Raw genomic sequence first — 144,179 nt, 5'->3', positions numbered from 1 at the left:
GCATCATTAAGGGATGTAGTTGTTATTAAAAACATTGGCTGTCTTCCATTGATCTATGATTGGCTTCAGATAATAGCATCACGAAAGTTCGTCTTTCAAGGGATGGCATGTATTATTCTATGAGAGAAAAGGGAAATCTAGTCTCGCAAAGAAATTGATATTTCTTTAAATCGGCAACACGGACAAAATGAGCCACCTGTGAATGGCCTCTCACTGGATACCTGTGCACGAGAAGATGCTTCTCCAAATGAAAAAGCCGTCCGTATCCAACAAGAGGTGGGTTCAAAGAAATGTTTTAAGTCGTTCTATACAGAGTGACAGGTAAAACACCAAGTGTGACATGTGGTGCATTTCTGCATAATTTAAGAAAAGAATAATAATATCGCGTGATATTGTAGTTAACTGGTTTCATCCAAGTTAACCATAGTCATCGAATCCATTGATGCTATTAACCCTTTCCACAATGGTGCATACAATTTCGACTCCTGAGCAGTGTCTGGCTGGCTCCATCAGTAGATCGTGTGCCTCTTCATCTGGGGGTCGTGCGTTCGAGCCCCATGCTGAGCACAGAGATTACTTTAAAAAATAATTCAAAAAATAAATCAATAATTGTTTTGACTTCTGAGCACTCGCTCAACGATGAGATTGCTCTGACACACACAAGTGAAAACGAGTGAAGGCACAGACAAATGAAAATCAAACATCTATGTGAAAGAAAAGGTCTAACCATCTTTGCTGGGTGTCTCCTGCATGCCCTCATCATCCATGGGGACTCAGTTCATCTGTCTCCACTCTGCTCCAAGCTCCCGGACAGTTCCTTGGATCAAAGTGTTCCCTTAGCTCTTGTTTCCAGTCGGTCAGAAGGCTGGGAGACACCAGCAGAAGGCAGGAGCGAGAAAGAAGGGGGAAATTAGTCCCATCCCTCCCGGTCGAGTGTCCTTTCCCACGCACCCCACCCAAGCCTCAAGATTGTGGTCGGTCTTCTTCCCCCCTGCTCCTTTGTGACTCACTTTCCTGCACTCTTGCCTCGGGGTTCCCTACATCCTTCCCACACCCTTGCAACCAGTTCCTTTCATTTATTTTTATTTTTTATTTTTTAACGTTTATTTATTTTTGAGACAGAGAGACACAGAGCATGAACGGGGGAGGGGCAGAGAGAGAGGGAGACACAGAATCGGAAGCAGGCTCCAGGCTCTGAGCCATCAGTCCAGAGCCCGATGCGGGGCTCGAACTCACGGACCGCGAGATGGTGACCTGAGCTGAAGTCGGACGCTTAACCGACTGAGCCACCCAGGTGCCCCGCAACCGGCTCCTTTTAAACCCCATCCTCAAATCACAAAACTGGAGCATGTCATGTGTTCCTGACCAGGACCCAGTCTGAAGTCTACAGCTCTTTTGGAAGGAAATGTGGAAGTCGATTCAACTTTGCAGACCCAGGCTCCTACTGTTACTTTCTTTGGTTCTTAAGACCAACAGGTCAAAGGTAGGAATGTGAAACTTTTGACCAGGTGCAAGAACACTTAGGAAGACCATCGCTGTGAGTAGGAGGAAACATAGAGCACTGGACAAATTTGAACAAAGTTAAGGAACACAAGTATTTTCATGCTCTATTGTCAGAGAAGGAGAGCTCCTACTTAAAGAAGCTTATTTAAGAAAATAAGCTTACGCGATGATGAAATAAATAGTTTCTCATTCCCTCATGCAATGAACACTAGCAGGACCCAGCCTTTAGTTGATGTCACAGCCGCCATCACTCCTCACGTTGGCCCATGGCATTATGAAGGCATCTCATTGCAGGTGTAAAGACATGGGTGGAAGGTATTGGGGAACAAAAGGTGCATTTGAGGAAAAAATTCCTCCTACAATATGAATGTAGCATAAGCAAAGTGTGACGTGTTGGTGTGATACGACCAATTTCATGTTATATAGAAAATGTATCGTTGAGTATTGTCAACATGGCTTGGGAATTTCCCAAATGGCCCAGATGTCGACTTAAAATACACATGAAATAATTGCCCTTCGGGTCCAGGATCACAATTTGAATTGAGGTAGGAAAAAAGAAATGAAAAAGCCTGCTCTACGACATGTTTCTGAAAAACCTTACGTTTTTCCTGACAAGCAACCGAACATTCTTATCTGAGGTCCTCACTTCTCTTCCAACATCCCAACATCAGCTGATTCAGGGCTGCTAACCTAAAGTCACCGACGGGAAAGGGAGACATAGCGGGGTTCGGGGACAACATTCTTCTGATTCTAGATGAAGTTAAAACTTACAGAAACCATCATGTTATTGGTTATTTTCAGACTCAGATTCGTTGCCTAACCAGGTTACTCAATCACTTCATGAACCATCGGGATGTAATAAATCCCAAAAAGAATTAGTGAGGGACTTTATTACAGTGGATGGACACATACGATCTTCTCCCTCCAGGTCCTCAGCTCTTGGCTTTCAAATTTCTCTTCCACCCCTTGGCGACTAAACCAGAGGGAATGTGGATGACTTGGCACCTGCTGGTGTGGGAGTTCAGGAGTCTCGGGGCATCTCCGCTGCCCACTGAGCTCTGGGAAACCAAGAGTGGGCAAGAGGGTACTAGAAATAAGGTGAGTACAACAACGCCAGGCAAGGGACGCGAAACACAGTGGGATGTACGTGAATGCCAAATTTCATATAGACGGTGGTAGGAATCCCAGGTCAAAATGCAAACAGCAGAAGGAGCAAAGTGAACGTGGAAATGGGCAGATGGTAGAGAAAAACAGTAGGCAAGGGTCAGCATCGGAAGCCAGGCACCTGCTGGCAAGGAGGTGAGGAGGCCAGAAGTGTAGGACACACAGACAGACCATGGCCAGGGATCTTCCCAGAAAAATGGGCTCTACTGGCTAATCAAAAATGAATTCTTATTTTCAAAATATGTGAAGAGGACACATAAAATTCTAGGCGAAGTGTTCAGCCAGGCTTTCTTAGAAAAAACACCAATTTAGATGGAGTAAACCTGAAATCAGCCAGAGAAAACAAAACACGTGGGCTCCCCAACATTTAAGTGACCTCTTGTTTTGTCTGTCTTTGTCACTTCAAAAACAATAATGATATATTCCAAGGAAAAATGAACAGTAGGAAGAAAACAAGTTTCAAGCTTTCCACATGAAAAGTGAAATTTTCCCAAGTGATGATTTTAAAGCTCTGAAGCCACGGGCACATGAAGAGTCTGTCGAAAAGGCCGCCAAATTCACCAGATAGAGACAGTTTTGGCAAATGTCTTTTGAAAGGTCCAAAGAGTTCAATGCTTTGGACTCCATGAGCCACAGGATCTCGTTTGAAAATACTGAACTCTAGAAAAGAACAGGAAAGACTGAATTCTGTCATTGTAGCAGGAAAACACCATGGACAGTACCAACATGCAAATGAATGCATACGGCTCTGTACCAATAAAAGTTTATTTATAAAAGCAGACCGTGGGCGAGATGTAGCCCTCGGTCTGTGAATGACTAACACCCGAAACAGAGCGATGCAGCCATTTCTAGAGTCTATGTGGCAGTGCAATCTCACTTGAATCATCCCTTCCCCAAATTCTCGAAGCAGGTGTCTCTGCGTGCATGCCACACCTTCACCATAAATCTACTTAAATTTTTAATGAGGAAGGTTCTGGAGACCCTCCCAGATGAGCTTTGGTGGCCTCCTTTGTTTCTGCATTAGTGACCACAGTTTTTCCAATAGTCTTCTGGGACAACGCCCTGCTCATTACCAGAGATTGAAATGTCAGCTCTAAGTGTTACGAATTGAGCAATTAAAGTAAGCCCCATCAAGGAAAATGCAGGCCTCTGCTTGTGCCCTGCTCATTCTCTGTCTCTGTCTCTCTCAAGTAAATAAATAAATAAACATTGGGACACCTGGGTGGCTCAGTCAGTTGAGCGTCTGACTTCGGCTCAGGTCATGATCTCACAGTCCGTGAGTTCGAGCCCCGCGTTGGGCTCTGTGCTGACAGCTCGGAGCCTGGAGCCCGCTTCGGATTCTGTGTCTCCCTCTCTCTCTGCCCCGCCCCTGCTCGCATTCTCTCTCTCTCTCTCTAAAAAAATAAATATACATTAAAAAAATTAAGAAAAAAAATTTTTGGATTCCCGACAAGACTTCAATGTCGCCAGAGGACAACCTGTTTTAACCCTGTTAAAGGGACCATCCATGACAGAAGTCTCCCCGGCTTGTGCTGAAGCCAAGTCTGCCAGGCCAGCCCCCGTTTCCAGCCCTGGCAGCTGGTCCCCACCCTCGGGATGGAAGGACAACACCACGGACGGATGCGTGCTCCTCTCTGAGCCTCACCCATCAGCGAATGGATGGCTCCCATCAGCATGGGTCTCGGGCTCTCGTTACATTTCCTCCTTTCTAGAACCTTGGATCTTAAGCACCCAGGTTATCGGTGCCAAAGACACCACTTGACTGGTCCCCTTTGTATGACTATCGCCCCACATCGATGATCTTCCTCAAAGACTGTGTGGCATCCCACAACCACACCACATTCACAGCAACGACAGGGCAGACCAGAGTCGGCAGAAAACCGTCCATAGCAGGACCCATGGATAGTAGTCTACACCACCCCCCACTGCCAAATCACCTTTAGAGAAATAGTAGACCCCCTGCATTTGTTAATTTTCTCATGCCAACAGCAATTATTGGAGTTGGGGCTGAGTGTCTAGGACTGCACCTGATGCGAGGAAATATAACAGAAACAGCTCAGTACTCCAGGAACAAAGTTCAGATAAAGAACCGACTTTTGTCCACTGCTTTTGTCTCTATCTGTGGTGTTTATCATCTTCTTCATAAACAAGAAACTGGACACTATTTTCATATGAACTCGAAGGACCAGCTATGCACAAACACATACAAGCACACACACATTGAGATATACATGAGATGTGTGTATATGTAACTTTTATTCTTTTTTTTTTTTAAGGCTTTGCGGACCATTCTTTTTTTTTAATGTTTATTTATTTTTTCAGAGACACAGAGCCTGAGTGGAGGAGGGGCAGAAAGAGAAGCAGACACAGAAGCCAAAAACAGGCTTCAGGCTCTGAGCTGTCAGCACAGAGCCTGACGTGGGGCTGGAACCCACGAACCGCGAGATCATGACCTGAGCTGAAGTTGGATGCTTAACCGACTGAGCCACCCAAGCACAGCAATAGGTTCTTGTGCACACATTCTTTTATCTGTATATGTGTGTGATATATATGTGTAACTTGCATCCATGTGAAATACATATATATGGACAAAAGAGCGAGGGTTTGGGGACACCTGTCTGGCTAAGTCACTAGGGCATGTGGCTCTTGATCTCATGGTTGTGAGTTCAAGTTGAGTGTAGAGCTTATGAAAAAAAACATTGATTCAGATATAGATATAGATATATAGATATGTAGATATATATACACATTCATAATATATATATGTAGTACATATAAACATATAAAAGAATAGGTTTATATACATGTACATATGCACACATTCTTTTATATATTTATGAATATTATACATACACATAAAGTATTTATAAATGAATATATTAAATAAAAATCACATACATAAAAAGAAAGATGGTAGATAGATAGATAGATAGATAGGTATGATGGATGGATCGATGGATGGATAGACAGACATGATGTATGGGTAGATGGATGGATGGAAGGATGGATGGAAGGATGGATGGATGGATGGAAAGATGATAGATAGATGATAGATAGATAGATAGATAGATAGATAGACAGATAGACATGACATATGGGTGGATGGATGGATGGATGAATGGATGGATGAATGGATGGATGGAGAGATAGATAGATAGATAGATAGATAGATAGATAGATAGATAGACATGATATATGGATAGATGGATGGATGGATGGATGGAAAGATAGATAACTAGATAACTAGATAGATAGATAGATAGATAGATAGATAGATAGATAGATAGACATGACATATGGGTGGATGGATGGATGGATGAATGGATGGATGAATGGATGGTTGGAGAGATAGATAGATAAATAGATAAATAGATAGATAGATAGACAGATAGACATGACATATGGGTGGATGGATGGATGGATGGATGGATGGATGGATGGAAAGATAGATAGATAGATAGATAGATAGATAGATAGATAGATAGATAGACAGATAGACAGACATGACATATGGGTGGATGGATGGATGGATAGACAGACATAACGTATGGGTAGATGGATGGAAGGATGATAGATAGATATATAGATAGATGGATATGATAGATGGATAGACAGATATGGATGGATGGACAGATAGATAGATAGATAGATAGATAGATAGACAGACAGACATATGGGTGGATGGATGGATGGATGGATGGAAAGATAGATAGATAGATAGATAGATAGATAGATAGATAGATATGATGGATGGATGGATAGACAGACATGACATATGGGTAGATGGATGGATGGAAGGATGATAGATAGATAGATAGATAGATAGATAGATAGATAGACAGATAGACAGATAGACAGATAGACATGACATATGGGTGGATGGATGGATGGATGGATGGATGGATGGATGGATGGAAAGATAGATAGATAGATAGATAGATAGATAGATAGATAGACAGACATGACATATGGGTGGATGGATGGATGGATAGACAGACATAACGTATGGGTAGATGGATGGAAGGATGATAGACAGATATATAGATAGATGGATATGATAGATGGATAGACAGATATGGATGGATGGATGGATGGAGAGATAGATAGATAGATAGATAGATAGACAGACATATGGGTGGATGGATGGATGGATGGAAAGATAGATAGATAGATAGATAGATAGATAGATAGATAGATAGACAGATAGACAGATAGACATGACATATGGGTGGATGGATGGATGGATGGATGGATGGATGGATGGATGGAAAGATAGATAGATAGATAGATAGATAGATAGATAGTCAGCTAGATAGAACCCCTCGTTCTAGGTGAGGCATTCTCAGCCTGAGCTGGGAGCTGGACGACAATGCCATGTGGGGCCTGCTGACCACTGTGGCATGTTTTGCAGCATCCCATGGTATCTCCCCACCCCATGCTGGGAACACACATCCAGATTTTGCTCTCAAACCAAGGAGTCTCTGGAACCCGCCCTGGTGTGTTCATGTTCTTCAGTGCCCAGCGTCCACCCTGCCATCAGCCATCAGTGCGTTAACAACCACTGTCATCTCTGTGACAGTGACACCAGCACCCCACTTTGCAGAGACAAGGAGACCGCGGCAGAAGGGGGCTAGGGTGCCCTCCAGGGGAACCTAAACTAGCCAGGATTGCTGTACGGATTCATTTGGTCTCTCTGCTTTGCTATTTTTTTTCCTCCAGGGTGCGATGTCATTTGCTCAGAGCTGCTCAGGCTCCTGTAGAGGCTGGCTCTGCAAAAGGGGAACAAGTGTCCAAGTGGTGAGCACCCTTGAAAGTGGCCATCGTTCCTCGGCTCCTGAGCAGAAACGCTGATCTCTGAGCTCACTCCCAGCTCCCATCTGCCCTTGAACCACCAGGCTTCCTCGGCAGACAGGACACAGCTGTCCTGCCCCCGTCCCAGCCTCACTTTGGTCCTTCATGGTGCAGGGGGACGGGGGAGGGGGCAAACTGAAGGAAGAAGGTCGGGCCGCATGAGCCCAGAGCCAGCTCACGGGAGTGGACAGACCGCGCCAGGGCAGGGGACAAGATACCACAGCGACTCACCAGCAGGGCCATCTGCCCTCGGCCAGACCAGATCGCTCGCCAGCCGCTGACATCAGCCACGAGAGCCAGCGGCTGCCTGCAAGTCCTGGAACACCGACAGGCAGAGCTGAGGTGGCCGCAGACAGCACCCGGCAAGCTGCCCTCCTTGCCCCATTCTAGAAGCCAACGAAGTCCCCTAGCAGAGCCCAGATGTCACTCGGGGACAGCAGGTTCCCTGACGGGATTGTGTCAACGCATAGACTGGACTAAAGTAACCTCATTAGTGAAATTCTAATTCCCTTGTGCATCTAGGATGGGTCACCCAGAGACACACATGTGTGCATGCATATACATGCACACCACACACTGCACACATGTGCGTGCACACACATGCACACCATACAATGTGTGATGATGTGTGGATAAACAGGTACACATATAGATGATAGATAGTAGAGAGAGAGAGAGATGGTAGATAGATACGATGGATAGATGGGTAGATGGATAGATAGAGGTAGATAGAGACAGAGACAGAGACAGAGACAGAGATAGAAATAGATGGATGCATGGATGGATAGATAGATAGATAATAGATGGATAGATAGATAGATACATACATACATACATAGATACGTAAGATAGACATGATGGATGGATGGGTAGATAGATATGATGGATGGGTGGATGGATGGATGGATGGATGGATGGATGGATGCGGGGATGGAAAGATGGATGGATGCATGGATGGATGGATGGATGGATAGATGATAGATACATACATACATACATACATAGACACAATGCGTGGATGGATAGATATGATGGATGGATGGATGGATGGATGGATGGATGGATGGATGCAGGGATGGAAAGATGGATGGATGCATGGACGGATGGATAGATGATAGATAGATAGATACATACATACATACATAGATACATAGATAGACTTGATGGATGGGTAGATAGATATGATGGATGGATGGATGGATGGATGGATGCAGGGATGGAAAGATGGATGGATGCATGGATGGATGGATGGATGGATAGATGATAGATAGATAGATACATACATACATACATAGACATGATGCGTGGATGGGTAGATATGATGGATGGATGGACAGATTGCATCCACACACTACACGTGTGTGTACATGAACACGCATGCAGGCACACATACATACCACATACTGTACACACATACGTGCACACATGCACACCACAATGCATCCAGACATCACATGTGCATGCACACGTACACGGTAATCCACGCTGCCCATGTATGCACAAGCACGGCACACATGTTTGCACACCACACATGTGAGCTGTGCGTGTACCACATGTGTGCATACCAATGCACACACCACAAATGCAGGCAGACGCCACAACACGCACGTGCCCACCACAGATGCATGCACGCACACACGATCAGGACACACCACTTGCACACACACCCCACACAGGCACATGAGCGCATGAAAACACATGTGCCACGCACACGTACAGAAATGCACACACATACACTGGCTCACCGCTCGTCCCTGGGAGGATCACATGATCTCATCTTGCCTACACATCTGAACACTCCTGGGCAAACACAATGACAGGGGATCTGTGAGTAATGCAGCCTGAGTCTTCCTTCCTCGCGACACAGAAGGACACTCTTCTGAGACACTTCCCTCCTTGTGAAAATCAATAACCACGCTGCTGTGCCTGCAGTTGTGAAGACATGACTATACCAACTAATGTCAAGCAGTCCTGAGTCTCATGTTAACTTTTCTTTCTTCTATGTAATCCAAACAGAAGATTTCACAGAACGATCCACATTACCCATCAAAAATCATCTTTGTGACTATGCTCAATCCTAGAACCCTCAAAAGCACATCCTAGAACCTCGAAAGCACATCCAAGAACCTCGAAAGCACATCCTAGAACCCTTGAAAGCATAGCCTAAAACCTTGAAAGCACATCTTAGAACCCTTGAAAGCACATCCTAGAACCTAGAACCTCGAAACCTCATCCTAGAACCTTGAAAGCACAGCCTAGAACCTCGAAAGCACATCCAAGAACCTCTAAAGCACATCCTAGAACCCTTGAAAGCACATCCTAGAACCTAGAACCTCGAAAGCACATCCCAGAACCTCAAAAGCACATCCTAGAACCCTTGAAAGCACATCCTAGAACCCTTGAAAACACATCCTAGAACCTAGACCCTCTAAAGAACATCCTAGAACCCTCGAAAGCACATCCTAGAACCTCAAAATCACATCCTAGAACCCTCGAAATCACATCCTAGAACCCTCGAAAGCACATGCTAGAACCTCAAAGGCACAGCCTAGAACCCTCAAAAGCACGCATTCAATACACACACAAGAACCGTCATCCTAGAACCCTCAAAAGCACGCATTCAATACACACACAAGAACCATCGTTCACTAATACGTTACCTGTCCTCAAGGCTGTTTCTCCTGCTTGGCAAATAAAACACCTCTAAATGCAAGGTCTATATTTTTCCATACCCACATAACTCATCTTGTGTTGCGGGTGCAACATACAAATACATACAAAACCGTGAGTTACTTATTGTAAGGACGTCACCTGAATTAAAGCACACACACACGCACACACACACACACACACACACACAGCATTTGAAAGCGCTGTCTCGTCCGGAGCTACAATGACAGCAAGCAGCCAGACACACAAAGCCACGCACGTTTCGCTTGGGCATATTTATCCTGCCCGCGTTGGGGACTCAGGCCTGATCTCCATCTGCCACGAGCACCCGGCAGACCCAACAACAGACCCCCGCCCAGCAGGGCTGGTGCAAAGGCTCGCATTTCCATCTGCCGCGTGGGCACCAGTGTCAACAATGGGCAGAGAGCCCAAGGCCCGCCTCAGTGACAAGGCAGCGTCCCATCCCAACCAAGGCAGCGAAAGGCAGGGACACTGGCTGCGGCAGAATGTGTGTTTTGTGTTCTCCCTCATTGGGCGTTGGGACGACACCCATTTACCGTGTTGGATCCAGATCACTCCATTCAACATCCCGATAACACACTTCAACCTCATGGGCAATTTTGTATAGATTTAATTTGTTTAAAACCAAAGACAGTAAAAGATCTGTGCTTGCCAGGGATCCTGGGGACCGAAGGATGAATTAAAAAAAAATACAGAGCAGGTGTTACCTGGTTGGCTCAGTCCGCGAAGCATCTGACTCCTGCTTTCCGCTCAGGTCATGATCTCACGGTTCATGAGTTTGAGCCCCACATCAGGCTCTGCACTAAAGAGCCTGCATGGGGTTCTCTCTCGGTGTCACTTTCCCCCATCGTGTGCTCTCTCTCTGTCAAAAATAAATATTAAAAAATAATTTTAATAAATGGAGCACAGGAGAATTTTAGCACATTGGAACTATTCTGTACATACAATCATGGCGGACAGATATCAGCATCCATTGTTTGGAGCCCATAGGGTATAGAAGACACAAGCGAGGGACCCTAGTTAATAATAGTGTAGCAATTGTAACACATGCACCACACCGATGCAGATGTTAGAAACAGATAAAATTGGGCGTCTTTAGGAAGCAGGGCATATGTAAACTGTCCATACTTTCTGCTCAGTGTTTGTATAAATCCGAGCTCTGTCAATAAATAATACCTATTATTTTAAAAGTCGAATAAAGCTTTAAAGTAAAAATAAGTAAGTCATCCTCTCAATCTCTTTATTTGCCCTCACAAAGCTTTGATGTTGAAAGGAACATATTGGATCAACACAGAAGAGAAGAAATTGGAACTCTGGGTGATGATGGACGTTCTCCACATTAACCGTGGTGATCCTTTCTCAAAATACACAAATATTGAGGAGCGCCTGGGTGGCTCAGTCGGTTGAGCATCCGACTTCAGCTCAGGTCCTGATCTCACAGTTCGCGGGTTCAAGCCCCGCGTCGGGCTCTGTGCTGACAGCTCGGAGCCTGGAGCCTGCTTCGGATTCTGTGTCTCCCTCTGTCTCTGCCCCTCCCCTGCTCACACTCTGTCTCGCTCTGTCTCTCAAAATTGAAAAAACGTTAGCAAAGATAAATAAACATTAAAAAAAAATTCTTTCTACGCCTTGCCTTGCTATCTTTGAGAGAGGCATAGAAAGAGAGACAGAGTCATGCCTGCAGTAAATGACTGGCCCCAGGGAACTCAGGGTCAGGGTTGCACAGGCTTGTTCCAAAGTTGCTATCGGACGCGGATCTGTCTCCTAGGGCCACACGCCCCACACAGGCTCAGCTACAACCTTCATTGCATTGAAGAAAGCAATGTTTGTGTCCAACAGTGGCACAGGTCACGTCTTCAGGAGAAAGAACCCAGAGGAAACACTGCGGGGGGTCCCCGTGGGCTGGACTCCTATGTTACACGTGACTTATTATCATGCCGCAAATCCCTTCTGAGCTCACAGGTACATCAGGACTCATCCACCCCAACTCACAAGTACATGAGGTTTTTTAAACACAGCCTCCCGGGACCCTCCACCCTCCTGCTTTATCTGGCTTTGTGCTTTTTAAGATGCCCCACAGCTGTCTTCTTGGAACTTGCAACTTCTAAGTGCCTGGGTCTGGGTCCCGGATGCCCCTTGGAAGACCTTGAACACACGACAGTCTCTCCATGACTCGTTTCCTCTGGCTGGAAAATGGGCATCTACTAATACGTTATGGAACGACATTATTTGGCATTGTGTTGTGTGATCTATTATATTCCACGGGTCCGTGCCTTGCATGTGATCCCTACTTTCCGAGCACCGGGACTCAGTTTTGCCGTCCCGAGAACCCCTCCCCCCCCCAACCGAGAAGCTTCTCACTGCTCTCGCCGGGCGGCCATCCTGCTCCCTGCATCCCTTGTCTCCCTCATGCTCCCTCTCTCTGTCTTCTCAGACTGCATCTTCCAGTATATTCCAAGCAATGGCGCAGGTGCAGGGGAGGTTCCACCCTGAGGCAGGCATCCTGCACCCGAGAGACCAGCCGCCTCTGTCTCCTGCGGAGCCCCTCCCGTGGCATCACCGGGCTGAGTGTGCCGTCCCGGTGTTTGCCCTGCAAAACGGTGACAGCGTTGACTGTGGACTTCGGGTTTCCAGCGCCTCTGTCCCACAGTGCAATCCCCTGTTTCTTTCTGGACTCTTTGCACGAGTCTTTGTCTCTCACTGCCTATCATTGCAGGTTTCCTTCGGGCTCTGAAATGCCCTTCGCGCCTCCTGGCGAGGCAGACCCCCGGGGCGTTCTCCTCCATTGCAAGACTTTCCAGACATTCTCCTGGGAATCATCTGCTTCCACTTCCATCACAGGTACAGGCAACCTCGTTGTACTTTGTCTAATCTTCTGGGCAGCAGGGCCAAGGGTAGGAGCCACAGTTGGACCTCTGCATGCTAATTAGGTCTGACGTTGACGGATGGCGCCCATCCATCTAGGGAACACGTTCTGATGGCAGAGGTTGTGAGGCTCTGGGGGGACAGGGCGCGTGGAACCTTGCAGGTGCCCTTGTCCCCCTCTTCGTCTGTGAGAAATTATGGGAAACACAGGTTTATAACCAGAAAAATGGGGAGCTGCTGTATTAAATGCGGCTGCTTAATATTTATTCCCTCTCTCTCCGTCTTGCAAAACGTACATACGTTGGCATTAAAGAGGAAACTGAGGACAGACAGAAAGAATGTGTGAGGAGGTAGCAGATAATAGATGATCCCGGGAAAGCTATGGCACGAATTGGACCCAGGGCGGTTGTCAAGGTGCCGACCGAGGCTGGGCTGAGAACAAGGGAACTTGCTTGAACCTCCCCCACCCACACTCCTTGCAGCCAGGCGAACACGTCTTTCCAACTTTGGCAAACTACATACAACGTGTTCTTTGGAATCGAGGACAAATAGGCAAGGATATGGACAAGGAAAGAAAGCCCGCCCCTCCTAGGCAGATGCGTCCACAGCACTGAAAACAGGGTCTCTAGCAAGCACGCACATACACGCATATTCGGAGCAGTGGTACTTGCGAGACGCACAAGGTTGAACCAAGCCAAGTGTCCATCCGTGGATGAATGGAAAAACTCAGTGTGGTCCATCGGGGCTGTGGAATATGACTCAGCCATGAAAAAAGGAGAAAAGCCCTCTCACACCTGCTACCACACGCACAGACGGACCTTGTGGGCATGGTGCTCCGTGAGAGACACGGGACACACAAGACAGCACGGTGCGTGACTCCATTTATATGAAACATCCAGAAAATTCCTACAGTGAGAAAGATCAATGGGTGGGCAGTGTCTGGGAAACAGGGCACAATTACCTAACAGATTCCTGGTTTGGGGTAGCGATACGCATTTTCTGGAACTAGTCACGACGGTAGGTGCCCAACACTGTGATTGTACCAAATTCCACACAATTGCTCACTTTGTAATGCTTACTTGTACGTCCTGAAGTTCACCTAATGAAAGGAAGACAGAAAGGCTGCAGATTGCACGTTGAAATACCCTGTCTCCTCGTCCTCCTGGGCATTGAGAAAGCATTTCTGCTATGAGTTCCTGCTCGAGGAAGTGACTGACCCGTAGTGTTCACTACGAATTGGACAGCAGTAAAAGAAAAAAAAATGGAGTATGAGAAAGAGCTCTTGGAATTTATAATGCATGAGAAAAACAAGTATTCATAACATGTCTGCATGATAACAAATAAGCAAATCATCTAGAATAAAAGGAAAGAAATAACACACGGAGACACAGAAAGTCGGAAAGAAGAGAAATCGAGTTGGCCTCACCTCTGAAAAACGGGAGTTTCAGGGGAAAAAAATAACAAAAAGAAAGAGGCAACAGAGGATTGGAATGATGAATTCGACAGTCCAATAAAATATTCCAGAATGGAAGGATCACCTGCTCCACTGGGACAGAATCCCATTCGAATGCTTAGAAATTTGGTGCAGAAACAGCGTTCACTCTTTTCTGCCTCAAACGAAGGCAATTCAAGGTGGAAGACAGACAGTGAATATATCCCCTTTGGTGAGATCTTTGTTTTACCCAATTCAAGATATTTCAAATAAAAACAAGCAAAAAAAAAAAAAAAGGATGACTTACTTGGTTGCATAGGCGTCTCCATATTTTCAAAGATTAATGCGAATAGAGTCTATCCGTGCAGCGTGTGAAGAAGGTTGCTTACATACAGGCCTCCGTTCCCAACAACCTGGAGGCACCAACGTGTCTGTCATCGTTCTCAGAAACGTCACAGAATCCCTTGGAGAAAAGTCTCTGCTGAAAGTTGCTTTGGTGTCTCTCGTTCGTCAGTAAGGTGTTTGTGTGATTTCATCAGTAATAATAATTGTGTTATCATCCAGCCATTGCACGGGCAGCGGCCTTTGTAAATGAAATGAGGGGACAGCTGCTCTATAGAACCTGGATCCCAACACGGATGCAACCCTCCAAAATACAAGTCCCTGCCCACACGTCAAGGTCTGCATGGGTTTCAGACCCGAAGACTCCATGGGGTTCCCAATCTGCCACGGGTGACTCAGCACCACCCACCCAGTGTGACCCAGCAGCGTTTGGGTCTTTGGAAAAGTACCAACCAGCCAACCAACCAACAGACCAAGTCTGTAACGACCGCCATGTCATTTTCCAGCGTGTGACTCACAGGTCTGATTGAAATGCAGACGTGTCTCCAGCTGAGGACAGAGCCTGTGACCAGGGCCTGCCTGTCCTCACGGAACCAGATGCTTTTGTGGGTTGTCACATGACCATATCCCCAAGATCTAAGAACAATAATGGTGTGAGCTATGGTCAGGGCGTGTTCCATCCCAAGGAAAACACCAGGGGATGGTTGTGGTGAGCACAGGGGCATAAGCCCAATGTCGTCCTGCCCGGAAGATTGAGGGCAGAGATAAGGAAAGAAAGGTTCAAATTTGAAAGATCTGATAAACACAAAGTCAACAGGATGTGGTAGTAACTGTGTTCTGAAAACTAGAAGACAGAGATCATTTCTGAGTTAGGACCCGAGAGGTTTAAACAGAAATGTGTGTTTTTTATTTGTTGTTCTGCTTTTTAGCAACTGAGAAAGGGAACCAGATTGGTCAGGGGAAGATGGAAAGAAATGAATTCACTTTTTATTATTTTCTTACTCTATAAAATCAATTTTAGACCCTGAGCACGTGGAAAGAAATAATAAGAAGAAACAAAATCTTGGAAGCACATTCTTCTTGCTGTAATGTTCAAGAGTCAGGTTCCACCACGACCACATAATATGCTCCGTTTTGGGTATTCGCTGAATTTTAGGTTATCTTATTAACAGGTGGAAATAATGCAAACGTGCACTTATCAAATGAACAGTGAATTGTTTTCACTTTGACAAAGCCAAAATACTTCTAGAAGAGCTCATGACATGAGGTCGGCTTGACTTCTTGCCTAGAGAAAGATCAAAGTCAACACACTTGACAGATGTCCAGTCGCATGTGGGATATGTTGAAAGATTTAGTCAGATTCCATTAATTTCATTTTTTTAATTTGTTAAGTTTCTTTCTCTCTCTCTCTCTCTCTTTTTTTTTTTTTTTTTTTTTTTTTTGAGAGAGAGAGAAAGAGAGAGAGAGGGACAGTGCCAGGAAGGGGCAGAGAGAGAGACAAAAAGAGATAATCCCAAGCAGGCTCCACATTCTCAGCATAGAACCCAATGTGGGACTTGATCTCATGAACAATGAGATCATAACCTGAGCCTAAATCAGACCCTTAACTGACTTTGCCAGCCAGGCGCCTCTTAATTTGTTCTTAATTTCACGAATTGTCTTTACTATCTATTACTCCCTTGTGTGGGTATTACTCAATGACCATTTGGATGGCCTTTGATCTTTTGCTACTACGAACGTCGAGGCCATGAGTGTATTCGTATATGCTTCTTGGCACACCTTTTAAAAGTTGTTAGGGATAAGTCATCAGCAGAATGGCTCGTCCTCACTAACGAATGCCACATGGTTTCCCCAAAGCGCCGTACCAACTGGCCCATCTATAGGCAGATTCTGTGAGTTCCCTGCCTCCACGTGTGTGCCCTGCTTTGCTCCTCTCCAAATTGGCACTTGGGGTTTCACTTTTGTATCCCCTGCCTACCACCACTCAGTGAGGCACGTCCATCTACTGGTGATTCCGACTTGCTCTTCTTTGAAATGCCAATTGGAGGCTCTCATCTTTCTGCAACTAGGCGGTCTTTTCACATCGACCTGGAGGAGTTCTTTATGTACGAGGAATACTAGCCTTCTACTAATTCTTTACAGCAAATATGTGCTCGCAGTCCATGCCGTGGTTTCACACTTTTACTGGAGTCTTGAGGCCAACAAATTCTTAACTGTCACGTGGTCAACCATATCACTCTTTCCAGTGGCTTCTCCTTGTTGGCCCTTGGTTGAAGAAAGCCTGCCTTAACGCAAAGTCAGAAATGTATTTGCCTGTCTTCTCCTCTACAAGGGTTTGACTTGAGCCTCTCCTACCTAACAGCTCAACCTGGATAGCTGAGAACTTTAAAGCTTGGTCCTGGTCCCTCTGGATAACCCATTGTCCAAACGCCATGCTGAACAGCCCATTGTCTTCCCACCAAAACACCAAAATGCCTTCCAGTAATGGTCTTTAATCCCAGCCACCCATGCTACATCGCAGTCAAACGATGGCTTCTTGAATGGAAACGATACTGGCCGTGATAGTCTCCACCTGATTTTTTACGTATTTTAGCAGTGTTGGCTATTTTATTTATTTTATTTTATTTATTTTATTTTATTTATTTTATTTTATTTTATTTTATTTTATTTTATTTTATTTGCTAAGAACTTTAAGTACTCTCTACACTCAACATAGGGCTCGTAGTCACTACCCAGAGACCAACAGTCGCACCCTCCACCCACGGAGCCAGCCAGGCTCCCCTGCATATAAATTTCAAGGTCAGAGTCTCAACGTTTGCAACTAGGATTAAAGTGACAGAAAGCGAGAGAGAGAGGGTGTCCCCATCTTTATGTGTCTTCATGCTACTCAATTTGTCAAACTTTGAATATGATATGTTTCAGCACATTAAGTAAAGAGGTTTGTAGTTTTCTTCATTTGTTTTTACATTTCTTTAGGTAGAATAATCCCATTATAGTTATTATACATTGCTTATTTTCTATTATAAGATAGAATAATTATTATCATTTATGTTATGTACTATAATATATCGTATATAAAATAACATAATTATATGTATTATATAGTAACATAATTATGTTATATGTTATATATTATGTTATATGTCATAATATGTAATATTATGTTATATGTTATATATTATGTTATAATTATGTATAGTATATATCATATATTGTATATAATTCTAATTGTTATATATTATTGTATATTATATATTGCAATATATAATATAATATAGCATGTATTATATAATATTATTACACTACGTATTGTAGTATACGATTACATATTATATAATATATGTAGTATAGTATATGATGTATTTTAATTATATTGTATAATATATTATATATTATAGTATAATTATAGATAATCTAATATTATATTATGCTAAGTATTCTTGTGTGGCTCTATTAAACGGAAATTCACTTTATTTAATGATTTTATAAATGACAGTTTGCTAAACTGTGATTAATTCTATGTTTTATCTAGAAGTTGATTTGGGGGGGGTAATGGTTTCTACACATATAGAAAATACCTTGTGTAAACAGTGTCACCCTTCTTTCCAACGCTTGTATTTATTGTTTCTTGTTCGGTCTGACTGTACCGTCTACAGCCCCCAGGACAGCGTCAGGTTGATATGATGATAAGAGCTATCCTTGAACTGTTCCTTTCTTTTAAGGAGATCACTTCCAAAATTTCACTATTTAGTATATGTTGCACAATAAGTTCACTGGTAGAAAGCGTTTCCCAAGTTTTTTGGGTTTTTGTGCGTGTGTGTGTGTGTGTGTGTGTGTTTACTGGGCTTTGGTGTAAAAGTATTTCCAGCCTCATAAAATACCGTGGAGATGTTATTTCTTTTTCTCTCGCCTGGAGGGGTTCCGATAATACTGGAGTTTTCAGCAACCTGATGAAATCACCCAGGGCTAGCATTTTCTTGATGGGCAGCCTTTTACCCACTGATTCAATTTATGAAAATGCCATGATACTATTCTGGTCTTATATATCTCCTTGAGTCAGTTTTGGTTGGGTCAAGTTTTTAAACGTACCGGGACACTTACCTGTAACATTATCTCATTTTCCTTGTAAACACGGCTTTCTCTCAAGTTATGTCTCCTTTTTATTCCAGGTATTATTCATCGGCACATTCGGTTTTCTTTTTATTTTCAATATTGCCAGAATGTTGTTGATTCCACTATTTCTAATTTATTTACTATATTTTAATTTTTATGACAAATTAAAATTTCATGTGAAAATAAAACCAATCTGTTAAAAGTAAAATGTAAAAAAAAAAGAAATTTAAAAAAACTTTTAAAAATGTTTTTATTATTTATGTTTGAGAGAGAGAGGGAGAGAGGGAGAGAGAGCATGTGAGCAGGGGAGGGTCAGAGAGAGAGGGAGACACAGAATCGGAAGCAGGCTCCAGGCTCTGAGCTGTCAGCACAGAGCCCCACGCGGCCTCGAACCCACGAACTGTGAGGTCATGACCTGAGCCAAAGTCAGATGCTTCACCGACTGAGCCCCCCAGGCGCCCCCATGTTATTAAAATTTTGTTTAATTATTTTAAGTATCTTCTTGGGAAACCAAGCTTGTGTGCGTAAATATGGGGTCTAAATGGTAAACATTCGCCGGGTGCCACGGCCACTCCGTTCCACCTTCTCCGTGGTCCCTTTGGAAAGAAGGCACGCTTTCTCAGGCTTTCAGGAAAACATGCGGGCACGGCGGCTGGAGGCAGGGACAGGATGCCCTGAGTCCCTTAACTCACGGGCACTCCTGTCACTCAGCGAGAAACCAGCAGACAGATGGATCTCGGCGCCTTTGGCTTTGTGCTAAAAGTATCTGTCACCGTGTGGCTGAGGGACCCAAAATAGCACCAGCAAGACCCAAGTGGGAGAACGCTCCAGAAGAGAATTAGCCTTCGTTCCTGTGGGTTCCGGCGCTCGGGGGAGATGCTCCGTGCCCCCAGCTTCCTCCGGGTGGAGGCCAGGGGTCCCTGCTGGCTTCCAAGGGGGACCGTGGGGGCAGAGGGCTGCAGGAAGGGGCCTGGGCACAGACCACTGCAGGGAAGCTGGGCTCAGTGTCCCCGGGAAGGTCCTGTCCATCTTCGGACTGCTGCAGCACCCCCCACCTGTGCTTCCCCAGCAGCACGAAGGCACAGAAGGAACCAGCCTGGCTCAGCATCCCGTGTGGGTACCGATCCTGACTTTGGATCCCCACGCTGGCTGGGGGCTCCTTCTGCATGGATTCATTGCTTTGCTGGCATCCATTCTGATTCTTTGTAAAAAACATCGCATTAAATACAACCTGCAGGGGGGCGCAAATCCTGGGGGGACGGGCAGGTGCACCTTCGGTGGGGAAAGACATCGCACCCGCTTTGTGACGACACTCGGCACGCGGTCCAAAGAGCGGAATAAAGGACACCGAAACCAACCAATAAAACGAAAACCAAACAGGCAAAGAAAAACAAAAACACACAAAAGCAAACCCCTCCCTTCCCCCTCGCCCCCCACCCCAGAAACCATTCTCACAACACGGTGATTGCTTTGTGAATGCCGGGGACACAGCTCGACTTCCTTTCCTCGCAGAGAACGTGCTCCCTTTATCTGGAAAACTTCTGATTATATACTCATTAGATTCGTAATGGCACTTGCATTATGCGCTAGATTAGATGGTTCGCGTAATTATAGCAACCGTTGAAATCTGTATTAAAACCATGTAATTGCTTGGGAAGGGCCACGCGGAACCACAGCCGATTGTCTGGAAAACGTAGATACTGAAGGAAACCCTCCCCCACCCTCCAGGACGCCCGTCCCTGACACGATCCTTTCGACAACAGAGGAGGGGTCTCAGCAGTGGCACGGTGCCCAGAGGAGCCTTTCCCAGTAAAACATGAAGCAGGAAGAAAAAAAAATTGGCGGACGGCAGAGTTCTGTGTGAGCGTTTCGAGTGTTTGGGTGGTCGCAGAGAGTCAAGCAGGAGGCTGGGCTCTGAGTCTGTTTGAAGAAAGCATCCGTGTATTTTAGGCGTTAGTGGAAATGCACGCTGCAGAAACACGTCTCTGCTTCCTTGTTAGCAGCCACACCGAAGGCAGAGGGTGCGGCCAGTGGAACCGTCAGAGGGCCCCATGTGGAGGGTTGAATGCGTGGCCCCCCAAATGTATGTCCACTCGGAACCTGGGAACGGAACCTTATTTGGAAACAGGGTCTTTGCAGATGTAAGTGAAGGATATGGGATGAGCCCATCCTGGATCAGGGGGGCCCTAAATCCAATAGCAGGTGTCGTTAGAGACAGAAGGGGAGAGACAGAGACAAAGAAGCCACGTGAAGAGGGAGGCAGAGACGGGAGGGAGGCGGCCACAAGCCCAGGGACGCCTGGAGCCCCAGAAGAGGGAGAGGCAGGAAGGACCCTCCCCTGGAGCCTCAGCAGGGAGCACAGCCCTGACTGGACCTCAGGGGTCCTGCCCCTCCTAGGTCTCAGTGGTCCTGTCCCTCCTGGATCTCAGTGGTCCTGCCCCTCCTGGATCTCAGTGGCCCTGTCCTGCCTGGATCTCAGTGGCCTGCCTGGATCTCAGGAGCCCTGCCTTGCCTGGATCTCTGCGGCCCTGTCTGGACCTCAGGGGCCCTGCCCTGCCTGGATCTCAGCGGCCCTGCCCTGCCTGGATCTCAGCGGCCCTGCTCTGCCTGGATCTCAGGGGCCCTGCCTGGATCTCTGCGGCCCTGTACCTCCTGGATCTCAAGGGTCTTGCCCTGCCTGGGTTTCAGTGGTCCTGCCCTGCCTGGATCTCAGTGGCCCTGCCCCTCCTGGATCTCAGCAGCCCTGCCCTGCATGGTTCTCAGTGGTCCTGGCCTGCCTGGATCTCAGCAGCCTGTCCCCCTGGATCTAAGACGTCTGGTCTCCAGAGCTGGGAGACGACCCATATGTGACTTAACCTCTTCCTTCTTTTCTCCTTCCCGTGTACTTGTGTCTGCCTCCCAACAACGTTGCGCCCGTAGCATCACACGCCAGCTGCCCTCTGTATCTTCCGCACCTTGGAGTCTCCCAAGTGGCCTTGTGTGGAGAATGCTGTTCCCCCAGTTCGAAACCCCAACCGAAACACAAATAATCTCTTTTTCTCTGTTGGGGATAAAACCCGCACAGACTGGGTGGTTTCAACACAGAAATTGACCGCCTCCGGGTAGAAATCCCAAATCAAGATGTAGCTTGCACGGCTCGTTCCTTCTGGAGGTTTTAGGACACACTCTTTCCCAAGCCTGTCCCCAGCTTCTGCTGGTTTGCAGACAACGCCTGGCGATTTTCAGCTTGGACGTGCCTCCCCCCACAGACCACCCCCCATCTCCTCCTGTGTCGTCACACGGGCCTCGCCCTGTGTGTGTGCGCGTCCCTGTATCCAGGGCCCCCTGTTTATAAGGACACCAGTCCCGTTGCATTAGGGGGGTGCCCTGATGAACTCACTTGAACTTATTACACCTGCAACAGCCCTATTTCCAAATCACGTCACCATCTCAATAACTACAGGTAGGGGCTTCAACATACAAACATGTGGGGAAGCTGGGGGGCAGGGGGGGAGACGCAATTGAGCTTATAACATACCCTTTGATAAAGAAACCCCTGACGTTGACATAAGCAGGCTGTCAGCGACCCAGGAGCGAACCCTCTTCCGGAAGCTCCTGCCACAGGGAAATATCCCCAAACCGAAACCCAGAGCAAGGCAGCCGATGGCCTCCTTCGGCCCTTTCTTCCAGCTTGTACATTCCAATCGCCCCGGGGAGCTTGTTAAACACAGCAGCCTGGGCCTCACCCCTACTTCTATGGAATTGGAAGGCCCTGGGGTGTGGCTATTTTAAACAAGCCCCCGGTGTTTGCCTGTGGCAGGGACTTTGGAAGGCCTGAGCCACCCCAGCCCTGTGCTGTGAGCTCCCAGGTCTGAGCAGCAGCCCCCTCTCCCACCCCCGGGTGGAGCGCCATTAGGTTGGGTGAATGATCCAGGCCTGGAGACACCCGCGTCATTGCAGGAGGTGGGACATATAACGAGACGTACAGACCAGACGTGCCTCTTACCTGGGGCCTCCGGGTTGAATTAGCGGCTGCTTGATAGACAAGAAACAAACACCGTTGCCACAGAAATCCAAATTTTCAATCGGCGAGGATTAAAAAGGCCTCATTTGCAGGATGCGGTGTTAGAAGCTGTTTCTGTTCATTTACTATCGCTTGGAAGTCGGAAAGAGGTGACCCAGGCCGTCCACTGGGTCTGAGGTGGACAGGTGCTCTCGACGTCCGATTCCCTGCTCGTCGATCACGTGAGAACCACAGTCCCTGGTTCAAGGGCTGGTGAGCCCACGGAAGAACAAAATGCCTGTAATGTGCTCCGGGCCGAGTCAACAGGGGTTTCCTCCTCAATCGTCGGCTTTTTCCTCAGTGGACCCTGCATCCCTTCTCCGTCTAAGAGAATCCCAGACAGAAAGAAGCCCACATCCGTTCCAACGGCAGCCTTTTTTGTCCAGACAATCTGTTCTAGGCCATAATCACAAGGAAACGCAGAGTTGCCCGATGATGGACACCCACGTGCAGAAATGGAAACTCAGGGATATTGAAAGTTTGCCCAAATGGACAGTTTGTTGATTGCTCAGCAAAAGCGTTGGCAAATGCCTTTGCCCGATGTCACTGCACCCACCCCTAGAAACCACACCTGGACCCACGCCTAGAACCACATCTAGAACCCCCACCTAGAACTCACACTTGGACCCACGCCTGGAACCACATCTAGAACCCACCCCTAGAAACCACACCTGGACCCGCGCCTAGAACCACATCTAGAACCCACCCCTAGAACTCACACTTGGACCCACACCTGGAACCACATCTAGAACCCACCCCTAGAACTCACACCTGGACCCGCGCCTAGAACCACATCTAGAACCCACCCCTAGAACTCACACTGGGACCCACGCCTGGAACCACATCTAGAACCCACCCCTAGAAACCACACCTGGACCCACGCCTAGAACCACATCTAGAACCCACCCCTAGAACTCACACTTGGACCCGCGCCTGGAACCACATCTAGAACCCACCCCTAGAACTCACACCTGGACCCACCCCTAGAAACCACACCTGGACCCATGCCTAGAACCACATCTAGAACCCACCCCTAGAACTCACACCTGGACCCACACCTGGAACCACATCTAGAACCCACCCCTAGAAACCACACCTGGACCCACGCCTAGAACCACACCTAGAACCCACCCCTAGAACTCACACTTGGACCCACACCTGGAACCACATCTAGAACCCACCCCTAGAAACCACACCTGGACCCACGCCTAGAACCACACCTAGAACCCACCCCTAGAACTCACACTTGGACCCACACCTGGAACCACATCTAGAACCCACCCCTAGAAACCACACCTGGACCCACGCCTGGAACCACATCTAGAACCCACCCCTAGAACTCACACTTGGACCCACACCTGGAACCACATCTAGAACCCACCCCTAGAACTCACACTGGGACCCACGCCTGGAACCACATCTAGAACCCACCCCTAGAAACCACACCTGGACCCGCGCCTAGAACCACACCTAGAACCCACACCTAGAACTCACACTTGGACCCGCGCCTGGAACCACATCTAGAACCCACCCCTAGAACTCACACCTGGACCCACGCCTAGAACCACACCTAGAACCCACCCCTAGAAACCACACCTGGACCCGCGCCTGGAACCACATCTAGAACCCACCCCTAGAACTCACACCTGGACCCGCGCCTAGAACCACACCTAGAACCCACACCTAGAACTCACACTTGGACCCACACCTGGAACCACATCTAGAACCCACCCCTAGAAACCACACCTGGACCCGCGCCTGGAACCACATCTAGAACCCACCCCTAGAACTCACACTTGGACCCGCGCCTGGAACCACATCTAGAACCCACCCCTAGAACTCACACCTGGACCCACGCCTGGAACCACACCTAGAACCCACCCCTAGAAACCACACCTGGACCCACACCTGGAACCACATCTAGAACCCACCCCTAGAAACCACACCTGGACCCGTGCCTAGAACCACACCTAGAACCCACCCCTAGAACTCACACTTGGACCCACACCTGGAACCACATCTAGAACCCACCCCTAGAAACCACACCTGGACCCACGCCTAGAACCACACCTAGAACCCACCCCTAGAACTCACACTTGGACCCACACCTGGAACCACATCTAGAACCCACCCCTAGAAACCACACCTGGACCCACGCCTAGAACCACACCTAGAACCCACACCTAGAACTCACACTTGGACCCACACCTGGAACCACATCTAGAACCCACCCCTAGAAACCACACCTGGACCCACGCCTGGAACCACATCTAGAACCCACACCTAGAACTCACACTTGGACCCACACCTGGAACCACATCTAGAACCCACCCCTAGAACTCACACCTGGACCCGCGCCTGGAACCACATCTAGAACCCACCCCTAGAACTCACACTGGGACCCACGCCTGGAACCACATCTAGAACCCACCCCTAGAAACCACACCTGGACCCACGCCTAGAACCACACCTAGAACCCACCCCTAGAACTCACACTTGGACCCACACCTGGAACCACATCTAGAACCCACCCCTAGAAACCACACCTGGACCCACGCCTAGAACCACACCTAGAACCCACACCTAGAACTCACACTTGGACCCACACCTGGAACCACATCTAGAACCCACCCCTAGAAACCACACCTGGACCCACGCCTGGAACCACATCTAGAACCCACACCTAGAACTCACACTTGGACCCACACCTGGAACCACATCTAGAACCCACCCCTAGAACTCACACCTGGACCCGCGCCTGGAACCACATCTAGAACCCACCCCTAGAACTCACACTGGGACCCACGCCTGGAACCACATCTAGAACCCACCCCTAGAAACCACACCTGGACCCACGCCTAGAACCACATCTAGAACCCACCCCTAGAACTCACACCTGGACCCACGCCTAGAACCACACCTAGAACCCACCCCTAGAAACCACACCTGGACCCACGCCTAGAACCACACCTAGAACCCACACCTAGAACTCACACTTGGACCCACACCTGGAACCACATCTAGAACCCACTCCTAGAAACCACACCTGGACCCGCGCCTGGAACCACATCTAGAACCCACCCCTAGAACTCACACTTGGACCCGCGCCTGGAACCACATCTAGAACCCACCCCTAGAACTCACACCTGGACCCACGCCTGGAACCACACCTAGAACCCACCCCTAGAAACCACACCTGGACCCACACCTGGAACCACATCTAGAACCCACCCCTAGAAACCACACCTGGACCCGTGCCTAGAACCACACCTAGAACCCACCCCTAGAACTCACACTTGGACCCACACCTGGAACCACATCTAGAACCCACCCCTAGAAACCACACCTGGACCCACGCCTAGAACCACACCTAGAACCCACCCCTAGAACTCACACTTGGACCCACACCTGGAACCACATCTAGAACCCACCCCTAGAAACCACACCTGGACCCACGCCTAGAACCACACCTAGAACCCACACCTAGAACTCACACTTGGACCCACACCTGGAACCACATCTAGAACCCACCCCTAGAAACCACACCTGGACCCACGCCTGGAACCACATCTAGAACCCACACCTAGAACTCACACTTGGACCCACACCTGGAACCACATCTAGAACCCACCCCTAGAACTCACACCTGGACCCGCGCCTAGAACCACATCTAGAACCCACCCCTAGAACTCACACTGGGACCCACGCCTGGAACCACATCTAGAACCCACCCCTAGAAACCACACCTGGACCCACGCCTAGAATCACATCTAGAACCCACCCCTAGAACTCACACTTGGACCCGCGCCTGGAACCACATCTAGAACCCACCCCTAGAACTCACACCTGGACCCACGCCTAGAACCACACCTAGAACCCACCCCTAGAAACCACACCTGGACCCACGCCTAGAACCACACCTAGAACCCACACCTAGAACTCACACTTGGACCCACACCTGGAACCACATCTAGAACCCACCCCTAGAAACCACACCTGGACCCGTGCCTAGAACCACACCTAGAACCCACACCTAGAACTCACACTGGGACCCACGCCTGGAACCACATCTAGAACCCACCCCTAGAAACCACACCTGGACCCACGCCTAGAACCACATCTAGAACCCACCCCTAGAACTCACACCTGGACCCACACCTGGAACCACATCTAGAACCCACCCCCAGAACTCACACCTGGACCCACGCCTAGAACCACATCTGGAACCAGGTTCTCCAGCACATCTCCCTCAGAAAGTGTCATGCCCAACCCCCCACCTTAGGCCTAAGAGCAGGTAAGAACACACTCCTTCCTGACTTAGAGTCAAGCTCTGTTGAGGGGCTGGTGCCCCGACCTATTTCCTTTCACGCGGTTCTCTGTACTGTGTCCTCATAGATGGCGCAGGTTCGCCCATGGCGCTGGTCCAGCTCTGCGTGCCTAATCTTCTAGACCCCGAGTGCCCTTCCTGCACGGCCTGTCTTATACCTTCTTTCCAGATCTCAGTGTCCACAAACTCAACACCTGCTTTTTTGTTCGTCCTCCCCCGATACACTGCCCGACACAAAAATGAAAGGAACCAGACATTTGATTAAAATGCCCCCAAGAACACCACCTCTCCCAGACGGGCGGCATTGGTTCCCTCCCTACAAAAGCTGTGGCTCAAAGCTGACAATCCCCAGTTGCCACGGAGATATATTTTACCCACATCACTTCTTGACATATACCTCTTCCAATTCTGCAAGCAACAAAGGGTCATAGAAACCCTCTGAGAACATTGTAGACAAGATTCCCAATCTACCAAAACCCGTGTGTTCTAGCAATTCTATGCAACAGAAATGGAAATACAGGTTCATGCACAAATTCATCCACGCATGTCCATAGCAGTACAATGCCTAATAGCCAAAGTGTGGATATCACCCTAGGGTCCATCAACGGACGCATGGATAAGCAACACGTGCCCCATCCGCACCCCGGAATATCATTCAGCCATAAGAAGGAATACAGTTCTGTCACCTGCTACAATACGGATGAACCTGGAAACCACAATGGTTGGCGAAAAAAAAGCAAGTTCCAAAAATACCCCGTGATAGGTGTCTACTGATACGAAAGCCTGGAATAGAAGAATGTGGAAAAGCAGAACACAGAGTGACGGTGGCTTTGGGCTCGTGGGGATGGGAAGGTGGTAGCGGAAGTGCAGCCTCGGTTCCGCGCAATAAAAATGTCCCATGTTGACGTTTATTTATTTTTGAGACAGAGAGAGACAGAGCATGAACGGGGGAGGGTCAGAGAGAGAGGGAGACACAGAATCAGAAACAGGTTCCAGGCTCTGAGCTGTCAGCACAGAGCCCGACGCGGGGCTCGAACTCACGGACCGCGAGATCATGATCCGAGCCGAAGTCGGCCGCCCAAACGACTGAGCCACCCAGGTGCCCCCAAAATGTCCCATTTTGGACTGTAGTGATGATTGCTCATATCTGTGAAAGTCCTAAACACTAACCAGTTGTGCACTCTGAACAGGTGCATTGTACAGAATGTGAAATATAGCTCCTTAAAGCTGTGTTTTAAAGAAAGCTTTAGTGGCGCCTAAAGTTGGCTCAGTCAGTTGAGCCTCCGACTTCGGCTCAGGTCACGATCTCATGGTTCGTGGGTTCGAGGCCCTCGTCGGGCTCTGTGCTGACGGCTCGGAGCCTGGAGCCTGTTTCAGATTCTGTGTCTCCCTCTCTCTCTCTGCCCCTCCCCCACTCACACTCTGTTTCTGTCTCTCTCTCTCTCTCTCAAAAAGTGAATAAACACTGAAGAAAAAAAGAAAGAAAGAAAGAAAGAAAAGAAAGAAAGAAAGAAAGCAAGCTTTAAAAAAAGCTTAAAAGAAATATATACATTTTGGTCTTCATTTCTCCCCCCACCCTCCTCTGGCACTGAGCTCCTAAAACGCTTGGAATTTCTAAGTGATAAGATCGGAAGGTGTCTTTTGTTATGTGAATAAGGTGACTTTTGGAAAGGCCCCAGGGTGGGGGCTGGTTGCCAGGGGAACCAATTCTGGGATTAAAGGGATAGAACTTTCTGTCCCGCCTGGTGGGAGGGAGGGGCTGGAGGTTGAATCAATTACCTGAGGCCCATGATTTAATCAATTCTACCTACACTGGATGAAGCCTCCAGAAAAATCCCAGAAGGACGGGGTTCGGAATCCTTCAGGCTGGGGAGCCAGAATGCTTCCACTCGTCTCTGTGACCGACCCCAAGCTCCATGAAGACAGAAGCTGCTTTGTTCTGGACCTCAGCCTGCGGGTCTCTGCATGGGGCAGCTGACTGTTACCCTAATAGCCTCTGTCCCTTTGTATTAAACCAGTAGATGACCTACTGGGTAAATGAGCTTCCCTGAGTCACTACAGAATTAATGCAACCCACAGAGGGGGTCTTGGGAAAGTCCCGTCTAGAGCTCCAGGTAGACTGGGTCAGATCTGAGGTGCATTGAAGATCCCCAGCTGGTGTCTAAGAGCCGGTCATCTGGGGAAGCCGTCACCCCACACGTAGGAAACGACAAGGATTCTTGTGACAGGTGTAGTTGATGATGGGGTTTTGGGGTGATGGTTGGGGGGTTCAGAGCCAAAGGCCAAGAAAGAATTCTTGAAGATGTCTTTGGTGCAAAATGTGATTTGATTAAAGCACGGGGACAGGACCTTGGTGCAAAATGTGATTTTATTGAAGCACAGGGACAGGACCTTGGTGCAAAATGTGATTTTATTGAAGCACGGGGACAGGACCTTGGTGCAAAATGTGATTTGATTAAAGCACAGGGACAGGACCTTGGTGCAAAATGTGATTGTATTAAAGCACGGGGACAGGACCTTGGTGCACAATGTGATTTTATTGAAACACGGGGACAGGACCTCGGTGCAAAATAATGATTTTATTAAAGTGCGGGGACAGGACCTCGGTGCAAATTGTGATTGTATTAAAGCACGGGGACAGGACCTTGGTGCACAATGTGATTTTATTGAAACACGGGGACAGGACCTCGGTGCAAAATAATGATTTTATTAAAGTGCGGGGACAGGACCTCGGTGCAAATTGTGATTTTATTAAAGCACGGGGACAGGACCTTGGTGCACAATGTGATTTTATTGAAACACGGGGACAGGACCTCGGTGCAAAATAATGATTTTATTAAAGTGCGGGGACAGGACCTCGGTGCAAATTGTGATTTTATTAAAGCACGGGGACAGGACCTTGGTGCAAAATGTGATTGTATTAAAGCGCGGGGACAGGACCTCGGTGCAAAATGTGATTGTATTAAAGCGCAGGGACAGGACCTCGGTGCAAAATGTGATTGTATTAAAGCACTGGGACAGGACCTCGGTGCACAATGTGATTTTATTGAGGTTCTTGTAGGAACGAGGGTGGGGCGAGGGCGTCATTAGCAAAAGGAAAGAAAGGCTTGTTCCGGACAAGGTCAACTTCTCCCAGGGGACGGGCAGGGGTTTTATTACCTGGATCACCTCACCTCTCTTTGGAGGGGAGCAGGACGGAGAGGGCCCAGGGGACAGATGCCCCCTTTGCTGTTTGATCAGAGAACGCATTCCCAACGGACCAGTTAAGACTTCATTTCCAAGGGAGGTTGGAACTGGCATCCGGACAGGTATTGAGCCCCAGTTTGGTGACTTGGATGAAATGGCTCCATGTGGGGCTTTAACAGAAGCGTGCCCCACAAAGCAGAAGCGTGCCCCGTGGCCACGGCCCCAGCAAGAAGACACAGGCGAGAGACAGGAACCCAACCAGAGAACCGGAAACCCGCCCCCCACAACCCAGGTAGCTCAGCTAGGATCAGAGGCGATGATTTTCAGACACTCTGAACATAGTGCTCACCTCTCCAGAGCAGTTATTCACAACCGAGGCTCATTTTGCTCCCAGGGACACTGGCAAGGTCTGCAGGTATTTTCGTTGTCACAACTATGGGGGAAGGGCGTGTTCCTGGCTTACGGTGGGTGGAGACCAGAGACGCTGCTCAGCACCCTGGGATACACAGGATGTCCTACAGCAGAGATCACCCCCCCCCCCCCAATCTTCACAGTGCTGAGGTTAGCACTGACACACGCTGTGCTCACCTCCTTCTGCCAAGTGCAGTGTTTTAGACCTTCCTGTCCAGAGATAAAATGTCTGTGCAACTTTCTCCACCGCTTGCTACAGAACAAAGACAACACTGGGGTCATAAGGCGCCTTCCACAAGGACCGTACAAAAATACTTGAAATGTGTGACGCTTAAGCATGCACAATTTAGACTTTTTTTTTTTTTTTTTTTTTTTTTTTTTTGTCCGTTGCTTGATTTGTGGGAAACATTTGATTCCACTCGAACATCCAAACTGTGTTTTCGGAAATGCATTTGGGTTTGCAAATGAATTTTCGTAATAAGGAGAAGCGTGTCTGAGTAGAGCTCACGAATGTATTTCTCTATGCAAAAATAGACAGTTCAAGCCACTTGGTGAGATCACACAATTTTTCCCTCACTAGTCTGGTGGCTATTAAATAATTTGGATGAGCTTTTGAAATTCCCAGAAATAAAACATTAGCTCCAGACAGTTTTGTAAACAACACCAAACACACTCTCGAGAAAAACAGACCGTTTCAATAGGTGCAGAATATTTTCACAAAAGCCAAAATTATTTTATGAATATCATTCTTAGCAACCTCAGAGTGGGAAGGACCCTCTTCATCCAGTAATCTAGTTTTCTTTTTTCTTTTTATTTATTTTTTTTTAAATTTTTTTAACGTTTATTTATTTTTGAGACAGAGAGAGAGCATGAATGGGGGAGGGGCAGAGAGAGAGAGGGAGACACAGAATCCGAAACAGGCTCCAGGCTCTGAGCTGTCAGCACAGAGCCCGACACGGGGCTTGAACTCACGGACCGTGAAATCATGACCTGAGCCCAAGTCGGCCGCTCTACCGACTGAGCCACCCAGGCGCCCCTAGTTTTCTTTTTTTTAAAGCAATCATTTTCCTTAATGGGAGGGCCATTATTCAAATCGCTTCTAGGTAATGAATACCTAACTGGGGGGCTTGGCCGGAAGCCCATCCCTGTGCTAGCTGGTGGTGTCCACGTTACTTCAAGTACAGTCTCCACAGCGCAGTTGAGATTTCTTCAAGTTAACGAAAAAAGAGAGAGTGTTTTAAGAACATTTGAATGAATACTGGAGTCCCAACAATCTCAGACCATTTGAGAGGATAAAGCCTCAAATCCGGGTTACAATCCCAGTATGCCTCAATTCTACCTTCTTTACTCAAGGAACGAGTATCAATTGTAGCAGCGAATTCCATACTTACCACACCATGTGCCTCCGTTACCCCCATCGTAACTAAAGTCCACTTAAATAGCAGAGTCCAATCACACATTGTTCTATGAGTAGAAGTGCTTTATTGCAACCATCGGCATAATAACCACTATTGAACACAGAACTACTAAGCCTTGTGTTTCTTCCTCTAAAAAAAGCACATTTCAACAAAATATTAAATGAATGTAGGCAGCAATGTCGCTTTGCGCATAGAATTTGGGACTGCTTTTTCAATTTGTGGCATGTGCACATGTGGCAAGGATTTCTAGGTCAATAAAAGGCAGATGAATGAGAATGAATACGTATTTCCACCTGCATCATGTTGGGACAAGCAATCCTGTTAGTAACTGTCAAGGCTGTGCACAAAACCATCATGATGCCCAGGATGTGGCCACTGGACACACGATCCCACTGGAATCTCATTCTACAGACAAGATCAGAATTCCATGGGATGAACTTGACTTTGCCTTTCAGTGAAGTCACTCTATCCATCCACCCATCTGTGCATCCATCCATCTGTGCATCCATCCATCCATCCATCCATCCATCAACCCATCCATCCATCCATCCATCCATCCATCATATCTATCATCTCTCATCTCCATTCATCCACCCATCCACCCATCCACCCATCCATCCATCCACCCATCCATCCATCCATCCATCCATCCATCCCCACCCATCCATCCATCATACCTATCACCTCTTGTCTCCATCCATCCATCCATCCATCCACCCATCCACCCATCCACCCATCCACCCATCCATCCACCCATCCATCCACCCATCCACCCATCCATCCATCCATCCATCCATCCATCCATCATATCTATCACCTCTCGTCTCCATTCATCCATCCATCCATCCCCACCCATCCATCCATCATACCTATCACCTCTTGTCTCCATCCATCCATCCACCCACCCATCCATCCATCCATCCATCCATCCATCATATCTATCACCTCTCGTCTCCATTCATCCATCCATCCACCCATCCACCCATCCACCCACCCATCCATCCATCCATCCACCCATCCACCCATCCATCCATCCATCCATCCATCCATCCATCCATCCATCCATCATATCTATCACCTCTCGTCTCTATTCATCCATCCATCCATCCCCACCCATCCATCCATCATACCTATCACCTCTTGTCTCCATCCATCCATCCATCCATCCACCCATCCACCCATCCACCCATCCATCCATCCATCCATCCATCCATCCATCATATCTATCACCTCTCGTCTGTATTCATCCATCCATCCATCCCCACCCATCCATCCATCATACCTATCACCTCGTCTCCATCCATCCACCCACCCATCCATCCATCCACCCATCCACCCATCCATCCATCCATCCATCCATCCATCCATCCATCCATCATATCTATCACCTCTCGTCTCCATTCATCCATCCATCCATCCCCACCCATCCATCCATCATACCTATCACCTCTTGTCTCCATCCATCCATCCATCCATCCATCCATCCATCCATCCATGATATCTCTCTAACCATCATCTATCTATCTATCTATCTATCTATCTATCTATCTCTATCATCTATCTCAGCCTCAAAGTCTAAACACCTAAAGTGTATTCATTATCTTGCTTCCACTTCATGTTAAGGTGTTCATTCATACAAAGGCAGCATAGATTTGCAGCAAATTGTTACTTTGGAAAGAGCACTTTCAAGGTTTTCCACCTGCTGTTCCTGGAGAAAAGCTGCATTTGGGGATTCCTTTCCGAGACATGTTCTTAGTTTCCACATTAGTCTGCTGATGTTTTAAGAAACTGTTGCTATGAGCTTGAGAAAGCTGTCAAGGAACAAACCCCATAAGTTTCTCCAGCTTCTCTAAGAAACCAGACCAAGGCAAGGCATTCCCATATATGCAACGCTGTAATCATGCTACTCACATGGTTACAAATGAAAATAAGTTAAAATCAGAACAACTCCTCATGCCTACAGAGCTTTTACGACTTAATACAAATGTGCCACAGTTTTTAATTTTTGTGTTTTTTTTTTTTTGCCACTGTGATTTCTGTATTGGATTTCTCACTATCCTATTTTCTGTACAAAAATAACCTCATCTTCCTGGAATGGAGTTTCTTTCATGGATTCACAAGGCAAAGTAGAGTTTCACAACTCATGGCCGGTCTGCATTGTCAATGATAGACTGGAAAAATTGCTTCATTGGGTTTTTTTTTTTTTTTTTTTTTTTTTGTCACAGGACACATATGTGGCTACTTGCTCATTTTGTAAGATTATTATTTAAGATTAAATGGAAACCAACCCACATTAGGATGTGTTTTCTTCAAATGGAAATTGTAGCCAGATTCAAAAAGGTAAATTTGACCCTATCTAAGAAAATATGTCTAATATATAATCGGATTAGAATTTTCTATCTATCCATATCTATCTATCTATCTATCTATCTATCTATCTATCTATCTATGATATTTATGTATCCATCTATCCTTTCATCCATCTATCTATCCATCATCTATCACTTATCTATGTGCGTATGTATGTATGTATCTATCTATCCATCCATCATCTATCCAAACACTTATATATACACACCCACACATATAAATTAGGTCTATGATGGGTGTTGGATGTAAATTATACATTGTGCTAAGACAGTAGTTCTCCACCAGGGACGACATCCTTTCCCTCCAGGGGCCATTTGGAAATGTTGGGAGGCATTTGCTTGTCACAACTGGGGGTGGGAAGATGCTACCAGCATCTACTGAGTGGACACCAGGCATTCTGCTCGACACCCCACAATGCGCCGAACAGCCCCCTGCAGCCAATATTTATCTGTTCCCAAATGTCAATAGGGTCAAGGTTCAGGGACCCTGGGCTAAAGAGTAGGGAGGAAGCATTCAGCATGATGCATTAAACACACATGGAAACATAACCCCATTTACTCCCTATCCTACACGAGAAATAACAGACCGTCCCTAAACAATTTTTAATGAATTTCTAAATAAACGAATGTTTTCTTTAAAACCGTTTTTTAATGCCTAAAAACAATGAAACCCATCCCAAACCCCCAAAACCTCAAACCACACCTTGTTTGCACATCAAGAGATGGGTTTGTCTGCACACAGCAACAGGAAGTGCTTGGGGTGGGGTTGGCTGTAGGTGGCAAAAGTCCTGGTGTGCGTGGCTTTGACAAGTCTAGGAGGTGACGTTCTGGAAGGTGGATGAGGTGAAGATTCTTCTGGCTTCACTCTTGCAGACTTCACTCATCTTCACTGATCGAATGCATTTTGAGGTAGTCTGAGTACTTCATGCAAACTATGACTTGCCACTGTCCCCTGGAAAAGAGGCATGTGGAAGACAGCATCCCTGACTGTCTTTCCCAGAGAGGACCTGACATGTCCCATGACACACGTTCTTCTCCTGCCCTCCCCAGTTAAGAAGTGGGGTCAATGTCCTTCCCCCCACGTTGAGACAGCCTCACCCTGGCCCCCATGGATGATCTCATTCAAGATCCCTATTGACATCTACAAAGACCCGTTTTCCAACTAAGGTCCTATTACCAGGTTCCAGGTAGGCACATCTTTTTTTGCGGGGGGTTGGTGCGGGGTGGGCTAGGGAGGTATCCACGTTCAGCCCAGAACATGGTCTATTAAACACAAGATTCAGAGCCCATGTCCATTGACCTTGCAACAACATGGCAGAAGGCCTACGTTTTGGCGAAGGATTGGTGAATCCCGTACTGGGGATTCACATTTATGCAGAAGCCTTTGGATTCCTTAATGACGACACCGTAGGCATTGTAGACCGCTCAGAAGCACTTTCAAATCCGATCTATACCCACCCCGCAGTCGAGATGGCTTCCTGGTCTGCAATAAAATGCTCCCTGTCCTCTCATAGAAGGCTGGGTCCATTGACAGACCAGTTTCCCCCAAAGTGTGCGGCTCAGTGCACTGAACGTTGTTTTCAGTCTTGAGGAAATGAGTCTCTTTTCACTGTCTCTGGACAAACCCACAGATACCCTTCCCGTTTCATAGCTAAAGCCCTGCAGTACAGAGTTTTGTGAACTCCGGCGTACACAGCAGATAAATCCATTCCTAAACCTGTGTTTATGTCCGTATTCCTCAGGGATGTGACAGCACAGAAATTCCTTATCCCATGAAGGTCTGTTCTCTTCATATTTACCCAAGCTTCTCTGCAAAGCTTGCATCATCTTTCTTCCAACGCCTTTGGCAAAATCCCAAACAAGATACACAGCACGCCCCAGCACTCCTTTGTACAATGACCTGTTGTTTGTTATGTAAATGCATCCTGCCCTTGGTGGTGCTGATGGCCCCGATATATACACATGAGGCACAAACTTTGTTGTCCCATATCTGGGTTTGATTCCAGCCGTGAGCTATGGGCTGATGCGGGATCTCTCTCTCTCTGTTCTTGCGAACAATGGGGTGGGATGTTTTCAGGGCACCTGTTGGAAAGTTCCAGTATTATCTGCATTTATTGAGGACTATACCCCTGTTGCCTAAGGCTGTCCTGAACTGGACTTCTCGGGGGTCATACCGACTGCCTAACTGCGGTGCACAGGGACACCTCAAAAGGAAAGAAAGCAAATCCCTTCTGTATCTTCCTCCCGAGGACATTCTGCCCCCTTCTGCAGAGAACACTATTTCAGACACAGGGACGTCTTCCAAGATGCAGTCAGGGTCTCAGCCTCCCATGGGGGTGCGGGGTGGGGGGCTGAGTCTGGACCCTTGTGGTAACAGTGACCCCCAGAAGCGACCTCATCCCAAACAGGCTGTGTGCCGTAGACAGGGTCTGTGTGCTGAGAATGCAGATGTCCACAGTCTCGCGGTCCTCGGCTGCTGGACCGCGTCCTTCATCTTGGACACTGGGACTCTCCCCACGGTGCTGTTGACTCAGGAATATGTTCAAGGCGCTTGTTCCCTTCCCTCTTCCCAGACCCGTTTCTTGTGGGAACTTGACCCTGGACGGGGAGGGCTCCAGAGTTTCATTTCTGCAGTCCTGAGGAAGCTTGACGTTTCCGTAGCTCTATCATATACCAACAAACCCTCCCTGAATCCCAACACGCGGCTGAGCTCCGTGGGTCCCTGGCCTCGGCCCCCAGGTCCCACCTGGACACACAGAGGTGATGTCTTTCGCTCTCTTGCCCAAGAGCACCCTTGGGCATCATCTCTGACCCCAGCCTGGTGCGTTCCTGAGGAATACGTTACCTGCAACGTCGTTTCGTCTAGTCCTTACGAATATCAAGGCATCTTACAGTGACAACTGTCGTTATAAATGCAAAAACAAAGCAACAGTAATTAGTGGCATCAGATATTCCCAGCCCATCATCTGGAGTCCCACGTGGGTTGCTCTAATTACACCCAAGAAGCCACAAAACATCGGAGGGGGCGGATGTTTCTCTCCGTCGAATGTGGGACCTACCGCGTTTGCTACAGGGGCCTTATTTTTTGTTTTATTATTTTATTTTATTTTATTTTATTTTATCATTTTATTTTATTTTATTATTTTATGTTACTTTATATTATTATTTTAGTTTATTTATTGTTTTATTTTATTATTTTATGTTGTACTATTATTTTGTTTTATTTTATCACTTTATTTTATTTTATTGTATATATTTATCATTTTATTTTATTATTATTTTATTTTATATATTTTATCATTTTATTTTATTTTCTATACTTTATCGTTTTATTTTGTTATTTTATTTTATATATTTTATCATTTTATTTTATTTATCATTTTATTTTATATTATTATTTTATTTATTATTTTCTTATTTTAGTTTATTTATCGTTTGATTTTATTATTTTATGTTATACTATTATTTTGTTTTATTTTATTATTTTATTTTATTATTTTATATTAATATTTTTTATTATTTTATTTTAGTTTATATATTATCATTTTATTTTATTTTATTTTATATATTTTATCATCTTATTATTTTATTTTATATATTTTATCATTTTATTTTATTATTTTATTTTATATTATTATTTTATTTATTATTTTCTTATTTTAGTTTATCGTTTTATTTTATTATTTTATGTTATACTATTCTTTTGTTTTATTTTATTGTTTTATTTTATTATTTTATATTAATATTTTGTTTTATTATTTTATTTTATTTTATTTTATTTTATTTTATTTTATTTTATTTACTTTGAAAGAGAGAGACAGCAGGGGAGAGGCAGACAGAGCTCGAGAGAGAGAATCCCAAGCTGGTTCCGAGCTCAGTGTAGACCCCCTGAGATCGTGACCTGAGCCAAAATTAAGAGTCGGATGCTCAACCGACTCAGCCGGCCAGTCTCCCCTCAATTACTATATTTAAAAAACTATTACACAAGAACATCTTCTGTTCAGAAACTCAAACTGAACAGAAGTGGTTGAGTGTAATCCCTCCCACCACCCTGAACTGATTTACCCTCCTCAGAGCAAAGCCCTGTTTTTCAGGATCCATTCAGCACTGTCTGCAAAAATCATGTACGAACCCCAAAAACGCATATGCTTTTACACCCTTATAATGAAAGAATTCTTCATTGTTCATTTGCAATTCACACTCAAGTGGTTATGTAGTAAGTACCTCCCTAATGCAGTATTCTGCATTATACGGAAACAATTATTAACCGTTTACCTGAAATGCAAATTAGTCTTGGCGTTTAGCAGGAGTATGTCCCAAATATCGCATGGGCACATATTTCATACATATATTATCTGACATTCAGATTTAAGTGGACATTCTGCATTTTTTAAAGATTTTATGTTCTTTATTTTTTTAAGATTTTTATTTTTTTTTGAGTAATGTCTACAGCGAAAGTGGGGCTCGAACCCACAACCCCGAGGTCCAGAGTCACACGCTCCACCAACCGAGCCGGCCGGGTGCTTCTCATGTTGTACTTTTGTTTGCTTCTAGGGACACACCTTTTGTGTGTCCCTGCTACCCTCCAAGGTCAGGCCACACTGTCCCTGTCTCTCCCCAGACAGGTGCTCACGGACTCACTCCCTCCTTCAGGTCCTTGTTCAAATCCCAGCATCTGGGATAGATACACACGTATGTCCCCCTCTCTATGTGGACATATTCCCGTGTCTCTGCACACACAGAAAACCGTGTGATACATACGATTACCATACACTTATATCCATGTAATTATATGTATCCAGGGCATCCAGGCAATTACTGACTTGGAAACCCTCCCCTCCCCCTGGCTCTCCACCTTGCTATTTCTGGCTTTCCAGCCTCCATGTCACATCCTCTAACCATCCATGGCTGGCCAGTGGAATCTGACCCCATGAGACGGGGATCTTGGCCGGCTCACCTCGGCTTCATCCAAGTGCCCACATCAGCAGTGCAATCTTTTTTTTTTTTTTTAAATTTATTTTATTTATGTCGAGAGAGCGCAGAGAGCGAGGGAGAGAGAGAGAATTCCAAACGAGCTCTGTGCTGTCAGTACAGAGCCCAACGCGGGGCTCGAACTCAGGAACCATGAGATCTCCACCTGAGCCGAGATCAAGAGTCAGATGCTCAACTGACTGAGGCCCCCAGGCACCCCCAGCCTTTGGAACTGGAAACTCTGTTGCGGTGGCCCGTCTCCCCCAGACACCTTCACGCACCTGGGCGCATATCCCCACACGCAGTCGGACAGAGCAGCATCTTACAGTCCTACACAGCGCCCTGTGTAGGTTGCGTCTCTGGGGACCACCATACCTTCCAAGTCACAGTATGGGATTGAGGGCAGAAAGGGCAGAAAGGTACCTTTCACGTTAACATTTGCCTTCAAAATTGGCTTCTGTACTTTTAGGGGCACCTGGGTGACTCAGTCGGTCAAGCCTCCGCCTCTTGGTTTCGGCTCAGATGCTCTTATGATGTGTGGGTTCGAGTCCCACATCGGGCTCTGCACTGACAGCGGGGAGCCTGCTTGGGATTCTCTCTCTCTCTACTCCTCCACACCTCAAAACAGGCAAAGGAACTTAAAAAAATAAGTAAAAGTAGCTTATATACTTTTAAATTATGTATACTTCAAATGATTATAAATATAGGTGTAAATACATACATACCAACCTAAATATGTACAAAGATGTGTACTTGTGGCTTTATACATATTTAGGTTGTTATAGATTTATGTATGTATACATATTTGTCTACTGTGCATACATATATGTATATAATATACATATAATATATAACTATGTATAAACTATATATGTATATACTATGTATAAACTATACATATAAATTATATATAAAGTATATATATATACTATATACATATAAAATATAACTATGTATAAACTATATATGTATATACTATGCATAAACTATACATATAAGTTATATATAAAGTATATATATATATACTATATACATATAATATAAAACTGTATAAACTATATATGTATATACTATGTATAAACTATACATACAAATTATATATAAAGCATATATATTCTATATACATATAATATATAACTATGTATAAACTATATATGTATATACGATGCATAAACTATACATATACATACAAAGTCTAATTCCAGGCTGGTGCGGCCCAGACAGCGTTACCCCTCTCTGTGCTTCCTCTACGGATTCCTTTGCAATCACTTTCTAGAAGCCTCGGACTAAATAGGCACGTTCAGAAGCGTTATTTTTAGACGTGTGCGCTCCATGCACGAATAAGCCTGTCCGCTCAGATTTTTAAGGTTCACTTTGGAGAGACGATGCCTTAGGGTTTGGCTTGACTTTAGTGATTGATGATTCATTGATATTACTTAAATGCCCAATTATCGGATTGCTCCTGTTTCTACCCAGTGAGTTAATTGCTGTGAGCCCATTTGGAATTCGCGACCTTCCTGCCCAGGGAAGGGTTTGTGAGGTTTCCAGGGTGAAAGCTTCATTTCCATCACCAGCCTGGGTATTTATTTCTTTTTTCTTGTTTTTGTTGTTCATTTATCTTTAAAAAAAAATTTTTTTTTAAATTTATTTTTTTTTCAACGTTTTTTTTATTTATTTTTGGGACAGAGAGACACAGAGCACGGACGGGGGAGGGGCAGAGAGAGAGGGAGACACAGAATCGGAAACAGGCTCCAGGCTCCGAGCCATCAGCCCAGAGCCTGACGCGGGGCTCGAACTCCCGGACCGCGAGATCGTGACCTGGCTGAAGTCGGACGCTTAACCGACTGCACCACCCAGGCGCCCCCCAATTTTTTGTTTTAAATGTTTATTCACTTTTGAGAGAGAGAGGGCAGGGGCACAGAGAGGGAGACACAGAATCCGAAGCAGGCTCCAGGCTCCAAGCGGTCGGCACAGAGCCCGACATGGGGCTCGAACCCACGAACCGTGAGATCGTGACCTGAGCCGAAGCTGAACGCTTAAGTCACTGAGCCACCCAGGTGCCCCGGGAGTGGGCACTTCCAGATCATTTGGTTTCAAGACATATGTTGGGCCAGGGCGGCATTGCTGATACAAGTGAGGGTGTAGCATGGGGTCCCCCGACCCCCCGAGAGCCAGCTACCGAAATACAGCCCTGGGGTGTCGTCTGTGCAGCCTGCTTGCGGAAGACGGTGACTCAGCGGGGCTCACACTGGAGCAAGCCTCCATGACTGTGGCCACACATACAATCATAAAGCAAGTGACATCATCTCTGATTAGTCACCAAGGGTCTGCCTCCATGCACACAGGCCCAAGTCCCCGGGATGGTAAGAGAACATGGCCCACGAACTATGAATTCCCACGAATTCCCAACGCATTAAACCAACACAGACCCACCAGGGGCCGTCCAGTGACCGGGAAGAAACCAAAAGCAGAAGATTGCAAAGCTAAGAGCAGTAAATGCTGGCCAGTCCTGGAGACCCTCCTTGCTGGCCAAAGGGTCATCGGTGATCAGAGAAAACTCGCAAACCCCGATACATGGCTTTGCCACAGCTCATCTGAGAAAGTGGGGAGCAATGTACTGACGATGGAAAATGACCCTGTTATATTCTTAGTAAACACAGGACACCTGGTACAGGGCTTCGCCTGAATTACAGGAAAATCTAGCTGCAGAAATCTGAAACCCTAATCCCGTAGCTAAACATCCATCAGAATTTTCTGCCTGCCCGCAAAGAGCAAACCTAAGTGGGCATATTTCCAGGCATCCAACGATAGAAATATTTTCATCCCTGGCTGCGTCCACATTCAAAGCATCCCTACGTTGTTGAAAGGATTGCATGTATTGAAACCCAACTGTATACTTCCAAAATATGAGTTTACCTGAGTGAGAGACGCTATACAGACACGTATTTAACTCAGAACTATATATATGTATTTTTTGCATATATAAATATGCTTATGAATATAGACTGCCATTTCTGTAAAGGCAGCTGAATGCTTGTTGTTTAGAATATATGGATTAGAATTTATATTGGGGTGCCTGGGTGGCGCAGTCGGTTAAGCGTCCGACTTCAGCCAGGTCACGATCTCGCAGTCCGTGAGTTCGAGCCCCGCGTCAGGCTCTGGGCTGATGGCTCGGAGCCTGGAGCCTGTTTCTGATTCTGTGTCTCACTCTCTCTCTGCCCCTCCCCCGTTCATGCTCTGTCTCTCTGTCCCAAAAATAAATAAACGTTGGAAAAAAAAAAAGAATTTATAGTAAAATACATTAGAATATATATTATACAATATTAGAATACAATGTATAATGCATATCTAACATTATATATAACTTGTGATGTCTGAAGGCAGCTGAACATGTTTTTTTATTTGTTTAACTATCAATTTATTTTTTATTTTATTTTATTAAAAAAATTTTTTTTAACGTTTTTATTTATTTTTGAGACAGGGAGAGACAGAGCATGAACACGGGAGGGTCAGAGAGAGAGGGAGACACAGAATCGAAAGCAGGCTCCAGGCTCTGAGCTGTCAGCACAGAGCCCGACGTGGGGCTCGAACTCACAGACCGCAAGATCATGACCTGAGCCAAAGTCAGATGCTTAACCGACTGAGCCACCCAGGCGCCCCTCAATTTATTTTTTAAAGTTTATTTATTTTCGAGAGAGACAGAGCGAGTGGGAGAGGGACACAGAGAGAGAGAGAGAGAGAGACAGAATCTCAAGCCGGTTCCAAGATGTCAGCACAGATCCCAATGCAGGGCTTGGACTCACGAACCATGAGATTATGACCTGAGTGGAAATCAAGAGTCAGATGGTTAATTGACTGAGGCACCCCAATGCCCCAGAATATGTTTCTTAGAATAGAAATGTTAGAATGTATAATAAAATATATTAAAATATAAATAATAAAATAAATACATTAGAATATATTACAGAATGTTAGAATACATATAATACCCAATATTATATAAATCTATATATATAATGTATATGTATGTACATACAAGTTGTAAAGTCTTTGAAGGGCCATAAGCATGTCTTTTAGGATATACATAGTAGATGGGGCTCCTGGGTGGCTCAGTCGGTTGAGCATCTGAGTTCGGCTCAGGTCATGTTCTTATGGTTCATGAGTTCGAGCCCCGTGTCGGGCTCTGTGCTGACAGCTCAGGGCCTGGAGCCTGCGTTGGATTGTGTGTCTCCTTCTCTCTCTGCCCCTTCCCCGTTCATGTTCTGTCTCCCTCTCTCTCAAATATAAAATAAAGCACAAAAACATTTAGAATATATATAGAATACATGTCATAAAACACATTAGAATACATATTATAGAATATATCAGAATATAATATACACAGTATGTAATATAAGTATAAAGCCTATAAAGGTAACAATATACTTTTTAATTAAAATTTTTTTTAAAGTTTGTGTATTATCTTTTGAGAGAGAAAGACAGTGAGAGCAGGGGAGGCACAGAGAGAGAGGGGGAGAGAGAATCCCAAGCAGGTTCTGTGCTGTCAGTGCAGAGCCTGATGCAGGGATCAAACCCACAAACTGTGAGATCACGACCTGAGCTGAAACCAAGAGTCGGACGCTTAACCGACTGAGCCACCCAGGCGCCCCTGTACTTTTTAATTTTAACTATCTCTACACTCATACACACACACATCACACATATGTATACACACACATATGTACAAGTATATACCTAACTCTTCCAAAAGAACGACACGTATCTATACTCCTGCTGGCTTAGAAAACTACACATTTATTCCTCTTATATTGAACACCTGGACGGGTTGTTGCGTTAACCTCACGGTTCAGGGGACTAGAGACAGGACCTCCTTGTTTGCACATGACAGAGTTCAGTGTGCCCTCCCCGCACCCAAATGTCATGTCGCAGCCCAGAGGCTGTACTGACTCCTTAATGCCTAGCTTACAGGGTTTTGTTTTTTTTTTTTTCTTTTGTCTTTCCGAGTCATATGCTGTGGTTTCTGAAGAACTTTTATGATCGTCCCGGATGAAAGCTGCTTTTGTACAGCAAGGTGTTGCCGAAGCTGGCCAGGATATTTATAGGAAGACGTAGGTATGTGGTCAGGCTCAGGGGTGGGAGAGGACCGAATCACGTCAGCTGGGCCACCTGGCCTTATAATGATCCTGAAAGTTTTTCTGGAACCCTTGCTGCCTGGGTGCAATCGGAAAGGAAAAAAAGCATGTCCCTGATTGACCCAGACTTGACCACCAAGTTTAGTCCCCTAGCACCATCGCAGGGGCAAGTCCCCTGGGGACCATCCTGAACCCCCCAGCCCCTCCGCAGGGCGGGGCCAGGCAGGACCTGGTGCCCAGAGCCCCTCCTAGTTCCAGCCCGGTGCCCTCGGCCTGCTCAGGGCGCACATTTTTTTTTTTTTTCCACCTCTCTGGCAATAAGCGACCAGACCAAGCGCTCTGCCTAATGCCCTGGGGAAAATGCCACCCACAAAGTGTAGACGAAGGGTGGGGCGAAGCTGGCAGCCCGGGGCCAGAACACCACACCCAGAGCCGGGTTCTGGTTTCCTGTCGCCCCTCCCACTTGGCCAAGCCCGGCAGGCATGGCCTAGTCTCGGTGAAACGCTTCGCTTCTGACTTAGACGTGGCCTTGCCTTCTGGACCGGCCGCCCCTGCCCGCCCTGAGCGGACAGGGTGGCCAGACACAAAACAGGACGCGCCGTGACATTCCAAGTTCACATACACACTAGTCGTTTCCTCTGGAAGTGTGCCCACATGGGATCTCGGACACGCTTAAACGGGGGCGGGTGGGTGGGAGACGGAGCTGTAAATGCAAATGGCCTGGGGCGCCCTGCCTTCCTTCCCCACAAAGTGCCTGGCGTCCTGAACGCAGGGAGCCATCAGAGTTGGGGGCACTGCCTTCGGGCGTCCTAGCTCTTAAGTCTGCCTCTGGTTGCTTTGTTTGGGAAATAATCATGGATTGTTAGCAAAGCTTGCGGGAAACTCACGGGGCGGGGGGGGGGGGGGTCCTGCGCGCTCGCCCCCACCCCTGCCCACCCCTTCCCCTCCACTCCCGCCAGCATGTTATACCAGTTTGGCTCCCCCCGCCCAGGAACCAGGAAGCCGACCTGGGCGGGGTCTTAGGATTCGCCAGACCCGGCGAGCGCCCCAGGGGCTGCGCGGGCCGCGCGCCCTGGGCGCACTCAGCTCCGGCTCCAGTTGGATCTTTTAAGTTTACTTCGTGCCAGCCACGCCCTCCCGGTGCCCAGCCCGCCCCGCCTGCCAGCCTTCCGGGCGAGCTCGGCGGGGACCCCAGCCCCCGGGGGCGCGCGAGGGGGCGCGGCCGCCACCCCAGCGCCGCCCGCCCGCGCGCCCCGGCCTGGCGGGGGCGGCTCCGGGGCGCGGCGGGGGCGGGGCGTGGCGGCGGCGGCGGCGGCGGCGGCGGGGACGCCCCGGTCCCCGGGCCGGGCGCGGGCGGGCGGGAGAGCGCGCGGCCCCGCCCAGGCCGCTTCCGCCCGGCCCCCCCTCCCTCGGCGCGCACGCTGCGCCCGCGCGGGTGGCCGCGGACTCGGGCGGCGAGGGATGAACCGGGACCCCGCGTCGCCCCCGCCGGCCCGGGCCGCGCCCCCCGCCTCGGCCGCGCCGCCCCCGCCCCCGCCCCCGCCGCCGCCCGGGCCCCCGGGCCCGCCCTCCGAGGCCGCCGGCTACTCCCACCAGCTGCTGCTGCTGCTGCTGCTTCAGTGAGCGCCGCCCCGCGCCCCGCCATTGTCCCCGCCGCTCCGCCGGGCCGCGGGGGACGCGCATGGGTGGACGCCGCTGATGCCGCCGCCGCCGCCGCGCCGCCCTCCGAGGCTGCGTCCCGCCGAGCCCGGCCCCGCGCGCTCCCCGGACTGGAGCGCGCCCCCATGGAGGCGCCCGGGCTGGCCAAGGCGGCCAAGGCGGCCAAGGCGGCCAAGGCGACCGAGCCCGAGGCCCCGGGAGGCCGTGCCGACGCCCCCGACGGCGCGCCCGCGCTCTGCCCCAGCCCCGAGGCGCCCTCGCCGGAGCCCCCCGCCTACCGCCTGCAGGACTTCGACACGCTGGCCACCGTGGGTGAGTAGGGCGCGCGGGGCACCCGGCCCGGGGGGACGCTGGCGTCAGACAAAGGGCGCGCGTGTGCCGTCGCCTGGCCGCCCCCCTGACCGGCCCTGGCCGCTCGCGTCTGCGCGGGGAGTCCCGGCCGTGCGCCCCTGGCCCCTGTGGGCGCCCCGAGACCCGGAGCCAGTCCCCTTCCAGCCCCCCGCGAGCCTCCCCGCCTGCGGGCCGCCCGGGCCCCGCGCCCCAGAAGCCCCTTTAGGTAGGACTCCCGTCCTCCCCGGCCGCCCCAGGTGTCCGTGGCACCCGACGTCACGAAAGTTCCTGGGGGGGGGGTCACCTCACGTTGGGGTCGTCGCCCGCCCTCCCAGCCAAGGGGCCCCGAGCGACCGAGGCGGCGGCCACACGCACCTGCACAACTCTTTCTGGGCAGCGTCCCTGTGCCCAGCGTCAGGATGCTTCCGCGTAGACCTCACCGGCGGCTTGGCGGGGACAGGTGTCCCGGGGCGCCCGTCACGGGGCGGGCGGGGGGCGGCAAGGGACACGGACGCCTTGAGCGCCTGAAAGTTGGGGCTCCTTCCCGGACACTGATTTCCCTTTGTCCCGTCCCTTTGACTTGCATGGAATTTCTAGCGAGTTCCCTGGGCGCGCGGATCCCCAGACGCGCTGGCTTATGGGGCCGCCCCGAGTGGGGTCAGAAAACCCCGACCGCACGGCGGTGCCGGGTTCAGGTTGTGGACACCCACCACCTGCCTGTGGCTACTTAGCACGTCTTTGCTGCCCACAGGGTTCGGGGGACGTGCGCTTTGTCAGAAAGCGCGTGGGGAAGGGGCCGTGTCACCCTGGGACAGGGGTGTTCGGGGACTTTCCTGGGTCCCCTAAGCCTATTTTGGAAAGGAGGAAGCTGGGCGGGGAATCAGGAAGCCGTGAACTCGAGGTCGTGGCCTAGGGTCAGTCACGCCGGCAGACCTTCTCTTTTCCCTCCGGGGTCTCCCCCTGCCCTGTGCACTCGGCTGTGAGGAAGGGTCTCCAGGAAACCCGATTTCGGGAGGACGGCCCGGGTCGCACGTCCTCTACCTCTCCTTGCTTGCCTGTCGCTGTTTCCCTCATCCTTCTGTCTGTCTCTCTGTGCCCGTCTCCTTCCCTCCCTCCCGGAAGCCGGCTGGTGGATAAGCGGGCTGTGTTTTGCAGGGGGCAGCAGGGGGGGCCGGGAACGCGGGCCAGTGCGGTGACCCCGGGGGTATGTGGAAATCCGAGTGAACAATGGAAAGTTGCTGGGGGACCCGCGGAGCCTTGGCACGCAGAACCACCCATTGTATTGCTTCTGGGCACAGGCATGGCTCTATTGTCAGACGGGCCCGGGCCACGGGCCAGGACCGTGGCAGGGTGTGGGCGGGCTGTGGACCTGACCTCTCCTGCCGCCTGCAGTCACGCGGGGCCCCGTGGGCATAGGTGCCCAGCCGGTCGTCTTGTCCTTAAAAATAGAAGGTCGCCGCCTTTGGGGATGGAGAGGGCCGGCTGTGGGAGGGTGACCGCTTCTGTCCAGCTGCCTCTTGTCCTCTCCTACTGGGGACGAGGCTCCTTCCTCAAGGATAACTTCCTGCGGGCTCCAGGGGTGTGGACGGAGAGCTGGGGGCGCGTGTTCAGCTGTCAGGTTACAGAGCGTGGTCAGGGGCCCAGGGGTGTGTGTGTGAGAGAGAGAGACAGACAGACAGACCCAAGTATGTGTATGTGAGAGACCCAGGGGTGTGAGTGACCGAGGTGTGTGTGCAGTTTCTGTGGTGGTGTATCTAACCTTGTGCTTCAGTACTGAGGAACGTGAACCTGAGCCCTCTCGGCCCCGGAGACTAAGTCTGGAGGGACCCCCGGCCGTCCCGCCCCGGCCGTCCCGTCCCGCAGCCCGTGCGTGTCCCTTCCAGCTCCCGACATAAGGTGCAGTGGGTCCCAGGGGGACGAGCAGCCGGGCGACCTCACGGGGCCCCAGGCCACACGGGCGCCCATAGACCATCTCTATGTGCTTTTCCTCGTGAGAGTGCAGTCCTCCGTGACAGGGACCCACCCTACACCCTACACGCGGAGGGAGCGCTCCCCAGACGCCCCCAAGCCCTCCGCACCTCTGTTTTCCACCACCGTGCCCACGCCCCAGGACCTTCTGTGCAGGATAATTCGGGACGGGAGGGCACAGCCCGGCTCCGCCCCGGAGGAGGTTTCCCTTCGTGGTCACGGCACACAGTGTGGGTTCCCGTTGCCCGTCTCCCCTTGGGTGTGTGACTCACTCTTGTCCTCCCCCCGACCCTGCCGTGTTTTCACCCGTCACTTGTGCCTGTCAGCTGGGTGCTCCGGGGGGGTGGGGGCGCCCACGGGACAGGACTGCCGAGTCCCCGTCGCAGGTCTGACTTCGGCTCAGGTCATGATCTCGCGGTTCATGAGTTTGAGCATCGGGGCTCCGTGGTGACAGCTCGGAGCCTGGAGCCTGATTTGGATTCTGGGTCTCCCTCCTTCTCTGCCTGTGTCCCGCTTGCCCTCTGCCTCTCTCGCTTTCTCAAAAATAAATAAAACAATAAAAAAGTAAAAAATATACATACATGTTTTGAAATAATTATACACTCGCAGGGAATCCCCACATCCGTCCCGTGCACCCTTGGCAAAGCTTCCGTGCGTCCTGATTCCTTCTTGGCCCAAGATCCCAACCAGGATGTTGCCTTTGGTTCAGTCGGAGAGACCGTGGACCCTGTGCAAGGCGTCCCAGTTTCTGCAGGCACGGCTTTCAGATTCTGCGGTGGATGCATTTCTCTCCAGTTTTACCCTGTGCGTTTATTCCCCTATTTATTTATTCATTAAAAAAATTTTAGTGCTATTTTTGAGAGAGAGCGAGAGCAGAGGAGGGGCAGAGAGAGGAGGAGACACAGAATCCGAGGCAGCTCCAGGCTCTGAGCCGTCAGCACAGAGCCCGACGTGGGGCTCGAACCCACGAACTGTGAGATCGTGACCTGAGCAGAAGTCAGGAGCTTAACCGACGGAGCTCCCCAGGCGCCCCCATCCTGTACATTTCTATGGCGGCCGACACCCCCAAGTCGAGGCCAGAGCGAATTCCCTTCACACAGCCTGGGGGCTCATGGTCACCACCTGCTATTTGCTTAGTTCACACGTGGCACAATCACAAAGTTGTATTTCCTTAAGATCGAGGAGACCTTTGTCCGTGAATCACTGACTGTAGGTGGATCTGCCTAAAGTCCTGGCAATCGCTTTGCTTCCCCACCGATAGGACTTTCTCGCGCCCTCTCGCTTCCCCCAACTTGGCCCTAATCCCGCTCCCGCTGCCCTGGGCTGTGTGTCTCCTATAAGGGAGCTCATCGCAGCCCCGGGCGGACCCCAGCGTCACAACCTCGCCTAATCCTAAACACGTCCCGAAGGCCCAACAGCAAATGTGAATGCCATGACGCTGGGGGGCACGGCAGGGACACAAACATTCATCTGCGTCAGTGCGTAACTCCCTCCATCCCCCTCCCCCAGCCCCTGCCTCCGGATGTGGGAGGTCATAGACGACTCAGCTCGGAGTTTACCCTGCGCTGAGACGGGTGCACGGTGGGTACCATTGGCGGGAGGAGAGAGCTGCGTCCTGGGATCGGGGCCACGGCACGCAGAGGCGGGGGCGGGCCGTGCTGGCACGTGGAGGGCACTGTGGGGTCCGCCGTTCCCAGGAGGAGGTGTTTGATCAAATCCTGGAAGGTGAGGCAGGGGCTCCCTTGCGGACAAGACCGTGGGCACCGTGGCTGGTCCTCAGGTTTGGGCCGCGTCACGATCCCCTGCAGGGCCGAGGCCGGCCCCGCCCTGGAGATTTTTCCTGGGTCCCCTCCCTTGAGCTGGAGCCTGTGACTCTGCATTCCTCACAAGTCCCCAGCAATGCTGCCGGTCCAGAATGTGCTCTGGAACCCCAGGGCCACCTCGGGGCCCCGTGCACGTGTTCCAGAAGCTCTCAGGAGGTCACTGTGGCTGGTGTGGGGCCGGGCAAGCTGGGACCAGAAGGCACAGAGCAGGGCTGGCCGGGTGTGAGCACTGGGGGAGGGGCTGCAGGATCTTGAGCCGTGACCGCATCTCCCGTGGGTTCAGAGGTTTTTGTTGGGGCTTGTTGGGGGCAGAGGCTTGGGAGCATGCACCCTTGAGGATGTGGTGTTTAGAATCGGGGACATCTTACCGGGTGCTCAACTTCTGGGACCATTTGGAGGTTGAACCCAGACAATTTGCTGTGTGAAAGTGACCGTATTAGCCCAGTAGAGCCGCTGGGAGACATTGCCACAGAGTGGGCAGCTTAAACCACAGACCTTGGTCTCTGGCAATTCTGGAGGCTGAAGGTCTGAGGTCAGGATGTGGGCTGATTGGGTTTCTGGTGAGACTTTGCTTCCTGTTTCGCAGATGGCCATTTTCTCATCGTGTCCTCACATGGGCTTCACGTGCAAGCTGAACGTGTAGGGGTGGGGACAGGGTGCATCCTCCCATGTCTCTTCCTACAGGGACACTTAGAAGGGGTTCTGTTGGATGAGGACCTCACCGTTAGGACCTCATTTCACGTTTGTTTCTTCCTTAGAAACTTCGTCTCCAAATACAGTCACACTGGGATTTAGGTCTCAAAGACGTGAATTTTGCAGGGGGGGAGGGGACGCAGACATTCCGTCTGCAACAGTGACTTAGAGAACTAAGTCATGAGTAACTTCAACTCCAAGGTTTTTGGGTTAAATAACGGGAAAGCTGGTGCTGCATCAGGCAACGCAAGGTGGGCTGTGGATACATCTGTGTTTGAGAGAGAAGATCACCACGTCGTCACCATCACCTCTGTCTATGCTTGTCCCTGACACCTGCCCACGTCCTACCTCCTCCATCATGGTTATCATCTTAACCACCACCATCGTCACCAACACCATCATCATCATGGCCATGGTGACCACCACCGCCAACCCTATCGTCATCATGACCATCATCATCCCCACCATCATCACCAACACCGTCATCCCCACCTTCCCTTCAACACCTGCCTGCATCCTCCCTCTTTGTACCCTCTTTGTCATGATCACCGTGGTCCTCGTCACTTCCGACACTCATGAAACTCTTTTAAATTGAAATTCACGTGACATAAGATAATTTGGCAGTGAACAAACCCGAGAGCATTCGGCACATTCCCAATATGCAACCCTCCCTTCTGTCTTGTTCTTAAACAGTTCCGTCGCCCCAGAAGGACACCTTCTATGCATTCAGCAATCACTCTTTGTTTCCCTTCCCCCTGCCCTTGGCAACCACCCGTCTACTTTCTGTCTTGATGGGTTTGTCTATTCTGGACATTTCATGTAAACGGAATCATACAGGATGGGGCCTTTCTTAATTTGTTTCTTTCACTTGCATGATGTTTTTGAGTTTCGTATGTATAGGTAGTATACGTCAGTATTTCATTCTTGTTTATGATCAAGTAATATTTGATGGAATGGGTAGACTACATTTTTTTTTTTTTTTTTTTTTTACCCTGTCGTTTGAGTTTGCCTAGAGAAACAGCACTGCAGACGGGCGGCTTCAGCAACAGACATTTATTGCTTCACAGTCCCGGAGGTCCCGGAAGTCCAAGATCCAGGTGTGGGCGGGACCGGTTTGTTTTGAGGCCTCTCTCTTGGGCGTGTAGACACCATCTTCTCTCTGTGTCCTTACATGGCCTTCCCTCTGTGTGTGTCCACGTCCTAATCTTCTCTTCTGAGGACACCTGTCCTATGAGGTCAGGGCCTGCGATACTGACCCCCTTTTACCTGAATCCCCTGTTTTAAGACCCCATCTCCAAATACAGCCACCACAACCCATCAACCCTCAAGGTGCCTTGTGCATTCAGGTAGCACCTCTAGCAAAACTCTGCGTGGGGTGTGGGCGTTCTTTCGTCCTTGGGAAGGAATGGCTGGTGGGAGGTGTTACTGGTTCCCGGGGACCCTGCGTGCCGCTCGTGGATCTGGGATGCTGCGCGTTCCAGGGGCTTTCCTGGGGCGCTCTGTGGGTCTCCTTCACGCTCCACCAAGAAGGGCGAACGTCCGCCCCATCTGGTGGGATGTCTGTGGGACCTGGTGTATAAATCTGGGTCCCTCCACGTCTCGGGAAGTCACCTTCCGTGACTTCCACGCCATGTGGTCGGGCAGCCCAACTTTCTCATTCTTTTTTTTTTTTGTTTTGGAAAACGTTAAATTTTTTTTTTTATTTTTGAGAGAGAGACACACAGAGAGAGGGAGACACAGAATTGGAAGCAGGCTCCTGGCTCCCAGCCATCAGCGCAGAGCCCGACGCGGGGCTCGAACTCACAAACCGTGAGATCATGACCTGAGGCCAAGTTGGACGCTCAACTGACTGAGCCACCCAGGCGCCCCTCTAATTCTTTTTTCTTGAAACAATTTTTTTTTTTAATTTTTTTTTTCAACGTTTATTTATTTTTGGGACAGAGAGAGACAGAGCATGAACGGGGGAGGGGCAGAGAGAGAGGGAGACACAGAATCAGAAACAGGCTCCAGGCTCTGAGCCATCAGCCCAGAGCCTGACGCGGGGCTCGAACTCATGGACTGCGAGATCATGACCTGGCTGAAGTCGGACGCTTAACCGACCGCGCCACCCAGGCGCCCCTGAAACAATTTTTTTATTATAGTGATATAACATAAAATTCACCATTTTAACCAATTTTAAGCGTACAACTCAGTGGCATTAAATTATTCACAGTAGTATGCAACCATCACCACCCCCTACTTCCAACACTCCTGTCGCCCCCAAGCGAAACCCCACACCCATTAAGAAGTCACGCCCTCGTGTCTCCCTTCTTGAGACCCTGCTAACCTCTTCATCGTTTTCTGTCCCTATGAAACCCCTGTTCCAGGAACTTCCTATCAGTGGATCCTACGGGGTTAATCCTCCCGTGGCTGGCTTCTTTCTCTCAGTGTAACGCCTTCAGGGGTCATCCACGTTGTAGCCTGTGGTAGTGCCTCATCCATGCTTTCGCCCTGCCTTTCTTCTTTCACTACTGGAGAGTGGTCAGTGCACTTACGAACCAACAGTGTGTTAGGGTTGGCGCTCAGGGTCCTGGGCTGAGTGACCGGGACAGAAACCATGCCTCCCCAGCACCGTATTCCCAGCTCCGTATTCACTAAATGGGGTATAGTTTCCGGATGCCTGTGGACCTGGCTCTTCATCCCCACGTTTTGCCCACATGGTCCTCGAGCAGGGGTCAGTGAAGGGCTGGGACGCTCCGTGGTCGAGGCGGTCACTCGCCAGATTCACTTTTTCACGTAGTGCGGTGGGTGTGTGTTGTGTTTTATTGTGTCCTCTGAGGAGGGCTGCGGAGCTTCAGCCATGAGCACGAGTGTCTGCTGTCCTTTGGCATCAACTAGGAAGTAGGCACGCCTCACCAAGGCGAGCATCGCCATCATCATCGTGGCCATCATCATCCTCATCATCGCTTCCCAAGCGTGGTGCAGGCTTGTCATTTCAGGGACGGATGGTGGTGGTGTTTGTCTGGATTTGGAGCTTGTGCCATTCAGTAGATCTTGAATCTTCCGCATATGCTTGTCTTGAGGCCGCTGAAGAGTCTTCACCCCCCCCCCCCCCCGCCTTGCCTCTTTGTTCCATCTCCTGGTTTGGCAGTTGGGGTGCGGGGAGGGGTCCCAGAAAGCCCACCGCAAGGTCATCTCTGCTTACTCTCCCATTGTGATCACTCTCGGGGGCCTTGTCTCCACATGAGTCTTCCATGACTGCTCAACAACTTACTCCACACTTAGTGGCTTAAAATAACACGCATATTTTAAATCCCACAGCTGTGCAGGTTAGGAGTCTGAAGGCGGGTGCCCCTGGGTTCAGTTCACATCAAGGGTGAGCGGGGCTGCGTTCCCTTCCAGAGGCTCCAGGAGAGAGTCCGGTTCCTTGCTTTCTGCAGCTTCTAGATGCTGCCTGCCTTCTTTGGCTCATGACGCCTTGTCATCTTGTAGCGCGGCATAGTTGGGTCAGGTCTCATGGTTCCGTGTCTCCAGTGTTGCTTCCCTGCCTCCCTCCCACTTGTAAGGACTCACCCATCGCACCGAGGATCGTCTCCCTATTTCGACTCAACGACTTAGCGTGTGTAATTAGCACCGGGAAACTCAGTTTATCCTCTGCCATGTAAACTAACATTCACACGTTCTGGGGATTTGGGTGACAGGTAGCACGTTGGTGGTGAAGGCATTACTCTGTCTCCAGCTCCCGCTTAAGTCGCACCGCTTAGAGAGTGGAGTGGGGTGGGGCGGCTGTGCTCCTGCCTGGCCTACCCCTTCTCCAGCCGCACCGACTTCCCTAAATGGACAAACCGCATTAACAATGAAAACTCTTCCATTAGGAGGAGAAATGCTAGGTCTGATTAGCTATGCATGAAGTTCTAAGTGGGGTGTGTGTGAGTGAGAGACGGGGGCGGGGGGAGGGTGGAGAGACAAGGGATTCATTGAGTTAATTGACCATCTTACCTCTGTGCCCTCCTCTGCCTCGACTAATTGCCACCTCTGTGGGACCCGTCCCCTGCGCTGGGCAAGCAAAACCAGTTCTCCTGTTACAAGGGAGCCTTGGTGGTGGCGTTGCTCAAAGCGGAGGTGACACCACCTTCCCTTCTAGAAGCTTCAGTCCGGTCCCGGATGCACAGTCAGACACGCAGCTCTGAACCGGACGGAAGGCTCGCCACGTGGCATCCCGGAAGCAGAGCTGGTGTCCGCCTGGAGGAGTGAGATCAGGAGGACAGATGCGATTGTTGGCGAGGAGTCTAGAGCTGCTTGACTGATTTGATAACACGGACACTTCTTTTGGTCTAACTTGCCAGGCTCTGTTGTCCGAGTTAGCTCGTGAGACAGTAACACCACCAACACGAGGAAAGCGTGTAAAGAGCTAATTCCGGGAGCCTTTTCCCCTGCTTCCTGTGGGTAGGGGTCTCCGCGTCTATGCCGGGTGGGATGGACCCCATGGGCCATTTCTGCCTCAGCGTTAGGGCACTTACATGGGAGTCCGGTTGGCATCCGGATTCCATTTGAAGAGGAGACAACGCGGTCCTTAGCCGCCCGGTGCATTCGAAGTTGGCCAGCGATTTGTCCTTTCAAGCCTCCCGAGCTCCGAGACGCGCCCCAGCAGGGCACCTGTATCAGGGATGTAAGTGGTGCACATTCCGGGGTGCAGATGCCTCCCTGCTCCTCCTGCCCGGACGAGGCCAAGCAGAGACGTTCTTCAGGGTGGGGGGCTGCCTCCAGCCCCGCGGGTCAACCCTGTCCGGGTGTAGGAGTTTCCTGTAGGACCCCTCTGGGCGATCCTTCCAGCTCAGGTGTCCCGTGGGCTCCCCAAGACCTGCTTGGAGCTTCCCATGCCGCTCAGGGCGGGAAGCCTGCCGAGGCTGGACCTGGCGCGTCCCAGGATGCCTCCCACCTGGGTGGTTCCATGCTTGAGACAGACATCCACCTTGGGTACAGCGTGTTCTGTGCCACAGTGCGTGGAACTTCAGGGACATATTGAAATTCATACTGCCAGTAGCCGAGGAAGGGCACCGTCCCCCAAGATCCCTGCCGAAATGGACGAGTTGCTGCCCACCCGTCGCACCCGCTGCCCCATTGTCTTGCGCGGCTCTCGTGTGCGGAAATCACAGTCCTTGTCTTGAGGTGGTTCGTTTGGACATATTCTTGACGAGGCAGCTCATCAAAGAGGTTCGGAGGGCAACCCCCAGAGAGTTCTTTTAAAGTGGTTGGCGATTAATTTGGCGGATGATTTCATCCCGCTGCATCATTATCTCGGGAGCCACTCCACGGAACAAAGGGCCGCGCACATGTGAGGCCGGGTGTGGCCGGCAAGAGCTGGGCCTCCGAGAAAGAGGGCCTTTGTCATGCTCGGGGCCCCCGGGATGGGACTGCGGAGGGCGGACAGAGGCAGGACTGTGTGTGTGCCCGGGCGTGCCTGCTGGGGGGCGTGTAGCTGGGCCGTCGGCCGGAGGATTCTGGGCCAGCTTATGTTTGGGGACAACCTCAAAGGAAATCATTCTGCAGAGTCGGAAAATCCAGCTGGGAGTGATTACTCCCAACCGAAAGGGCGTTAAAATGGTAACGTGTCCAGAATTTCCCCTTCCCGGGCCCCGGATCCCGTTATCCTTACACTTTCAAGAAAAAGCAAGTGTATGTACAAAAATAAAATCGGTAATGAATGGGGTGCCCGGGTGGAGGCGTTGGATAAGCATCTGACACTTGATTTCGGCTCAGGTTGTGCTCCCGCGGTTCATGGGTTCGAGCCCCCCTGCGTCGGGCTCTGCTCTGACAGCTCAGAGCCTGGAGCCTGCTTCGGATTCTGTGTCTCCTCTCTCTGCACCTCCCATGCTCATGCTGTGTCTCTCTCTGTCTCTCAATAATAAATAAACTTAAAAAAAAACCCTAAAATCAGTAATGACTCCCCAGTCCCCGAATAGTTGAGTTATATTGTCAGGTGATTTTACTTATGAAGGCTTTTCTGTGTTTGGTCGGTATCTTTTTTTTTTTAATTTATGATTCTACTTATTTATTTATTATTTATTTTATTTTATTTTTTTGGTTTACATCCAAGTTAGTTAGCATGTAGTGCAACACTGATTTCAGGAGTAGATTCCTTAATGCCCCTTCCCCGTTTAGCCCATCCCCCTTCCCACAACCCCTCCGGCAGCCCTCTGTTCTCTATATTTAAGAGTTTCTTATGTTTGCTCCCCCTCCCTGTTTTTATATGATTTTGGCTTTCCTTCCCTTGTGTTCATCTGTTCTGTGTCTTAAAGTCTTCCTATCGTGAAGTCATATGACGTTTGTCTTTCTCTGACTAATTTCACGTCGCATAATACCCTCCAGTTCTGTCCACACGGTTGCCAACGGCCTTGGTCGATATCCTTAAACCGTTCAGTCTTTTATTTTGGGAACAGAGCCCAATGTGTCCATTGTATCGATCTTTTCCAAGAACCGGCTTGTTTTTTCTTCGATTCCCCGCCCCCCCGCAGTCGACTTCCTGTTTTTAATTGCATGGATTTCTACTTGCTTCTTGTTACTTGTTTTGTCTGCTTGTCTTGTCTTTCCTTTTCTATCTGTTGTTTTCTTTCTTCCTTCCCGCTTCCTTGATGGCTCTCATTTTTCTGTGTTCTCTCTGCTCACCCCAAGTGTCTTCTTTTGATCAAGATTCTGGGCTGCAAGAAGATTGCTGGCAACATTGCTCAGAAATGCCCAGCCCTTCCTGGATTCACTCCGCCTTCCGGGCAGCCCCTTGGTGCCCCGCCTCCTGTGGGGGGCTCAGAGTCTGCTCCTTGGGAGCTCGTGGCCCGTGGGTTCTTTGAACGGGGCCGTGCGTTCTCGTGGGGCTCGGGGTGTCCCTCCCAGCTGGGGCTGGCGTCGGCCTGGCTTCCTGCCACCACACAATCAACCACCCTCTGCTGCTTCCCCGTCACACAAGCCGCGAAAGGGAGTGTGAGGAAAACAAGTCAGCGGCCACCTGCTCCAGAAATGTGTCCCCAAATGCGCCGCATCTCAGGACAGCTGCTCTGAGTCCCGGGGGGCTTATCTTCCTTCACAAGGAAAAGTAGAGGGGCGCCTGGGGGGGCTCACAGTCAGTTAAGCGTCTGATTTTGGCTCAGGTCAGGATCTCACGGTTCGTGGGTTCGAGTCCTGCGTCGGGCTCTGGGCTGATGGCTCAGAGCCTGGAGCCTGCTTCGGATTCTGTGTCTCCCTCTCTCTCTGCCCCTCCTGTACTCTCTCTCTCTCTCTCTCAAAAATACATAAACATTAAAAAATTAAAATAAAAAAACAAAAGAGGAAACAGTTGAGTAACACTGCCATCCGGCTGGAGTGAGTCTAGGCGTGAACTTGAGAACACTGTTCAGAGCTTGCGATGTTCGCGGCAAAGCCGTCAATGGGAAGCTTTGACAGGTGGCTCTGTGGTCTGGATTCTTTACCTCTTGTATCAGCAGGTGGGGGTTCCCTACCTTTAAAGGTGAAAACCTACCGTTTTTTGTTAAGTTGGGTTAGGTATTTTGTGGCGTGTTTTTCTTCTCACGTTCGTTAGCGCACGGGACGTGTGCTCACGGTCTTGAGTGGAGGATACGCAGCTGAAAGGGGTTTGGCTGATTGGGTGACATCCCTTCGGGCACTCGGACATACTGTCCTTCTTTGGATTTTGGCGAACAGGGCGGCTCCACCGAGACCGGCTGCCACATTATATGGGGAAGCAGCGTCCGGCTCCAAAGCTGGGTGCCGGGGGTTCTTCCTCAGCAGAACAGGTGGTCCCCTGCTCCACCCCAAAAGGTGGCTTGGAAATTGTGCCTTTGGACGGTCCTTGTTCCCGAAGCGGTGTCCCATACCACGGCTGGGCATCCGGGCTTCTTCACTGAACGTCACACGCTGGTAGGAAAACATACAGCAGGCGTTTGATAAAATTCACTATTCGGCGAAGGAATGAATAACTCCGTAGTGCAGAGAGCAGTCCTGTTCGATGCATTTGCTTGACAGATGGCGCATGTCAGGGGATGGGGGGAGGCGATAAGACAAGGTGAGTGGGCATATCAAAACTCTTGAGGGAATTGGGATATTGTCTCTGAGAGACGGTTGTGAGGGGGACGTATTTGCATCACGTTCTCCAGGGGCACCTTTGGGCCCGGAGGAAAGGTTGTGCTTTGACGCGGGAAGCCTTGGGAGCACTCTCCATGGAAGGCATCCTGCATCCGGCTGTGATACGTCAGGGTGCGTGCTGTTTGCTCGAGACTTTCTGAATGCCCGGATTTCGTGCGTGGGGCCCTTTAACGATCGCCACGGACGTGTTACCGCAGGGTGACAAGGGCGCATCATAAAACCTTACAAACGAAACGTTTGTGTCCTTTGCAGAGCAGAAACTAACCGATATCGAACATATGCCTTTGTCGTGTTCGCAGAATTGTGCCGGGTGCAGAATACTCCCATTTAACGCCCCTTGGAGGACCTTGGCGGTTGCATGATGGGTCGCCATGGGGAGCCCAAGATAGTTTTCCAAGTGGGGCCCGGGGACCCGCGGGGCTCCCCTGAGAATGTCTCAGGGAAGTGCATGGGGTCACGCCTCCGTTCATCATAGCACGAAAATATCCTTTGACCTTTTCTCTCTCCCTCTTGCCGGGGAGTGTCTGGTGGTTTCCGGAGGCTTCCTGAAGGGTGCTGATGTCATCTCTGGCCACCAGTGGGGTGCACTAGCTCGCTCTTGTGTTTTCTATATTTGTTTTCCTCGCTGATATGGTTACGCTCTCCAGATAGTGACACCCACAGGCCAACAACGCAAGCATCGTTTAGAGTCCTTGATCTGTTGCCAGGGTGCCGAAGAATCCCGAGATCAGGGCGTTTGACGACTGCCGTTCCAAGCCAACGACCCGGTCTCAGAGGATCTTGAGTGGGCACCGGATGCAATGACCGATTCATGGCGATTTGCGTATCTGGTGACTCTTCAGAACATGAAACGCCTCCTTGTGTCCAAAGAACGTGCGTTGAATTTGCGGGTTACATCTTCCGCCAACCAGCCGACGCGGTCACTGGTGCTCACAATTGGATCCTACCCGATTGCGTTGCTTCCTTCCAGCTCTGGATGTCCCCAGCGCATCGTAGGTTTGGAGTTCGCTTCACAGAGGCGTTACTTACAGAAGGCGGTTGTTAGCACGTCCTGCGTGCAAGGAACCATAACGCTTCATTGGGGGACGCGAAAACACAGGATTTCAAGAATTGCACGAACACAAATAGCTCTAAGAAAAGGTCAGTGTTGGAAGGATTATAATCAAGGTGCCAAGAAGGAGCTAGCGATGTGATAACACATGTTCAGTGCCGAGTAGGATCTGGGTAAACACGACCGCAGGGGGGGACGCAGGGCTTCTGGGCGCTCCAAGATGATGCTTTCGCTCTGAGAGCCACCCCCGCTCCCCACGCGCACTCCCTTGCGGAAACTTTGAGAGTCACTCTCTCTGGTATCGTCTCATTCTTAAACGGGGGGTGGGGGGGAGACCGCAGACCTGATGTTTATCAGCAGGTTGCCCTGTGCGAGGCATTAAGATAAGAAAAGACATATGATCCCAGCAGAAGCCGATCATTCAGGGAACCCAGGAGAAGCTTGATTAAAACAAAAAGAGGAACCCGGGAGACGTTTGACACATGAGACTTACGTGGAGTCCCCCTTTTAGAGAAGTTGAAGATACTGTTCCCGTCAGCTGAAAATTTAAATGATTAAACAAGAAAAGTCTCAAAGATCGAAGGGTGATCTTGGCCATACTTGTGACTTCGGTCGGTGGGAGCCATGGGCTCCCAGGTGCACACCTGTAACCTACATCTTTCTCTTGAGTGAGCACTGGACTGGAGAGCGTGTGTCCAAAGCAACACCCATTGAGGGGTCCTTGTCTCCCCGACATCCAGGAGTGTCTTCCTGTGGCTCTCCTAGCAAAGCACTGCGAACACACAGATTTCTGTTCCCACGGTTGTGGAGACCAGAAGCCTGAGATCCAGGCGGAATAGGGTTGCGGTGATCCAGGCAGGGGGGCGGGGGTGGGGGGCAGAGCTGCTGAGGTCCAGGTGGGACAGGGCTGTGCTCCCTCCAGAGGCTCCAGGGGAGGGTCCTCCCTGCCTCTTCCAGCTTCTGGGGCTCCAGGCGTCCCTGAGCTTGTGGCCGCGTCCTTCCCGTCTCTGCCTCCCTCTTCACGTGGCTTCTCCTCTGTGTCTGTGTCTCTCCTCTTCTATCTTTTATAAGGACACAAATATTGGATAAGTGCCCACCCTACGGGCTTCCTTTGATTCCATCTGCTCCTTCCTTTCCTCCCCTGCCTCCTTCACTGCCTCCCTCACCTCCTTCCCTTCCTCCCTCACCTCCTTCCCTTCCTCACCCCTTTCCCTTTCTCCGTCACTTCCTTCACTTTCTCCCTCACCCCCTGCCCTTCCTCCCTCACCCCCTTCACTTCCTCCCTCACCTCTTTCCCTTCCTCCTCCACCTCCTTCACTGCCTTCCCTCACCTCCTTCACTTCCTCCCTCACCTCCTTCCCTTCCTCCCTCATGTCTTTCCCTTCCTCCCCCACCTCCTTCACTACCTTCCCTCACTTCCTCCCTCACCTCCTTCCCTTCCTCCCTCACCCCCTTCCCTTCCTCCCTCACCTCTTTCCCTTCCTCCCCCACCTCCTTCACTCCCTTCCCTCACTTCCTCCCTCACCCCCTTCCCTTCCTCCCTCACGTCTTTCCCTTCCTCCCCCACCTCCTTCACTGCCTTCCCTCACTTCCTCCCTCACCTCCTTCCCTTCCTCCCTCACCCCCTTCCCTTCCTCCCTCACCTCTTTCCCTTCCTCCCCCACCTCCTTCACTCCCTTCCCTCACTTCCTCCCTCACCCCCTTCCCTTCCTCCCTCACCCCCTTCCCTTCCTCCCTCACCTCTTTCCCTTCCTCCCCCACCTCCTTCACTCCCTTCCCTCACTTCCTCCCTCACCCCCTTCCCTTCCTCCCTCACGTCTTTCCCTTCCTCCCCCACCTCCTTCACTGCCTTCCCTCACCTCCTTCACTTCCTCCCTCACCTCCTTCACTTCCTCCCTCACCTCCTTCCCTTCCTCCCTCACGTCTTTCCCTTCCTCCCCCACCTCCTTCACTACCTTCCCTCACTTCCTCCCTCACCCCCTTCCCTTCCTCCATCACGTCTTTCCCTTCCTCCGCCACCTCCTTCACTGCCTTCCCTCACTTCCTCCCTCACCCCCTTCCCTTCCTCCCTCACCCCCTTCCCTTCCTCCCTCACCCCCTTCCCTTCCTCCCTCACGTCTTTCCCTTCCTCCCCCACCTCCTTCACTGCCTTCCCTCACTTCCTCCCTCACCCCCTTCCCTTCCTCCCTCACCCCCTTCCCTTCCTCCCTCACCCCCTTCCCTTCCTCCCTCACGTCTTTCCCTTCCTCCCCCACCTCCTTCACTGCCTTCCCTCACTTCCTCCCTCACCCCCTTCCCTTCCTCCCTCACGTCTTTCCCTTCCTCCCCCACCTCCTTCACTCCCTTCCCTCACTTCCTCCCTCACCCCCTTCCCTTCCTCCATCACGTCTTTCCCTTCCTCCGCCACCTCCTTCACTGCCTTCCCTCACTTCCTCCCTCACCCCCTTCCCTTCCTCCCTCACGTCTTTCCCTTCCTCCCCCACCTCCTTCACTGCCTTCCCTCACTTCCTCCCTCACCCCCTTCCCTTCCTCCCTCACGTCTTTCCCTTCCTCCCCCACCTCCTTCACTGCCTTCCCTCACCTCCTTCACTGCCTCCCTCACCTCCTTCCCTTCCTCCCTCACGTCTTTCCCTTCCTCCCCCACCTCCTTCACTACCTTCCCTCACTTCCTCCCTCACCTCCTTCCCTTCCTCCCTCACCCCCTTCCCTTCCTCCCTCACCTCTTTCCCTTCCTCCCCCACCTCCTTCACTCCCTTCCCTCACTTCCTCCCTCACCCCCTTCCCTTCCTCCCTCACCCCCTTCCCTTCCTCCCTCACCTCTTTCCCTTCCTCCCCCACCTCCTTCACTCCCTTCCCTCACTTCCTCCCTCACCCCCTTCCCTTCCTCCCTCACGTCTTTCCCTTCCTCCCCCACCTCCTTCACTGCCTTCCCTCACTTCCTCCCTCACCCCCTTCCCTTCCTCCCTCACCCCCTTCCCTTCCTCCCTCACCCCCTTCCCTTCCTCCCTCACGTCTTTCCCTTCCTCCCCCACCTCCTTCACTGCCTTCCCTCACTTCCTCCCTCACCCCCTTCCCTTCCTCCCTCACCCCCTTCCCTTCCTCCCTCACCCCCTTCCCTTCCTCCCTCACCTCTTTCCCTTCCTCCCCCACCTCTTTCCCTTCCTCCCCCACCTCCTTCACTCCCTTCCCTCACTTCCTCCCTCACCCCCTTCCCTTCCTCCATCACGTCTTTCCCTTCCTCCGCCACCTCCTTCACTGCCTTCCCTCACTTCCTCCCTCACCCCCTTCCCTTCCTCCCTCACCCCCTTCCCTTCCTCACGTCTTTCCCTTCCTCCCCCACCTCCTTCACTGCCTTCCCTCACTTCCTCCCTCACCCCCTTCCCTTCCTCCCTCACGTCTTTCCCTTCCTCCCCCACCTCCTTCACTGCCTTCCCTCACTTCCTCCCTCACCCCCTTCCCTTCCTCCATCACGTCTTTCCCTTCCTCCCCCACCTCCTTCACTGCCTTCCCTCACTTCCTCCCTCACCCCCTTCCCTTCCTCCCTCACGTCTTTCCCTTCCTCCCCCACCTCCTTCACTGCCTTCCCTCACTTCCTCCCTCACCTCCTTCCCTTCCTCCCTCACGTCTTTCCCTTCCTCCCCCACCTCCTTCACTGCCTTCCCTCACCTCCTTCACTTCCTCCCTCACCTCCTTCCCTTCCTCCCTCACGTCTTTCCCTTCCTCCCCCACCTCCTTCACTGCCTTCCCTCACTTCCTCCCTCACCCCCTTCCCTTCCTCCATCACGTCTTTCCCTTCCTCCCCCACCTCCTTCACTGCCTTCCCTCACTTCCTCCCTCACCCCCTTCCCTTCCTCCCTCACGTCTTTCCCTTCCTCCCCCACCTCCTTCACTGCCTTCCCTCACCTCCTTCACTTCCTCCCTCACCCCCTTCCCTTCCTCCCTCACCTCCTTCCCTTCCTCCCTCACCCCCTTCCCTTCCTCCCTCACCCCCTTCCCTTCCTCCCTCACCTCTTTACCTTCCTCCCCCACCTCCTTCACTGCCTTCCCTCACTTCCTCCCTCACCCCTTCCCTTCCTCCCTCACCCCCTTCCCTTCCTCCCTCACCCCCTTCCCTTCCTCCCTCACGTCTTTCCCTTCCTCCCCCACCTCCTTCACTACCTTCCCTCACTTCCTCCCTCACCTCCTTCCCTTCCTCCCTCACCCCCTTCCCTTCCTCCCTCACCCCCTTCCCTTCCTCCCTCACGTCTTTCCCTTCCTCCCCCACCTCCTTCACTGCCTTCCCTCACCTCCTTCACTTCCTCCCTCACCCCCTTCCCTTCCTCCCTCACCTCCTTCCCTTCCTCCCTCACCCCCTTCCCTTCCTCCCTCACCCCCTTCCCTTCCTCCCTCACCTCTTTACCTTCCTCCCCCACCTCCTTCACTGCCTTCCCTCACTTCCTCCCTCACCCCTTCCCTTCCTCCCTCACCCCCTTCCCTTCCTCCCTCACCCCCTTCCCTTCCTCCCTCACGTCTTTCCCTTCCTCCCCCACCTCCTTCACTACCTTCCCTCACTTCCTCCCTCACCTCCTTCCCTTCCTCCCTCACCCCCTTCCCTTCCTCCCTCACCCCCTTCCCTTCCTCCCTCACGTCTTTCCCTTCCTCCCCCACCTCCTTCACTGCCTTCCCTCACTTCCTCCCTCACCCCCTTCCCTTCCTCCATCACGTCTTTCCCTTCCTCCCCCACCTCCTTCACTCCCTTCCCTCACTTCCTCCCTCACCCCCTTCCCTTCCTCCCTCACCCCCTTCCCTTCCTCCCTCACCTCTTTCCCTTCCTCCCCCACCTCCTTCACTCCCTTCCCTCACTTCCTCCCTCACCCCCTTCCCTTCCTCCCTCACGTCTTTCCCTTCCTCCCCCACCTCCTTCACTGCCTTCCCTCACTTCCTCCCTCACCTCCTTCCCTTCCTCCCTCACGTCTTTCCCTTCCTCCCCCACCTCCTTCACTGCCTTCCCTCACCTCCTTCACTTCCTCCCTCACCTCCTTCCCTTCCTCCCTCACGTCTTTCCCTTCCTCCCCCACCTCCTTCACTACCTTCCCTCACTTCCTCCCTCACCTCCTTCCCTTCCTCCCTCACCCCCTTCCCTTCCTCCCTCACCCCCTTCCCTTCCTCCCTCACGTCTTTCCCTTCCTCCCCCACCTCCTTCACTGCCTTCCCTCACTTCCTCCCTCACCCCCTTCCCTTCCTCCCTCACGTCTTTCCCTTCCTCCCCCACCTCCTTCACTCCCTTCCCTCACTTCCTCCCTCACCCCCTTCCCTTCCTCCCTCACGTCTTTCCCTTCCTCCCCCACCTCCTTCACTCCCTTCCCTCACTTCCTCCCTCACCCCCTTCCCTTCCTCCCTCGCCTGCTTCACTTCTTCCGTGTCCCCCTGCGAAGCAGCCTCCAGCCTGAGCCACCCTCCTCTTTCCATTTTGAAACTTGACTTCCTCGAAAGGGAATGTCTTTTCTGACCCCTGACCCCAAGGTAAGTTCCATCCCTTTCTTCCTCCCACACCTGTCTGACAAAGTCACAGAACCTCCACAAGCTCAGGAAACCCCAGTAAGCTCATCAAGGTTCTTACTGCTATTATAACGAATGTTTGCTGCCTGCCCGCCCGGCCTGGTTGTAACTAAACTGAGTGAACGCAGGAACCGCCTTTATATTGTGCCTTCCTGCATCAGGGGCTTGTGAGCGTCTGACACACAGTGAAATACGAACCGCGGTGGAAACAACAGCTGGCCTCCTTGTATTGACTCTGTCTTTGTTCAGAGACCTAGGTTGTATTCATAACACAGGCATAAATCATAAATCATTGGTGGTATAAATCATTGGTGGTCAAAGATAGAGGTTTCCAAATAATTCTTTTTTTTTTTAATATTTTTTTAGTTTCTTTAGTTTTTTTTTTTTTTAATTTTTTTTTCAACGTTTATTTATTTTTGGGACAGAGAGAGACAGAGCATGAACGGGGGAGGGGCAGAGAGAGAGGGAGACACAGAATCGGAAACAGGCTCCAGGCTCTGAGCCATCAGCCCAGAGCCTGACGCGGGGCTCGAACTCACGGACCGCGAGATCGTGACCTGGCTGAAGTTGGACGCTTAACCGACTGCGCCACCCAGGCGCCCCAGTTTATTTAGTTTTTGAGAGAGAGAAGGAAGGAGAGAGCAGGAGAGCAAGAATCCCAAGCACGTTCCACACGGTCAGTACAGGCCCTGATGTGGGGCTCGAATCTACGAACCATGAGATCGTGACCTGAGCTGAGATCACGACTCAGATGCTAACCAACAGAACCACCCAGGTGCTCCCCTCCCCCCCCCAAGTATTTCTAACGTGAGAGCTGACACTTGCTACAAGAATTGAGTGTGAGCTGAATGGTAGAACTTTATTATTCTTAAATAGTTATTTATTTTTGATACAGAAAGAGTGTGAGCAGCGGAGGGGCAGAGAGGGAGGGAGACACGGAATCTGTGCTGATAGCTCAGAGCCTGATGTGGGGCTTGATCTCATGAACCACGACATCATGACCTGAGCTGAAGTCAGATGCTTAACCCACTGAGCCACCCAGGTGCCCATGAACGGTGGAACTTTTTAAGGCAGTCCAATATGGTAGCCATGAGCCACATGCAATACAATACTAGCATGGTCTCATTCAGCTAGTCTCAATAGCCACATTTCAGATCCCCAGTAGCCCCTGTGAGCTTGTGCCTTCTGTGGTGGACGGCAGGTTGTGGAAGGTTCCTGCCCCACAGAAAGTCCTACCTGCCAGTGCTTGCTCCATGGCAAGGGTTCGTAACTAGGGGCACTTCCGTTCCCAGTGGACACTTGGCAATGTCTGACCACTATTGGTTGTTACGACTGGAGTTTGGGGGGGGGGGTGGCACAAGCATCTGGTGGGTGCAAAAAAAGGGATGCTTTTCAACATTCTACAGTACTCAGGACTCCCCAGATGTCAGTTACGCCAAAGTGGAGGAAACTGTGGCTTAGCGTGAGAGATTCTCTCTCTCATTTGTCTGCCTATGTATGTATGTATGTATCTATCTATCCATCCATCCTATCTATCCGTCCTATCTCTATCTATCTATCTATCTATCTATCCATCCATCCATCCATTCACCCATCCATTATATCTATGTATGTATGTATGTATGTATGTATGTATGTATCTATCTATCTATCTATCTATCCATCCATCCATTCACCCATCCATTATATCTATCTATGTATCTATGTATCTATGTATCTATCTATCTGTCTATCTATCTATCTATCTATCATCTATCTATCTATCCATCCATTCACCCATCCATTATATCTATCTATCTATCTATCTATCTATCTATCTATCTATCTATCTATCCATCTATCCATCCATTCACCCAACCATTATATCTATCTATCTATCTATCTATCTATCTATCTATCTATCTATCTATCTATTTATCTATCTATCTATCCATCTATCCATCCATCCTATCTATCTGTCCTATCTATATCTATCTATCTATCTATCTATCTATCTATCTATCTATCCATCCATCCATCCATCCCTATATCTATCTACCTATTTATCTATCCATCCTATCCATCATCCCTCCATCCTGTCTATCTATCTACCTATCTATCCTATCTATCCATTTTATCTATCTATCCATCCATCCCTATTTTGATCTATCATCTATCTATCCATCATATCTATCTATCTACCTACCTACCTATCATCTATCCATCCATCCATGTATCTATCCTCTATCATTGTAATCATGTATCACGTGTCTGTCTATCATCTATCCATCAGTGGTGGTTGTTTTCAACCATTGGTGCTTTCTGTTTCTCCACACACACTTGACAATGTCTGGGGACATTTCTGGTTGTCACACCTGGGTATAAGGGTTGCTCCTGGCATCTGGTGGGTGGAGACCAGAGACGCTGGTCAGCACCAAATGGAGCACAGGACGCCCCGCCCCAGAGAGTTGCCCAGCCTCAAATGCCAAGATAGTCCTGAGGCTGAGGAACCATGATCTATAGGGCTGTACATTTGGGGGCATTTGAGGGGTTTCTCTGACACACGCCCATCCCGTCCTGGATACAAGTTAGGGCTGCGCCTTTAACCTGGCCAGCTTGTATTGTGAACGTGTGAAGACCGAGCTTTGTTCATCTTGGTACAGACTCAGCCCAGTGACATTAAAAGCTGCAGATCTCCTGCTTATAGGAGCACTGAAGCCGAGCCAGGAATTCAAAGCATTTCCCTTGTGGGACATTTGCTCCAGCTGGGGGCGCGCAGGAACTTCCTGTGTTTCTGTTTTCATTCGTGATTACCTATTTTGTGTCTTTGATGGGGGAGAGGATAATTTAGTAAACAATTTGTAAATAGGAGAATTGTGGTTCTAAAATGTCTGTTCTATTTTTATCTTTTAAAATAGAACAATGTGAAATTGAACGTGGCTTGACTCAGCAAAGTTTTGAGGGAGTTACTTGTTTAAAAACACAAAAAGCTGTCTAGACAAGCGATCTCTCAAAACAACCTCCTCCCGCTCAGTGCTGAGCTGAATTGGTCCAGTTTTTTTTTTTTTTTTCAGCTGATCTTTGAAGTAAATATTCCAAGTTAGAACAAAGAACCTTCATGAGATTGTCCAAAGTACACCTTTTCTGTAAGTTTTGCATACTGAGAGATAGATAATTCACAGACCATAAGAGTCACCCTTTCAGAGTGTCCAGTTCTGTGTTTTTATTTTTTTTATTTTTTTTTTTTTAAATTTTTTTTTTTTTTTCCAACGTTTATTTATTTTTGGGACAGAGAGAGACAGAGCATGAACAGGGGAGGGGCAGAGAGAGAGGGAGATACAGAATCAGAAACAGGATCCAGGCTCTGAACCATCAGCCCAGAGCCTGATGCGGGGCTCGAACTCACGGACCGCGAGATCGTGACCTGGCTGAAGTCGGACGCTTAACCGACTGCGCCACCCAGGCGCCCCTCCAGTTCTGTGTTTTTAAGTTAAATCTCAGAATTAGCAGACATTTTTTAAAGGGCTTTTTCCCCCCATAGAACAAAAGTCTGGCTGTACTTGTCTGCAGCAGTAATTTTCAGGATTGCCTTTTGAAAGGAGAATTGCATGCATTAGACATTTATTATTTCATACATTGTAGCTTATCTTTTCTGATATTACCAAGAGGGGGAAAATGCGAAAAGGAAAGGAAATGGGTTTTGTGATGATAAGTTCATATATTATGATGTAGTAATTATAGTTGACTCTCGAATAACATGGGTTTGAACTGCATGGGGCGTCTTATATGTGATATATATATACATATATATGTATATATATATTTACAATAAATTGAGTACAGTACCGTAAGTATATTTTTCTTAGGATTTTCTTTTTAAAAATTAAAAAAAAATATTTATATATTTCTGAGAGAGAGAGAGAGAAAGAAAGAGAGAGACAGAGTGTGAGCAGGGGAGGGGCAGAGAGAGAGGGAGACACAGTATCCAAAGCAGGCTCCAGGCTCCGAGCTGTCAGCACAGAGCCCGACGTGGGGCTTGAACCCACAAACCATGAGATTATGACATGAGCCAAGTTGGATGCTTAACCGACTGAGCCACCCAGGCACCCCTTCCTTAGAATTTTCTTAATCACGGTTTCTTTTCTCTAGCTTACTTTATTGTAACAATATAGTATGTCATACCTGGAACATACAAACCGTGTGTGAATCAACTGTATACGTTATTGGGAAGGCTTCCAGTCAGTGCTAGGCTATTAGTAGTTAACGTTTTGGGGGAGTCAAAAGTTGCACGTGGATTTTCAACGGCATGGGGGGCGGTCCAGTACCCCTAGCCCCCGGGGTTATTCAAGGGTCAGCTGTATTTTGCAATAATTACTTAATGCATCAATTTCATGTAATTGATCCGCTTCAGGCAAATGTTGCTATTATGTAGATAAGACGTTTCTATACTTTGAGAATAAAAAAATAAACTAAGACAATTAAACTGTGAAATGCATCTCTGTTTTTGTCCCCGGTCTGTCCTCTCCCGTGACCCCCTGGTCCCCATCTTAGCGTCCTGTATCTTTTCACAGACATCCTTTCAACACATAGAAGCCACCAACACTATAGAGCGGGGACAGATATTTTAATGACCAACAGGCTGAATGCTTGTGGCCTCCTTAGCAGTTGTATGCTTTTCAGTTGCTTTACACATTCCCAAGCTGATTTCACGAGGTCCAAATAGAGTTCAGCACTTCCCGGTACAGGAGGACGCTGCTAACTGGCTCGCGTGGTGTCCCCTGGTGGGAAGGGACCCTCCCCAGATTTCTCAGGATGTCCAGTGACTCAGCTGAGTCCGAGATCCTTCCCGCTGTGTACCAGCCTCACGTTAGGAGTCTGCTGAATTCCTTCAGGCCACGTGGCATGCCGGGTGAATTAAGGGAGCATCATGTTCTGCCACGTCCCCGTCATGCACACTGGCTGCATCTGGGGGACACAGGGCCTTGAGGACAGGGGTGTCCGATCCTCAGGCAGTCTTGGGTGTGAAGTATAGTTCAGACCCTCCTGTAGCTGCTTATGGTGGGGTGGGGGTCACCCAAGGAGGTTTCTGGTTGCTACTCCTCAGTACATACCCCCCTGTATCATCCCATGTACCTTAATGTGCCGCATGGACGGATGAGGAAGGAACGTGTTCCCTCCCAACCCAGTGTGTGCCATAACTGTCTGGAGTAGTTTGGACTGTCCCAGCGTTGTGTGGGCTGTTAGGAAATCAAGTTGGACGTTATGGGTTATTGCCAGGTGGGTTTTGACAAAGTTTTATTTTCTATTTGGGAAATAAGCTTACAAAGTAAATAAATGTCTAAAGTTAATTAGTGTCTATCTGTCCATCTTTCTATCTATTTATCTACAAAGCTAGTGTCTTTCTGCCCATCCATCTGTCTTATCTATCTCGTTTATCTTCTCTATTCTCTATCAATGTATGTATCAGTAATCTATTATTGGTCTATGTCTGTGTCTATTTATTTATGTGCTAGCTCTCATCTATCTCATCTGTCTTATTAGATCACTCATGTGTCTACCTATCAGTCGTCTGTGTATCATCTTTGTGTCTGTTTATATCTATCTGTCCATCCATCCATCCACCCATCCATCCATCCAACATCCATCCATCCATCCATCATACCTATGTATCCATCCATCCATCCATCCATCCATCCATCCATCCATTGATGTATGAATCCTGTCTGTCTGTCAATCTATCCATCCAGTTGTCTGTCTGTCTGTCCATCCATCCATCCATCCATCCATCCATCCATCCATCAATCCATCATACCTATCTATCCATCCATCCATTGATCTATGAATCCTGTCTGTCTGTCAATCTGTCCATCCATTTGTCTGTCCGTCTGTCCATCCATCCATCCATCCATCCATCCATCCATCCATCCATCCTGTCTATCTATCTATCTATCTATCTATCTATCTATCTATCTATCTATCATCCATCAATACATCTATGCATTCTATCTATCTATCTATCTATCTATCTATCTACCTACGTATCATCCTACCCACCTATCCATTCATCTATGCATCTATCTATCATCTACCCATGGATCTGTCTACCTATCATTTACTGTGCATCTATCCATCTTTAACTCCTTTTGTGACTCTTCCTGCCTTGGGATCAGGGAACACATATCCCTGTTACCCAGTCAGAGTCTATTTCATGGCACAGAATAAAACCGTATTGTCATATCCAAAGTAAATAAATGAATGAAGTGGGATTTTATATTTTTGGTGTGCCTTTGGGGAGGAGGCGGGAGGCCCAAATACAGACACATTCACATCAAACCCAATGTCCATGTCTGTCTTTGTCTTTGTTTCAAAGGAAACGCCTTCCTGCAATTATTTGTTTGAGTGTGAATACTTTTATACAATTGCAAGTGGTACTGTTTCACTCTTACCTGTGTGGGCTGGCTTGTGGGTTTGTTAGTTCCTCTTGGGACCTATTATTACCTTCTCCTTGTTCTTTTCCACAACGTTTAAACGGTGACGTCGTGGCTTAGGTATTTGACATTCTGTGCCAGGTCTGAATGTGCTTACGAACCTGTAGCGTTTTGTGGTTCTTGTGTGTCTGTTTGATTATGAACTCCTTAAGAACTGAGAAAACCTCCTGTTTGTAGTTAGTTGTATGTTTGTAGCAGAAAACACCATGGGGTGCCCATTAGTGAGGAAACTTTGTGTAAAGGGAGGCTGGAGAGAACACGGTTCTGTCTCCAGGAGCGTGTGTTGCGGTTGGGAACGGAATTCCATTTCCCTCTGTTTTCTTCATTTTTACAATCACCAGCAGTCAGTCAAATTTAGTGGCACCAGGTACGATGGACCCGTCAGTGGCATTGGCTTAAAAACTTACAGGGTCTAGGCTCTGGGCTGATGGCTCAGAGCCTGGAGCCTGTTTCCGATTCTGTGTCTCCCTCTCTCTCTGCCCCTCCCCCGTTCATGTTCTGTCTCTCTCTGTCCCAAAAATAAATAAACGTTGAAAAAAAAATAAAAAAAAACTTACAGGGTCTGTATCAAGGACCTCGTTAAGAGTCTTTTAGAGGAAACTACAAGAAATGCCTCCTTTCAGTGCTGTCAAACAACAGTCAAAAACCAAAGCAGAACAAAACAAAAAACAAGTAAAGCTAAAGTTAGAAGAAATAAAGTAACTGAAAGAAAACTATCCAGGAAGGAAAGAGTCACAGCTGGCCCAGTCACCTCTTGACAATCACTGGACTTCTAAGGAAGCAGACTGAACAGATGACTTTGGAGGAAGAGACCTTCTCACAGACGCTTTTACCAAAATATCTGCGGGCGAATCCTGAACCTGTGCATTTAGGGTATAGGCCTTCTTGAAGATGGTCACACAGGATACTCAACTTGGGTTTAAGGTAGAGATGATTTTTCCTAAAATTTCTTACAGGAAATAGTTTGACTCTCCATAACGTAAGACTCTTCAGAATTTGTGAAATAGTGGACAGGAGACTCCCCATGTGCCCTCACCCCCAGGGATAATATCTTCCATAATCAAAGGACATCCATAAAACCAGGAACTGGCTTCTCTGTGATCCCATTAACAACTGTGTGGACCTTCTTTGTGTTATTGTGGATGGACTTCCTCAATTTTTTTTTTTTTTTTTTTTTTGGCAAATATATGGAGGTACTTTAAATATTCCTTGTTGCATTCCCTGTGGAATCGGAGCTATTTAGGGCCAAAGGTGTTAGTACCATACACAGGCCTGAGATGCCACCCTGGGTTGTCACCTTCTCCTCATTCCTGCTTCTCAGTCTGGGCAGGCTTCTCTCACTTTGTCCACATTTATCAAAGGACCTTCTAGTCTTCTGTCTTCCTGTAGCAATAGATTTGTTCCCAGTTCCCATGCCCTGTGTGGGATCCTTTCCCCACGAGATATATTCTACCCTTCAACTGAGGGTTGACGTATGTCTGTATCCAGGGCCCCAAAGAATAATGGGTGGAAACAAATTCCATCTCTGTTTCATGGAGCTTACTTAAAAAAAAAATCTGTCTCAGCCCAAATTTTTTGGTGTGGGGGTCAGTGTTTTTGAGGTATAATTTACAACACAATTCACCCATTTTAAGTGTTTGCATTGATGAAGTGCTCTCTCTGTCTCTCTCTTTTTTTACACAGATGGAAAATTCATTTATTACATTGGTTGAGATGCTGTGTCGTGTGCCCTGTGTGTGTTATTTTATTTAAATCCTCGTGGGGTAGAGTTTTGTTTTTGTTCTTTTCAGTTTTATTGAGGTGTTATTAACAAGACTGTATTAGTTTAAGGTGTATAGCATTAGGACTTGAGAAATGCGTATATGTCGAAATAATTACCACTAACTAGTTAACGTGCGTCTTCTCATACAGTTAACCAAAATTCTTTTTCTTGTTACAAGAGCTTTTGGGATTTACTGTCTTAGCAACTAGTACCCTGCAATTGTTACGTTGACCGCCTTCAATGCACAGAGCACAACCACAACGTGAGTGGTGTTGGCTATAACTCATAAGGCCGTCCTTACGCACAACAAAGCTAAAAACTGGAAGTTTTACTTTCTTCTTTAAAAATTTTGTTCTTGTTTAACATTTATTTATTTATTTTTGAGAGAGAGAGAGGGAGACAGAGCAGGAGTGGGGGCAGGGGCGGGGAGAGAGGGAGAGAATCTGAAGCAGGCTCCAGGCTCTGAGCTGTCAGCACAGAGCCCCACGCGGGGCTCGAACTCACAGCCTGTGAGATCATGCATGACCTGAGCTGAAGTCGGACGCTCCAGGGACTGAGCCAGCCAGGTGCCCCTGGACTTTCGTGTTTCCTACAGGCAGACACTGAGAGCTGGCGGTGTATGTTGGTGAGCTTCCCAGCACCAGGTGGGAAAAGCCCTGTTTGCCCGTTTCTTCCCACCACCTTGATGAGTGACAGCCAACACCACTCACGTGGTCGTGTGCTCTGTGCATTGAAGCCGGTCAAGGAAACAATTGCACTCTACTGGTCTCGTCCCCCTCGACCAAGACTGTTTACTTGGTCCTGGAATCCGATGGCATCCGGGGACTGCCCACGTCCAACAGGGTGGCACGGGCTTTGGCTGTCACGCAGAAGTCCTCCGTTTTGAGTTCTGTGTGTTTATGGCTGATACCGCTCAGAGGGAGCTTAACGCAAGTGGCCGGGAGAGACACAGAAAAATCTGGGTCATAGCTGGTGTGTTTCACAGACGTGCATAGGCACAGACAATGTCCAGGTGCAGATCCGACTACTCAGGTGCTGAGAAGCCAAAGTATCATCTAGTAAATGCAGTCCAGGGACGAGTAGGGTTCTTCTCGGGGGCAGTGGAGAGGCATGGGCAGAAAGCACGGTAGCAGAGTGTAAGATCTAGGCACGCAGCCTTCTTTCCATCACGGGCATCTACCCAGTGGTGTGGCTGTCCTTTTATGTTCCCCTGAGGGCTACCTGTCCTGTTGGGGAGGTGAACAACAGAGGCCAAAAAGGATTAAATGTGTTTGTGCGAGTTCACGGATCACATAAACGGCGAACCTTGCATCTGACCCAGTGGAAACATCAGCGTCGTCCTAAAAACGAGTCAACATTGCCAGTTCACTCTCTGTACAGCCTTCCTCCCCACACGCTTCGTGCTTTTGTCTTGATGGTGCAGAATTTCAGCAACACGCTCCTGCCTTAGCCTCTTTACAGTTCTGTTTGCTTCCAAATTCTTCTGATGAGCAAATCTACTTTGAAAGTGGATCAGCCCCTCATCATTTCCTTCTTCTTACACAGCACTTTCTTTTCTTGGCTTTTGTTGATCACTTTCTGTTTCTCCCGTGGTCAAATATTCATGATCGGAAACTGCACCTAAAAGCCAAGGTTACTACTCCCTGTGCCTTCTCCGACCCCCACGAACCCCCGCCCGGGGAGGCGAGGAGATTTATTTCACAGCTCGGCAATTCTAATGTGTAGAAAATGCTAAAACCAAATGTCTTGCCTGACTGGGACTTTGCTCTCTTTCTCACGTCACCGTGTGCGATTCCAAACTCTGTAGGACAAAAAAGGAAATCTGTGGCTGTGTGGTTATGTTGGCGGAGGGGGTCCCTTTTCTTCTCAGCTTGCCTTGAATTTCTTTCTCCCTCTTACCACATTAATTGGCATTATTCCAACCAGAGAGCCCCAACTGTTGACCTTCTTCCCCGGGAAGACCCCTTCCTCCTCATTATTGCCTAGACAGACATTGATGGAAAACACAGCCGCCATTGATAAGCTCCGTGGGTGCCAGGTACCTGGAGGCTCACAGGTACAGATATCCATTTTTCTCTCCCACCTTTACATCTTTTCTGGCTGTCGATAAAATTCCCTTGGATCTTTGATCTCATATTTGCATTAAGTGGTTGCCAGCCTGGGTGAGGGCTCCAAGGTGGCCACCATGCCCCCCTAGGAATAGAAGGGTCTGGAAGGGCCGGTGGAGGTTGCATTTGGGTTGGGAAGGTCCTGCCAGGGTATAAAAGGTTTGATTTCCTTGCATATTAGTAGGGATTGCAATTTTTTTTATTTTTTTATTTTTTATTTTTTTTAAATTTTTTTTTCAACGTTTTTTATTTATTTTTGGGACAGAGAGAGACAGAGCATGAACGGGGGAGGGGCAGAGAGAGAGGGAGACACAGAATCGGAAACAGGCTCCAGGCTCCGAGCCATCAGCTCAGAGCCCGACGCGGGGCCCGAACTCACGGACCGCGAGATCGTGACCTGGCTGAAGTCGGACGCTTAACCGACTGTGCCACCCAGGCGCCCCGGGATTGCAATTTTTAAATTTCAACCCGCTCTCAGACTCTATTCCTTTATATCCTACCTGAATACGTATATATTCCCATATCCTATTGCTATCTGTCCCATATTCCAATCTTCTGCATATTTTAACATAAAGACCCAGCTGATGAGTGTCGCGTGCCCGATCCTTTGTCTTTATTCAGAAAGTCTTGAAGAGGAAAAAACACGTTGAAGAAATGCCTTTACTGAAACTTTCCTTTCTTTTTTTCTCTATTTCATTTTATTTTATTATTTTTTTTAACTTTGTAATTTAACTTTATTTTTTTATTTTTTAAAATTTACATCCAAAGTAGTTAGTATATTGAAACTTTCCTTTCTGTCTGTCCCCGTCCGTGTGCGTGCGTGTGCGTGCGGTCTGTGGGATGACTCATCTACAGAAACGATGGCCGGCTTCCCCACTCCCCCTCCCCACCCCACACTGTCCCCCCGAATTACAGAACATTTCAGAGGCAGGTGACTGACTGTATGCACATCACATGTGCCCTCCCTTGAAGCTCCCAGAAGGCAGCTTGTCCTAGATTCTCAGCCCTCCCGCTGTATCCTCGGGTCGTGAGCTTTGAAGCTGCTGAAATTTCCTCAAGGTGCTGATGCAGCCTTGTGCGCTGTCCCCCCTCCTCCAGGCACAGGGACGTTCGGGCGGGTACAGCTGGTCAAGGAGAAGACGGCCAAGCACTTCTTCGCCCTGAAGGTCATGAGCATCCCCGACGTCATCCGGCTGAAGCAGGAACAGCACGTGCACAACGAGAAGTCGGTGCTGAAGGAAGTCAGCCACCCGTTCCTGGTCAAGCTGTGAGTCCCTCCCCACCGCCCCCTGCCGGTCCCCACCCTGTCTCAGATCCCAGGTGCTGGGCGGTGAGGTCACAGCTGGCCCTCAGTCACCTGCTCAGCCTCATTCGTGCAGGCCACTCGTTGGGTTTCTAGTGGACGATTCTGTATCTCCATTTAGATGCACCACAGACCCGTCCAGTTGAGCATGCCCAGCACTGAACAAATACATCTCTCTCCTCTCATGCTCTTTGCTAGCAGAGGGTAAGACCATTCTGCACCCAGGTGTCAGAGGTGGGATGCCCAGACGTGGCTGTCTTTCCATGCGGCACCCGTGGGTGTGGGTACCTTCCAACCAGCCTCCGTGTCTTCCTTTCTGTTGTCTTCCTCTTGCCTCTTCTTATTCCCACCCCCCGCCCCTGCCTGATCCAGGCCCCCTGTCTCTTCGCTGAGTTTTGACACGGACCTCGCAGCAGGTTTTGCCCTGCAAGGCCTCCTTCCCGCCAAGGCGGTCTCCATCTCACAGTTGCGGAGGTCGTCCCGAGAGAGCTCTCTGGTGACCTTCGTTGGCACCTGCAGATCCTCAGGGAATCCTGAGGTCCCCAGAATATGGCCCCGGTGGCTTAGTGTCCCTAAAAGGCTCCTTGTGGATGCACCTCTGGCATTCCCTTCTGCTTGTTGTCTCTTTCCTACACCCTGTCGTCCCCTGACCGATCGCAGAGCGCCGCCTGCAGGAGAAGGGGTCCACGCCGTCGCTCCCCCGCGTCCCTCGGGCCACCCCTCCCCTGCAGCGCCTCCTTCCAGTGCATCTCCCCTCTGGACACCCCTGCACCTGACCAACTCCTGCCCTTCTCTGATACACCTGTCTGCACACAGACACAGGAGCCGTTCGCCACGGCTCCGAAGCATCTCGCGTGCATCCCGACTTAGGGACGGACGCCTCCAAGCACAAGGCCGCCAGGGCCCCATCCTCCAAGCCCAAAGTGGCACCTTACCCAGAACAGGGCCATGTTGCGTGTTTAACGAGGAGGCGAATGGAACCGGTTGATTTTTTTTTTTTTTTTTTTTTGGTTTTACTTTCCTTTTCTGGAGGTGCAGGTGATTCTGTGCCGATGCGGAGGGCTCAGTACCATCGCGTGGTTTCAAGTCACAAAAGTCACCAGTGATTCAGGGCTGCCTATTCAGTCAGTGGTGAGCCTCCCGTTTGGTCCTCGGGGCCAGAGCGGTTAGAAACACGAACGCACGTCGATCTTCCTCTGGGATTAAGGGAAGCTTCCAGTTCTGTCCCTTGCATAAACGAAAATAGCGATTCCCGGGAAGAAAGTTTATTTATTTTTGAGAGAGAGAGAGAGAGAGAGAGAGAGAGAGAGAACACAAGCAAGGGAGGGGCAGAGAGCGAGAAAGGTAGAGAGAGAAAGAGAGAGCATCCCAAACAGGCTCTGCGCTGACAGTCCAGAGCCTGATGCAGGGCTGGATCTCAGGAACCACGAGATCACGACCTGAGCCGAAATCAAGAGCCCGATGCTTCACCGACCGAGCCACCCAGACACCCCTAAACAAATATTAGGGAGACCTGCACTCCTTTATCTTATTCCCGGACTGTTCTCCCATGTCTTGGGCTTCCTTCCAAAGGTAGGGAGTTTCCAACCAATCTTGCGGTTCACGGGATGCAGGGACCATGTGGGGACGCGGGGAGCAGCAGGGAGCAGCCTAGATACTCTGGGGTCTGGACTGGCTTTGCGATTCGAGAATCTAGGTCAGGGGACTTCCCAAGATGGAATCCTCGAACTTGCGGAAATTGAACACGCACGCGGAAAGACGGGAGCTCGCACGACATAGCTGCCTTGAGTTCTTTCTGCCTCCTTTCACCCCTGACTTGTTTCCATCACACATTCTAGAAGCCTAGATTTCGGCGCAATACAGGCTGATCCTGGGTTATCCAAATAGGCTTCTTTTGCTTTTCATGGAGTGTGATTTCTCAACAGCCCAGGAACAGGTCACACAGGCCAATGTCGTCTTTTTATTTTTATTTATTTATCTTTAAACATTTTACTTTTTAAGTAATTTCTACACCCATTATGGGGCTTGAACTCACGACCCCGAGATCAAGAGTCGAATGCTCTATGCACTGAGCCAGCCGGGCGCCCCCAAGTGTAGTCTTTATATGTCAAGTTCAGTGTCGGGTGTGGCTGAGAAGAAGGGAGTTTTTCCTCATGTTTAAATTTTTTTTTTTTCAACGTTTATTTATTTTTGGGACAGAGAGAGACAGAGCATGAACGGGGGAGGGGTAGAGAGAGAGGGAGACACAGAATCGGAAACAGGCTCCAGGCTCTGAGCCATCAGCACAGAGCCTGACGCGGGGCTCGAACTCACGCGAGATCACGCGAGATCTCGCGAGATCATGACCTGAGCCGAAGTTGGAGGCTCAACTGACTGAGCCACCCAGGCACCCCTAAGATTTTGTTTTAATGTGTATTTGTTTTTGAGGGAAACAGAGACCAAGCACGAGCAGGGGAGGGGCAGAGAGAGAGGGAGAGGGAGAGGGAGACACAGAATCGGAAACAGGCTCCAGGCTCCGAGCCATCAGCCTAGAGCCCGACGCGGGGCTCGAACTCCCGGACCGCGAGATCGTGACCTGGCTGAAGTCGGACGCTTAACCGACTGCGCCACCCAGGCGCCCCTCCTCATGTTTAAATCTACGTGGAATTTAAGGAACATTTAGATACTCGTCTCGGAGGGCTTAAACTCACAGGTTTGGGGAAAAGGTGGCAGGGCCTCATTTAAAAATCTCTCTACTGGTTTCAGTCAGTTTTGGGGTTTTCCCCACAGTCCTGAGATGCACAAGACGACGCCCGTTGTCATGTGGGCTCTCCTGGAATGCTCAGGATCTAGAGAAACGATCATTAGCAGTGGATCCCCTCGACACGTAATAGCGATCCAGATTTGCAGGTGACCCTTATCAAGAATTCTAGAGAATAAGTGTGTGCATTTCGGCTGCCATGACGTTATCACAGATGGGGTGGCTTCATCAAGGGACGTTTATTCCCTCCCGGACCTGGAGGCTGGGAGTCTGACGTCCAGGTAGGGTTGAGGCTGGGAGACCGAGATCTGGGTTGGGCTTAGGCTGGTTCCTCCCGAGTCCTCTCTCCTTGGTGTGTAGATGCCATGTTATCCCTGTGTCCTCACGTGGCCGTCCCTCTGTGCGTGTCTGTGTCGTCATGTTCTAAGGACCCTAGTCCTGTGGGATCAGGACCCATCCTTCTGACCTCTTTTTACCTTAATCCCCTCTTTAAATACCCATCTCCAAATACAGTCCCATTCTGAAGTCCTGGGGTGAAGGCTTCAACGTGTGAATTTTATGGGGACATCATTCAGCTGTAACACCTACTTAGTGAGTTGCTAAGAGCAGGTCTTTAAGAGCATAGCACAGAGGGCACGCTGTGCCTGGATGGGAGCCACAGGGTGTCCGAGGGCCACGTGATGAAGGACGTATCTTCCTGGGACAGACCATTAGTGAAGAACGCATTGAAGCCCTCCGGCTGGGCACTTTCTCTTGTGAATGAGTGTCGCGTCACCCAACATCTGCTTCCCATACTGTCCGGAAACACGGAGGGGGTTTTGCTTGCTTGTCTGGAGGCCGCGTGGAACACTGCTGGCTCCAGATATCAGGCTGCACAGCGACTGTTTGGAGTCTGACGTCCCAGCTGAGTGGTTTGGCAGCTTTGCCCGTGGCACTGTCCAAGTTCAGTATGTGAACTGCTCCTTCGGTATGTTTGAGAAGAGGCCAGGGCGTTCATTTAATGCACATTAGAGAACACGTTCTATTTGGGGGTAAAGCCCTTCCGAAGGCGAGCTCAGCCCGTGGAGATAATTCTACAAGAGCTGAGTAGCTCACTGTCCGGGGTGCAAAGTCAAGATTTCCCTGAGACCAAGGCTGGGGGTGTGCCCAAACACCAGCGTCCCGTGTCTCCTTCTCATCCTTTTGGGCATATAGAAGTCGCTGGTGTCCTAGAGTTGTTTGACCCCAGAACAGGGGTCCTCCGTCTCGGCACTGTTGACATTGGGGAACCAGATCATGCTGTGTGGTGGGGCTGCTGGTGTGTGTGGTGTCGCATCCCTGTCATCCTTCCTCTCACTGCCCCTGTAGTACCCTGTCCCCAGTGGTGACAACCAAAAATGTCCCGAGACATCGACAGAAAACCTCCTATGGGGTGAAATAGTCCTCCATTGCAGACCACCGCCATAGAGCTATAGACCGATACTAGATAGCGATACATAGATTTGATGGATGGATGGATGGATGGGGGAAGGAAGGAAGGAACGGAGGAAGGAAGGCAGACAGGATGGATATATAGGATAAATGATAGATAAATGATGTGTACGTAGATAGGTATTTGATGTAGAAAGATTGATGATATAGATAAATATATGGACAGATAAAGAGATGATAGGTGATAGATACATAGGTGTGTAGGTAGGTAGATGATAGATGGGAATTTGATAGGGGATTGATAGGTAGATCAGTCGATAGAATGATAGATAGATTACACAGAGATACATCATAGGGACATAGGTGGGGAGGGAGGGAGGTAGATAGAGAGAGAATGTCCCATGCTAAGGAAGACTTCTCAGCTTCCGCACTGCTGACATTTGGGGCCGGTTGACTCTCTCATGTGGAGTGTCCTGCATGCTCTAGGGTCACGAGCGGCGTCCCTGCTCTCTCCACCCTCCACATGCCAGTAGAACTCATTGTGACACCCAAAAACGTCTCCACGTTGCTGAGCGTCCCCTGTGGAGAACCTCTGCCCTTGGGAGATTGACTGCTATGAACCCGGTCACCGCAAGTCGATGGGTTAACCGGAAGGCCACTTGGTCAGGGTCCAGGAAGACAGAAATCTGGGGAGGGTTGACTTCCCTGCACAAAGAGCGGGTGCCAGCAGATTAAGGAGGGCTCTCCTTGCCTGTGGTGACCGGCTTGGTGAGACAGGACTCGGGGACATCGTCGTGACACCAACCGGCTGAAGCTGCCATGTCTGCTCTGGGAGACACCTCGTGAGGGGCGCCCAGTGAGGCCAAGCTGGCCTGAGGCTGCCCCCCGGTCATGCACCTGCAGGGGACGTGAGTTGTCCACTCCTGCACTGAATCCCCGAGGCCCTCTGCGTGTCCCTCCTCCCCCCTGGTTCAGGATGTACCTCATCCTGCGGTTGAAGTCGATCAGCTTGAGGTTGGTCAACTCGCTTCCCCTATGGAGTCTCTAAGTTCTCTTTCGGAAGGTGCTGTGCAACGGATCCAAAATTAAGACATGGTGGCATGTCGTAGCCAGAAGCTCTTCCCTGACACCTGTTGACCGGCTGAAGCAGGTCGGGGACCACAGGACACTTGTCTCCTGCCAGCTGCCTGCCCCTTTCTCTGGCCGATGCTGGTGCTTGCTTCTAGGTTCTCAAGTCTACTGCGTCCCAGGACGGGGTCCTCCCTTCCTTCTGGCTCAGATGCTTGCTCTGCAAAGAAGCTTCCAGCCAGACCGGGCCTGGGATGACCCCACTGGATGCCTCCCATGTCCCTGTTGTGTGCCACCTCCAGTGATCTCCACAATCTGCTTAAGTACTTGTATGTCAGATACAATTCCAGTGACGGCATTAATTCCGAGAAATCAAGTCAAACCAAGGAGTAGCTGGCTTTTTAAGAACATTGACTTGATGGAAGTCAGTGAACATATAAGAAATTCAGGACAGGGGTACCTGTGGGCTCAGTCAGTTGACCGTCTGGCTCCTGCTTTCGGCTCAGGTCATGAACTCACAGCTTCGTGAGTTGGAGTCCCACATCAGGGTCTGTATTGGCAGCATGGACATTGGGATTCTTTCTCTCTCTCTCTCTCTCTCTGTGTCTCCCCCCCTCCCCCACTTGTACTGCCTCTGTTTCTCTCAAAATAAATAAATTAAAAAAAAAGGGAGGCCCCTGGATGGCTCAGTTGGTTAAGCATCCAACTTTGGGTCAGGTCATCATCTCCTGGTTCGTGGGTTCCGAGCCCCACGTCAGGCTCTGTGCTGACAGCTCGGAGCCTGGAGCCCGCTTGGGATCCTGTGTCTCCCTCCCTCTCTGTCCCTACCCCACTCATGCTCTGTCTCTCTCAAAAATGCATAAACATTTAAAAAAGTTTTTTTTAAAAATTCAGGGGGAAATCGCATGTTACCTGTGGGTGCCGAGCAGTCTCTATACACGTGTGATCGCGCAGAGAATTCAGCATTAAGTAGTTGGCGGAAAGGTACCTACCTCCCGCCAGCCTGCATCTTGCTGGGATGTGATGCTGCTAAGGTCTGGCCCTCCTATAAAGCTAGGTAGGGAGCAGATGTCCATGCCAACTGAATGAAGTAAGTAATGTAGCTCCCATAGGGGGCAGCGTGTAGGGGCTCTGGAGGGAGACTTGGTCACGCTCCTCCCAAGGAACCCCGAGAGACACCGCAGGCAGACGCGGGGAAGGGAGCCTTCCCTGGACCCTCACTGTCCATCTCTCCTGCCCGCCTGTCTCCTGCTAGCTCACCAACCCTCAGACGTAGGAGCTCACTCTCTTTGTGCCTGGAAAGGTTTATGGTCCATGGCAGGTGTTCAGACTCAGGGATGTTGAGTACGAGGACGGAGTTGGTGGTGGGGGTGGCATCCTGGGTACGTGAGACATCACGATCCCGACGATCAGAACAGAGAGGCAGATTTGAAGGGATCGACTGTCTCAACTGTCCGACTGCAAGCCGGCGACTCAGGCGGGGTTTTTGTATGGTAGACAAGTCCACAGGCAAAAATTCCTTCTTCCTTGGAAACCTCATGTTTTTTTTGGGGGGGGTGGGTGGTGGCTCCTAAGGCCATCGACTGATTAGACGAGGCCCACCCATATAAGAGAGAGTCATGTGCTTCTTCTAAAGTCAATTGACACTAGATGTTAATCACGTCAAAAAAAAAAAAAAAAAAAAGAATCTTCATAGCAATATCGAGGCTCGTGCTTGATCAAATGTCAGTTTTGTCCTGGTCCGTTCCGCCCCTCGGCTGGTCCTCCCGTGTTCCCTCCCCGGCCAGCGTCTTTCAGGCTGCGTTCTATCCACGCCCGAGCCACAAGGGCTCATTCTCTCGCCGCCTTCTCTCGGACGCCTCGTGCTCACGAACGTGGTTCGGATCTGGTTACGCCTCCTCGTGGGGCAACGTGGGGAACCGTGGGACAACGGTGAGCGGTCAGCGAGCAGGGATATTTGGGACGGTCACGGGGGGCTGATTCCGCCCATTAGGGGCATTATTCCGGAAGCCTCCTTCTGATGCTTGCGTCCTGTCTGCCGGAATGGGAAAGAGTGCATGGCACGGCTCGAGGGCTCCGTCCGTCTTTACCTCTTCTTTTTAAATGTTCACTTATTTTAGAGAGAGAGCGAGAGAGAGAGAGAGAGAGAGAGAGAGAGAGAGAGTGGAGTAGGGGCTGAGCAAAAGGGACAGAGAGAATCCCAAGCAGGCTTCGTGCTGTAGAGCACAGAGCCCGACGTGGGACTCGAACTCATGAAATGTGAGATCACGACCTGCCCCGAAATCAACAATGGATGCTTCACCGACTGAGCCCCCAGGCACCCTGTCTCTACCTCTTCTTCCTAGTGGTCCCGGGGCTCGGGCTTTGTCCCCATGACGTTGCTGCTTCTGGATTGCTCCGCCTGGGCACTGCTCACATCCGGGGGCGGATGGCCATCTGACCTGGGGCTTCCTGTGCCCTGTGGGTGCTGACCGACATCCCCGGTCTGCACCCACTGATGGCAGTGTCCCCTCCTTTCCCAGTCGTGAGCATCACAGTAGCCCTGGGCGTTTGCAGGGGGTGCTGTGGGCCCCCTGTGCACTTGCCGGGGACTGGCTTCCAGGCAGCCCCAGGAGGCGGTCACCCCGTCTCCGGCTGGCAGAGTGGTGTATTTGGGGTGGGCACACGCCGAGCAGGGTGGGCGGGTGATGCTGTAGATGCCACTTTGCCGACGAACAGGACGCAGCTGTCTCCGCACGGAGGAGGCGCTCAGCCCCCTTCAAGGTGCCGTCAGACCGAGCCACCGAGGGCGGGTAGGGGACCCTTGGGGAACAGAGCTGGAGGACACCCTAGGCTGGGGGATGAGGCAAGGTAAGGGTGCCTCGGGGCAGGGCTGGTTGCCATGGAGCCTGGGTGGAAAGTGGAAGGAACTTTCCAGAGCCTCAGGTTGCACAGAGACAGGAGTCCAAAGGGCTAGGGTGACGCCCAGGGATGGTGCCTGCTTTTCCCGTTTTCATGGCCGAAGCCCAGCTTTAAACCTCGGCGTCGGGAGACGGGACGACAGCCGTTGTTAAATGAAGGAGGCTGACTTTCGACTCGGCTACGACGGCCACACGCTTTGCAAGGGAAAGACGGCGGGGTGGTCGGTGTCAGAGGTCGAAGGTGTTGCTGGGGGTCGTGGTCAGGGTCAAGCTGCGTTTGCTTTTCGTAGATTCCCACGTTCTCTGGAATGCATTTCAAAACGATCATTTCTTCATTGTGCTACAATGCACCTGAACCGAAAATTGGCCATTTTACCTATTTTTCAGTGCACAGCTCAGTGGCATCGAGCACATTCACGCTGTTGTGCAAGCATCCCCACCAGCATCTCCAGAACCTTCCATCTCCCCAAACTGAGACTCTGCCCTCTTAAACACTGGCTCCCTTCCTTACCCCCAGCCCCCGGTCCTACCATCTACTCCCATCTCTATGGATGTGAAGCCTTCAGGGACCCCGTATACGTGGAATCAGGCAGAATTTGTCCTTCTGTGTCTGGCTTATGTCACTGAGCATCAATTCCTCAATGTCCATCCTTGTGGCAGATGCAGAACATCCTTTTTCAAGACCAAGTCATGTTCTACTGTGTGCATGAACCACATGCTGTTTATGCATCTGTCCACCCATCCATCCATCCACCCATTTTCTATCCATCCATCTATCCATGCATTCATCCATCCATCCATCCATCTATCTGCCAACCCAACCACCTATCCTTCTATCCATCCATTTACCAACTCACCCATCCATCAACCCACTCATCATCCATCCATCCATCCATCCATCCATCCGTCCGTCTCTCCATCCATCCATCCATCCATCCGTCCATCCATCTGCCAACCCAACCACCTATCCTATCCATCCACTTACCAACTCACCCATCCATCAACCCCCTCATCATCCATCCATCCATCCACCCATCCATCCATCCATCTGTCCGTCTCTCCATCCATCCATCCATCCATCTGCCAATCCAACCACCTATCCTTCTATCCATCCACTTACCAACTCACCCATCCATTAACCCACTCATCATCCATCCATCCATCCATCCATCTGTCCGTCTCTCCATCCATCTATCCATCCATCCATCCATCCATCCATCCATCCATCCATCCATCATCCATCCGTTCATCATCCATCCATCCATCCATCCATCATCCATCCGTTCATCATCCATCCATCCATCCATCCATCCATCCATCCATCCATCATCCATCCGTTCATCATCCATCCATCCATCCATCCATCCATCATCCATCCATTCATCATCCATCCATCCATCCATCCATCCATCCATCATCCATCCGTTCATCATCCATCCATCCATCCATCCATCATCCATCCGTTCATCATCCATCCATCCATCCATCCATCCATCCATCCATCCATTGATACTTGTGTTGTTTCCACGTTCTGGCTCTCGTACTTCGTGTTAATGCCAAGTATCTGTTCGTGTACCTGCTTTAACTGCTTGGCTGCATTTTCCGTGTCGAGTTATATCTCCTTCCTGTTTGTGGAGGAGCTGAAGCATTTTCTCTTGTTGGTTTTCTTTTCTTTTTCTGCTCCCCTTGTGTAGGGCTTTCCTTTGTCTCTTCTTCCCACCCTCCTTCAGTGCCAGGTAATCACATGGACAGTCTGATACAGATCTTTGTGTCCTTAAAGCGCGCGCGCGCACACACACACACACACACACACACACACACACACACACAGACTCAGGCTCTGTGCTGTCAGGGCAGAGCCCCACACAGGGCTTGAATTCAGGAGCCATGAGATCATGACCTGAGCCAAGGTCAAGAATTGGACCCTCAACCGACTGAGCCACGCAGATGCCCCTACATACTGAATTTTCGACCCAGGAATGCCTCCTTTTCTCATCCCACTCGTGATAAACCCACTTACTTCTTTTTGCCCTTTCATTTTCATTGTTTTTTAGCCTCTACGCGAGGGGCGGAGCCCCGCAATGAACCGGTATTAATTAACAAGCGGATTGGCTGACATGATTCATCCTGTTTCTCCTTCTCTAGGCTCAGATTTTAAGTTGTTTGTGGCCACCTGGACCCCTCGTCTCTGCCCCCAAGCCCCAAGGGATGACTAAATGCTTGTACATTGTTTTGGAATAGCTAGTGTCAGTGTGTCTTTGAATATTGTGGCTCTTATTAGTAACCCCCACGCGTTGCACCTTCTCTCCATACGAGAAAAGCCTTAGTAATGGAGATCTGAAGGAAAGATGAGCCAGGGGCACCAGGGCCCTCAGGAATTTTTTTTTTTTTTCTGTAGCCTTGTTTTTCGACTCCTTGGGGAGTACTCCACAGCACACTTGATATATAGTGACTTTCGTAGGATTGTTATTGATGCTTTGTTGGATCTTATTGAGAGATTTGTGGGACAGATGTGTCTCCATATATCCATACACACCACTGTCTTGCGCCCCACTCAGTCGTTAGTGTGTGACATTTGTCACTGTGATGTTGGGATTTTTAGCAAGAAATAGATGTTTGCTCTTTGTCCCTTGCACTGAGGCCCTAAAACCCTTGGAATTTCCTAAGGGAGCAGAGTGACAAAGGTGGCTTTTGTTATGTGAATGAGGTGACTTTTGGAGAACCTCCCCGCCCCCCCCCCCCCCAGGGCAGAGGGCTGGTTGCCAGGGAAACTAATCCTGTAATTGGAGGCTTGGGCTGCTCAGACCCACCCCACATCTCCAGGGAGGGGAGAGGGGCTGGAGCTTGAGTTAATCCCCAAAGGCCAATGATTTCATCAACCTTGCCTACTTGATGAAGCCTCTATGAAATCCCAGAAAGACGGGGTTTGGGAGTTTCCGAGTTGGTTGGTGAACTTGGGGAGATTTGGAGGAGACTGCTCACCTGGAGAGAGTACGGACGGTTCCCCACACCTGACCCCCCCCCCCCCCCCCACTTCTCTTCCATCTCGGCCATTCCTGGCTTCTATCTTTTTATCTTAAACCGGTGATTTACCTAGTTACGTGTTTCCCCTGAGCTCTGTGAACCGCTCTAGCAGATTAATGGAACCCAAGGAGGGGTCTTGGGAACCTCTCGTCTCTAGTGGATCAGTCCCAAGCAAGCCGGACTTGGAATTGGCGTCTGAAGTGTGTGTGCTGGGCCATTGTTTTAGGATTGCGCCCTTCTCCTGTGGGATCTCTGTGGTCTCCAGGTCGACCGTGTCAGGATTGAGTTGAATTGTAGGATGCCGGGTTGGTGTCCCAGAATCGCTTCATGGTGTGGGGGAAAGAACAGCGATGCGTGTTGAAATTGGGAGCAGAAGGGTAGACACTAAGTCCTGTCTTTGCCCAGATATGTCTATATGTCAACCTGCTCGTGCCCCAAATTGCAGTTCAGCTGGAACGCAGGTGACAGACTCCTATTGTTGACCCACTCCCGCCTGGATCTCCTGGTCTCCACCCATGCAGTCCTTGGGTCTATGCACCTGCCACTTGGCTGATTAATCCCAAAAGCTCCCTTTCATTCCTTACCACTGGTTGTCTCTTGGCCCTGTTCTAATCTCCCCCATTGTGAATTCTCTCCTGTGCCTTTGAAGGGTGAAATCAGGTTGCATGAAAACATGGCGATGCATTGTTCTCTAGAGCAGAGAAAGGATCTGCGTGGATTTTGATCCTGGCTGTGAATCAGTAGGAGCGACAATAGGATATATCCACAGAATGGGTGCATCCTAATTGATGAAGAGACTGTGTGCGCGTGTGCCTGCACATGCATGCACGTACTTACGCATTTGAGAGGTGGGAAGGTAGGGTTCTGCGTATTTTTTCAGCTTTTCAACCAAATTCACAGCTGTAGAACACGGTAGTGCCGTGACCTGTGTAGTTTTGGCCACCTGGGGTCTTTTCAAGGGCTGAGCGCCATGCCGAAACTCCGGAACACCATGCTTTTTCCGATGGGTTCTAGCCAAATTTACCACCCGTCCTGTTCCAGAAAATTCCAGAACGTCTCCGGCTTACATACAGGTTTCATTCTACACGTGTACCACCCAGGTGCTATCTGGAGCCCAGACCATATTTGCCCACCAGAACGGTGGATTCATTGTTGGATCCCCACAACAGCAGAGTGTGCCTGCCATATGCATTTGTGACACCGAGCCTTGCTAGTGAAGCCTCCCCAGAAGGAATGTTCTTGCTGTACGAATCAAGAAGTCAGTCGGTGGCCCAGTCGGTTAAGGGTCCGATGTCGGCTGGGGTCACGGTCTTGAGCCCCACGTCGTGCTCTGTGCTGACAGCTCGGAGCCTGGATCCTGTTTCAGATTCTGGTTCTCTCCATCTCTCTGCCCCTCCCCTGCTCATGCTCTGTGTCTCTCTGTCTCTCAATAATAAATAAACCTTAAAAAAAAAATGAAAAAAAAGAAGTCAAGGGCGTGTGGCCGCAAGGAAATACTCCTCTGGACTTTCAATGCTAGGAAGAACGTGGCCGTCTGGTCAATCTGTGTCACTGCAAAAAGATTTCTCCAGAAAGTCTGGACCCCCTGCCCCTGCCAATACCGTTCGCGCTCCCCGTATGCCTTCACGCCTCAATCCCGCACATCATGGGCCCTCCCAGCGGCAGGAAGCGAGAAGGGGAAGCAGGAGACCCGGGCTTGGAGAGAACACGGCATCCGTGCAGAGGCCGCGAGCGAACAGGTGCCGTCCCGAAAGGCATCCTCACCCCGAAGGCGCTCTGCATTTGCACGCGCATTTCACGGACGCCTTTTGTGTATACGACCGTGGCTTGGTAACACATGTACCCGTCAATGGTCGGCAAAACGAACATGCGTTTTAATTTTGATTTCATTTCTTATTTTTCTAACGTTCGTTTATTGTTGAGAGAGACAGACAATGAGCAGGGGAGGGGCAGAGAGAGGGGGAGACACAATCCGAAGCAGGCTCCAGGCTCCGAGCTGTCAGCACAGAGCCCGACGCGGGGCTCGAACTCACGAGCCGTGAGATCGTGACCTGAGCTGAAATCGGACGCTTAAACGACTGAGCCCCCCGGGCACCCTGGTGACCTCATTGTACCTTAACCCCCTCTTTAAGGACCTTATCCCCTAGTGCGATCACATTTTGAGGTCCTGGGCATAGGGCTTCTGCATATATTTTTGGGTGACAGAATTCATCCTGTGGGACACTTTGTTATCACAACATGCTCTTGGGGCTCAGTTGGTGACGTGGCTGACTTCAGCTCAGGTCATGATCTCACAGTTTGTGAGTCCGAGCCCCTTATTGGACTCTCCGCTTAGCACAGAACCCGCTTGGGATTCTGTGTATCCCTCTGCCTCTGTCCCTCCCCCGTGCACGCGCTCTCTGTCTCAAAAGTAAAATAAACCGCAAAAAACAAACAAAAAACATGGTAACAGATTACATCTACATACACATATTCAAGCATCCGTTCCCCTATATGAATATCTCAATATCTAAGTATATGGCACCTTTCTTTTTTTTAAGTTTATTTATTTATTTACAGAGAGAGAGTGGGGAAGGGGCAGAGAGCAAGAGAGAGAGAGAAAGAATCTGAAACAGGCTGTTTACTGCCAGTGCAGAGCCTGATGCAGGGATCAAACCCATGAACCACGAGATTGTGAGTTGAGCCGAAATCAAGAGCTAGATCCTTAACCGACCGAGCCCGCCCCGCGCTCCTGTCCATATGGCGTCTTACTGTCCGTTCACGCCCGCGCCCTGACGTCTGTGTGTCCCTGGCGCAGCTCTGACTCCCATGTGCCGTCCCACAGGTTCTGGACGTGCCACGATGAGCGCTTCCTGTACATGCTCATGGAGTTCGTGCCCGGCGGCGAGCTTTTCAGCTACCTGCGGAAGCGAGGCCGCTTCTCCAGCAGCACCGGGCTGTTCTACTCCGCGGAGATCGTCTGCGCCATTGAGTACCTGCACTCAAAGGAGATCGTCTACAGGGACTTGAAGCCGGAGAACATACTGCTGGACAGGGATGGCCACATCAAGCTCACCGACTTTGGGTTCGCCAAGAAGCTGGTAGACAAGTAAGTGACCGTTTTCACCCGTTTCAGCCCGCGCGCCCGGTGCCGCGTCCGGAGGCCAGCGTTGTGTGCTCCGTGGCCGCGAGTGTGTACGTGACGTCCTGCTCTCTTTGTCTTCTGTGCCGGACTTCCTTGCATAGCGGCCTCAAGTCCATCCGTGGGGTTGCAAATGGCGGGACCTGCTTTTTCGGGGCCGAATAATACTCCCCCGTGCACCAGGGTTCCCCTTTCTCCGCATCCTCGACAACACCTGTCCTGTCTTGCCTTTTTGATTCCAGCCCTTGACAGGTGTGCGGGGGTGTATGTCGAATTAGTGATGTTTTTTATCACAGTCATACAGGTGCGTGTGTACTGTGCACGGAGCTCTCTCCCCTCCCCCCGACCCCGGCCATTTCTTTTTTTTTTTTTAAATTTTCTTGAATGCTTATGATTTTTGAGCGACCGTGAGAGTAAGAGCACAGATGCTGGATCGGGGATGAGTTGACTTCCAGGAGCAAACAATAATTCTATAAGGTGAAATCTTACGCAGTTGGGCATACGATGCCTTTTTTTGTGTGCGCTTCGCCCCATGATCCGCAGTGCTCCATTTAGCTGAGGACATGTTCGGACCTAGTGTGTACGATTATAGAATATACAACGTATAAACGTCCAGCCTTTAGCGTAAGTGAGGCTAATGCACTTGTAACGCCCGTGTGTGTTGATTTCCACGGGTCTTTAAGTGCCGCCAATCACAGAGACCATATTCTCTCTCCGTGAGGAGTAATTCAGCCTTTATAGATACAATTCAGGGCAGACAGTACCGTAAATCCCATGCATTTAAGCACGGCGCATTCGTGGCATATTTCATGAAAAATATCTCATCAGATATTTCATCAAAAATATTTCATCCAAATAACCTGAAAACAAAAGAAACAAAAAAACCTACAAAACTGATGTGCGATGTGATGGGAGTGTCTACACAGCGTGAAAGAAAATTTTCCACACCCGTCTCTATATCCTTCCGCCTTACTTGCCTCTTTGGACTCAGAATCTAAAATTCTATCCAAAACCAAACCTTTAGACCCCGACAAGCCCCACATACTGAGTCACCCAGGTGCCCCAAGAAGCCTTGTTTTAAAAAGTAAAATTTTAATAAGATAGCATACTTAACACACTGCATCTCAAATATGATTATTCCAACACATAACCCGTGCAAACAGTTGGGCGCGTTTACGTGAATTTTTGGTGCATCTCAGGGTACTACGTTTTCATCAGAAACACTTGCTCTGTGCTTTCACCCATAAAATTTACAGTTGGGAAGATAGACGCACATGGCCAGGCTTTCCAAAAATACTGGAAACTTTCTCAGCAACTGTAGTGAGTATTGGGTTTTAAATTTAAGTGTAGGGGCACCTGGGTGGCTCAGTCGGTTGGGCGTCTGACTTCGGCTCAGGTCATGATCTCGCAGTTCGTGAGTTCGAGCCCCGCGTCCAGCTCTGTGCTGACAGCTCAGAGCCTGGAGCCTGCTTTGGGTTCTGCCTCCCTCTCTGTCTATTCCTTCCCCCGCTCGCACTCTGTCTCTCTCAAAAATGAATAAACATTAAACAAGTTTTAAGTTTAAATTCATTAAAAGTGGATTAAAATTTCAATTCCATAGTCATTCCAGGTCATGATCTCAGGGTTGTGAGTTTGAGCCCCATGTTGGGTGTAGAGATTACTTACAAATAAAATCTTAAAAAAAAAAAAAAAAGAAAAGAAAGAAAGAAAAGAAAAATCTCCCCATATTTTTCCATTTCTTGATGACGTGGGGATGGCTAAGGTGATAATTCTATTCCTCATGTTATGGAAACGTCTGCATTTATGAGAACGTTGATTTTGGTTGGGAGCAGTTTTGCACGTTGTGATGCGGTAAACTTCCATCTGATTATCCCCTGTGGAATTTCCTGTATTCCCTTTGTAAGAATAAGGCCCATGAAAGCAAACTGGTCTTCCATACCCCTGTGAACGGAGACCCTATTAACACATCGTAGCTGGTTTAGAATATTGGGGCCGTCCCCCGTTGGCATCACGTCGTCGAAAGTCCTTACACCCCCTTCTCCCCTTTTCGTTTTCTTTAAGTCCTTTTATTTGGAAGTCTGGTTCCAACCATCCCGCCTTAAAATGTTTCACGCATTCGCTTGCTTCTAAGTTTGGCGAGCGGTGTTCCTCTGCAGTTAACCCATCGTGTCCATTTAAGACTAAATGGATGACGGATCACACAGTTAATTTACTTAAGACGTTGAGTTCGGGGAAAGAAGGCCTCATTACCATCTCGATCTATTGCTTTGACAAACAACTTCATTTTTTTTTTTATTTTAATTTTTTTTTAATGTTTATTTATTTTTGAGACAGAGAGACACAGAACATGAACGGGAGAGGGTCAGAGAGAGAGGGAGAGACAGAATCGGAAACAGGCTCCAGGCTCTGAGCTGTCAGCACAGAGCCCGACGCGGGGCGCGAACTCAGGAGCTGTGAGATCATGACCTGAGCCGAATTTGGACGCTCAACTGACTGAGCCACCCAGGCGCCCCAAAACAACTTCATTTTTCAGGCATGGGCCGTGTAGACCGCAAAAACACTCCCCCCCACCCCCCCTTCTTCCTAATTGTTCTTCTTGATTTGCTTGGTGAAGTCTCTCCCTTCTGGGCCAGCTCTGGACCCGTGGTGCCCGTGGGCACATAGTCACGTCCTCTCTTCTGGTTCAGGATTCGACAGCAGACCTGATTTTTGCATAAAGGGGGAAGGAAACGTCCACAGGGATCAGCCCAGAAGACGTGGAACCAACCACAGACTCCTCTGCAGTAATGTTTTTTGTTTTTTATTAAAAATTTTTTAATGTTCTTATTTATTTTTGAGAGAGAGAGAGACAGTGTGAGTATAAAAGGGACGGAGAGAGAGGGAGACATAGAATCCGAAGCAGGCTCCAGGCTCCGAGCTGTCAGCACAGAGCCCGATGCGGGGCTAGAACCCACGAGCCGCGAGATCACGGCCTGAGCCGAAGTCGGACGCCCAACCGACTGAGCCACCCAGGCGCTCCTGCAAGAATGGTTTTGAACACATAATGTGGAAAAGTGTGTTTCTCTTGTCTTTTTAATAACATCGCGTGCAGTGTGGTTGAGCACGTAATTCGGTAGTCCGTCTGTTTCTTCTTTCATAGTGACTTAATGTTTTAAGCTTTCCCTCGGTTCTCAATAGCAGGTGTATTTTTTCCCTCCTGTGTCTGAATTTTACAGAACTCTTATTTTCTTAGGGTGAGTTCTTTTTACACTGGTGTTTCTTATTGTTGCCTGAAACTATCACACTTTCTATTCTGCACGTAGCCTTCCTAGCAGATGAAGGGGCACGCTAGAATTATTTTCCAGTTTCTGAAGTGATCAAAAGAAAATACTGACACATTTACTTCAGTTATTCTGTTGTAGTTTAAAAAAAATTTTTTTTATGTTTATTTTTGAGAGACATTGAGAGAGAGAGTGAGTGAGGGAGGGGCAGAGAGAGGGGGACACTGAGCCTGAAGCAGGCTCCAGGCTCTGAGGTGTCAGCACAGAGCCTGATGCGGGGCTCGAACTCATGAACTGCGAGATCACGACCTGAGCTGAAGTCGGACGCCTAACTGACTGAGCTACCCAGGCGCCTCTGTAGTTTTTAAAATTCACATGTTTCATTGAGTGCCGTCCTTTGGATTTTCGTGCCTGACATCTTGCTAGTAATAAGTAACATTGTTCCCAGTCTTTTACAATAGTTCCTTAGTTCTCGAACACCCACCAGAGGGAGAGAATTGTTGACCTTGAATCCTGTATGCCTCTTACCCAGATTCAGTGGGCATCAAACCTTTGCCACTTGATTTGAGGTTTTTTTGGGGGGGGGGGGCTTTATTTATTTTTTTTATTATGAAATTTATTGTCAAATTGGTTTCCATACAGCACCCAGTGCTCAACCTGATTTGAGTTTTTACCTCTCCCACATTTTTGTTTCTTACATTATTTACTTTTTATTTTTTCAAACTTTTTTTTTAACTTTATTTATTTTGAGACAGACAGAGCAAGTGGGGGAGGAGTAGAGAGAAGGAGAGAGAGAATCCCAAGCAGACTCTGCTCTGTCAGCACAGAGCTTGACTTGGGGCTTGATCTCATGAACTGTGAGATCCTGATCTGAGCCAAAACCAAGAGTCAGACGCTCAACTGACTGAGCCACCCAGGCGGCACTGTTTGTTGCATTATTTTAAAGTAATTACTCACCATGCTATCTCTAATGGAGAGTGGTTTAAAAAAATAACATCAATACTTTATCATATTTTTTTTGATGTTTATTTTTGAGAGAGAGAGATAGAGAGAGAGCAGGTGAGGGGCAGAGGGAGAGGGAGACACAGAATCTGAAGCAGGCTTCAGGCTCCGAGCTGTCAGCACAGAGCCCGATGCAGGGCTTGAACCCATGAGCTATGAGATCGTGACCTGAGCCGAAGTCCCACGCTCAACCGACTGAACCTCCCAGGCACCCCAATGCCCTGAGGATATTTGCCATCCATTGCTTTGCTCATCAGTGAAGCGAAAATTATTCCTGTTCCTTAGGATTGTTGGTAAGAATGGATGGATCTGCTAATTGGAAAGTACATACTTAGGACAGTTCCAGACACATAATAAGCACTGAGCATACATATGTTGCTTCTGACTTTATCATCACTGCCATCAGTATCACCATCATTATCACTATGACCATCCGTTGTCATCACCATCACCACCATTATCATCATTACCTTGACCATCATGACCACCATGATCACCAAGATCACCACCATCACCATCACCACCATGACCACCATCATCATCACCTTGACCATCATGATTACCAAGATCACCGTTGTCCCCATCACCACCCTGACCATCATCACTATGACTGTCATCATCACCTTGACCACCATGACCACCATGATCGCCGAGATCACCACCATCACCATCACCATCCTGACCATCACCACCATGATCGTCATCACCTTGACCATCATCATCACCATGACCATCATGACTGTGACCGTCATCATCACTGTGACCGTCATCACCACCTTGACCATCATGACTGTGACCATCATCATCACCTTGACCATCATCACCGTGACCGTCATCATCACCTTGACCATCATCACCGTGACCGTCATCATCACCTTGACCATCATCACCGTGACCGTCATCATCACCTTGACCATCATCACCATGACTGTCATCACCTTGACCATCATCACCATGACCGTCATCATCACCTTGACCATCATCATCACCATGACCGTCATCATCACCTTGACCATCACAATATGACCACCATGATCGCCGAGATCACCACCATGACCATCATCACTATGACCGTCATCATCACCTTGACCATCATCATCACCATGACCATCATCATCACCTTGACCATCACTATGACCACCATGATCGCCGAGATCACCACCACGACCATCACTGCCATGACCATCACCACCATGACCATCTCACTGTGACCATCATCATCACTATGACCGTCATCATCACCTTGACCATCATCATCACCATGACCATCATCACTATGACTGTCATCATCACCTTGACCATCATGACCACCATGATCGCCGAGATCACCACCACGACCATCACTGCCATGACCATCACCACCATGACCATCATCACTATGACAGTCATCATCACCATCACCATCATCATCAATATCATCACCATCATCATCACTGTCCTCACCATCACAACCATCTCCATCACCACCATTACTGTGGACTCAATTATGTCCCTCCAAAATTCATATATCGAAACTTTAACCCCCCGAAGTGACTGCATTTGGATACACTGCTTTTAGGAGGTACTTGAGGTTAAACGAGGAGAGTGAGGTTAAACGAGTCAGGAGAGTGAGATCCTAGTATGATAGGATTGATGGCTGCCTCCTCACCGTGTCCTCACATGGTAGAAAGAGATGTCTCTGTCTGTCCCCCTCCTTATAAGGACACCGGTTACCGAGTTAGTCTATCTTCATCCAATATGACCTCGTCTTAACTTGATTCCATCAGCAAGATCCTATTTCCAAATAAGATCACATCCACGGGCTCTGGGGTTTAGGACTTTTGGGGGAAGACCGTTCACCTCTGTACAGGTGCCATGACGAGCGATTCGAGGTGCGCTTTGCAGAGTCGCGTTTTTCTTCCGTTAACGCGCCCACGGCAGTGGAAGTGATAGCCGTGCGCAAACTGAGAACCTCGGGTGTCCCCTTGCCTTCTCTCCGAGAGCCGAGTGAGCTGAGAGACATGAGACCAGGTGCATAGACAATTCACAGCCTGCGCTGGCGGTCTCTGCATAACATCCAGGGCTGTCTGTCTGTCTTTACCTACTTACTGAGGTCCGAAGCTCTCTGTTGCAATTTATGCCTCTCTGTGCAGCCAAGAAGCACTAGACGCTTTAGCCGGAGGCTCTTCCTCTAGAGAGGTGTCCGCCTACCCCAGGCCACTTAGAAATTCCCTCTGTGCCCCTTACGCTAGGACAGAGCCTTTCCAAATGGAAGTGGAGACGCTGTACCTAATGTATATATAATGCGGCCACCTGTGCATTTAGGAGCTCAGAGCCCGATTGCCAGCTGGCTTCAGACAGCCTTGGGAGCCCATAAGTTGGCAAGGTGGGCAGAGGTGTTCTGGAGATGGGCTCAGGGTGTCACGTATCAGAGTCTTAGTGGGCGAGGGGTCGTCAGCCATCCAGCGAGACCACGTGGGAGTCAGTATGACCGTCTTCTGGACCTCCAAACTTGGGTTTTCAGAGGTTTTCTGTTCCCTGCCATCAGTTGACTTATGTTCCCTTAGACGACACACCGTGTCCCGTAGAACGTGCGGGTCCAGCCCGCAGGTGCTTCAGAAGGAAGGTTCTGTGTGTGAGTGGCCGGCGTGGGGAGTGCGTGCCTTTCCCACGGCTGCCGTAACAAAGCACCGCGACCGGGGGGCCTCGGATGACTACATTCTGCGGTTCCCTCACTTCCAGCCCACGGTCCTCTGCGCGGGGCTGGAAGCTAAATTTTTGGCAAGTCTCACCTCCTCTGTGGAGAAAATCCTTCCCAAAGCCCCCCCTTGCTCCATTTCAACCCCAAATATCCCAGGGTCCCTTAACCTCAGGATTTCTAGAAGCCACTGGGGAGAGTAAAATGACCTTGAACCCACAGACGCCTTGAAAACACGTCAGATCTTTTCGGGAGCAGGTGGAAAGTTCACAGCATTTCCTCCCTGAGGACAGAAGTACTTTGTTGCTGGGGGCTCTTGATGGGACCCCCAAGACAGGAGGTTATGAACGAATTCTTGCATTTGTTTTCTGTATCATTGCCTAGGAAAACCGGTACTGTGGCTTTTTTGCGTTTCGAGTAATAATGGTGAAGCGACAGCCAACGGCGGGTGGTGGTCATACCGAGCGTGTATTTTTGCTTGTATCGGGATAGATGAGTGTTGGTAAGGGAACGAATCCTGGTCCGCAATGCCAGTATCTCTGTCCAGCGTGGTGTGTCTGCGGGATGGGGAGGGACATGGCTGTAATGGCCGAAGCCATTGTCACGCGCGGTCCTCCTGAGATGCACGCATTCGCCGAGCCCAGCTAACTCTTCTGTGTGTGCTGTTCTCTGTCCCCAGGACGTGGACGCTTTGTGGCACGCCCGAGTACCTGGCCCCCGAAGTCATCCAGAGCAAAGGCCACGGGAGAGCTGTGGACTGGTGGGCGCTTGGCATCCTGATATTTGAGATGCACTCGGGGTGAGTAGGGCTCCCGTGGAGAAAAAGGAAGTCCACTTGCTGACGGGGTACCTCCCTTTCCTGCTTCTAGAACCGTGCTTTCCACTGGCAAATACCTGTGCCAGGTTCCCAGTCGGTGCCATCATGACCACGGGGACCCACAGGTAAGTGCGCTTTCGTAAAAGCAAAAGCGCCCACCACAAGCACCGGCCGTTGGGACCTCTACCCTGTGTCTAAGTGTTCCTGTCTCCCGTGAATACAATATTAAATCTTCCGCTTGGACCCTTTTGGAGCAGTGGACAGAGCAAGCAATTAGAGCACGTTTCGGATGAAAGTAAATAAATCCGCATGGAGTTTAGGACCTTATGAAGGAGCAGCGAGCCAGTAAGCAGAGAGCGTGCCCACGGTCGCTTTGCGTGAGGTTTGCAAAGTCACCCTGTCCCGTCGTCCGGATGCCAGAGGTGTTTCCCATGTTATCAAGGCATCGTCATGGTGAAAAACTCCAGTCTGGCTTAGGCGTGATGCGGGTGTGATGCTCTTTTACCAGAAGCATGAAGCAAGCATCCCACGCTTAGCAAGTGTGGACGTGGGGATTCCTTCTGGTCCCATGGAGGGAAGCTCTTCTCTGATGGTGCGGACGACACGCATCCGGTGTGTCAGGTGCCAGGAGACTGGCCGGGGGCTCCTGGATGTGCGGGCCTCGCTCCCTGTCCTTTGTCCTCTGTCTTTAACTTGCTTGTTTCCTGCTGGGGAGGTCAGCAGACGCTCGGCCAAACCTGGACCCCATTCCACACCTGATATCCCTGTAGGGCAAGACCAGAGAGTTTTGCCTGGAAACCTTCCCCTTCGGCTTGAAAAAAAATGATGGAAACTGGTGTATTTCTGTACGGAGGGTGTGGCCAGCGTGGAATCTGTGAAAGCCTGAATTTCTTTGTGTGTCTATTGATTATCTCAGTATTTATCAACTGTTTACCCATATATTTATCATGTTTTAGCTATCATGTGTCTGTCGTCTATGATCACCTCTCTACCAGTCTGTCTACGCATTCTGTGTATCTATCCTATCTGTTTGTGTATCTAATCCTCTTGTCTCTATATACCTACCTGTCTGTCTGTCTATCCATCCATCAATCTATCCAGCTCTCCATCTATATTTATCTATCTCTGTATCTATCTATCATCTATCAACGTGTCTATCTGCCTACCCGTCTTTCTATCTATCTATCTATCTATCTATCTATCTATCTATCTATCTATCTATCTATCTTCCTACCTGTCTGTGTATCTATGGGATCTTTCTGTCCATCTGTCTGTTTACCTATCATCTGTGTATGTATCTATCTATCCATCTATCTCTCCCACCTCTCCATCCATCCATCCACCCATCCATCCATCCATTACCCATCACCTGTCTGTCATTTATCTGGTCTTCTGTATTTTCCATTAACTCTTCGCTCAGATGTCTCTAGCAAATCACACAGAAACAAATTTCTTAATAGACACCCAGACCGTGAAGTGCCAGGCAGACCAGAAGGTTAATATGAATCACACACAGGGTTCATCCCTCAAGAAGAAAAAACGGTTGTGAATATTTATACGTCCAAATTCATCAGATTCCCCTCAGATGGCCTGCAGCATATATCCCTTCCTTCATATTATTGACCGCTAGAGGTCACCATTGCTTAACAATAAATGAACCTTGGCGTCCAGGGCTTTGATAGATGAGGTTACGAGCAAGGTTTTCTTTGTATTACTAGGTACGTTCTATTAGGATACATTCTACTTACAGAATATAATAATGGGAAATATTGTTAGTAAGTACAGTTTTGGAACATATTGTTAGACTATAAGGAAATTACTGGAATTAAATAGAATAAAATAAAATTAGATTGTAATAGGACATATTCAAATGAATATATTAGGATAATTATGTAAATAATTATTGGGATGATTAAAATACTATTAGGATATATATAATCCATTCAAATATTAGAAAACACTGTATTAGAATACTAGAAAATAGAACGTTTCTCTTTTTAATGGAATATCATTGATTTCTAATATATTTCTAATATAATATTAGGAGTAGAATAGAAAATAGTGCAGGTACCTATGCGTTTACATTAACATATTTCTATTTTACACATCTCCAGTTGGAGTGAGTCTGGGTTTTCTGGAGGGATTTCTTTTACTTTTCTTTTTTTTTTTTTTTTTTTAATATTTATTTATTTATTTATTTATTTTGCTTATTTAGTTTTGAGAGACAGAGAGAGACAGAGCATGAGCAGGGGAGGGGCAGAGAGAGAGGGGAGACATAGAATCTGAAGCAGGCTCCAGGCTCTGAGCTGTCAGCACAGAGCCCCACGCGGGGCTCGAACTCACGGTCCGCGAGATCATGACCTGAGCCGAAGTGGGACGCTGAACCCACTGAGCCCCCCAGGCGCCCCTGGAGGGATTTCTTGACAGTGATGACTGTCTATGCCACAAGCCTGGCTGATCCCTCCTGGGCATTCCTTGGTCCCTGCAGTTGTACGAGACTCCGCCCTCACCTGGACCCATTCTGAATTTCCTCCTTGCCCCCTGCAGCTGCCCCCCTGTGTTGGCCAGGGGACATTTCCCTGGCAGGAGCTGGAGTTGTCCCCCACACACACCAACCAGGGCAGCACTGCTGGAGTTGTATGGGGAAAACAAAAACAAAAACGTATGCGCATTCAGCTCTGCCGTCAGAAAAAAAAGGCCATCGCAACACTCCTCAAAGACGCTTAAGGAACCCTAGGGTTCCCTGGGACCCCGTATTGAGAATCGTGGCCAGCCGGCTCCACCGAGTGCCCCTCAGACTCTTTCTTACCCTACACTTGGCCCCTCACCCCCTCGCACACCCCAGCTCGCTGTCTTTGCCCCTTTTCCTACAGGACGCACGTTTTACGTTTTCTACGCAAGTCCCAGGTCTTGGCGGAAAAGCAGCAAAAAGAATGGTGAACGGGTCGCACCTGCCCTTTCTGTTTTCTCTGCAGAAAAGTTCTTTCTTCTTGACAGACTCTCGCCTCGAACCCATGTCCCCCAGGCTCGCCCCCAGTGTGGTTTTCTAAGAGGGTGACGGGGAACGTGACGTTGGCACGATGTGGTGCCTCTTTCTGGACGATCCATTCTACTGGAAGGTGTAGGTGGCTGGGTCGGATCTGGAAAAGGCATCGTGCAGCGATGACCTTCTTTTTCCGCTTGTTAAACTCCTGCTGACATAGCTTCCCGGTGACGCGGTCCTGTAACGCCTGCTTCCCGAGAACACTTTGTTTCATGCCGTCCTTAAACGTCGTTAGGTACGTATGACACATTTTCTCCTGGTGTCGGACGAGCGCGTTTCCCCGATGAAATCATCGGCCCGGTGTCCTCAGATGGGCCTGCCACCCAAGAACGGACGACGACGACTCTCCCAACCCTGGTTACACAAAGCATCTGGCAGACGAGGGAAGGTTGACTCGGGAGCTGTTAACTTGATAGGCGTAGTCGGACGGTGAGGACCGGCTGAGAGTCTGCGTGCGTGTAGACCTTTCCTCCCGAGCCTGGTCTGGCCGGGTTCTCAGTACGAGGCAGCTCGTAACTGTGGAAGCAACGGTGGTCGGAGGAGTTGGAGTCACGAAACCCTAATCACCGGCCACTCCGAGACACGGCGCTTGTCTGCACGACGCTGAGTCTCTGTTTATGGATCTGCAACGTCACTTCAGAAAACAACGTGATTTCATGCCTGCATCACCCACGGCCGCACGTTCACCTTTATGCAGCGTTTTCCACGTCCCCTTCTCACCTGCCTCCTCTCCCTCAACGTGCCCATTCATTTCCTTTTTTTGTACGTTCTGTTCTGTTCTTTGTTTTTTTCCATTTTCCACTTCTCTGTAATATACGTGCAGAGGTAATGGGTCTATTCTGTGCATCAGTAGCTGGCAAGACAGATGGCTAAAACCACGGTGGCTTGGGATAGGAATGTATCGTTTGTCCGTTCTGGAGACCCGAAGGTTGAGATCCAGGCACGGGCAGGGCTGCTGAGATCCAGCAGGCTCCAGGGGACGGTCCTTCCTGCCTCTTCCAGCTTCTGGGGCTCCAGGCGCCCCTGGGCTCGTGGCCGTGTCCCTCCCGTCTCTGCCTCCCCCTTCACGCGGCTTCTCCTCTGTGTCTGTGTCTCCTGTCTCCTACAAGGACCCTGCCGTTGGATTCAGGGCCACCCTCAACCAGGATCGGCTCCTCTCCGACCCTTCACTTACCCACATTTTCAAAGAGTCTCCAAATAAGCTCATATTCACAGATTGGCAGGGTAAGAAGGTGAAAAAAATTGAAAAAAATAAAAACAACTGTGCTCTGTTTTGTTTTCTGTCATTTGTTTTTATTTTTTTCAATTTTTTGTTTATTTTTTTAAATGTTTATTTTTGACAGAGAGAGAGAGAGAGACAGAAACCATGAGTGAGGGAGGGGTAGAGAGAGGGAGACCCAGAATCAGAAGCAGGCTCCAGGCTCTGAGCTGTCAGCACAGGGCCCGACGTGGGGCTCGAACCCACGAACCGCGAGATCATGACTTGAGCCACAAAGTTGGACGCTCAACCCACTGAGCCACCCAGGCACCTCTCTGTTGTTTCACTTAATTAGAAGTTCCTCTTCTAAAGAATCCAATTAACGGTTATACTTTTGAGATGAGGGTCTTAGCCTTGGGAAGGAACTATGAGCCAGTATCCAAAGTACAGCCTGTGCCTGGGGCATGTAGGTAGGGATCTGGGATTTATTTCTTGATTAACTTCTGGATTTTTTTGGATTTTTTTTTTCCTCTTTGCAGTTTTAACTACATTTCTTACTTGTTTCAGATTTTTTTTCTATTTCAAGATATTAGAGAAGATACATATGTTCCTTTCTCTTTTTATAAATTAAAGAAGGTTTTTTTATGTGTATTTTTGAGACAGAGACAGAGAGATAGAGTGTGAGCAGGGGAGGGCCAGAGAGAGAGAGAGAGAGACAGAGAATCTGAACCAGGCTCTAGGCTCCGAGCTGTCAGCACAGAGCCCGACGTGGGGCTCGAACCCACGGACCGCGAGATCATGACCTGAGCCGAAGTCAGATGCTCAACCAACTGAGCCACCCAGGCACCCCGTGATCGGGTGCCATTTTTTTTTTTTTTAATTTTTTTTTTCAACGTTTTTTATTTATTTTTGGGACAGAGAGAGACAGAGCATGAATGGGGGAGGGGCAGAGAGAGAGGGAGACACAGTATCGGAAGCAGGCTCCAGGCTCCGAGCCATCAGCCCAGAGCCCGACGCGGGGCTCGAACTCACGGACCGCGAGATCGTGACCTGGCTGAAGTCGGACGCCCAACCGACTGCGCCACCCAGGCGCCCCCGGGTGCCATTTTTAATGCCAGAGACCGACCCCCACCGTCGATCACGTGCTCTAATGGTCATTGCCTTGTCTACGCTGGCCATTCCTCTGCTGCATTCTTTTCCTACTGGAACCAGCCGTGCTCCGTGTGTCCCAAGATTCCGGCGTCCCCAGCGTGCAAGGAAGGAGTCCACGTGCAACAAATTGTGCCCTGCATGTGTGTTGAGTGGAAATCGTTAGGAAGCAGGATTTTTTCCGTGCTTGCTCTCCGCTAAAAATAGATGTTTATTTTTCTTACAGGTTTCCTCCGTTTTTTGATGACAACCCATTTGGCATTTATCAAAAAATTCTCGCGGGCAAAATAGATTTCCCCAGACATTTGGATTTCAGTGTAAAGTAAGTAAACCGTTTTCCCCCCTCCCGGTGGGGGTGGTGGGGGCGTGTTGCTTTGGAAAGGACATCGGATTTCCCAGACACGGCATCTGCCCGGCAGGATAGCATCTTGCATTGTGAATGTGTTGTGACACAACTCTTTGGGTCATTCTCTTCCCCTGGAAGGGAAAACGTTGTCATTATTCTCGTATAATGGTGCTTCCCCTTTTCACGACTCTTGGCCGGGTTTTATGCCTTTTGAAAGAAATGACATTTACAAGTAGCCAGTGAAGGCATTTGTTAATTGCATTTACTGAGAGAGCCCTTCGGGTATTTGACGAGAAGGGTCCCCCCTCCCCGTCCCCCCCCCCCCCCCTCCCCCCCCCCCCCCCCGCCTCCTCCTTTAGCTAGTTTTACGGTTGGCAGAAACATGGATGGCTTTAGCAACGTTTGCCTTTTTTTCTTCTGCTTGAATTATTTTCCTTCCTAAATTCTTTCTTTCACGCCGAAATTTAGACTGATGAACGTCTGCTACAAGAACTTTTCTGTGGGTTCAGTGTTAGTAACTTTGGGAATGCATTTCATGAAATTTGTGGCGGGGGGGTGCGGAAAACTAAGTTGTTGGTTTTTTTTTTTTTAATTTTTTTTTTCAACTTTTTTATTTATTTTTGGGACAGAGAGAGACAGAGCATGAACGGGGGAGGGGCAGAGAGAGAGGGAGACACAGAATCGGAAGCAGGCTCCAGGCTCTGAGCCATCAGCCCAGAGCCCGACGCGGGGCTCGAATTCACGGACCGCGAGATCGTGACCTGGCTGAAGTCGGACGCTTAACCGACTGCGCCACCCAGGCGCCCCAAAACTAAGTTTTTAAAAACACAAGAATGGTTTCTTTTTAAATTTATTTTTCACGTTTATTTAGTTTTGGGAGACAGAGACAGAGCGTGAGCAGGGGAGGGGCAGAGAGAGGGAGAGACACGGAATCCGAAGGAGGTTCTAGGCTCCGAGCTGTCAGCACAGAGCTTGACATGGGGCTCGAACCCATGAACCGTGAGATCGTGACCTGAGCTGAAGTCGGACGCTCAATCAACTGAGCCTCCCAGGTGCCCCTCCAGGCAGGCTTTAAAAGACTAGCAAGAGGAGGTTCCATTTAAAAATAACCATCCAGAAGGGGGACACCCTGTGCCGTGAATACGAAGACACTGAGATGCCAAGACAGATACAGCACGCAAAAAGGTTTCTTTTCTCTCGAAAGAAATGAAAAATATTGTATAGAATTTCCATCCCATGGTCCAACCAGGGACCCTGGGACCCTGGACCATTACATATATCACCACGGGTCTTGGGATCTCAGCCGTCCCAGCTGGTCACGGAGCCCGGGGTGCAGTGTGAGTCTGGCTATGTGCTCCTGAGCCCGGGACATCAGGCACATCAGGAAACCTTAGTCACTGAAAGCTGCATCATGGAGTTTTTGAATCTGGGCTGTGGGTCTTTCGATTGGCCTGGGGGGTTTCGAGATCCATTTTTTTGCATGTTATATTAAAAGGCTCATTTTCTGCACAACGATTTTTTTAATGTTTTTAATGTTTTCTTTATTTTTTTTCATAATTTAAATCCAAGCTAGTTAACACAGCGTAATAGTGATTTCAGGAATAGAATTTAGCGACTCATCACTTAACGACACTCAGTGCTCGCCCCAGTAAGTGTCCTCCTTAAGGCCCATCATCCATTTAGCCCATCCCCCACCTACCTCCCCTCCAGCAGCCCTCAGTCTGTTCTCTGTATTTAAGAGTCTCTTATGGTTTGCCTCCCTCTCTCTTTTTATCTTAATTTTCCTTCCCTTCCCCATGTTCATCTGTTGAGTTTCTCAAATTCCACATATAAGTGAAATCTTATGATACTTGTCTTTCTCTGACTCATTTCGCTTAGCATAATTCCCTCCAGTTCCATCCGCGTGGTGGCAAATGGCTAGATTTCATTCTTTTTGATTGCCGAGTAATACACCACATCTTTTTTTTTTTAATTTTTTTAATGTTTATTTATTTTTGAGAGAGACAGAGACAGAATGTGAGTGGGTTGGGGCAGAGAGAGAGGGAGACACAGAATGGGAAGCAGGCTTCAGGCTCCGAGTGGTCAGCACAGAGCCCGACGCGGGGCTCGAACTCAGGAGCGGTGAGATCACGAACTGAGCCGAAGTCGGACGCTCAACCGACTGAGCCACCCAGGCGCCCCCCACATCTTCTTTATCCATTCATCCATCGATGGCCATTTGGGCTCTTTCATACTTTGGCTATTGTCGATAGTGCTACTAGAAACATGGGGGTGCACACGTCCCTTCGAAACAGCACACCTGTATCCCATGGATACATGCCTAGTAGTGCCATTGCGGGGTCGTAGGGTCGTTCTATTTTTAATTTTTTGAGGAGCCTCCATTGTGCTTTCCAGAGCGGCTGCACCAGTTTGCATTCTCACCAGCAGCCTGCACAATGATTTCATCCACGTTTCCTCAGCCCTGGGATCTCTGTGTAGCCCACCCAGCTTTGCATACGTTACTTAGAAACTGATAATAGGTTAAGAAACAAGGGCTAGAAAAGGTTGAAGCCAAAGGGAAATTGATCCTCTCTCCAAATGCCGACCGTGTGGCTGTGGCCATCCTGTGCTTGCCCGGTTCCATATCAAGATGTGTATACTTTCTGTCTCTTTCCTCCCAATAGGGACCTCATTAAGAAACTGCTGGTCGTTGACAGAACGAGACGGCTCGGAAACATGAAGGTCAGTGTTTCTTTCCGTACGTATCACCACTCTTTGCCCCTGTCACTTCTCACCACACCTCCCTATGTATGGAAACAAAGGCACGGTATTGGTGTTTGGTGATTGGACAGATTTCAGATCTGGGTGTCTGGGTGTGCCCCGTCCGACTGGGTCTACACCCCATCCCATTTCTCTCTCCCAACGAGGAAGTGACTCAACCGTGATCTCGCGGCTCTCGGTATTTTGCTGGTTTGTTTCTGCTTTTCGAATAGCGTTACTGACCTACACGTCACATACCGTATGCAGCCATCACCACAGTGAACGTTACAGAAATTTCCTTCATCTCAGAAAGAAACCCCACACCCTTCTGCTGTCGTTACGCTATCCTTCTGTCCCTCCTGCCCTGAGTAACCACTAATCTACTTTGTGTCTCTGTGGATTTCCCCATTCTGGGCTTTCCTGTAAATGAATCACACCATCAGTGACCTTTTGTGTCTGGCTTCTCTCCCTGAGCGTCATGTTCTCAGGGCCCATCCGTGGGCTAGCAGGTGTTAGTGCTTTATTCCGTTTTATGACTGAGTCATACCCTGATCATGGATGGACCCCGTTGTGTTTCCCTATTCACCTGTTGATGGACATTTGGGTTGTTTGCACCTTTGGGCTGTTGTGAATGGCGAGATAAACATGGGTGTGCACATTTGCGTGCGAATTAATCATTTGAGGTGGACATCGTGTATGATTTCCACACGCTTTTCATGTGGAGGGCAACGTATTTAAGGGATTGTTGCATAAAGGGTATGGTATCTTCTATGCATGTTGTGGTTGTGTTATGGGATCTCCGAGCCTAAGAGAGTCCGTGAACATCTTCTTAGCTCTTTCTAGTTCTGGACGTCCATGGAGGAGCTTAAACTTGGGCCAGTGCATGGGCCTTGTCTGCTCTAATCTTGGAAGACACAGACCCGTGTGTGAGGTGTGGTCTCCAGCGAGCTCTCGGGTCGCTCTGTGTATGTGGATGTATTTGTGTCACTGTGCCTGCTGCAACAAAGGACCAGAAGTTTGAGATCCAGACGTGGCAGGACCACTCAGATCCGGGCAGAGCAGGGCTGGGCGCCCTCCTGAGGCTCCAAGGGAGGGTCCTTCCTGCCTCTTCCAGCTTCTGGGGCTCCAGGCGTCCCTGGGCTTCTGGCCACGCCCCTCCCATCTCTGCCTCTGCCTTCACATGACTTCTGCTGTGTGTCTGTGTCTCTCCTCTTCTGTCTCTCATAAGGACACCTGTCACTGGATTTAGGGCCACCCTGATGACCTCGTCTTAACTTGTTTACATCTGCAAAGACCCTATTTCCACACAATTACACTGACAGGTACCAGGGCTAGGACTTCGATGTATCCCTTTTGCGTAGGGCACAATTCAACCCATAACAGTGGTCTCATTTGTCCTTCACGTCATTCACGGACACTGGCTCCTCTGTCCACGTCTCCAAGGAGGGTCTTAAATGTTAATTTATGGGATGTTACCGGTGCAGGGAACACATCCACGAAACAGATTAGTTCTCCGTTCGATCTTACTGCCGTTTTATGACAAGTCGTATGAAAATTGTCTGATGGATTCACAGCTAAGCTCCAAAACCATGCCTTGCTAGAATTGCTTGCCGTGTGATTTCTTTACGTTGCCCGATTAGAAATGGTGTGATGGGCTTGTGAGGGGTGTTATCCATAAGAGGCTAGCGCCTAGGACTCTAACTTGAACAACCAAGAACCCGGCCACTGCACGTGGTAGTCGGATGCCACAGCCACGGAGTAGTCGTGAGGGGAACCCTCCAGGGTCAGAAGCTCTCCCTACTCTTCCTCAACCTGATGTCTTAAAAATAAATGTTGCTTTTTCAGAAGAGTTTTAGATGTGGAGAAAAACTAAAAAGATAGTACAGAGAGCTCCCAAATACTCACACCCAGTTTCCCTCATTCCGAACATCCTACTCCAGCGTGCCATGTCTGACATGATTGGCTAAAGTCCAACTCTGTTTGATGTTGTTCAGTTTCCCCCAGTGTCTTCTTTGTGTTCAGGAATCACATCGGTGCCCCATAGTGCATTTCGTCATCGTGTCTCCCTTGGTTTTTTTCTGTCTTTTTTTTTTTTTTTAATGTTTATTTATTTTTGAGAGAGAGAAACAGAGTGTTGGTGGGGGAGGGGCAGAGAGAGAGGGAGACACAGAATCCGAAACGGGCTCCAGGCTCCAAACTGTCAGCCCAGAGCCCATCGCGGGGCTCGAACCCACGAACCGTGAGATCGTGATATGAGCTGAAGTCAGTTGCCCAACCGACTGAGCCACCCGGGCGCCCCTCCTTTGGTTTTTCTTGGCCGTGGCACCTTCTCAGGCTTTCTGTGTTTCTGAGGATCTTGAGAGTTTGAAGACTTACCAGTTATTTTGTAGAATTCAGCTCTACTGGGATTTGTCACATGTTCCTGTCAGGATTAGCCTGGGATTATGGGATTTTGGGAAGATTTCCCCCACCCAGCTAAAGACCCCCAAACCCACAGAGATAAATTGGATTTTCTCTGTTCCTTTCAGTTCCTATAATTTCATGTCATCACTTTGGTCTGTCACATGCATTTTGGAGGCGGGGGGGGGGCGGGATATTGCCTGTGTTTGTGTTTTCAAGGAGGCTCCTCCCATGTGAGGTGTAATTGACATAACATTGTGTTGGTTTCGGGCATGCGTCATAACGACATGACATTTGTGTTTGTTTCCTGTAAGGAGCAAAGATAATTCTTTCACGTGGACATCTCGCTAAAAACGTAGGGGCGGCGTGTTGTGTGTCCCAGAAAGTCTTTGGGACCTGCTTCTGTGTGTTGACGTCCAATCAAACACAGCTCTGGTGACGGTTAAAATGTACAATGCATGTGTCACTCGCGTCCCTGGTGCGCCGCATCCAAATAGAGTTAGAGGAGGCTGGCCTGCTGTGCGTCTCTAGGTACCTTGGCCCCTGGGGAGGTGAGCCGGCCCGCCTGGAGCAGTTTGGGTTTGCAGAGAAGGAGACACAGAGCTAGGCCATGGGTGCTCCGGGCTTTCATCTGAGCCCCTCCGTCCAGGAATGCGGTCTGGACGTGTCCTCGCAGCAGCCTCTTCTTACGAGTGGACACGTGCCGTGGTAATGCCACAAACACGCAGCCAGGAGCAGGGTCCTTGGCCACGACTTCAAGGACGATGCAGATGCCCCATCGGTAGAACGTGACGGGAGGAGCTCAGTGACCACGCCAGGCCTCCTGGGATGTTCCGACCTAGGGAATCTGGAAAAAGCACACACAGACATCCAAGCTAGGACTTACGGTCTGGGTGGGGTTTCGCCATGTGGACACTGGCTGGAAGAGGCTACATACAGAGACTGCCTCATCAAAATGAAAATATGTTCCCGAGTAGTAAGCGGCCTAGTGCAGGTTGCGTGTAGATGGACGTGTGTGCTTTCGCCAGGCTGACCGTCTCTCCGTTCTGCACGGTGTTGTTGTCCTTGTCAGGGTGTGTCCCTGCCTTCCGGGGTGGTGGTTGTAGCTTCCCGCGGCACATGTGCCCGTTGTAGGCTTTCTCCATCCACGCACTCATTTGTCTATGGAAAAGGGCGTGTGTTCCCAGTGTAGAGCCCAAGGGCCTTAGCTTGGCGTTCAGCGGCCTCCTGTTTCCTCCCCAGCTCAGCGTAGGGTGCACTGATCTTCATGGTGCAGTCTCGCGCCAGCCGTGGTGGGCTAATCACCCCTCCACACACCTTTCTCCGTGTTCACTGCCCACCTTGCTGGTTTTCTCCTGTTAATGCCCTTTATGTTAATGCCCTTTATGTTAATGCTCTTTCTTCCTTGTGTTCTACCTGTCTCCCTGTCTGCCTATTTGTCTATCATCCACCTATCCATCTATCCACCCTGTATATCTATCTATCTACCTGTTATCTGTCCGTCCATCCATCCATCCATCCATCACCTATCAATCAATCATCTATTTATCCATCTATCCTTCCATCTGTCCATCCATCCATCCATCATCTATCAATCAATAATCTATTGATCTGTCATCCATCTATCCATCCACCCATCCATCCATCCATCATCTATTTATCCATTATCTGTGTATGCATCCATCATATCTGTTACCACCTATCTATCCATCACCTGTCATCTACCTGTCATGTATCCATCCATCATATCTATCTATCTATCTATCTATCTATCTATCTATCTATCTATCCATCCATCCTATCTAACTACCTACCTACCTCTTTACTTATCTCTATCTATATAGTATAATCCGTTACCACCCATAGTAGAGTTTCACTTACTTGAGAGTAAACTTCCAATCTTACTTGCCTTCTCTCCACATCACTCACAGTAACACTCAACAGGTATTTGCTGTTTGACTTAGAAGTGAAGGGAGAGTATTTTTTTCCCAATAGGGAAAGAGGAATGGTTGTCAAAATAATACGATTAGGGAAAAAGTGGAAACAATTCACCATGTCTTTCCTTTTGTAGATACAGTAATTGAGAGCTTTGCTGTTTGAGGATGAAAAATTGAAAAGGTTAAAAATAGGAGCTTTACACTGTAAAACATTTCACAAACGAAATGTTACATTCAGATCCACTGGCTTCTTCCCATGTCACAGAATTCGTGTATTTCTCTCTCCGCAGTTTCCAACATTTAATCGATTAAAAAAGTTGCTCCGAGGAGCATAAAAAGGGAGAATAAAGGGAGGGTCAAAGGCCGGACACTTGGGAGGGGTTTTCAGAGGCCATGCTGCCGTCGGTGTCTGCAACGTGGCCATCGGATCACACCTGAGAAACACACAGGCGTTAGCACACCATTACTAGTCCACAAACACACTAAGACTCTAATTGGAAGGTACTGCTGAGTGGGTGGCTGTTCAAGATCTCTGAAGTTGGACATCGTGGGTTTGAGTCCTAGTCATGTGACTTAATAGCTTCCCAATACCGAGCCAATTACATCCTTCAGTGAACCTTGGTTCCTATGTCTGTATGATGAGGATACTAAATACCAAAGAAAATCATCAAGATGAACACAGGTGACAGATTCAGAAATGACTCTGTGTCTCTCTCCTTATCTCGGGAGCCTGAGCTGGCATCACACGTTCCTGTGTGGTCCAGAGGTTGCTGCTATGAAGGAAAGTGAACAAAACACAAAGGGCTTCATTGACGGGTGTCCCCCTCATAGCGTATGGTCCAGGGACAGTTACTCAAAACATAGCAAACTTTGTGTGTGCGTGGATGTGTGTGCCCGCACGCGCTAACCTAAGTACAGTAGACCTTCTCTGGAATATTTTCTTTCCTGTCCTGTCAAAATTCTGTCTGCTGATGGTGTCCCTGTTTCTTCTGAAGAACGGAGCGGAGGACGTGAAAAGACACCGGTGGTTCCGAACTGTGGATTGGGAGGCGGTCCCACAAAGGAAACTGAAGGTACAACATACGTAAGCGGGTGGGTCTCAGCTTGGCGTCTTTTACTCGTCAACAAGGGGCACAGAGTGACCCTGTGACTCGTGTGTTTGTGGCTGACACCTTGTTTAATTTGTGTAACAGAACAGAGCATCTCAAATCGTTAATACAACAACATCCCAGTTCGGTGTTGAGTCTTAGCGATAAAGAGACACCTGGAGGTCACGGGTTGAGACCTCTGGCAGTAGATTAGATGAGGAATATTCTCTAGATCATTCTCTAGATCATTCTTTGAACTGAATATATATATATATATAATATATATATAATATATATAATATATAATATATGTATAATATATAATATATTATATATATTATAATATATATAATTATAAATAATTAAAATGAGAATAAATAATAATAAATAAAGTTAAGTAATTACTTATGTTTTTAATGTTTGTTTATTTCCGAGAGAGAGGGAGAGAGTAAGACAGGGAAGGGCAGAGAGGGAGGGGGGGCAGACAACCTGAAGGAGGCTCTGAGCCGACAGCAGAAAACCTGATGCAGCCCTTGAACCCATGAACTGTGCAGCCCATGAACTCATGAACTGAAGTCAGATGCTTAACTGACTGAACCACTCAAGTGCCCCTAAACTGAATGTAGTTTTGAAAAAACTTTTTTTAAGTTTATTTATTTATTTTTGAGGGAGAGACAGAGAGAGTGACTGGGGAAGGGGCAGAGAGCAAGGGAGAGAGAGAATCCCAAGGAGGCTCTACGCTGTCAGCATGGAGCCTGATGCGGGATTCGAACCCACAAACTGCGAGATCGTGACCTGAGCCGAAACCAAGAGTCGGACGCTTTACCCACTGAACCACCCAGGAGCCTCCCTAAACTGAATGTACTTTTGACACGACTCCTTAACAGTGACATTCTCAACCTTATACTTCTTGGACTCGATGGAGAGACCTAAAAAATGCTAATACTTGGCCCCCCAACCCAAAAGCTAACATTCAGCCCAGACCACCAATGTCTCAATGAGCTGCTTTTAACTTTTAAGTATTTTTTATTGTCTTAACTGATGTATTTTTTCCAATTCAATAAGTAACATATTTTCGTTGTTCAAAAACCAAGTAGAGGGGCGCCTGGGTGGCTCAGTCAGTTAGGCGTTCCAACTTCGCTAGGGTCACGATCTCGTGGTCCGTGAGTTTGAGCCCCACGTCAGGCTCTGTGCTGACAGCTCAGAGCCTGGAACCAGCTTCCGATTCTGTGTCTCCTTCTCTCTCTGCCCCTCCCCCACTCATGTTGTCTCTGTCTCAAAAGTAAACACTAAACAAAAAAAAAATGAAAAAAAAAACCCCAAACCAAATAATATTAGAAGGTACGCATTGCCATGGCTGAGTGTTAGTCTCTTTATTTGGAGACAAAAAGAGAGCTCACGTGCGCGCACATGGGGGAGGGGCAGAGGGAAAGAGACAGAAAATCCCAAGCAGGCTCCGCCCTGTCAGCTCAGAGCCCTGCGTGGGGCTTGAACCCATGAACCATGAGATCGTGAATTCAGCTGAAATCAAGAGTCAGCCACTTAACCTACTGAGCCACCCAGGCACCCTTGCCCCTTGCTTATTTTTATAAATAAAGTTTTATTAGTGCACGGCCACATCCCTTCATTCACATTTTGTCTGAGGCTGCCTGACCCTGGAGTGCCAGAGCTGAGCAGTCACAACAGAAATTCTACAGCCGGCAAAACCAAAAATATTTACTCAGTGGCCCTCTACGGGAAACCTTGGCCGACCTCTTATCCAATGCCGATCACCTCATTTTACCAACGCAGGACTGAGGCTTGACATCTTTCTGGGATTTTCCCAAACTCTGGCCACTGGACCAGCTACCTCAGAATCCCTGAGACCGCGGCTGGCCTGGGAATCTGCATTTAACAAGCGATCTGGGTGGTTCTCCCTCTAGACTTCAAGGAGCAACTGCTGGGTAGCGTGTTTCCTCTCTTCGTGCCTCAAACTGGCACCGTCTCAGATTCGAAACTTCCCACGTTCGTAAGCGAAGGAAAGACGGCTTGGGTTCTCTGTGCTTTTTATTCTTGTTTTTCAATTCCTCTCCATTTTTACGTAAAGCCGTAGACACGCTGCGATGCACGTCCCTTCCCGGTGCGCCTTGTTCCTTCCTAACCGTGCCTTTGTGTCTTGCCCGGGCCCCATAGCCACCCATCGTGCCCAAGCTGTGTGGCGAGGGCGATACCTCCAACTTCGAAGCGTATCCCGACAATGACTGGAACGCGGCCCCTCCCGTCTCGCCGAAGGATTTGGAAGTCTTCAAGAATTTCTGAGGACGCGAATCCACACGTGGAAGGTATATCTTCTTCTCCGTAATTGCACTCCAGTGAGGTTGACACGTCCCTCATCAAGGGGATGTTGCGTTGACCAAGACGGGGGCTTCCCTCATCCAGTGGGACACGAGTGGGGGAGCAGAACATGACCTGGTCCTTCCAAGCATCAGCTTGTTTAAGAAGCACTCCCCCACCCCCGGCCCCCCGGGGCATGTTACTCAAGGTTACTCAAGGTGTCACTCAAGGTGGCCCAGAGACAGTATTGCGTCCCACACCCTCCTCCCCAGACAGACCTGAGGGGCACAATCCGTACGTCTGAGTAAGAGCCCTGCAAGGTGTGTGCGTGCCCGAATGTAGAGACGCATGCCTCCTTCGTAAAACTCCCTGCGTTCTCGACTTTTCTGGAAGCCCTGAGCTCCACTCCACTTTCCCCGTAACACTTACCACGTATTTCCAAAAAGGTATTTTTTTTTTTAGGTTCCTTTTCACCAAAAAGTGATCATACCAGCTTACCCCTCGTATGAAATTGGCTAAGCTCAGTGTGACATTTAGAAGGATGGGTTTTGAGTCTGTCATGTCTTGGAACCTGCGAAGGTCTCTGACTCTGTGTCTGTGGAATGTCTGAGTTTATGGCTTTGCTTCTCACGTCACGGCAAGAAAAATGATGTGAAGGAAGAGAGGCGACATATTGCCAGCGATATGCCTACATGTTGACTTTCCTTGATTTTCGTATTTTTTTTAAAGTTTATTTATTCTGAGACAGAGAGAGAGAGAGAGAGAGAGAGAGACAGAGAGAGAGAGAAAGAGAGAACATAAGCAGAGGCAGAGGCAGAGAGCAGGCGAATCCCAGGTGGGGTGCGAGCTGACAGTGTAGAGCCCGACGTGGGGCTTGATCCCTGAGATCATGACCTGAGCCGAAATCAACAGTCAGACACTTGACTGACTGAGCCATTAGGGCGCCCCAACGTTTTAATCTGTCTCCGTCATTTTGCACACGGCGCGGAACAGAGATCCGGCATTTTCCGTGCTCAGTCATCAGGGGTGAGTCTCCGTGCAGGAAGGTATTTCTTCGGGAGACGAAATGGTCTGCCACGGATGAGAGGCAGGCTCAGGGTGAATACTGCCCTCCAGAGCTGACTGATAACTGTATGTCTTAACTGTTCATCTTTGCGAGTTCCTTCTCCATGTTTTTTAGTCCAAGGAAGACGATGTTAGGACAGCTGGAAGGGAGATACCTCACACTTGAGCTTTTATTTGACCTCAGAATAAAATGTGTTCTGTCTAACTGGAAGGTTCTATGGTGAAGCCCATCGAGACAGGATCGAGATTTGCTTGTGAAATCCATGTGATCTATATGCATGACACCATCATATCACATTTGAGACCCACCTTTAAAAGAATGCTTAGGGGGCGCCTGGGTGGCGCAGTCGGTTAAGCGTCCAACTTCAGCCAGGTCACGATCTCGCGGTCCGGGAGTTCGAGCCCCGCGTCAGGCTCTGGGCTGATGGCTCAGAGCCTGGAGCCTGTTTCCGATTCTGTGTCTCCCTCTCTCTCTGCCCCTCCCCTACTCATGCTCTGTCACTCTCTGTCCCAAAAATAAATAAACGTTGAAAAAAAAAAAAGAATGCTTAGTTTGGGGGCGCCCGGGGGGCTCAGTTGGTTCAGCTTCTGACTTTAGCTCAGGTCATGATCTCACTGCTTGTGGGTTCAAGCCCCGCGTCGGGCTCTATGCTGACAGCTCGGGGCCTGGAGCCTGCTTCGGATTCTGTCTCTCTCTCTCTCTCTCTCTCTCTCTCTCTCTCTCTGTCCCTCCTTCTCTCACATTCTCTCTCTCTCTCTCAAAAATAAATAAACATTAAACAATTTTTTATAAAAAGACTGCTTAGTTTTGTTGTGTTTTGTTTTATTAAGCATCTCACACCCCTTACGATCCCTGCTTGTGGATGTTTGGAATAAGAATTTCATTGAAAAAGTTTCCTCCTGTGTGTGCGTATCGTTGAGTTCCTTTTGAGTTATTGCTGTTATTACAAAATTGACCCCGTTATTTTGCAAACTAACCAGATCCTTTATCTTGTCTCCTGGGAGAAACAGGACGATTTGAACCTGCCGGGGACACTGATTGCTCAGAAGAAGGGTCGTCTACACGGGATAAGGACGTTTCCGTATTTCTATATATCTGGATGTATATAAAGAGCCTGGAGACCCCGTAGAAAGTCATGGACCTGGCCTTATTTAAACAACTGGAAATCTACTGCACAGTAGGAACTTTTGGAAAATTGTTTGGTTGTAGATTTTGTCTTCTCTCTTAGTGCGATGAACCTACTGTGATATCTCGGTTTTCCTCCCAGACTTCACTTTATAAGTTTGAACTCAACGTGTTCCGCCGTCACCACAGATGGCGTGCGTGTGCGTGTGTGCGCGTGTGTAAAAAGACTGTATGAGTGGCGTGCAAATCGTGCGTTGATGTCCATGTTCGTACTTGGCACAGCCTGTGATTTTTATTTTTCGAGTCGCTCTTTCAAGAATCTGTTTCCTTGGGGACAAAACCTAAAACGGATACGGTGTGTGCATTTTGTGTCGTCTTCTGTGCATTTCGTAGGTTGTGAAGAAAATTTCGTGTGGTGGGTCCGCGTCTCTTGTCTTTAGTGCGTCGTACCTGGTGACGTCAGCTCTTGAAACCAGAAGGGCAGAGACACATCTAGCAACACGGTGAAAAGGCAGATGTGGAGTGGTCCACACTGAGCGTGTTGCTAGATGTGGTTCTTCCCAGGACACGGGATGCGCAAAGATGTCCTCGGGGTCCGTGCTGCCCGTGATCCATGACCTTCTGCCCTGTGTTTCCGCTTCCTGATTCTGAACTTTGCTGTACGGACCTCACGGGATTGCCCGTTCCCCCCTGGCTGTGAGTGCTCTGGAAACGCAGAGCTCCTCACCTCTGTCCGTGTGACTGGTCGTAGGGCTCAACCAGGACCTTCTGCTGCAGGGATGTCTGTGCACTTAACTAGTAGGTTCCAGAGCCTAGGGCGACGCCAGGAGGACACCTCCACAGACGTCCAAGACCCCTCTGTACCCTTCCTTTCTTCCCATGCTCGCCTGGAAACATCCGTGTCCTCGGGCAGCCAGGAGGGGAGCTGTGCGTACCCTGGGAGGTGTGTTGGAGAACGTGGGTGTGGGGCGAGGGTCGCCTGAGGACCCTCTCAGGGTTTCTGCAGCTCAGGTGTTCTTGAGTCACCTGCTGGGTCTGCACCATCGGAGACACTTTTCCAGTGCTGCGCTTGCGAAAGCCTTTTCTGTGCGTGGAACCACTCTTCTCATTTTTTTTTTAATGTTTATTTATTTTTGAGAGATCCAAGTGTGAGCGGGGTAGGGGCAGAGAGAGGGAGACAGAATCCGAAGGAGGCTCCAGGCTCCCAGCTGTCAGCACAGAGCCCGATGTGGGGCTCGAACCCACGAACCGTGGGATCATGACCTGAACCGAATTGGGACGCTTAGCCGACTGAGCCACCCAGGCGCCCCCTCCGACCCCTTCTACAGCTACATCTACGGGTGTGACGTCCTGCCCTGTGGGGAAGTCAGGCATTTTTCTGAAGCAGCAAAGTGTCAGAGGCCACGCAGTGGTCTTTCAGGTCCGGCCACATGCCACTCACACGCCCAGGAGGCCGGGGCTGTTGGTACTTGAATGTAGAGTGAACAGCACATAAAAAAGCTTTTAAAAGACCGTGAAATTCAAGGCGTCCAGCGTGTCCCCCTTTCCCGTAAATGACCTGCTCTTCAGGTAGACCTCCGATGAGAAGGTCAGGGTGAGTACAAGATTTAGCAAAATAAACTCTTTATAATGACGAACTCGACAATTCTTTTCAAAGGGTGTTTCAAAGTGGTGCTTTCAGTCTGTGCTGAGCGATCCCCGTCCTATTTGGACAAAGGAGAGGGTTCGGAATGGGCCACAGATCCAGTGGATTCTAAACTGTTTCACCATTGAATGTTCCAAAACGGAATCAACAAAGTCACTTTGTACGCTCCGATATAAACCCACAAGGGAGAGCAGAGATCTCGCCTTCTCTGACGTATAAAAATAAATTATTATTATTATTATTTTGGAGCTTTGTGCTTAAGAAAAATAAAAATAAATGAAACACCTTTCTTGAACACGATGAAACATTGTGCGGAGATACATGGACCCGTACGCCTGTTTTTGGGTTTCGTGCTCCCCGTCCCGGATTTAATATCTGGCATGAAAAGTGCATCAAGATAGCACGGAACGCATTGCCTTAATTTTGGACAGATACGTACACACACAAAAACAACCCAACGTTGGAACGCTTGGATCACACGGTTCTTTAAAAACATTGTCATCCGCCATCAGCCATGCAAAACAAATTAAAAATTAAAAGGAATTCCAAGAATACCAGATGGTGTTAAGCTCAGTCTTGCCATTTCAATATTCCAAGTGGCACAAGCCATGTGTTAACTGCCCGTGGCTGGGCTGTAAATGAAGCAGGGTGATGTCATACAAACACTGGCTTAATCAAAATGAGTCCCAACCCCCCGGGACCATCACTATGTATAACTGAAAAATAGTTTACTTGGTGGGGGGCACTCTCAAATCTTCAGGGATCAGATCAAATATCCGTGTGCAAAAAAAAAAAAAAAAAAAAAAAAAGCCGTGAAAAAAACGTCATGGACATGTTCGCAAAATTCGCACCAGAAACAAAACTGTACAGTCCTTTTGTCCTATGCAATTTTATGACTTGGCAATATTTTCTGAAATACAAACACCGTTAAAAAAGCATCCTCAGGAAATGAATGTTTCGCAAAGAAGTACGTAGGGGTGGGTGTTGGTTTTTTTTTTCTTTTTTTTTTTTTTTTTTTCCTAAGGGGATGGGCACCAGCCCGCCTGGATACACGTCTTCAAAACTGAGAAGGTGATAAAGTCGCAACTGGCCGTAACCGCATATCCTACGTTTTGTTGGACGACATCCAGCCCCTTCTTGCAGAACACAGGTGGGAACCCTCTGTGTCGTGCACAGATCTGTTGAGGCAAGGGCCACATCGTGGTTTCTGAGGCTGGAGTCAAGACGCGTCGAAAGAGAGCCCAACTCAACGTGTCAGCCGCGTGCCCCACTCACACCATCGTGAGGCTCTCACATCGCTCTCCCCACCCCTGCCCAGCCACCTGTGAGTAAGCATCTGCTGCCCTGCTGTGTTTCACTCTCTCCGCTCTACTCAAAGGCTCCCGTGGGTGTTCCCACCCCCAGAATCCCCAGCACCCCAGTCGCATCATGTGGGGCGCATTGGCTCTTTCTCCGTATGACCTGAGTGGCCTCCGGATTTTGGACCACTTTAACTGTGAAAATATGAATCCGTGCCCTCACCTAAAGACCCCAGCGCCCCACCCCGTGGGTCCCCAGGGCTGTCCCCGCCCCGGGAGCACGTCACGCCGAGTCCCGTCCCACGATGACCTCAAAATTGTCATCCCACCTACGTGGTTATCGTAGTGTGGGAGAAGTACTCGGTTGGATTTTGTTTTTCCAGCCAGTTGATTTTACATCCGGAAACAAGTAGGTTCACAGAAGCCCGTGATGGCTCCCACGGCGGGGATCCCGGCATGGGAGGCTTGAGTTCTTTTCCCGGAGGTCCGTCCACCGAGTGTGGGTTTCGTCGGCGTGGGGCCAGTCCTGTGTGCCGTGTGTCCCATTTTCTCACGGAAGTGAGAAGATCCTTCTCATGATGCCACCTTCAGGGGGCGACATCCACCTACCAAAACCAAGAAGACAAGCACACGACCGCTGGTGTTAATGATGCGTGTGGGCAGTTTGGTGTGTGTGTGTGTGCGTGTCTGTGTGTGTGCGTGTCTCAGTGGCGGTGGAGGGCAGGACATGAGTTTTCAGCAAGTGTTGCGTGTTCCTATGGAGTCTGCTTTTCGCATCCCAGGGAACAGACCTTCACAGTAGAAGGCAAGTCCTGTGTCACAGTTCCCTGTAAATTACTGTGTTGTAACCCGTTCTGTTGCACTACCATGGGATCTTCCGTGGTCGGCCCCTGTGTTTAGAGTAACGGAGAGAAAGTGTCGTGCCCTGGGTGCTTTAGCGGGTGGGAGCTGTGGACTTCTGACGCTCAGCGCGCCTTGCGCTCTGAGATGGCTTTTCAGCTCTGGGTGACGACTGTAGCTTCCTTCTCTCTTGCGCTGCGCTTAACGGGGCCACCTGGCTGGGTCGCCCGCGCATCGCGGGGTCCCCGTGGCGGTCCAGCGGGGTGGCCGCAGACACGAGACGGAGTGCCTTTGCGGGTGCGGTGCGCCCCGGCGAGCCAGCACGGGGATTCCTGGGTGGGGGTGGGGAGGGTCATCGCAGCTTCCCACGTGGAGAAAGAAAATAGCCTGTCGCTAATCCTTTCAAATCTTGCACAATGAAAATCACTGTGATTTGTATATATACCCTAGGAAAATTTTACTGCTGCCTAATTTATGTAATAATACTATTCATTCCAGGATTGTTTAATAAAACTTTGTATCTTTTAAGGAGTCTGCTTCTGGTCTGCTTTTTCCAATTACAGAATAAGCTTTTTTTTTTTTTTAATTTTTTTTTCAACGTTTATTTATTTTTGGGACAGAGAGAGACAGAGCATGAATGGGGGAGGGGCAGAGAGAGAGGGGGACACAGAATCGGAAACAGGCTCCAGGCTCCGAGCCATCAGCCCAGAGCCCGACGCGGGGCTCGAATTCCCGGACCGCGAGATCGTGACCTGGCTGAAGTCGGACGCTTAACCGACTGCGCCACCCAGGTGCCCCTCAGAATAAGCTTTTCTATATTCGTCTAGTTCAGGGCCAGCCCTGGCTCTTTTTTAATTCAACTTTTAATTTTTTTATTGAGTTATAATTGACATAGGACACTATTTAGTTTCAGGTAAACGACATAAAGATTGGGTGCCCACATATATTGCAGAAATGATCACCACAGTAGGTGTAGCCAACATTCCATCACCACACATACTTAGAAACTTATTTTTCCTGTGAGGACAACTTTTAAATTCTGTTTTCTTAGCAACTTGCAAATACACGATACAGCATTATTGTATCATTTTTTTGCAAAGGACCAGATGCTAAATGTTTTCAGCATTACAGGGCACGCTGTGTCTGTCAGTGAGCACGAAAGCTTCCCTAGACAATATGTGTTCCAATAAAGTTTTATTAAAACAAAGCACTGTTCAGGGGCCGGATCTGTTGTTCAGGCCACGCTTTGCCAGATTCTTACCTGGTGCCTGAGAGTGAGCGTGCACATTGCCTTTGCCGCTTGTTAAAAATGTGCCTCCGTCATCATTATCAACATATACGTTACTTGATTGCACGTTCCCTCTACTCACGTGGCTTGACCCTTGCTGCTTGGTAAAAACATCCTGCCTTCGTCACTGAAGCCCACTCGTGTATAGTTGATAACACTGATGTCACTTGCAGCTGGGGAGCAGAATGTCACGACCAACTGAGGGTCACACAGAAGCCTGTTTACCGGGTGACCAAGCTTGTGCACCCCTCTCGTGGAGACCCCTTGGAAGAGGGAATGTTTCAGGGACAGGCAGGCCAACGTAGGCTCTGGTTCCACATCTTCCGGGCAGGGACTGTTCCAGAATTTCTGTAGAGTCACTGCATACTGTGTTCATGCAAGTCTCTTACCGTCCCTTTGCATTTTTGCGAGAAGGATCCGATAACCTTGTCCCCAGAACGTTAAGGAAAACTTAGGCGCTTCTGTGTCACATCTCTTTTATCCATTCATTCATCATTTCCATATCTTGGTTCTTGTGAATAAATAGTGCAGCAGTGAACAGAGCTGTGCACACATTTCTTTGAGATGCCGATCGAAACTACAGTGAGCTATCACGTCCCCTTGTTAGAATGGCTCATCAAAAAGACAAGACGTAACCAGCGTTGGCGAGGGTATCGAGAAGTTGGAACCCTTGTGCGCTGCGGGTCAGAATGCCAACTGGTGTAGCCACTCTGGAAAATAGTAGGAAGGCTCCTTTAAACGTTAAAGCGTAGCCAGCAATCCCACTTCCGGGCACACATTATCATCTGGGACTTAAATACTGTGAACGATAGGATATGTGTCCACTTGAAAGGTAGCAGAATTGAGCCTGAGAAAGACTAAGTCATTTGTTTGAGATCTCGCAGTTAATACGTCATTAAAGAGGCTAAGAACCAGATTCTCTGTGTTCCTTCTCCCGAAAACACTGGACGCTGGATAAAACTGTCAAATGCTCAAGACCTACAGTGACTGTGTTTATGCGAGAATTTGGCATTTGATGCTTTGTTTTGTTTTACACAGAAAACTACCATCTCCTTAAACCCCCACTCAGTCTGCCGGTCCCAGGGTTTATTTGAACAGGCACGTTTCCTTCCAGAAGTGCATGCGAGAAACGGTCTTGTAAACCCTGTGAACTTGGAAGCTGAGATAAGCTTTTTTTTTTTTTTTCGATGGTGGTAAAAAACACATAATAGGAGATCGACTGCCAACAAAATGTTCAGTCCACTTTACTGGGTTGCTAGGTATATGCACGGTGTGGGACAGTACATCTCCGAAAAATGTTCATCTTGCGTAACCCAGACCTCATACCCACCAAACATCGACTCCCCATTTCCCTGTCTCTTCCCCAGCCAAAGACCAGCCGAGGCGGAGACCTGCCGGCCTTGACTTTCATCCGAAGCGATCTTCATTCTCAAGGACATTGCGGAGAAAAGACTCGGGCTTTCGTATCTCGTTATACACGTCTGGCTTCCAGCCCGGTTCAGACTCAGCTCTTACAGTCCCCTCGGGATCAATGTCTCGGAAAGCCACTGGCCAAAGAACGAGTCTTAATAATGAATCAGAATTTGTGTGCAGGACGCTTAAAACCAGCGCCTTGGGAAAAGGGGGGAGCCCCACAACGGGCAAGGTTTACAAAGTGGCATCAGTCCAGTAAGTGGGAAATGAACAAAGGTCAGAGATCTGAGCTCTTGGCGTTATAATGCCCTGGAAATACCCGTTTTGCCGTGGACAGAGTTCGGCACGTGACAGAGTTTCTACACGTGACACTGTGCTCATCACATGGGCCATCATATTGCCACTTTGTTCTCTGTACTTATGGGTCTGTTTCTGCTTTTTGGTTGCTTGTTTCTTCATACGTGTGGCTTTTCAGATTCCACGTATGAGTGAAATCATAGTGTTTGTCCTCCTGAGTCTGACTTACCTCACTTAACGTGGTACCTTCTAGATCCATGTCTCAAATGGCAAGGTTTCATCCTTTTTGATGGCCGAGTAATGCTCCATTGTATATATAGACCACATCTTCTTTATCCGTTCATCCATCGATGGACATTTGGGTTGCTTCTGTATCTTGGCTGTTGTAAATATTATGCTGCTGTAAACGTAGGCGTGCGTGTGTGTCTTTTTGAATTCGCGCTTTTCTTTTCTTTCTTGAATTAATGCTTTTGTTTTCTTTGGTTAAGTACTCAGTGGGGGAACTATTGTATCGTAGCGTAGTTCTATTTCTAACTTTCTGAGGAACCTGCGTACTGTTTTCCACAGTGACTGCACCAGTTTGCATTCCCACCAACAGTGCAAGAGGGTTCCCATTTCTCCACATCCTTGCCAACACTGGGTATTTGTCTTTTTTTAAATTTTAGCTATGGAATATAATCTTACACAGCCTTGGGGCTTAAGAAGAGACCCCATAAGCTGTGATTTTTCAGACCCTCACTGTGGCGTCTTTGGCAGAACTATCTGGAACTCACACACACACAAACCCAAACCTGAAACCAAAGGTGAGCAAGAAATACTGACTTGTGCTAATGATGTAGAAATGGTGTTCTCAAATGTGGCTTTATTAATGTGTAAATAGAACACTCTTTCATTTCAAATTTATTATTATTTATTTTTATTGTTGTAATTATTTATTTTGAGAGAGTGAGAAAGACAGAGAGAGAGAGAGAGAATGCAAATAGGGGAGAGGGGCGTTGTGGGAAAGAGACAGAATCCCAAGCAGGCTCTACGTTCAGCATGGAGCCCGACCTCAGGGCTCAATCCCCATGACCCTGGGATCGTGACCTGAGCCGAAAACAAAACTCGGACGCTCAGTGGACTGAACCACCCAGGCGCCCCTTTTTAGTACTAGTGGGGACCCAGCGAATTGAATGCATGACCCACGTTTCCATCTTGGTCCGTGTTAGAAAAAACACTGACTCTCTTTACTTTTTCGTGTCAAGTCAGAGCTCGATATTGGCGATTGAAGGCAGGATCGAAAGCCAGCTGGGGTCGAGAAGAAACCTGTTGCTGTCTTTCCCATGACATCTGTGAATCAAGAACTGGAATCCATTTTTTTTCCATTCCCATGATCCCACACGGCACACACCCACCTTCTGGCCGATATAGGAGCATTTTACAAGGCAGTTATTAATGGTCCGTCATTATGTAATATTTTCTTTTCCACAGCTCTGATTCTCAATCTCTATAAATTTATACTTTGACAGAAAACGGGTCCAACTTTTTTTTTTTTTCCTTTTTGGTTGTTTCTGTTTTACAACTTTGGGTCAAAATTCCCATGGTCATTGGATATTGCCGTTACATTTTACAGTCTGCTTTGGGAATCCAGTTGGATGGACCTCCCTTCCTAATGGAGGTGGAATATCTTTGTCAGCTCTTGGCAGCTGGCGACGAGGCAGCCGGACCCTGCACGAACCTTCCCTAATTCTTGTGCACAATCTGCACAGGCGTTGGGAGTTCTCGATACACTGGAGCGTTCTCTTTTCCAAGGAGAAAGAGGTACTGGGGATTTCCAGGCATTTCTCTTGACTGCTTCAGATCAGAGGTGTGGCTTCTGAGCCTTAAGAATCCAGCTTGTGCTGGGCGCCTGGGTGGCTCAGTCAGTGAAGCATCTGACTTTGGCTCGGGTCATGATCTCACGGTTCATGAGTTCAAGCCCCATGTTGGGCTCTGTGCTCACAGCTCGGAGCCTGGAGCCTGCTTCGGATTCTATGTCTCCCTCTGTCTTTGCCCCTTCCCCTGCTCATGCTGTCTCTCTCAAAAACAAATAATCATTAAAATCATTAAAAAAAAAAAAAAGAATCCAGCTTGTCCTTGCCAGCAATGGAAGCCCCTCAAATACTTAACCATGTACCCTCTCTCAACCCCAGACTTTTATTTTCTTTCCTTGATCTATTTTCATTATTCCTGTTTTCTGTGCATGGGTCTTCTGAAAGTCTGCTTCTGCACTTTGAAGAACATTCTTTAAGTGATGATGAAGCACACTCATTGTAGGGTTTTGGTGCAGTAGCAGATTTTGTGGATAACCCACTTTTAAAGGGGGATAACCCACTTTTAAAAATCTTTGTTTTGAGGTGTGCGTTGGCCCCCTCACCTTTGTAATATTGAATATTTAAAATTAACTGCGGTAAAACCTTGGTTTGTGAGCGTAATTCGTTCCAGAAACATGCTCGTAATCCAAAGTGCTTGTAGATCAAAGCGAATTCCTTCATAATGGTGGAAACTCAGATGATTTCGTTCCACAACCCAAAAATAGTCGTATAAAAATGATTACAATACTGTAATGTAATACCAAATAATAAAGAAAATACAAAATGAAAACAACAAGTTAACCTGCACTTTCCTTTGAACACCTTCGGGGCTGGTGTGAGGGAGACAAGAGAGAGGAGGGTTATTGTGTAGGACGACTTTCACTATCACTAATGGAATCACTCGTATCTATTGGCTCAATGGAATGTTTTTCTTTATGTGCAGCTTTAACAAGGAACCTATCCAGTGACACTTACCTTTGCGTCCTTTTGAGGATTTCTCAAAAATGTGACACTGCATTGACGATCGCCCACAATCCTGCAGTGACGGAGAGAGAGAGAGAGAGAGAGAGAGAGAGAGAGAGAGAGAGAACACCCATTGGCTCAGTTCTGATCATGTGCCATTCTGCATCAGGTACCGCTTGTATTGTGAGACGTAACTCGTTTATCAGGTGAAAATTTATTAGAAATTTTTGCTTGTCTTGCGGAACACTCACTGAACAAGTTACTCGCAATCCAAGATTTTACCATCTTTGAACACTTTTAAGTATACTAATACGTAGATAGCGTGATATTTAGTTAATGTCGTAAATATCCTATGTCTTAAACATAGCACAGGAATAAAACCTACTTAGCCATGCATAAATTCACACGACTGTCATCAATGTCTACTTTGGTCATGGTTACGTCGACTTTACGGTTGTATTAAACTATATAAAAGTATAAGTGCCCTTTCTCTATTGTTTTTATTCAGACTCTCTACTTATAAAATATTCTTGGCTAATGAGACAGGCTATGGTATTCTCATAAAGAAACCCTAGGGCTTCCTGATTTTAGTCTTACCTTTTCCTAGTTTTACCTCCAGGTGTACCAACAACACCCCTTGTAACGTCGGCCGCTGACTACACGGTTCATTCTTGGGCTTTTGGGGCCAGATCACTCTCTGGGGTGGGGCGTCCTATACACCATAAGGTGTTGAGTGGTGTCCCTAAGTTTCCACCCACCACATGCCAGTAGCATCCCCCTCCTTTCCAGTAGTGACCACCCAAAATGTCCTCAGATGTTGTCAAATGTCCCCTGGAGGTAAAATCACCCCAGGTTCGAAACCACAGTCTTAAAGAGTATTTTGATGTCAGGGACCATTGAAGCGTTGCTAACAAAGAAAGCAAAGAGGAAAACAAGACCTCAGTGACCAGCTTCATTTAAATGCTTACAACATGATTGATCCTGGTGCCCAAGCAAGAGCCTGAATCACCACACTTGGAAAGCTCGGATGCGTCTCACCAATGCATCAAACCAGGAGTGTGAGCTCGCCTTGTGCAGTCTTCCAGTTGGATCCAAACCAGTTCACGCAACCAGAGGTCCGCCCGCCGAGACAGACACAAAGAACCTAACAAAGGGAGGAAGGAGCTGTTGAAGATGCCCATGTGGGGTGTGCATTTTGCTGTGGGGCGTGCAAAGGCATTTTTTCATGGATTCTATTTCCTACTTCTGACTCTGTCTTGGAGTTTCTCCTGAACGTCACCAACATTTGATCCCCTGCAAAGACAAAAATATTTAAACGAGCAGTGTGGGGAATCGTAAGCAGACGGAGACGTGCTGGGTGGTTGGAGGAACCCTGGACGCTGATTCAGAGACCTGGGTTCGAGTCCAGGTTATGTGCTTACCTGGAGCCAAGATGGCGGCCAACCTAGATGCACTGTGCTCCCATTTACTCATTAGTGATGCTTGCTCTTCTCCTGCATCTCTGTCTGCATAACACCACGCAGTGGCTCCCCGTTGCACCGCGAGCAAAGACAGCATCCTCACAATGTGTGCAAAGCCGCCCGCGCTCTGCCGTCCGGCACGTATGACTCTGTGTCTTCGCTGCTCACTCGGTTCCGGATGCCCTGGCCCCTTTGCTGATTTAGAACATCCCTACAGCAACGTCTGCCACAGGACTTTTGCCTGGCCCCATTTCTGTCTTTCCCGAGTCTGTCTTCTCCCTGTGTATACAAGAGTCCCCTTGTTGGACATTCCTGCTTCCCGGGATACCCGAGTCTGACTCAAGACTCTGTGTTTGCTTCCGTGAGTCTGTCTGTCAACCCGATAGATAGCTTCTCTTTTCCAGCACGACGTGCTCTCCCGTGGAGTCACGATGTGGAACACATGTTATAAAGAAATCATTATACATCACTCTACACCATCCATTCACCTTGTGAACTTAGCCCCTGATCCCCTAGGGAAGGTCTTGCCTCTTATTTTAGGTTATGAATGCCAAATAAAACTCTCATTAATTTCATGTTTCACCGGCGGCCACTTTATATTTTGAGTACGGTGTGTGTGTTAACATTGGGAGGTGTGGTAACCAATGTGGGCCCACCGTATTTCTAGAATATTTGAAAATACACGAGCACATCTTCTAAAGTACGTTACTGTCCACTTGCTGTGAACAGCCAGGAGGTTACAGTGGACGGTAATTCTTGCGTCCAAGTAGAAGCCGATGGTAGTGTATTACTTTATTATAGTAGTTTATTAATTTATTATAATCATGATAGTATCTTAATTTATGACCTATAGCATTATAATGCTGATAGTATATTAATTTGTTTACGAGGTCTGGGCAGTGGTGTTGCCTGAGTCACTTCTCCCGGGGAAAATAATGCTGACAGGGGCCTGGGTGGCTCAGTCCATGAAGCGTCTGACTTCAGCTCAGGTCATGATCTCGTGGTTCTGTGGGTTCGAGCCCCGCGTCGGGCTCTGTGCTGACAGCACGGATCCTGCGTGGGATTTAAAACAATTTTTTTGCCAGTTTTGTAGGCAAAAAGTACTATTTCACCTTGATGTGTGACTTTTTAAAAACTTTCTGGGATTTTAATTTATTTTCATTAAAAGTTTTTTTCAACGTTTATTTTTGAGCGAGAGAGAGAGAGACAGAGCAGGGGAGGGGCAGAGAGAGGGGGAAACACAGAATCTGAAGCAGGCTCCAGGCTCTGAGCTGTCAGCACAGAGCCCGACATGGAGCTCAAACTCACAAACCGTGAGATCATGACCTAAGCCAGCTCAGTTGTGGCATTTTTTAAGTGAACCATATTGACCGTCTCTTGTATGTTACTTTCTACATGCTGCTTTTCAGTGGGTGAGATATTTATTTATGTTTTCTGCCCCTTCTGTTATGTTTTCTTAATGATTTACATCTGCGAGACACATACGAACAAGATACGACATCGGTACTCTTGAATTTTCTTGCCGGGGACACACCTCACTTACCGAAACAAAGGGCAACAAAAATTTCTCTGCAGTGGGATTATCAGACCGTTTGTTTTGTTTTGAGTGTTCTCAATGCAAAGTACTAAGAAACTAACCAAAATAAGAGAAAAGTGGCTTCGGACATAACCATCAACTAAATCTTGAAAGGGAGAAAAAAGCTCAAAAGATAAAGAAACAAAATGGATAAACATCTCTTTTGTCTCAGGAGAAGATTTCTAAGACCTACCGACATGTAAAAAGCGATTTGCCAAATTCGGAGTACGGCGTGACTGCTTCTGGGGTAAAAGGGATGCCCTCTGGGGGAACTATATACATCTGTCAGTGTGCATTTGTGGGACCCGCATCCAAAAGAAAGTTCTGGAAGCCTAGCGAGGAAGCACGTGGCAATGTAGGGAAATGGAGGCAGATTGTCGAGAACAACTTGGAATGGGTTCTCCGCCATTGCCCTATAGTTTGGGTTTCGACAACAGACCTCATGTTTAAATACCGCCACCGTGTTGTGGGCGAGTGCGGCCCCCTGGGCAGACAGACCCCTTCTCTCTGGGGCATTTCCAGAGGCAGCCTCGGTGGGCCGTGTCACAGCAGAGGCACAGACTTGTGTTAGGCATGACAGGCACGCACAAGAAAGCAAATCCTCAGGAGACCATACGTCACAGTTCTTAGAAACAGGTAAAGGATGCCCTTTGAGAGTAATTGGAAAATTACCGTTATGCAAACGTTCAGTCTAAATAATGAGGCATTCCCAGTATACACTGCACAGTATCCCCCTTCCCCCATCAACTAGGTAACTACAGGTTATCAGGAACAATGTACTTTTTAATTTTTGGCTCATTAGAGGGAGAATGGTGATTATTTTTGTACGTTTGCATGGTTTCTTTCTTTTTTTTTTAAAATAGGGCTAGCTGATCTAACGCCTGCTCGTTAGTTTCATACAAGCCTCAAGCCAGATCATTTCAGAGTCTATTTTGGGGTTATAGTGTGGTGCCTGCAGCATCGGAAAAACGCAGATGTTTTAATGTATTGCAGGAAGTTGCCAAAAGTCGAAAGCACCTTTCCTTTGTAAAATATATTTCGGTGCGGGCAGCCTTGGCTGGCTGAGTCAATACAACATGTGTGTATGAATCTCAGGGTCGTGAGTTGAAGCCCCAAGTTGGGCGTGGAGACTACTTAAAATGAAAAATAAATAATAAATCAATACAATGAATTCAAACATCTGTTTCAGTACCACAGCAAGTCTTCACGCGTTAAGAGATGGGTTGTTATTTTTGTCGTATTTGGGCCACCCAACAGAGACCGGAGGGAAAAATCAACTCTGGTTCCGGCTTCAATGTGTTATGCCTGGTATACCTCCTCCAAATAAGGGTAAGGACCATGTTCCAGTGTAGAAAACAACAGACAAGGAAAGGTAAAACCCCATTGTGAGTTTATGTTACGTGACAGATGAGAATATCAGGCTTTCATGGGGCCACTGTGTAGCAAGAGGGAGGTGTCAACATTTCTATTTTTATTAGTCCAGTTGAGCTATTTAACAGTGTGGGACACCATTAGCACAGCTTGAAATGGACATTTAGCAGCACACAGAATGGGCTGAGCCTCATGCAGGACAGTCCATGAGAGCATCTGTGATTTGTCATTTAAAACAATTTTTTTTAATGTTTATTTTTGAGAGAGAGACACACACACAGAGCACGAGCAGGGGAGGGGCAGAGAGAGAGGGAGACACAGAATCGGAAGCAGGCTCCAGGCTCCAAGCTGTCAGCACAGAGCCAGACACGGGGCTTGAACTCATGAAGAACTTTGGGCTCATGACCTGAGCCGAAGTCGGACGCTTAACCGACCGAGCCACCCAGGTGCCTCTGTGCTTTGTTATTTTTCACGAGGGACAACACCTTCATTACTGGAATTCTCTTCTTATCCATTCATTCATCAAGACCAAAGGTCAGGCACAGTGACCACAACCATAATTATGGGAAGAACACAGGATGCGTGTGGCCCCACAGACGATGTTGCTCTTATGAGTTTTCTGTAGCTAATTGTGAAAGTGTTTGCTCTTGCCAGGAGTTGGTTGAGCGAACTCCCCCATCCCGGCTGCTAGGAAAACATGATGTAAATAAATAATGTCGCCATCAACAGTAGATCCTATAATGATTTATAATGTCTGTTCAATGTCGGCTTTCCAGCGAAGGCAAGAACCATATTTCTTGCATTAATGATGATGTACTTAGCGAGTCGCATGCACACACTGCAGAACTACACTGAAAGTAATTCCATTTCTGTTTGGACCCAAGAAGGACATTAGGAACGACTGATCTAGCTCTCACTTTCTCCTGCCTGGGGTCAGGCTGACCTCTGGCCGCGTTTGTTCCTCAGATATGTCTCCTCTGTGAATGGGCGGCCATGCCAACCAGGCTCCATGGGGACGAGGTGCTCTCCAAATTCCTCTCTCTCACATCATCTTGCAGGAACCTCTCTGGTAGGGACGGTTGTCAGCCATGTTTTTTCCAGATCGCATGGGTCTCTAGCTCAAGTGCTCCAGACTAGCCAGAATCCAGAATAGCCCCCCCCCAGCGTCCAGAGCATCCGTAATAACCAGAGCCCCAAGAGGGCTCCTTGCCTACTTACCCCCTCCCCAGTAACCGGCCCCCACTCTGCAAAAAAGCAGGGGCTTTGGACGTTCATGAGGAGGGCAAGCTTTCTAGAACTTGATTCAAGGAGAAACCATTGATTCTTGAATATTCTAGGAGACGCTGCTTTGTATTTTTTCATAACAATGCGTACTTGCAACCTCTTCGTGTTCACCCTCTCTGTAATGTCTCAAGGCCCATGATGGTACTGGGAGCCAGGGGAACCCCCTTTATCCCCTCACAGAGAAAGAAAAGCCAAGGGAACAGAAAGCAGGGATGAGTTAAGAAAGGAGGTCTCAGAGCTCCCTGGGTGGCTCAGTTGGTTAAGCGTCCGACTACTGATTTCAGCTCAGATCATGATCTCACGGTTCATGAGTTCAAATTAAAAAAAAATTTTTCAATGCTTATTTATTTTTGAGAGCGAGAGACAGAGAGTGAGTAGGGGAGGGGCAGAGAGGGAGGGAGACACACAATCCAAAGCAGGCTCCAGGAACTGTCAGCACAGAGCCTGACGTGGGGCTCGAACTCACAAACTGTGAGATCATGACCTGAACCACAGTCGGACGCTCATCCAACTGAGCCACCCAGGTGCCCTTCACAGTTTATGAGTTCAAACCTTGCATCAGGCTCTGTGCTGACAGCGTGGAACCTGCTTGGGATTCTTTCTCTCTCTCTCTCTCTCTCTCTCTCCCTCACCCTCTCTGCCCCTCCCTTGCTCTCTCTCTCTCTCTCTCGAAAATAAATAAATTAACTAAAAAAGTAGGTATCATGAGTACAGGGCTTGACTTAGGTACAAACACATAGGACAACCATTTGCCGCGTTAGGAGATTTTTGTTTTGTTTTGCCCCTTTTGCCTTTGTGGGCTTTATCCCAGACAGTTTCCATGGCTGAGCGTCAAGTTGCACAATGAGAGGGTCACACGTTTGGTGACTGGTGCGGACTTCTAATCCTGCAGAGACGTCTGGAGCAAATTGCCCCTGGTGGACAGTCACGTAGACTTAAGACAACATAAGGTCTGATTTGCAAAAGTGGCTTCAGAAGGACCATGTTTAAATGTTCCTCCTACATCGAGATGGTATTATTATACTAACATCTGCTACTTAAAAACAAAACCACTAGTTTCTGCTCATAATGGTAGCTTTGCCAGATAGAATACAGGAGGCTCAGTTAAACTTGAGTTTGGGGTAAATGATGAATAATTTTATTTATTTTTATTTTTATTTTTAACATTTATTTATTTTTGAGACAGAGAGAGACAGAGCATGAACAGGAGAGGGGCAGAGAGAGAGGGAGACACAGAATCTGAAGCGGGCTCCAGGCTCTGAGCCCTCTGCACAGAGCCCCACGCGGGGCTCGAACTCACGTGAGATCACGCGAGATCACGCGAGATCCTGACCTGAGCCGAAGTCGGAGGCTCAACCCACTGAGCCACCCAGGCGCCCCAATGATGAATAATTTTAAAGTACCAGCATGTCCCACATTTGCATGGGACATACTTATCCTTTAAAAGTTACTCATTTAAGACAACTTATTTATTTAGACTTAACATAAGTAACTTTTAAGTATAAGTATGTCCCAAATTTCCGTGCAGCATACTTACACTGTAGAAATAGCTCGTTTTTCTTTCCAACGTGGTTACTTATTCTTACAAATCATTCATTTTTGCCCCCTCCGTTCAAATGCAACTGGTTGATGTGTTAGTGGTAAGGGTAAGTGTGCATCCCGTATCCTCGTGCGCTAAACCATCAGCCATCGTCAAAGGACGATGTTGCAAATTGTTTGTGACCGATGAAAAATCGTCCTGTGATCTCCACGTGCTTTCACTCAAAAAGCAGTCTAAATAGGATTGACTTAAAGAAAACAAATCTTAACAAATAAGAGAATGAGAGTCAGTCATTCCACCCAACATAGTTCTTTTGCTAACAACGTAGAACTCTTCAGGTTGGCTTTTGTCCCAGAGTTGGCAAAGCTGTTCGCGTTACGGACAATAAATTCAAGTGGGCTCGCATTTCTGCGACGGGGGGGCATTGTCTGCAAGCATATCCTGCTGTCCACCAGGAGCACTGAACGATTCTGACGTTGTGTGCGGTAACTACAGACAACATACTCTGTGCAATTTAGTAAATGTTTTATTATATTCCTATCAATTCAGGTTCTCACACTCATCCTGATGTTGCCGGGGACTTCAGTACTAATTTGTGTAGAAAAAATAAACACAAGACTCACTTCCTACTGTCTTTAAGGCTTTACAATAATAAGTAAACAGTTCGTTCCTGGCCATCCCATATTTATACAGGTGGGGTTTATTTCCCCAGGCAAAGGAAAGCATTTTGAATTAATAAATTTGCTGGCTTGCCATGTGCTGTGACATTTTGTTTTGGTAAAACAATGACCTAGAATGCAGAAGTCTATTGAATCCAAGTGTGGCCAACATGAGAGAGACGTACTGGCTTTAAATGAAGTTGTTTTTCCTGGAGACAAACTCAGTGTGTGCGAAATGTGCTTTGCACATGAACTGGTTGCAACAAATAACAATGTGTGCATCCACCGGGCAGTCATGACAAGTGGGTTTTTCCTGAGATTCTAGAAAAGGGAAAAGACAAGCCAGAGAATGTGTCTTCCGATGGTCACCACAAGACATCTGGATTGCACGGCTCTAAAACACAGAAGTGGTTTTAATGAACAAAAAGGAAAGTTTGGACCAGTAGTAATCTAAGGTACAGAGCCTCCATTGAGTTACCTTAGATTTATGCTATTTTTGGACCAGAGACCTGGGTTTTTAGAGTCATCACTTATAATACTTTATTGACATGTTTGGCCATGAACTATAGAACAGAAGTGAGTTATCAGAAGGCTCTTGACATGTTGGGCCATGAACTATAGAACAGAAGTGAGTTATCGGAAGGCTCATTAACGTGTGTCATGGCGGGAAAAGGAGGGAAGGAGAGAAGGAAGGAAGGAGGGAAGGAAGAAAGGAGAGAAGGAGGGAAGGAGGTAGGGTGGGAAGGAAGAAGGAAAGGATGGGATGAAGGAAAGAGTGAAGGAAGGAGGAAATGAAGAAAGGAGGTAAGGTGGGAAGGAAGGAGGGAAGGAGACAAGGATGGGAGGAAGGAAAGAGGGAAGGAGGTAGGGTGGGAAGGAAGGAGAGAAGGATGGGAGGAAGGAAAGAGTGAAGGAAGGAGGGAAGGAGAGAAGGAAGGAGAGAAGGATGGGAGGAAGGAAAGAGTGAAGGAAGGAAGGAAGGAAGGAAGGAAGGAAGGAAGGAAGGAAGGAGAGAAGGAAGGAGGAAGGGAGATGAGAGGGACACTAACAGGTGACCAGATGGTTTAGTGTGCTAGAGAGAGTTGTGTGTTGGTGACAGGTGTATACACAAGAGAGAAGAGACAAAATCAATGAGTCCTACTGAGGAGGACTTGTGAGGTGTAGATGTGGGAGGGGTCACCTGCCCTAATTCAGTGGATTTTACCTTCTCTGGCCTTTCGTTTTCTGTCCATTGTTTTTCTGGTCGTAGACGATGCCATTGTGGCCAAGGCCATGCTTAAAAAAAACAAGCGACCCTCAAAACCTCTGTTGTGGGAGGAAGGTAATAATATTACATCTCTCTGTTTTTTTGGAAACAGTGTAAGGGAGAGAACACAAAGATTGGAGGTAGACATGCTATGATCTCAGAATGATTTCAAAAAACTAAACAAGTCACGAGTTAATGGCTATTTTAGTAACAGTATACGTGTTGTGTATTTCGTGTGTGTGGTTCTCCAGTACACGAGTATGAAGGGCTCCTCTCTGTATGAGAACACAACAGTTGAGGTCCAGCGGAATCGCATTTCCACAACCTCAGTGTCCTTAGAGAGGTGCTTGGTGATTGGGGGTGAGGGGTTTGTGGGAGGAAGCTTTGGAGGAGTTAACCCCCCAACTCCCTACTTTTTAGTTGGATAGCTTGCGCTATATCCAGAGTATTGCCTAAGGGACCAGTGGGCTGGGGCGGGATGCAAGGAAGGCTTTAAAAGGAGGTGATGCTCGGACTTGGCCGAAAACGTAGCATCCACAGCAGCAACCATTACACTCGTTACACTCCGCACGGTGGGGCACGGTGTCCCACCCCAGAAGGACCCAGTCGTGGTGATGGGCCAACCGATAGTGCATCCTCATGCTGGCCCTTCGTCCTTTGCTTTGCCCCTTCCATTCTTCATGTCTGCCTACCGAGACCACATCCCGCAGCATTGTACCTACACATGGCTTATGCCTCATGCCCTGCTTTTGGGGGACCCCACGGCTGTCATGAAGAAGACCATTGTTTCCCAAATTAATGTCTAATCTAAATATGATGCCAAAAAGGAGGCTGATTGTTGAGCAATTGTGAAACTAATGTAAAAGACCCATGAAAAGAACACATCTGAGACAAGCCAGGTCCACCATGGGGGAAAATGGAAAGAGAGGATTTGTCCCACAGATAGGGTGTTCTTAAGTGCCAAAGCTGCAGGAACACGTAGGCACTGGGGGTGAGGACAGCCCAAAGAAAAATGGGATACAGGGGAGTTCCCCCAAATTAATGCCTTCTCGATACTGCCCTTAAAAAAATTTTCTTTTTAATGTTTGTTTATTTTTGAGAGAGAGAGAACATGAGCAAGGGAGGGGCAGAGACTGGGAGTCACAGAATCTGAAGCAGGCTCCAGGCTCTGAGCTGTCAGTGTAGAGCCCGACGCGGGGCTCGAACTCACAGACCGTGAGATCATGACCTGAGCTGAAGTTGGACGCTCAACCGACTGAGCCACCCAGACGCCCAAGAAATGTGTATTGGGGAAACTGGTTCACTATATGAAGGAAGACAAAACTGGGTCCCCACCGTCTCAGCATCTACAAAGATGGATTACACACTTACGTCTTGATGATCAAATAAAGTAAAAGGAAATAAAAAAGAGTATCTTTTTGGCCTAGGAGCGAGCAAAGATGTCTTGAACAGGATCCTGGAAGCACAGATCATAAGGAAAAAACAGGAATTTTACTCCATTGAAATGAAGGCGTTGCATCAAAGGCATCATGGTCAAGTTTAATTGATGGTTGAAAGGATGGAAACAGTTACTTGCAATATCCAAATATTAAAAAAGGTAATTTTTTTTTGAGAGAGTGTGCAAGTAACAGAGCAGTGGCAGAGAGAGAGAGAGAATCTCACAAGGGGCAGAGAAAGAGAGAGACAGAGGTGGAGAGAGGGAGAGAGAGAAACAGAGAAGTGGGGGTTCATCCGGGGCTCATGTTTTTACCTGAAGTGGGGCTCCAGCTCACCTGAAGCAGGGCTTGTGCTCACCCGATGTGGGACTCGAACTCACCAACTGTGAGATCATGACCTGAACCGATGTCAGATGCTTAATGACTGAGTCACCCAGATGCCCCCCAAAAAGGAATTCTTATCTAGAATATAGGCAGTACTCTTGCAAATGAATCCGATAAAAACCTGGAAACCCTATAGAAACAAAGAGGCAAAGTACAAGAACGAGCAATGCAGAGAAAAAATGAGTAAACCCTGTTACCAAATGACTGTTCATGATCAGGGAATTGCAAACTAAAGCAGCGGTGAGGGGCAGTTTCGTATGCATTGGGATTACACGCTACATAAAACAAGAACACACCTAGTTGTCTCCAGAGCGTGAGAAAACGGCAGCTTTCCTGCCCTGATGGTGATGATCAATATTGCGGTTGCCATTCAGAGGAGCATTCTGGCCAGGCTTTAGATTTTTTGCCAAATAAAGTAGACAGCTCATGACCCAGCAATATCCCTTGTTAGGTATACAGCCTGGAGGAATTCATACCCAAGTGCGTAAGTGACACGTCCAGCATATTCCACATGGCTTAGGAAATCAAGAGCAGCTTAGGTAGCCATGAGCATGTGAAGTTCATAAAATGTGGTAGTCGCATGCCACGTGCAGATATACAACAGAATAGTCGGATATTTGGCAACATGATGGGGTCTTAAAAACATTCTGTTGAGTGTTTCAGAAACAGGATGAGATTTATAGCACTGTGCTATTTATATAAATGGAAAACACATCCTTGCAAGGCGGTGCAGCACAATGTCCTTTACAAGCCACAGGCATAGTTAAGGGCAGATGTTAGACAGATTGCACGGGCAGTGGAGTATGTGGATTGCTGGGCTGAGAGCGGGGACACGGGCGAAGGGGAAGACACACATTCACAAGGGGAGATCTTGCCTCTGGTGCTGGCGGCTGTAAGACCAATGATTAACTCACCTCTTGGTACAGAGGTCTAAGTAAGAATATCAACAACAAACAGATGAATAACTAGAACCTTGGCAGGAAAACACGTAAGAGTGAGGAAGCATGGAAAAACCAAGCAGATGTTGGAGGTTGAGACGCCATGATGGCTTTAGTTTAGGGTTTCCCCATTTGGCACAACACTGGGGACTGGATCATTCTTTATGGCAGGACGTCCTGGGCACTGAAGGCTGTTGAGCAGCGTGTCTGGTCTCCCCCAGGAGACACGAGTAGCATCCCCAGTTGTGCCATTTAAAAAACATCTCTTAAGCCTTGCCCCCATCCTCTGGAAGAGGGGCCACCGCCACTCCCATTGAAGATGGTTTATGGAAGGAAAAGCAAGATGGCACACTAGAAGAGGTTGTGGAAGAGGAAAGTAGGGTCGTGAGTAGCTTACAAAATACCCGGGATCATGTTGAAGAGCCCAAGAAGGGAGTCCATCGGACAGGTCTTGGGAAGTCTCCTGTAGATGCTTCGAGCTCTCTAAACATTTGAGGTCACCCTTCCCTTGGAAACCCCCCATAAGAAAAGAACTTGAGTAATCTCATTACAGCAGCGTTCTTGGTGTTCTTCCCTGTATTTCTGAGGATATCTGGAGGTGCAGGTTGGCGGCAGTGGTGGTTATGTGCTCCAAGTTGTGTCTTCTCAAGATTCCTCCAAGGGGTGCCACCCCACCATCCTTTCTGCTTCATAATAGCAGGGGAGAGAGCCTCCACATCGTCGTTTCTCTTGTTCCTCATCATGCCTCCCGCGTCTGACCTGTGTGTGTTCTAGGCATCGCCCTTGTTGGTGCCAGAAGGAGACGAGGAGACAGCTCAACTCCCACCATTGGACTCGCGGTAACCATTCTTAGGCACCTGTGACAAGAGGAACTTCTCCCTACCTCTTCCTCCTTAATGCCTGGCATATTGTGGGTTTCCCAGTCTCCCCATTGACGCTTTTTCCCTGTTCACCTGTCCCCTTTCCAGGACCCTTACCACCTCATGTAGCCGGGCGACAGTGCCCCAATTCTGCAGAGCCTTTACTGGGCAGAGTCTCTGAGCATCTTCCCTTTGCATTTGCTAAGGTAGACACCGCGATACAAATCCCAGGTTGATCTCTGTTCCCTTCCGTCCTTCCTCCAGGGCCCTGGGCTTATGAACTCAGGTGGTAGAGGGGATCTAAATGGAAGAAGCCAACTGGAGAGAGAAAAGGTAGGACACCCAAAAAACGGAAGAGTAAAGGCAAGGTGAGGGGTGCGGTTGGGGGTGGGGAGTGAGCATCCGTGAAATTTGGGGACATGGGTGGGTAGATTGGAGCTTGCAATCCGGTCATTATGTGGGAGAAACGGGACTTTGCGGGCTGTTTACGTGGGCTCCGGAGTGTTTAACTTTGAATTTACTAACGGATTTTAGATTATAGACATTACCATTATGCATTATAATTCTCATTGTATTATTTTATATGATTGGTATGTTATAAATTATAATATACATTGTAAATTATAACATGGCACCTCCATCTGAACACAAACTCCCATTTGGAACCTCTTCAGTGTGACTTAGCAGACAGCTCAAAGTCTTAACATTGACACCTGTGTTTCCATACCACCACCTGGCTCAGTCACCAACCTACCCTGCTGGACCCAGCAGGCATTCCAGTGTGCATTTTGCTGATACAGTCTGTACATTAATCTGAGCTTATTATTTTATAATTTTATTTTGTTTACTTTTATTATTTTAAGTATATTTTGTCTGTCGCCTTTTCATTGTGGTTATCTGTGTCATGTGGATTCAGATTCGGGATGAACAGACTATCCGTTCATTTCTTTGAATTCGGCGGGCTTCTTTTCATCTGTTGATCTGCGTCTTCTGCGCCTACCCAGAAAAGTTGTGGGTTTTTTTTTTTTTCTCTCTGAGTTTTCCTTTTGGGATTTCTTTTTGTTGGATAGGCTTGTCTTCTTGGATACGAGGCATCTTCTTTTATGGCTCTGCTGGATCGCTTGTCTGTATTAGAACAAAACAGCACACGTTGTTCAGTGTTCTGGTAAAGTTCTTGCATTTTGCCCAATGCAACCCTTTAAGGATCTGCAGACTTACAAACCCAATGTCACGTCTCCAGTTGAGCTGGACGTTGGTTGATCTTTCCTTACGAATGTCTTCTTGTACGTGTTATAAGTGACGTGACGTTGTGTCCTTACGTTTGTTGTACGCTGTGTCCGATGTGTGGTAAGCCTTCCCTGATTATTTGTGTCTGAATGCAACTTAGAAAAGGTAACTTTCCTCAGTAATGATAAACGACAGAGAAAACAAACAGGAAAATATTCCCCTTTATCCTTGGACTCGAGAGAAACACACGGCATGGTTTTGATGAGATCCTTCTGGGTAAAAGTTGCTGATGCTAACAAAACCAAGGGGGAAAATTTCTTCTGCAGAGACAGTTTGCTAAAGGCAGAGGGGAGCCAAAAATAATTTTTTTTTGAAAGGGTGTTCTTTTTTTCTTCCTCCAGATTGATCCAATATAAATGTACATTTGGAGGTCTCATTTGGTGACCTCTGTGGGCTGGGGCATTAAAATAAAGCCTGGCCTGTAACCTTGAGAAAATCGCTTGCAGGGGAGGATCCCTTGGAAAATGATTACGGACGTGTAAATGTGGTGTCCTAACCACAAACAGCTGTGTCTCGCAAATCGCTGGACCACGGTCATCGCCCTGCGGATGTTAGGTGCGGTTCGTCCAGGAAAGGCCAGCGTGCTGACTTCACCGTAAACCGGTCTCGGGAAAGAACGAAGGCCATACAGAGATAGAAAGACCCCGTATCTGACGCTGATTTCAAGTATTTCCCCGACTCTGCTCTGTGTGCTGTGCAGCTATTTTATTTCCGCAGACACCACGAAGGATCCAGCGCTCTGGGACACGTGGATTCCCTAGAGCAGCTCAAGAGGCGATCGGTAGTGGGGTCCGATGAGCCCGTGATCAGTGACGCTTGCTACGGAGGCAAGACCTCGATGACTTTCCAGTGATAGTGCGTTTTCTCAGTTCTTCCCAGAAGGGAACGCTGGGGGAAGACTTGCAATTATTAAATATTTTCAACATCAAAAAGGTATTTTAAAAAGCCAAGAGTCAGGGGGTCTTTGCCCGTCTCATCTGTGGAGCATGCCTTTGGGGCTGATGGTCACGTGCTCAGTCTACCCGGACAAACAGGTAGGGTGTGGGTTTCCAGAAGGACCCATGAGCTCGACTTACGTAGGTACAAGGCTTTACATGGGGCTGTCTCTAGCTGTAAGGTGGAGACTGGTTTCAAATGACATTGCTTTCCATTAGCATTTCCTTTATGGCCCAGTTTTGGCGTGTGCTGTGTAAACGCCCCTGCTCCAGCACTTGGTGTCCTGACATGCTAATTTACATAAAAGGCCAGTGGAGATCCGAGCCAGAGGGCCACAGCCGGGCCGAGAGCACGCGTCCCCAGCCCATGGAAAACAGGCACTGCCGTTTCCACACAAATCACCACATGCGGCACCCGTCTGTCACCGGGGAGGCGATGCCCCGTCTCCAGCTCAGCATGCAATGACTCAAAACCCCACAAAACTGGAAGGCAAGTGAACAAACATAGGGCCAAGCCTCTTGCGAGGGTTACGGGAGCAACTTTCTCTGCCGCTGGCATGGCTCCTTGCGGTTGGCTTTGCCCTAAAACGATAGAATCGAGAGTATTCGAGTAACTTTGGAGAACCAGCAACAGAACCCAGAAGAATCTTGGCAAGAGGAATTGTCTCCCTAAGTCTGGCTCGGAACGTGAGCACGGGTCCTAAAATGCTTGGAACTTCACAGCGTCATAATGATGCGATTTACCTACAACTTTCCATGTGGACCTGCGGTACGGTCACCCCATACTTCCTTCAGACAGTATCTCGTGCAGCGGGAATGATCCAGTAGTGGTCAAAACACAACAAAGCAAAACCCCACCTACTATATGTTAACATCCAGAGTAGAATTAATGTTTAAAAACGGGGTAGGTGGGAACATCTGGGTGGCTCAGTAGGTTGAGCACCTGACTTCGGCTCAGGTCATGATCTTGTGGTTTGTGAGTTCGAGCCCCGCGTCGGGCTCTGTGCCGACACTCGGAGCCTGGAGCCTGCTTCGGATTCTGTGTCTCGCTCTCTCTCCGCCCCTCCCCCGCTCATGCTCTCTCTCTCTCTCTCTCTCTCTCTCTCTCTCTCTCTGTCAAAAATAAATAAACATTAAAAATTTTTTTTAAAAAATGACTGAAGTGTTAGTGACAAAGGTCTTGCAAATGAGTCCCTTCCTATAGTATATATTTATAACTGTTTTTAACATATTTTTAATGTTTGTTTAATTTGAGAGAGAGAGAGAGAGCACAAGCAGGGGAGTGGTGGAGAGAGAGAGAGAGAGAGAGAGAGAGAGAGAGACAAGGGGAGAGAGAATCCCAAGCAGACATTGCATTGTCTGTGCAGAGCCCAACAGGGGGCTCGAACTCAGGAACCGCGAGATCATGACCTGAGCCGAGATCAAGAGTTGGGCGCTCAACCGACTGAGCCACCCAGATGCCCATTATCATTATTGATTTATTGTTCCAGTAACCTACCCTCCGGAACACCCAAAATTAAGTGGTTTGCTTTTCCATTCACGTGCCTCATGCTTTCCTTGGTTCGCAACATGAATT

At 48.8% G+C, this 144,179-nt stretch overlaps 1 protein-coding gene, 1 long non-coding RNA gene and 1 other non-coding gene across 4 annotated transcripts in view; 1 reads left to right on the top strand and 2 right to left on the bottom strand.

Moving 5' to 3' along the window:
* LOC109496416 overlaps nt 1-982 on the bottom strand; it is a 1,899-nt gene extending 917 nt beyond the window's left edge. The window contains exons 1-2 of the long non-coding RNA XR_002152397.3: nt 728-982; nt 1-576 (exon numbers count right to left, since the gene is read on the bottom strand). The exon at nt 1-576 is cut by the window's left edge and continues 917 nt beyond it. This is a non-coding gene — a long non-coding RNA (uncharacterized LOC109496416). The remainder of the gene's footprint in view (nt 577-727) is intronic.
* Nucleotides 983-46,364: 45,382 nt separating this feature from the next.
* On the top strand, nt 46,365-122,362 carry PRKX (protein kinase X-linked). 2 transcript variants are annotated; one of them, XM_023249502.2, is made up of 9 exons: nt 46,365-46,785; nt 77,424-77,592; nt 91,595-91,858; nt 99,510-99,629; nt 105,264-105,359; nt 108,047-108,104; nt 113,455-113,532; nt 115,720-115,868; nt 117,937-122,362. In XM_023249502.2, exons 1-8 carry the CDS (start codon nt 46,599-46,601, stop codon nt 115,843-115,845), a joined length of 1,098 nt encoding a protein of 365 aa, XP_023105270.2. In that variant the 5' UTR covers nt 46,365-46,598; the 3' UTR covers nt 115,846-115,868; nt 117,937-122,362. The 2 variants fall into 2 exon arrangements, with proteins under 2 accessions (XP_023105270.2, XP_023105271.2); XM_023249503.2 differs by having other exon boundaries at nt 117,931-122,362.
* On the bottom strand, nt 104,649-104,733 carry TRNAR-UCG. Its single transcript has one exon. It is a non-coding gene; the product is annotated as a tRNA-Arg (tRNA).
* Nucleotides 122,363-144,179: the final 21,817 nt, after the last annotated feature.

Source organism: Felis catus, chromosome X (genome assembly GCF_018350175.1).
Source record: "Felis catus isolate Fca126 chromosome X, F.catus_Fca126_mat1.0, whole genome shotgun sequence".
Lineage (NCBI taxonomy): Eukaryota > Metazoa > Chordata > Mammalia > Carnivora > Felidae > Felis > Felis catus.
This window is presented reverse-complemented; position numbering and strand designations above follow the sequence as displayed.

Coding starts and splice junctions, on each gene's coding strand:
- PRKX (XM_023249502.2), top strand. CDS start 46,599: ATGGAGGCGCCCGGGCTGGCCAAGGCGGCCAAGGCGGCCAAGGCGGCC. Junction 91,859..99,509: donor GCCAAGAAGCTGGTAGACAA/GTAAGTGACCGT, acceptor CTCTGTCCCCAG/GACGTGGACGCTTTGTGGCA. Junction 105,360..108,046: donor CATTTGGATTTCAGTGTAAA/GTAAGTAAACCG, acceptor TCCTCCCAATAG/GGACCTCATTAAGAAACTGC.